Source organism: Oncorhynchus mykiss, chromosome 6 (assembly GCF_057628025.1).
Source record: "Oncorhynchus mykiss isolate SJ-2025 chromosome 6, ASM5762802v1, whole genome shotgun sequence".
NCBI classification, from domain to species: domain Eukaryota; kingdom Metazoa; phylum Chordata; class Actinopteri; order Salmoniformes; family Salmonidae; genus Oncorhynchus; species Oncorhynchus mykiss.
The window spans coordinates 29,714,398-29,856,054 of record NC_143027.1 but is presented as its reverse complement, the minus strand read 5'-3'; the positions used below and the strand labels follow the sequence as shown (position 1 = coordinate 29,856,054).

Genomic DNA, 141,657 nt, shown 5'->3' with positions numbered 1-141,657 from the left:
GATTTATTTCAGCTTTTATTTATTTCATCACATTCCCAGTGGGTCAGAAGTTTACATACACTCAATTAATACGCGGTACGGGTCGGTCATGGTGCCGACCGTGAAAATCCCTGGTCAGCGAAGCGTCCAAGATGTCCACTGCAGGAACCCAGCACCGCTCCTCTGGGCTGTACCCCTCCCAGTCAATGAGGTACTGAAGACGCCCCGCCCGACGCCTCGAATCCAGGACTTCATGGACCGTGTACACCGGACCTCCCTCGATGTCCAGAGGAGGAGGCGGGGCGTCACTGGGTCCAGCCTCAGCGAAGGGACCAGGCACCACTGGCCTGGTGAAAAGTTGGTTAATGCGGTAATCAGCAGGGAGTTGCAAACAGTACGTTACCTCATTAACCCTCCTCTGGACTTTAATAGGCCCCACAAACCGCGGGCTCAGCTTCCAGCAGGGCAGGCGGAGGCACAGGTTCCGGGTGGAGAGCCAGACCCGGTCTCCTGGAGAGAAGACAGGCACCTCACTGCGGTAGTGGTCGGCCTGTTCCTTGTGCTGATGCACAGCCTGCTGGAGACGAGTGTGCACAGCGTTCCAGGTCTCCTCAGCGTGCCGAAACCCCTCGTCCATCGCAGGAGCCTTATTCTGGCTCGGATGCCAAGGTGCCAGGGCCGGCTGATACCCCAACACACACAGGAAAGGAGTGAGGTTCGTGGAGGAGTGGCGGAGGGAAATCTGCACATACTCAGCCCTGGTAGAAAATACGCCCACTCCCCCGGCCGGTCCTGACAGTAATATCTCAGGAACCTGCCTGCTTCCTGATTGACCCTCTCCACCTGCCCATTAACTTGAGGACAGTACCCGGAAGTGAGACTGAGCGTGACCCCCGGGCGTTCCATGAACGCTTTCCATACGCGTGAGGTGAACCGAGGGCCACGATCTGACACAATGTCCTCCGGGATCCCGTAGTGCCGGAAGATGTGCGTTAAAAGAGCCTTCACAGTTTGCATGGCCGACAGGAGCCCAGGCAGAAGAAAGAAGGCAACATGCTTTGGGGTTCTGGACAGGTGTATTTGATACTGATAACAAGTTCAAACAGGTGACATTAATACAGGTAACGAGTGGAGGACAGATGAGCCTCTTAAAGAAGAAGTTACAGGTCTGTGAGAGCCAGAAATCTTGCTTGTTTGTAGGTGACCAAATACTAATTTTCCACCATAATTTGCAAATAAATTCATTAAAAATCCTACAATGTGATTTTCTGGGAAAAAAAATCTAATTTTGTCTGTCATAGTTGAAGTGTACCTATGATGAAAATTACAGGCCTCTCTCATCTTTTTAAGTGGGAGAACTTGCACAATTGGTTGCTGACTAAATACTTTTTTTGCCCCACTGTATATATCTAGTTGAATACAAATGTTTATGATAGAAAGCTAGATTCAGTTTTACCAGTGCATGAGTTTTTACTTGGGGGGCTCCCGAGTGTCAAATCGGTCTAAGGCACTGCATCTCAGTGCTAGAGGCGTCACTACAGACCCTGGTTCGATTCCAGGCTGTATCACAACCAGACGTGATTGGGAGTCCCATAGGGCGGTGCACAATTGGCCCATCGTCATAAATTAGAATTTGTTCTTAAATGACTTGCATAGTTAAATAAAAATTGTAATAAATAAGAAAACATGAGGGGATTGCTTGGGTAACAGTGTCATTGAGGTGTCTGGGTAGACTTGAGAGAGTGGGAATCCCATGTATTTTAGACTGATCATCTGTCTTAGTACGCATTCTGTCCACTGACAGTCAAGCCTTTCAACCTGCTCTTTACCATTCTCCTCTTCTCTCTGATGCAAATCTTCTCCATCCTTGTCTGCCTGCTGCTTTGCTTCGGTGCTAGTTGTGGCCTGCTGCTCCTCTGGAGGGCTTGGCAAGGGGTCATTACTCTCGGTTCCAATGCCTAACATGACTCAAGTATTCGCAGACCTACTGTGTTTTCAGACAAATACCATCTGAAATAGATGGGTACCATGAGGACAGTAGCTATCAACAACAAACAGATTCAATGCTTAGCTGTCATTTTGTAATGAAAAATATACAGTGCATTCGGAAAGTATTCAGAACCCTTCCCTTTTTCCACATTTTGTGACATTACAGCCTTATTGTAAAATGTATTAAATATTTTTTTCCCCCTCATCAATCTACACACAATACCCCATAGAGACAAAGTGAAAACAAGTTTTTAGAAATGTTAGCAAATGTATTAAAATACATTAAGCATTTGCTATGAAACTCAAAATTGAGCTTAGTTTCTACAATTTGATTTGAGTCCACCTATAGTAAATTCCTATAGTAAATTCAATTGATTGTACATGATTTGGAAAGGCACCTGTTTATATAAGGTCCCACAGTTGACAGTGCATGTCAGAGCAAAAACCAAGCCATGAGGTCAAAGGAATTGTCCATAGAGCTCCGAGACACAGATCTGGGGAAGGTTACCAAAAAATGTCTGCAGCATTGAAGGTCGACAAGAACACCATTCTTTGTATTTTTTTACCCCTTTTTCTCCCCAATTTCGTGGTATCCAATTGTTTTAGTAGCTACTATCTTGTCTCATCACTACAACTCCCGTATGGGCTCGGGAGAGACGAAGGTTGAAAGTCATGCGTCCTCCGATATACTGCTTCTTAACACAGCGTGCATCCAACCGGGAAGCCAGCCGCACCAATGAGGAAACACCGTGCACCTGGCAACCTTGTTTAGCGCGCACTGCGCCCGGCCCGCCACAGGAGTCGCTGGTGCGCGATGAGACAAGGACATCCCCACTGGCCAAGCCCTCCCTAACCCGGACGACGCTAGGCCAATTGTGTGTCGCCCCACGGACCTCCCGGTCGCAGACGGTTACGACAGAGCCTGGGCGCGAACCCAGAGTCTCTGATGGCACAGCTGGCGCTGCAGTACAGCGCCCTTAACCACTGCGCCACCTGGGAGGCTCCTCCACCATTCTTAAATGCAAGAAGTTTGGAACCACCAAGACTCTTCCAAGAGCTGGCCGCCCTGCCAAACTGAACAATCGGAGAAGGGCCTTGGTCAGGGAGGTGACCATGAACCCAATGGTCACTCTGACAGAGCTCTAGAGTTCCTCTGTGGAGATGGGAGAACCTTCCAGAAGGACAACCATCTTTGCAGCACTCCCCTAATCAGGCATTTATGGTAGAGTGGCCAGATGGAAGCCATTCCTCAGTAAAAGGCACATGACAGCCCGTTTGGAGGCCCCTAAAGGACACTCACACCATGAAAAACAAGCTTATCTGGTCTGATGAAACGAAGATTGAACTCTTTGGCCTGTATGCCAAGCGTCATGTCTGGAGGAAACCTGGCACCATCCCTACTGTGAAGGATGGTGGTGGCAGTATCATGCTGTGGGGATGTTTTTCAGCGGCAGGGACTGGGAGACTAGTCAGGATCGAGGGAAAGATGAATGGAGCAAAGTACAGAGAGATCCTTGAATGGAGCAAAGATCCAGAGTGCTCAGGACCTCAGACTGGGATGAAGGTTCACCTTCCAACAGGACAACGACCCTAAGCACACAGCCAAGGCAATGCAGGAGTGGCCTTGAGTGACCCAGCCAGAGCCCAAACACGATTGAACATCTCTGGAGACCTGGAAATAGCTGTGCAGCGACGCTCCCCATCAAACTTGACAGAGGTACATTTTTTATACACTGCTCAAAAAAATAAAGGGAACACTAAAATAACACATCCTAGATCTGAATGAATGAAATATTCTTATTAAATACTTTTTTCTTTACATAGTTGAATGTGCTGACAACAGAATCATACAAAAATTAATCAATGGAAATCATATTTATCAACCCATGGAGATCTGGATTTGGAGTCACACTCAAAATTAAAGTGGAAAACCACACTACAGGCTGATCCAACTTTGATGTAATGTCCTTAAAACACGTCAAAATGAGGCTCAGTAGAGTGTGTGGCCTCCACATGCCTGTATGACCTCCCTACAACACCTGGGAATGCTCCTGATGAGGTGGCGGATGGTCTCCTGAGGGATCTCCTCCGAACGGGCGGGCCAGTCCATAGCATCAATGCCTTCCTCTTGCAGGAACTGCTGGCACACTCCAGCCACACAAGGTCTAGCATTGTCTTGCATTTGGAGGAACCCAGGGCCAATCGCACCAGCATATGGTCTCACAAGGGGTCTGAGGATCTCATCTCGGTACCTATTGGCAGTCAGGCTACCTCTGGCGAGCACGGAGGCCTGTGCGGCCCCCCAAAGAAATGCCACCCCACACCATGACTGACCCACCGCCAAACCGGTCATGCTGGAGGATGTTGCAGGCAGCAGATCGTTCTCCACGGCGTCTCCAGACTGTCACGTCTGTCACATGTGCTCAGTGTGAACCTGCTTTCATCTGTGAAGAGCACAGGGAGCCAGTGGCGAATTTGCCAATCTTGTTGTTCTCTGGCAAATGAAAAACGTCCTGCACGGTGTTGGGCTGTAAGCACAACCCCAACTTGTGGACGTCGGGCCCTCATTACCACCCTCATGGAGTCTGTTTCTGACCGTTTAAGCAGACACATGCACATTTGTGGCCTGCTGGAGGTCATTTTGCAGGGCTCTGGCAGTGCTCCTCCTGCTCCTCCTTGCACAAAGGTGGAGGTAGCGGTCCTGCTGCTGGGTTGTTGCCCTCCTACGGCCTCCTCCAGGTCTCCTTATGTACTGGCCTGTCTCCTGGTAGCGCCTCCATGCTCTGGACACTACGCTGACAGACACAGCAAACCTTCTTGCCACAGCTCGCATTGATGTGCCATCCTGGATGAGCTGCACTACCTGAGCCACTTATGTGGGTTGTAGACTCCGTCTCATGCTACCACTAGAGTGAAAGCACCACCAGCATTCAAAAGTGACCAAAACATCAGCCAGGAAGCATAGGAACTGAGAAGTGGTCTGTGGTCACCACCTGCATAACCACTCCTTTATTGGGGGTGTCTTGCTACTTGCCTATAGTTTCCACCTGTTGTCTATTCCATTTTCACAACAGCATGTGAAATGTATTGTCAATCAGTGTTGCTTCCTAAGTGGACAGTTTGATTTCACAGAAGTGTGATAGACTTGGAGTTACATTGTGTTGTTTAAGTGTTCCCTTTATTCTTTTGAGCAGTGTATATATATTTTTGGTCCCCTTTTCCATCTAAGCCTACACTGTACAGGACTGAACAATAAACCTCATCTTTACTCAGTTACCAACAACCATAAACATGCTATTTATATCCGTTCATATTCTAGTTGTTCTAGATGGACACTGCATGCTGAATATCATTGTGAACAGATATAGCCAATAAGGCTGGGAATTGCCAGGACCCTCACGATATGATCACCATACTTAGATGCCGATATGATATGTATTGTGATTCTCACGATTCTTTAAGCATTGTGATTCGATACTGCAATTTTATTGCGATTCGATGATTGTTAGTTTAATTTGCTTTTGCAGAAGCAGCAGATACTCTTTCTGGGGTCCACACAAAAAAAACAGAACATGACAAGTAACAAAACACTGATACAATGACAGTCACACAAATTTAAAATACCACGATAAACAAACAATACAACAAAAATTGTGTGTGTGTTTGTGTTCCCTCACATTTCCAAACATATTGCTCACCAAATGTTTATTTTTTGTAATTTGTTATTATTATTAACCCATCCATATTTGTCCCTCTTCCAAGTACACATCTTTTTTTTTTTACAACTTTTCTGCTACATATACAGTTTAAGTCAGAAGTTTACATACACCTTATCCAAATACATTTAAATTCAGTTAACAATTCCTGACCTTTAATCCTAGTAAAAATTCCCTGTCTTAGGTCAGTTAGGATCACCAATTTATTTTAAGAATGTGAAATGTCAGAATAATAGTAGAGCGAATTATTTATTTCAGCTTTTATTTCTTCCATCACATTCCCAGAGGGTGCAGAAGTTCACATACACTCAATTAGTATTTGGTAGCATTGCTTTTAAAAATGGTTTAACTTGGGTCAAACGCTTCAGGTAGCTTTCCACAAGCTTCCCGCAATAAGTTGGGTGAATTTTGGCCATTTCCTCCTGACAGAGCTGGTGTAACTGAGTCAGGTTGGTAGGCCTCCTTGCTCGCACACTTTTTCAGTTGTTCCCATGATGACCACTCAAATACCTTGACTTTGTTGTCCTTAAGCCATTTTGCCACAACTTTGGAAGTAAGCTTGGGGTCATTGTCCATTTGGAAGACCCATTTGCAACCAAGCTTTAACTTCCTGACTAATGTCTTGAGATGTTGCTTCAATATATCCACGGTCCTTTTGCTGTTGTTCTGGGATTGATTTGCACTTTTCGCACCAAAGTACGTTCATCTCTAGGAGACAGAACGCTTCTCCTTCCTGAGCGGTATGATGGCTGCGTGGTCCCATGGTTTTTGTACTTGCGTACAATTGTTTGTACAGATTAACGTGGTACCTTCAGGCGTTTTGAAATTGCCCTCAAAGATGAACCAGACTTGTGGAGGTCTACAATTTTCTTTCTGATGTCTTGGCTGATTTCCTTTGATTTTCCCATGATGTCAAGCAAAGAGGCACTGAGTTTGAAGGTAGGCCTTGAAATACATCCACAGGTACACCTCCAATTGACTCAAATTATGTCAATTAGCCTATCAGAAGCTTCTAAAGCCATGACATCATTTTCTGGAATTTTCCAAGCTGTTTAAAGGCACAGTCAACTTAGTGTATGTAAACTTCTGACCCACTGGAATCGTGATACAGTGAATTATAAGTGAAATAATCTGTCTGTAAACAATTGTTGGAAAAATGACTTGTGTCATGCACAAAGTAGATGTCCTAACAGACTTGCCAAAACTATAGTTTGTTCACAAGAAATTTGTGGAGTGGTTGAAAGTGGCAGAACGACAGATTTTTACCTTGTCAGCTCGAGGATTGTCAGCTCAGCTCAGGGATTCAATCCAGAAACATTTTGGTTACTGGCCCAACGCTCTAACCACTAGGCTATCTGCCGCCTATTGTTGAGTAACTTTGCCTGAAACCAGAAATTACAATGGCCCCCCAAGCTAAATTGCTTAGGCTTTGTGGAAATTGTAAATGTCTCAAAAATGTGTCAAATGTTTTTATTTTATTTTTAGCTGTTACATCAGGTGAGGAGTTGGGCAAATGGAAATGTCAGACGAATATTGAAAAAATATATATTTTCACACTGAAAGCAATATGTAAACTCAAAGAAAAGAATGTTAATATGTTTTTATTAGAACATTAAATTGACATTGAATCAGTTAAATGTCAGTCTTCTAATTTATGGGCTCAAACAATTCCTTTACTCATAGCCATCCAGTGGCATAACAGTAAGGTTGGTGTTAAAGTTGAACCCTTACGATCTTGCTGGTCATATGGTCCTTATCATCTGTGGAGGGGCACAATGTTACATCTGTTGGGAAAACAATTAATAAGAAGTCAATAGTTTATCTTCTACAGTTGTCATGGTGCTGGCTAGCCAAATTAGTATAGATTTAGTCTGGATAAAATAAAATCCTGCCCAAGAATTAATGGCAAACCAGCTTTTCAAGATAGCTAGCTCATTTGAGGAGTCACTTGAAGCGTGAGAGGAATTGGAGATCGAGGAATACAGCAGTGCTGAGGCAGAGGGCTCGTAATGAGGACGACTGGCTACTGTTCTGAACTGTGTGGTGAGCTTTCTGGCAACCAGATCTGCTAGAGCATCACCCAGGTGGGTGCTACACAGAATTGAAGAGGAGAAGTCTAGTAGCTACGTCCAATGACTATAAAAGTCAGGCTGGTTCTCAGACTTGCCCTCTACAAGATCATCAGCAGACACAATCACCATCATCTACCATCCTCTGACCAGCTACCGCCACTAAAGCCATAAACGGACCCTCTCCATGAGGCAGCTTTTAAAGACTTGGCCTCTATTAGTTGACCAGTCATTTAATATTGCTTGTTGGTTTTCTGCTCGAAGCGGTTTGAGATTCAATGAAAAGCACTATAGAAATTAAATACATGATTAATTATAATTTAGCTAACAATGCCAGCTAGCGGTTTTGATTGGTATACATTGGCCTACATTGGGCGGTTTCTATGGACTCCTTCACTGAAGAGGGGGACTACAATTCAGTGGCGAAGTGGCAGTGAGGAATTCATTTCTCAAGAGTATTCATCCAAAGTTATGAGTAGACTGTATCCTGAGTGAGAGCATGGTGAGATAAAATACAAGGGCCTCCCCAGTGGCGCAGTGGTCTAAGGCACTGCATCGCAGTGCTAGCTGTGCCACTAGAGATTCTGGGTTTGAGCCCAGGCTCTGTCGCAGCCGGCCGTGACCAGGAGACCCATGGAGCGGCTCACAATTGGTCATCTGGGTTAGGGGAGGGTTTGGCCGGCAGGGATATCCTTGTCTCATCACGCCCTAGCGACTCCTGTGGCGGGCCGTGCGCGCTGACATGGTCGCCAGGTGTACGGTGTTTCCTCCAACACATTGGTGCAGCTGGCTTCCGGGCTGGATGGGCATTGTGTCAAGAAGCTGTGCGGCTTGGTTGGGTTGTGTTTTGGAGGACGCATGGCTCTCCGAGTCCATACGGGAGTTGCAGAGATGAGACAAGACTGTAACTTCTCCCAATTGGACACCACGAAATTCGGGAGAAAAAGGGAGGGGTGAAAAACACACTATTTTTTTTTTAAAACGACATCTCCGACAAATGACATCTCGTTCCACAGGTACGGACATCAAGAGCTACCTGCCTACCCCCAGATGACCTGATCTGGCTGCTCAGCTCCTTCTGTTGGCCACCTGCACCCCCCTCTGCCCAAGCCTTGTGCTATTGACTGTCGCTCCATGTGTCAGATGCTTAAAGTACTCAGAACTTTGTAGCCCAGACCTATACTCATGTCATTCATATTTTTATCTGATGTTTGTTTTGCTTTTCAAGCAGTCTGAGATTTGTTTACTTGTGTGTACTGCAATTCAGCTTTTAGCTGCCAAGTATGGCTTACATGTAAAATAGTTTATAAACTACTACTACTAACAAATATATCAGGTGATGAATTAGAGTGCCTTCAGAAAGTATTCATACCCCTTGACTTAGTCCACATTTTCTTGTGTTACAGCCTGATTTCTAAATAGATTAAATATTTTCTCTCTCACCCATCTATACACAATGACAAAATGAAAATATGTTTAGACATTTTTGCACATTCATTGAAAACGCAGTATTCAGACCCCATGCCTGAAAATACAAAGAGTTGTACTAAGTGATATGTTTGGGGCAAACACGACACAACGCTTTGTATTCAGGACATAAAGATAAATTCTTTGACACATTTTTTAGTGCCTTATTGCAAACAGAATGAATGTTTTGTAATAATTGATTTATTCTGTATATTCTTCCTTATTTTAACTATTTCATTTAGGTTAGTATTGTGCAGTATTTAGGTTAGTATTGTGCATCTTTGTAGGGACTGGGTGTATTGACACATCATCCAAAGTGTAATTAATAACTTCACCATGCTCAAAGGGATTTCAATGTCTGTTATTTTTTTGCCCATCTACCAATAAGCAGTGGTATCTGTACTCCACTATTTATATTTTTGACTGCTTTTACTTTACTACATTCCTTAAAAGAAAATATTGTACTTTTTACTCCATACATTTTTTTGATACCCAAAAGTACTCGATACATCTTGAATGCTTAGCAGGACATGAAAATGGTCCAATACACTCACTTATCAACCGAACATCCCTGGTCATCCCTACTGCCTCTGATCTGGCAGACTCACTAAAACACACATGCTTCATTTGTAAATGATGTCTGAATGTTGGAGTGTGCCCCTTGCTTTCTGTAAATAAAATAAAAACAAGAAAATGGTGCCATCTGGTTTGCTTAATATAAGGGATTTTAAATAATTTATACTTTTACTTTTGATACTTAAGTATATTTTAAAACAAATACTTTAAAACTTTAACCCAAGTAGAATTTTACTGGGTGACATTTACTTGAGTCAATTTTCTATAAAAAGGTAGCATTACTTTTACTCAAGTATGACAGTTGGGTACTTTTTCCACCACTGCCAATAGGTGCCTTTCTTTGCAAGGCACTGGGAAATCTCCATGGTCTTTGTTGCTGAATCTGTGTTTGAAATTCACTGCTCGACTGAGGGACCTTGCAGATAATTGTATGTGTGGGGTACAGAGATGAGTTAGTCATTCAGAAATCATGTTAAACATTATTACTGCACACAGAGGGAGTCCATGCAACTTATTATATGTGACATGTTTAGCCAATTTTTACTCCTGAACTTATTTAGGCTTGCCTTAACAACGGGTCTGAATACTTATTGATGCAAGACATTTTTGCTTTTAAATTTTATGAATTTCTTTAAAACAAATATATATATAAAAACATAATTCCACTTTGACATTATGGGGTATTGTGTGTAAGCCAATGGCACACAATCTCAATAATAAATATTTCATTCAGGGTGTAACACAGCAACGTGTGGAAAAAGTCAAGTGGTGTGAATACTTTCTGAAGACACTGTATATGATGTGTATTTTGGCATGGCATGTATTTTAAATGTGAACCACAGTAAAGTTAGATCAAATAGTAATCCGTCTAATCTCTACCTCAATAGGTAGGACACTCACCCCAGTAAACCTCTGCCCGACCACCGCTGTGGGGTAAGTCCCATTTGGGTCTTCTGGCCATTTCGAATCACTGTAACGTTTAATGGTCTCTAAGGAACAGAAAAGACAACATGTCACGCATGGTAAGTTATCACTGTAGTGACTTCATATTGCTGTCATAATGGCACGTTACCCCGCCAATGATTAGGTAATTTGGCACAATAAAATACAACTGGTTATAACAAGATTATTATAGTCACAGGTGAACATACCCCTTCACTATGCTGAACCACTGAGGCAATATTCTGCAGGTTCTGGAAGTTCCCTGTGTTGATGGATCCAAATGCTATGATTTCATCACTAATTCGCAAGCCCTATGGGAATAAACAAATGTATCACAACTGGAAAAAAAAACACTCTTAAGTAACCCCAAACAAACACACAAAGGAAATAACAATGTCTGTGTTGTAAACAAATTCTATATAGGTTTTAGGTCGATCTAGAAACTGTAAACACTCACAGCCTGACAGGCAGGGGAGCCTTGTGAGACAGCATCCACACGGGCAAAGGGAGAGGGCAGGGTGACCTCCTGCTCCATGGACTCAGTCTGGGATTCTGCCTGGTCCTGCTCGCGCTTCGCCTTCTCTAGAGCATGCAGCCTGTGCAGGGCCTCCTCGATTTCCACCATGATGGCTTTGTGATCATTCTGTAGACCTGCCACATCGACATGGCCATAGTTAGCCGGAGGAAAAAATACAGTAGGCAGTAGCACACACGAACAATGGAACCCCTTACATACTACACTGTAAATAGTTTCTGACTGTTGTCAAGAAATTTGTCAGTTAAAACATGTTATATTGCGCAGCAGTGCTACAAGCGCTCTTACAAGAAATAGTGTGCCTTGCTGTTCTGATCTGGTACACATTAACATCTGCGCGAGGGAATCCCTCTGCATCAACCAAAGGACCTTCCATTCCAACCTCTTGCTAAAAGAGAACACACAAATTATTGACGGGGAATCATATTTCTTGCGTCATATAATAGCCTCACAACACGCACAAACACGTTGTTTCTAACGTTAGATAATACAGACTGAATAAAGCTAGCATTGATTGACGTAACTTAGCTACAACATATTGGAAAAATAACCACATTTGAGCTCGCAAGCTAGCGTTAGCTCGCTAACGTCAGCTGGTCCAAAATATAAACAAACAACGTATCCATGTAACGTTACAAACGTACATCTTCCAAAACGTCGTAGTAAGCTTTAATTTGTTCTTCAATAGTGTCTTTCTTTTTTATAAGACTTTGGACATCTTCCATTGTTATTGTCGAATTTCCATCGTTGTTTTCCTCCGTCATCTTCATGATTCTCTCTCGTCCGGAAACTCAATAACGACAACTACCAAACGGTGAATAACAAAAAAAGTCAGACAAGTTAAAATACTTAGGCCCGGTTGCTATTTCCGGTTTATTCTTCTTCTTCGGTGGGGTTTATCGGCGGTTGGCATCCAACGTTATGGTGCATTACCGCCACCTACTGTACTGGAATGTGGGCCAGAGACAGGGAGAAACTAAATCCTACCTGCCAGCATTGCTCTAAAAAAAGATAACAAAATATTTAAGACTATATCTAATGACGTTCTACTCAATATACTCTTTAAACTAATTTCCTTTATTTCACCTTTATTTAACCAGGTAGGCAAGTTGAGAACAAGTTCTCATTTGCAACTGCGACCTGGCCAAGATAAAGCATAGCATTTCGACACATACAACAAGAGAGAGTTACACATGGAATAAACAAAACATACAGTCAATAATACAGTAGAGAAAAAAAGAAAAAAAAGTATATATACAGTGAGTACAAATGAGGTAAGATAAGGGAGTTAAAGCAATAAATAGGCAATGGTGGCGAAGAAATTACAATATAGCAAGTAAACACTGGAATGGTAGATGTGCAGACGATGAATGTGCAAGTAGAGATACTGGCGTGCAAAGGAGCAAGATAAATAAATAAATACAGTATGGGGATGAGGTAGTTGGATGGGCTATTTACAGATGGACTATGTACAGGTGCAGTGATCTGTGAGCTGCTCTGATAGCTGGTGCTTAAAGCTAGTGAGGGAGATATGAGTCTTGAGCTTCAGCAGTTCGTTTCAGTCATTAGCAGCAGAGAACTGGAAGGAAAGGCTGCCAAATTAGGAATTGGCTTTGGGGGTGACCAGTGAGATATACCTGCTGGAGCGCGTGCTACAAGTGGGTGCTGCTATGGTGACCAGTGAGCTGAGATAAGGCGGGGCTTTACCAAGCAGAGACTTGTAGATGACCTGGAGCCAGTGGGTTTGGGAACGAGTATGAAGCGAGGGCCAGCCAACGAGAGCATACAGGTCGCAGTGGTGGGTAGTTTATGGGGCTTTGCTGACAAAACGGATGGCACTGTGGTAGACTGCATCCAATTTGCTGAGTAGAGTGTTGGAGGCTATTTTATAAGTGATTACCAAAGTCGAGGATCGGTAAGACGATCGGTTTTACAAGGGTATGTTTAGCAGCATGAGTGAAGGATGCTTTGTTGTGAAATAGGAAGCCAATTCTAGATTTAATTTTGGATTGGAGATGCTTAATGTGAGTCTGGAAGGATAGTTTAGTCTAACCAGACACCTAGGTATTTGTAGTTATCCACATATTTTAAGTCGGAGCCATCCAGAGTAATGATGCTGGACGGGCGGGCAGGTGCAGGCAGCGATCGGTTGAAGAGCATGCATTTAGTTTTACTTGCATTTAAGAGCAGTTGGAGGCCACGGAAGGAGAGTTGTATGGCATTGAAGCTCGTCTGGAGGTTAGTTAACACAGTGTCCAAAGAAGGGCCAGAAGTTTACAGAATGGTGTCGTCTGCGTAGAGGTGGATCAGAGAATCACCAGCAGCAAGAGCGACATCATTGATGTATGCAGAGAAGAGAGTCGGCCCGAGAATTGAACCCTGGGGCACCCCCATAGAGACTGCCAGAGGTCCAGACAACAGGCCCTCCGATTTGACACATTGAACTCTATCAGAGAAGTAGTTGGTGAACCAGGCGAGGCAATCATTTGAGAAACCAAGGCTGTTGAGTCTGCTGATAAGACTGTGGTGATTGACAGAGTCGAAATCCTTTGCCAGTTTCGATGAATACGGCTGCACAGTAATGTCTCTTATCGATGGCGGTTATGATGTCGTTTAGGACCATGAGCATGGCTGAGGTGCACCCATGACCAGCTGTGAAACCAGATTGCATAGCGGAGAAGGTACGGTGGGATTCGAAATGGTTGGTAATCTGTTTGTTAATTTGGCTTTTGAAGACCTTAGAAAGGCAGGGTAGGATAGATATAGGTCTGTAGCAGTTTGGGTCTAGAGTGTCTCCCCCTTTGAAGAGGGGGATGACCGCGGCAGCTTTCCAATCTTAGGGAATCTCAGACGATATGAAAGAGAGGTTGAACAGGCTAGTGATAGGGGTTGCAACAATTTCGGCAGATAATTGTAGAAAGAGAGGGTCCAGATTGTTTAGCCCTGTCACAACTTGACCATAGAAAGCCTGTATTTTCTATGCTAGAGTAGGTTAGGGCATGACTGGAGGGTTGTTCTAGTTTATATTTTCTCTGTGGGGTCCTAGGTTTGATTTTCTATGTTGGTGATTTGTATGATTCCCAATTAGAGGCAGCTGGTTATCATCAGTTTGGGCACCCCTCTGAGGCTGCATAATTATTTACTCTGTCGTCACAGAAAATGATCACAGTGGCATGCCATTAATTTTCTAATTGAAGCTGAGTACTGGGGTATTGTCCAGACAAAGATGTTTAGTGTAGCAATATTAAGTTGTTTGAAATTAAATCAGATGTGAAAAATAGGCTATGCAAAAATGTTGGCACCCTTGTCATTCTGTTGATTTGAATACCTGTAACTACTTAGCACTGATGAATTGGAACACACAATTGGTTTGGTGAGCTCATTAAGCCTTGAACTTCATAGACAAGTGCATCCAATCGTGAGAAAAGGTATTTAAGGTGGCCAATTGCAAGTTGTTGTTCTCTTTGACTCTCCTCTGAAGAGTGGCAACATGGGGGCCTCAAAACAACTCTCAAATGACCTGAAAACAAAGAGTGTTCAACATTATGGTTTAGAGGAAGGCTACAAAAAGCTATCGCAGAGATTTAAGCTGTCAGTGTCCACTGTGAGGAAATGGATGACCACATGCACAGTTCTTGTTAAGGCCAGAAGTGGCAGGCCAAGTAAAATATCGGAGAGGCGAAGGATGGTGAGAACGGTCAAAAACAGCCCACAGACCACCTCCAAAGACCTACAACATCATCTTGCTGCAGATGGTGTCACTGTGCATCGTTCAACAATTCAGCGCACTTTGCACAGGGAGAAGCTGTATGGGAGAGTGATGCGGAAGTAGCCTGTTCTGCACACACGCCAAAAACAAAGTCGCTTGAGGTATGCAAACGCACATTTGGACAAGCCAGCTTCATTTTGGAATAAGGTGCTGTGGACTGATGAAACAAAGATTGAGGTGCTTGGTCATAACAAGGGACGCATGGCAGCAAAAGAACACAGCGTTCCAAGAAAAACACTTGCTACCCACAGTAAAATTTGGTGGGGGTTCCATCATGCTGTGGAGCTGTGTGGCCAGTGGCGGTACTGGGAATCTTGTTAAAGTTGAGGGTCGCATGGATTCCACTCAATATCAGCAGATTCTTGGGAATAATGTTGAAGAATGAGTCACAAAGTTTAAGTTACGCCGGGGCTGGATATTTCAACAAGACAACGACCCAAAAACACTGCTCAAAATCTACCCGGGCATTTATGCAGAGGAACAAGTACAATGTTCTGGAATGGCCATCCCAGACCTGAATATCATTGAGAATCTGTGGGATGATTTGAAGCGGGCTGTCCATGCTCGGCAACCATCAAACCTAACTGAACTGGAGATGTTTTGTAAGGAGGAATGGTCCAAAATACCTTCATCCAGAATCCAGACACTCATTAGAGGCTATGAGAAGAGTCTAGAGACTGTTATTTTAGCAAAAGGAGGCTCTACTAAATATTGATGTGATTTTTCTATCGGGGTGCCCAAATTTATGCACCTGTCTAATTTTGTTTTGATGCATATAGCACAGTTTCTGTTAATCCAATAAACCTCATTTCACTACTGAAATATTACTGTGTCCATCAGTTATTTGATAGATCAAAATAAATTGCTGATCCAAACACCCAATTATTTATAAACGGAAATCATGGAAATTGTCAGGGGTGCCCAAACTTTTTCATACGACTGTAAGTAGCATTTTTTCCACCTGTGGGTTATGGGATATTGTTTATGTTTAGTTGCCTGTTAGCACTATTGTTTGCTTCATGTTTCATTTGAGATTATTGTTTTTGTTTTGCTGTGAGTTTCACTTAGTAATAAAAAGATGTGGAACCCAGATCACGCTGCGCTTTGGTCCACTTATTATGAAGATCGATGTCAAGCCCGGCTGATTTGTAGGGGTCCAGATTTTGCAGCTCTTTCAGAACATCAGCTATCTGGATTTGGGTGAAGGAGAAATGGGGAGGCTTAGGCGAGTTGCTGTGGGGAGTGCAAGGCTGTTGACCGGGTAGGGGTCGCCAGGTGGAAAGCATTGCCAGCCCTAGAAAAATACATTTCTCCACCATCACTTTCCATATCTTGCTTTTTGCCTCTGCCTTGCTCATTGAAACTAACACATCAACATCCCCACTACTTAGTGCATGTTTAGCCAGTACATCAACTGCCTCGTTCCCTTCCACTCCCACATGAGCTGGGACCCATGTAAATATTAACTGTATACCCATTTGTTTACTCCTGCCATGGGTTTGTACCTTAACTTACTCCAACCACTGCAAGGCCAACAGTATGGCCATCATCTCAGCCGTATATACAGCCAGATGATCTGTAATACGTTTCCTGACTCTCATCCCACATTCCTGCACTACACATGCTGACCCAGTACGTCTTGTCCTTGGATCTTTTGAACCATCTGTGTATATGGCCACAAAATTCTGATACACAGTATCAAGACTTCTCTTAAACAAATCAGATGGACAACAGCCTCTTTATCTTTCTGTATTCTCTCCAACACTTCTAGAACTACTACTGGAGGTGGGAGTAGCCATGGTGGATTCACAGGGATAGATACCGTTGGACTAAACTCCCTTCCATACAGCTCCATCTCCTTCACCTGGGAATTACCCACCCACCCAAAGCTTGTGTTCTGTCTTCGCTCATGTTCCCAGCATGCCTGTAAAATGCCTGTAAAATCCCTGAGATAACCATGTCTCTGTAGGCTGACCCAATAACTAATTGCCAGCTGCTGTCTCCTAATATGCAATGGCATTTCCCCCATCTCCACCTGTAGTGCAGCCACTGGGGACTTCTGAAACGCCACACTACAAATTCCAATGATGTCCGGGCTGCCGAACCATACGCTATACTTCCATAGTCTACTACAGATTGGATAAATGCAACATATATGGTCTTCAATGAGGCACGCCCAGCCCCCCACTCCTTCCTTGTCAGACAGTGCATCACATTTAGTACCTTCTTACACTTTCCCACCACTCTCTCAATGTGTTCTGCCCAGGGCATTCTAGTATCAAAGGATACCCCAAGGAACCTGAAGGCCTCCACCCTCTCCAAGTTTCTCCCATATAACCTCAAGCATTCCTCATCTCACACCTTCCTCCTGGTAAAGAACACTGTCTGAGTTTTCTCTACAGAGAACCTGAATCCCCACATTACTGCCCACCACTTTACCTCATCAATTGCTTCCTGTACCTTCCTGACTATGTATGGCACATTTCTTCCTCTCTTCTATGAGGCCCCATCATCTGCAAATAACAACCTCCCAATATCCGGCTGTACCTGAGAGTAAACATCATTGATCATGATTGAGAACAACACTCCACTGTGGTGTACCATTATCCACCATGTAGCTGCCTGAGATAGACTTCCCCACCCTCACCTGGATAGACCTTCCAAACAGGAAATCCTTTATCCAGTTGTACGTTCTTCCTCCTACCCCCATAATATCATGCTTGATTAACAACCCCTCCTTCCACATCATATCGTATGCCTTCTCCACATCAAAAAATACAGTTACAACAGTCTCCTTGTTCACCTGAGCCTTCCTGACCTCTGCTTCTGGGTCCATTGTTCCCTTTCCCTTCCTGAATCCGCTCTGATGTGGCGATATTAACCCCCTGCTCTCCAGGAAGTAAGTTAGCCTCTCCGTTATCATACGCTACATAATCTTACATACATGTGATGTTAAGGTTATTGGCCGATAGCTTTTTGGCCTCGTTGGGTCCTTCCGGATTGGTTCCACTAATGCCTCCTTCCAGCTGCCTGGTAGTTTCCCCTCCTCCCACACTCTGTTGTACAACACCAATACCTTATCCAGTGCTTCATCACTAAGATGGGCCAACATAACATAGCACACCTCATCTTTCCCATGCGAAGTTAATCCAGCCTTTCCTATTGCCCTTTTCACCTCTGCCATGGTAAATGGTGCATTCTTTACTGTTTCTATGTGTCACAAACATGTTAAATGACTAGGTTTTCACTGCAAGACAGAAGCCAGAGCTAAAATGGCTATAATATCAATATGCATTTGGAAGAAAATCAGTTTTTTTGTAAGGTTAATTAAGCAATGCAGCTTGGCTTTACAGCTCAACCTGATACTCAAGACAACCGGAAGAACTCAGATACAGACTACAAAAATAAAATAATGTCCACTTTCCTTATACATTTTTTTATATAATTAGATGTTCTGCTGTACATCCACTAATTTCTTCATTATCTTTGGAAACTTTATTTGAAACATGTAAACAGTGTACTCCACAACAGTGATTACATGGAATACAATCAGCTTTAATCCTTTACAAGAGCAGGTATATGCAAGGGATTTTAACTGTACCTTTAACATAGTCTAAGTCTTATATTGGAAAGTAACATGTAAACCATAATCACAAACCATTGAATAAATGATTTTGCTTTGACCTCTTATTTACAGGGTTTATCATGGAATGGTTTCACATTTTATTCACAATCTTCATTACTATTTTATCACATTGTTTGCATAGGCACTTAGAATACTAAGTGAAGATAAACCTAAGAAATAGGATAGCAGCAATCAACAGTAAGTCTGCTCACTACCCCAGTAAGTGCTCAGTTATTACAAAAATACTTTCCTACTGTCCTGATATTCGACAAACTTCAGGGTCCGAGACATAGCTTTTTTTCTGACAGCATATAAGAGCACATATCTCGTAATTATGAAAGTAACTTGTGCAAACGAATAAGAGAACCTAAAAACGTGGTCAAGAATGTAAACATTGACGACTGCTCTTTGTGATCTGTGAAACCAAATAGCAGAAATAATTGCCTGTGGTAACAATGGTTCCAAGATCAGCACTTGCCATCAGGTTGTGCATTTTATGTCCAAAGTTGGCATCAAGGAATGTTGAGGTCTGTTTGTCTTTGAGGATCCCACCAAACTAAAAAATTGTGCCATTATTTGGTGACTCTGTTATCAATTAAGCTGCTTCCTATAGTCCGACAGAAATACTTATTGTTGTCAATCACATGTAACTCACCAATATTTACTCCACAAAGCTCACACAAGCATTAAGAACCAGGGTCAAGGGGTTGATCACTGTACCCCAGTCTTAATATGGCTAACACTCTGTCTCCGTTAGACAAGTGTTGTTGTTGGACTCTTGACCCTCTAAAAATAGCACTGACTGGTCTTTGACATCATCTGCCTGTGCAAGAGTAGAGACAGAATAGCTTTGCAAAAACTCTGACTGGGTTTGAATTTGTTCTTGTGCCAGAGCAGACTGGGTTGTTACCTCACCCTACCTGTGCCTGGACTGACTGTACCTACGGCTGTAGCTGCTCTTTGAGGGAGTTCATTCCTTGGTCCACCTTCTTCTGTCTGCCCTTGGGCCATCTTTTGCCTCTCACTTCCCCTCTTGGAGGGAGCACGGCGACCCAGAATAGAACTCCTCTGGGATAAGATTGAGTGCTGGCCCATCCAGCTTCTCAATGAAGGCCACTGCGCAATGTTAAATTGAGGACAAAATGAGAAAATTACCAAAAAGGACTGTCGTAATCTCAGCACGAAGACTATGTACAATCAACAAGTGATGCATGTACATACCATTATCTCACCAAATTGGTGAAGTAGTAGCCAAACTCTCCTGCCATGAGGCTGTGAGGGAGGCCCAAGTAGATCACATATTGCATGTTAGAGTGAAGCCGGGGTGGGTAAATCAGGCCAGACAGGAAGTTGTCAGCATTTGCTGGCTCACTATTGGAGGTGGAGAGAGCCTGGAAGACATTCTGACTGCACTTCCATACGCATGTAAACTTGTCCTGTTGTGCTCGCTTGGCATCCATCTCAATAATGGCTGACAATTGTGAGTGTCACACAGTTAGTACACAGGAGAAACTTGAAATGGTCTGGAAATGTTTTAGTCAAACTAATTTAATAATTTGGCTTTCTTCATACTGACATTTATGTGTCTCTGGTGCCATGTTTTATCCAAATAAAGGAACACTGTCTTCTGTTACATTACAATTAGTCATTTAGCAGACACTCTTATCCAGAGCAACTTACATGATCTTAAGATAGCTAGGTGAGACAACCACATATCTCAGTCACCTGTTATAGCAGGCAGAAAGGGATCACTGACAACCTCAGCCCTCTCATCAGGAAATGGCACTCTCAGTATGTGGGGGGTGACCCAGTTTAAAGACTTGTCAATGTTAAATTCTAAATTAAAAGCAATTGTAAACTAAGTTGAATCACAATAGTAGATGAGTCCTTAACATTGCTAAGGAAGATATTGGTGATGTTAGATAGACAATGGTCAGGGGAGGGGGTTTGCCATAATAACCACACACATCGTTGCATAGAAACTCTGTATGAGCACACCAGATCAAGCGTTGCTGCTCTGCTGCCATATTTCAGCTATCTTTTAATCCCACTATGTGACATAGCAAACACAGGTCAAAGTCATTGCATAATTGTTTAAATACTTTGAACAACTCATAGACAAACATAGGCAGGATGTATATACAAACACAGATAGAAATACATGTTTTACTTAGCATAGTTGCAGTTAATATAACAATCAGCATGTAGCTAGATCAAAATGATCATAATAAAAATGACCAGTAAATGATTAATAAAATAACTAATATGATGCCAGTTGATCAAGCATAACCACTGATTCTTCTCCGACTAATTCAGAGGTCATGTCTGACAGTTCAATAAAATATATTCTTTAGCTAAATGCATTCTTGTTCAGCAAAGCAATCTTAATTCCTGGTAATATAAAATAACTTGTCATATTTTTGCGCTAGCTTACTATACCTGCACCAAAACACTACTATTTTCCCTTCATACTTTGTTGTCAATCTTCTTTTTAATAGGGATCCAATTTTTTTTTCAGACCCTTTATTTCTATGACTGATCAAAACTCCTTCTCGTCCTTCTACATGTGGTGGGCAATATGTATGAAACACGAATCGCAATAAAATCACAGTATCGAATCACAATAGATATAGAATTTAGAGAATCGCAATGCATATCGTATTGGCACCTAGGTGATTGTCATGAAATCAGTTTTAACCATGGCAGTAGCAAGAAAACTAACAAACAGATAAAAAGCGAATAGTACCACAATAACATAACAATAACGAGGGTATATACAAGGAGAACCGATACCGAGTCACTGTATGGCAGTACGAGGAAGTTGGTGCTGATATGTACATGTAGGTTTGGTGAGGTGATTGATTGAAGTAGTATGTACATGTATTATTGCAGTAAAAAGTGTCTGACGTTTCTCATTACCATAACACTCCTTCAGATTTTTTTTTTTACATAGTATCTCATAAAATACTTTGATTATTCTTTGTATGATAACTAGTTTAAAATATATCGCTAATTCTGTACCTTTCCATAATTTTCACCCTAATTATTAATATACAGGACGTGACTCTTATTCTGAAGGATTCCAGAAATCCGTGACCCGGAAGTACTTGTTTCACAGAGGAGGTTTGATTTGCTTGGTCTTGGTGTTTTCAATCTATCCGGGAACTCGGGAAAAAAACGAGGTCAAGCCATGACGTCAGTGATCTGAAGGTTGGCAAGTTGGCGCTCTTGGAAGATTCGTTTCTGACTTGGAATTCCGAGTTGAATGAACAATGTTTCGCAGTCATAGCTCGTTTTTGTTGTTGTCTTGAACGCACTGAAGTCAGAGATTTCCGAGTTATTTTGAACGCGGCATTTTGGTTTCCACTAGTTACCACAGCCACAAAGTCAAAATTGGCAATATCGTAAACGATTTGTTAGATCAGTCACAATTTACCTATCATATATCACGGTTTTGGTGCTTAAGAAAAAGACCTCCGATAGAGCTATAAAGAACGGACGTGTTTTTACCATGGTATTTGTACCTTTATTTAACTAGGCAAGTCAGATAAGAACAAATCCTTATTTACAATGACGGCCTAGGAACAGTGCCCCTTGTTCAGGGGCAGAACGACCCTGTCAGCTTCGGGATTTCGGCTACTGGCCCAACGCTTTAAACACTAGGCTACCTGCCGTCCCTTATACAATGGTATAGTCTGAATCATGTAAATGTAACATGGTTTTAGCCTTGAAGTTTGTTGGTACTATGGTACTGCCATGCACCTAAATAATACCATGGTATAGATGTGGATCATGAAAATACAATGGTTTTAACCTGCATTATACATTCTACCAGGATAACGCACAAGTATGATAAATGGTACCCAAAATTATAATATGGTATCATCTTTATTACTTGTGCGTTAACATAGTACAATGGCAGTATAATATATTAAATTAACAAACCTCCAAAGGTCAAACGAGGTTGGATGGTATTATATTGATGGATTTATATACCAGTATGGGTAAGATTCTGATGAAGTCAGAGGCAGACTACTATTGTTGGTCCTAGTTTGTCTGTAACATCTAAGAAAAAGGGAACTAGTTGCTGTGAAAAATGGTAATACTTTCTGTGTTAATAGTACAGTTTTTTGCTCATGTTTGGGTTCCCTGTGTTTCCAAACTGAAATGTTGGACAATGTGAGATATATGGTCGCGTAATCTTTGGGATTTTGTGATCGATCATTTACAGTATTTAAAGTCATGGGGTGTTGTGCTTGTCCGCCCACAGAGGGAGCCGCTCGCTCTAGTGGTTGCTTCACGCACTCTCACTGAGTGGCTCTCGCGTTCAGTGTTGCCATGTTCGCAGTTTTATTGCAAAATTGGAAAACGATGTCGCCGGTTTAAATGTATTGGTTGCGGGTATTTGGGCTATTTCTAAGTTGCACCGCGGCCGCCATGGAATTTCTCTTAAAAAATATACACCGCTCAAAAAAATAAAGGGAACACTTAAACAACACAATGTAACTCCAAGTCAATCACACTTCTGTGAAATCAAACTGTCCACTTAGGAAGCAACACGGATTGACAATACATTTTTCATGCTGTTGTGAAAATGGAATAGACAACAGGTGGAAATTATAGGCAATTAGCAAGACACCCCCAATAAAGGAGTGGTTCTGCAGGTGGTAACCACAGACCACTTCTCAGTTCCTATGCTTCCTGGCTGATGTTTTGGTCACTTTTGAATGCTGGTGGTGCTTTCACTCTAGTGGTAGCATGAGACGGAGTCTACAACCCACACAAGTGGCTCAGGTAGTGCAGCTCATCCAGGATGGCACATCAATGCGAGTTGTGGCAAGAAGGTTTGCTGTGTCTGTCAGCGTAGTGTCCAGAGCATGGAGGCGCTACCAGGAGACATGCCAGTACATCAGGAGACGTGGAGGAGGCCGTAGGAGGGCAACAACCCAGCAGCAGGACCGCTACTTCCGCCTTTGTGCAAGGAGGAGCAGGAGGAGCACTGCCAGAACCCTGCAAAATGACCTCCAGCAGGCCACAAATGTGCATGTGTCTGTTCAAACGGTCAGAAACAGACTCCATGAGGGTGGTATGAGGGCCCGACGTCCACAGGTTGGGGTTGTGCTTACAGCCCAACACCGTGCAGGACGTTTGGCATTTGCCAGAGAACACCAAGATTGGCAAATTCGCCACTGGCTCCCTGTGCTCTTCACAGATGAAAGCAGGTTCACACTGAGCACGTGACAGAGTCTGGAGATGCTGTGGAGAACGTTCTGCTGCCTGCAGCATCCTCCAGCATGACCGGTTTGGCGGTGGGTCAGTCATGGTGTGGGGTGGCATTTCTTTGGGGGGCCGCACAGCCCTCCATGTGCTCGCCAGAGGTAGCCTGACTGCCATTAGGTACCGAGATGAGATCCTCAGACCCCTTGTGAGACCATATGCTGGTGCGGTTGGCCCTGGATTCCTCCTAATGCAAGACAATGCTAGACCTTGTATGGCTGGAGTGTGTCAGCAGTTCCTGCAAGAGGAAGGCATTGATGCTATAGACTGGCCCACCCGTTCCACAGACCGGAATCCAATTGAGCACATCTGGGACATCATGTCTCGCTCCATCCACCAACGCCACGTTGCACCACAGACTGTCCAGGAGTTGGCGGATGCTTTAGTCCAGGTCTGGGAGGAGATCCCTCAGGAGACCATCCGCCACCTCATCAGGAGCATGCCCAGGCGTTGTAGGGACGTCATACAGGCACGTGGAGGCCACACACACTACTGAGCCTAATTTTGACTTGTTTTAAAGACATTACGTCAAAGTTGAATCAGCCTGTAGTGTGGTTTTCCACTTTAATTTTGAGTGTCACTCCAAATCCAGACCTCCATGGGTTGATAAATTTGATTTCCATTGATCATTTTTGTGTGCTTTTGTTGTCAGCACATTCAACTATGTAAAGCAAAAAGTATTTAATAATAATATTTCATTCATTCAGATCTAGGATGTGTTATTTTTTTGAGCAGTGTATGTTTCACTGTGACCTGCTGCTGACTGTCAGGCAGTGAGGCAGGCAGTTGCTGAGTGGTGGGGAGAACTGGAGGAGTGTGTGTGTGTCGAGCAAGCGGTGTGAGAGCAGCACGTTCTTTTTCAAACAACTTTTTTTTACCAGTTGTAGGTAGGCTATTTAGAGTGTCATTATGATTTCGAGATCCTCTGTCCAATTTTCATAATTCTAACTCTCCTGTCTGATTTATCAATAGTTATGCACATGATTACAAATGGCTCATTCATCCCCCCCTCCACAGATCTATGCTGTAAATGAGAATGTGTTCTCAGTCAACGTACCTGGTAAAATAAGGGTAAATTACATTGGTAAACCAGTTTATAATAGCAATAAGGCACCCCAGGGGTTTATGGTATATGGCCACAATATAGCTGTATCCAGGCACTCCAGGTTGCGACGTGTTTAAGAACAGCCCGTGGTATATTGGCTATATACCCTACCCCCTTGTGCCTTATTGCTTAATCATAGCAGTCAAACGAGTTAAATCGACATCCATTGATGGAAAATGATCTGGTCAGTTTAATATGGATGAATTGTCTTTTCTCTTGCAACGTATTTAAATTGGTTAATTATGTCATAGCTTGCAATAATTATTATTTAGAGGAAACCCGAATGTTGCTTCTAACATCGTTACTATGATATTCATTGGCTCGATAATGGAAAAGGGTGTATTGTATAGTTCTGGCAACTCCTCTCTTGCTGTGAAAAAAAATGTATTGGACAGGGGGGAACTTTGTGGCAACAGTTTGGGGATTGCCCTTTCCTGTTTCAGCATAACAATGCCCCCCATTGTTATGCTGAAACAGGAAAGGGCAATCCCCAAACTGTTGCCACAAAGTTGGAAGCAAATAATCATCTAGAATATCATAGCTTTAAGATTTCCCTTCACTGGAACTAATGGGCCTAGCCCGAACCATGAAAAACAGCCCCAGACCATTATTCCTCCTCCACTAAACTTTACAGTTGGCCCTAAGCATCGGGGCAGGTAGGGTTCTCCTGGCATCCATTAAACCCAGATTTGTCCGTCGGACTGCCAGATGGTGAAGCGTGAATCATCACTCCAGATAACAAGTTTCCAGTGTCCAATGGCAGTGAGCTTTATACCACTCTAGCCAATGCTTTGAGCATGGTGATCTTAGGCTTATTTGAGGCTATTTGGCCATGGAAGCCCATTTCATGAAGCTCTGGACTAACAGTTCTTGTGCTGATGTTGCTTCCAGAGGCAGTTTGGAACTCAGTAGAACGTGTTGACAATTTTTACTCACTTCAGTACTTGGTGTTCCCGCTCTGTGAGCTTGTGTGGTCTACCACTTCATGGCTGAGCCGTTGCTGCCCCTGGATGTTTCCACAATAACATCATTTACAGTTGACTGGCTCAGCTCTAGCAGAGCAGAAATCTGACTTGTTTGAAAGGTGGCATCCTATAATGGTGCCACGTTTAAAGTCACTGAGGTCTTCAGTAAGGCCATTCTACTGCCAATGTTTGGCTTTGGAGATTGCATGGCTGTGTGTTCGATTTTATACACCTGTCATTTACAGGTGTGGCTGAAATAATTTGAAGCGTTGTCCACATACTTTTGTATATATACACACACCAAGGTACTGGTGCAAATACCATGATATTTTCCTGCCATGGCAGTACAATGGGGAAAAAATGACCATGTCAGGAAATACCATGGTATTTTCCTGCCAAGGATAGTGACCGAAAAACCATGATAGTACCATGGTATTAAGGGGTAATAATCAGCTGCCTGCCTGATGACCACCGTGGTAACTAGTGACGACCATTGACACTAGGAAAAACATTTTATTTAATCTTTATGGAATTAGTTTTCACTTTACAAATGGTAAGAGGGTATTGTAAAAAAAATAAACAATTCAGAATGTTGGTATGAGTGGATGCAAAAATGTATAGGAATTCATATTAAGGAATATTAGGCCAGATTTATTGATTAACAAATTCTGTATTTAAAAGTATCAAAAACATGCATGTAAAAAATGGTGAAATGTGACATAAAATAAAAAAAAATTGGAGCCATTATCTTTTTTGTGATCATAAACCGAGAGCCATATGGTGGATTCATGACGGAAACTCGGAACCTCAGAGTAAAAATGTACCTAGGTTATTTGTGTAGAGCTTCCCGTTGGTTTATTCTGATACTGTCTGAGTGGGAAACTCGGGTATCATTGTATCCAAATCAAACATGTCACGAATCAAGCATTAGCATTATGGTGGCCAACTCTGTTGTAGTGGTGTTGTGCAGGCTTTTGTTCCTTTGTTATTTTGATTAGTTCAATCAGGTGTGTTACTGCTTGCCTGAAACAAAAACCTGCACCCACACAAGCCCTCCTTGTATTAGTGGCCATCCCTGGCCTAAACCAATATTTCCTCTTGACATAACCTGCGGTTTACCAAGGAGGGTGATAATACAGTAATACCTTACCAAAAGAAAACCGTGGTAATCTTTTTAAAAAAACGTTCCAATAACAAAGGTCCATGTACAGTGTTCATTTGCATGTCACGTTGATGGCTTGAGTTTCTTCTTCTTTGACTTCACCACCTGGGGCAATGGAATTTTGAAGGCAGTCCTACAGGGAAAAGGCATTTGAAGATGACTAAACACATTTGCACAGAAACAAAAATAATTACCACCTGTTCCTACTTCCCCTAATGTCTATTACAACAAGAGTAAAGGTCTGTAATACTCACTCGCACGTTGTGCAGATGGGACTGAAGTTGCAGAATACTTAAAGAGAATAGGGTTTGTTCATTAGAAATTCAATCATTATACAACTTTTATACAATGAGAAAACAAAATATAACTCACTTGACAAACACACTGAGCAGACATAACCAATCTCAATGAGGTTTCTGTGGCAAAAGCATGCTGCTCTGTAATCCACATGTACAGGAGGTGGCAGCACCAGTTGGGAGCGTTGGTCAGAGTCTGGCAGGAATACCCACTACAGGTAAAAGAGAATGTAACCAATGTCACACAAAACATAAGACATAAAAGCTAATCAATCTTTATCTCTATAATTTTTATCCTCACCAGAAGATATTGTGCCAAGGCAATCTTCTGTGGTATCTTCAAGTACAATCCTCCAGTTATGTCACAGGCCTGTTAAGACAAATACAGTAAAAAATGGTGAACCTACTGAAAATGTTTGTGCACATCTATATGATAAAGCAATCAAAACTTGCCTGCTGGAGGAGACCTGAGTCCGAGTCCAACACACAGGCGTCTATTAGGATACTCTGTAACAAGACAAGACAAAATAGAGACACAGTTTCTTTATTAAACATATGCTAAAGAAAGCGAAAGCTGAGAAGAAAGTAATTTTACCTGCTTCTGGGCAGCGAAGATCACATTCATGAAGTTCATGTATTGCAAGGCACAGTCTTCTGCTGCTTTAACGACCTATTTCGCAAAAACGCAAAACAAATATTCAAACCACACTCACCAAAAGAGTAAGCTACCCTTGTGAAACTGACTCCAGTGAGGTCTTACCAATATCCTTGACTTCATTTCTTGTCCGGCTGAAAAAAAGCAGGGAAACATGACTGAAAACCATGACTGGTATAATGACCATTACAAAATTGTAAGATTGAATCTGATGGAATTTATTAACACTTTATTAACCTAGCAATTGAAATGCTCTGAATACCTTCCAGCTCCTTTGCGACTCTATGGATATCTGAATATTGAAAGTAAAAGAAACATACAAGCATCCAGCTCAAATGTGATGAGGGGAATTTTATTTATAATTTACAAATCGACAAAACACCAACAAAAACCAGCCATTTAAAAACAATTCAGTGGCTGCGCATCAAAGTTCTCTAGAACCCTCTTCCTGACAACTAAAGGTCTGAAGCTTCTGCGCATGTGCGTGATTCTCTACTTCACACAGTTTCTGCTCTACTCATTCGGCTTCCCAGAGAACAGGTGACTCTGGCAAATGGTGCTTATTTAATAAAGTTGGATTAAAGCTGAATCAATGTCTGCAAGATCACATAATGACAGTATTCTGCACAACAGAACTGAATATAATAGCATAACGTTACTGTAAGACAAAAACAAACATTTATTTATTATTATTATTTTTTGTTTGAATTTTACCCCTTTTTCTCCCCAATTTCATGGTATCCAATTGTTGTAGTAGCTACTATCTTGTCTCATCGCTACAACTACAGCTACAAGAGACGAAGGTTGAAAGTCATGCGTCCTCCGATACACAACCCAACCAAGCCGCACTGCTTCTTAACACAGCACGCATCCAACCCGGAAGCCAGCCGCACCAATGCGCCGGAGGAAACCCCGTGCACCTGGCCACCTTGGTTACCGCACACTGCGCCCAGCCCGCCACAGGCTGGTGCGTGATGAGACAAGGACACCCCTACCGACCAAGCCCTCCCTAACCCGGGCGACGCTAGGCCAATTGTGCGTCGCCCCACGGACCTCCCGGTCGCGGCCGGTTACGACAGAGCCCAGGGACTCTGATGGCACAGCTGGCGCTGCAGTACAGCGCCCTTAACCACTGCGCCACCCGGGAGGCACAAACAAACATTTATGATATTTTCCCCCTTATGAATGGTCGTATTAAATAAAAAATGTAAGTGTGAAACGTCAATCAGTTTCATGGGGATATATATTTAGATGTTCTTGAGTTATCAACAGTGTTGTTCCAAAGTAGCCTACAGGGTTGTTTTGAATTATGTACGGTGACTAAATTTAGAACAGATGGTGTTAAAGTAGCATACCTGTGTTTTGTTTCAATCAAAGCACATATTTTGCCTAGTAGCGCACGTTGTTGGGTTTTGACCGCACGAGAGAAAAATGGGACCAGCAGCACAATCATCCTAAAATCTCATAAATTATTTATTTTTATTTTCTTACAGTAACGTTAAACTATGCTATTATATTTGGTTCTGTTATTGACTACTGTCATTATGTGATCTTGCAGACATTGATTCAGCTATGACCTAACTTTATTAAATGAGCACCCTTCGCCAGAGCAGCCTATACTCTGGGCAGCTGAACGAGTAAAGCTGAGAATCCCGCATATGCGCAGAAACTGCTGACCTTAAGTTGTCAGGAAAGGGTTCCAGAGACTGATGTGCAGCCTTGCCCAAAATAATTTCAGGGAAATTGATTAATATCTGCTCTAAGATGGTGATTATGCTGCTGTTCTAATGTAAATGCATTGTAATGACTATGCATTTTAATGGAAAGGATACAGCAGAGAGCTTTAGCAAGTGATCCCGCCAATAGTGTGTCTGTCTGGTTTCCCTTCACTTCAGCTGAAACACATAACAAAAGTGAGGATTTTATAAGAGTACACAAAGGGAGTTGACAAACACTGCTAACTTTGTTATTTTTTTGGCAATGCACAAGGAAATTATTCTGCACTTACTTCTTGACATGAGATTCTTGATCTCTTCTGCAATGAAGTCATTGGCAATTGACAATAGCTCATACTTGCCATCCCCACTTGTTGATGCATTGTCATCCCCGTGACCATCTCCAGATTTCCAGAGCTTACAAGGATACAGAAAATGACTGCAGCATATGACAAGGAAGGAAGAGATTTGTAATTAGATTGGAACATAAAATCACCGGACAGAAACCAACATTTATAAGTATTCTGTGTATCTACTGACAAGTGACAAGTTTGAATACCTTTCCTGACAATGGCTGGCAATTATCGCCAGCTTGTTGGTCCTAGTCATGACCAGGTGGGAGTTTCCCATCACCATGACTGCATCCAGACACTTGGACAAGGTGAACTAAGAGAAGAGAAAGACAAATCATGCATATCTCAGTCTAATATATTCTTTGAAATAGAGGCTAACTCTGTAGACAATTGCACAATTAATAATAGTTAAATACCTGAGGTTCTCGATTAGCTTGCTGACCCCACCATATGGGATTGACATCCACAACAATGACCAGAAGACTGACTTCATCCTCTGCAGACAAACACAGAAGTTAGCTTGACCGGTGGCTATGGTTGTTATGACAATAACTACCTTATGCCTTTTCTCATGCATTCATTTTATATCAGTGATTAGTACTACGCCAACGTTACTAATTTCTAGTTAGCTAGTGATTAGCACAAACTAGCCAATGTTAGCTAGCTAGCCAGCTATTTCATTTCTTCATAAAACTCATTCAATGCCAACAAGCTTGTAAGCCAATGTTTTCACTATATATATATATGTTACACTTCCAATGTTTTAACATATTCATTATTGTTTGAGATTATGATTGATTATGGTTAAATCTCTATTATGGTGAATTCACTTACCCGACGCCATCACCATAAGTTAACATTGCTAACTCCTCCAGCGTGCCCAAACTAAAGACCCGCCCATTTCTCCCTAAAACAACCAATAAGAAATTAGTTGTACATCATCAAATTGCGACATCTGATATTTATGCCGCGTTTATAACACCTGGGAACTCGGAAATCTCTGACTTCCGAGCGTTCTCGAAAACTTGGAACTCGGGGAAAAATGAGCTCGGACTGAGAAAAAGGTCCGTGCTATTCGTGGTCCTTGGGACGTCTCTATCCCATTTAAGCTTACATTTAACATGGTTAGGGCAAGGTTTCTCAAACTCGGTCCTCGAGTGCCCGTTTTGGTCTTTGCCCTAGCACTATACAGCTGATTTAAATAATAAACTAATCATCAAGCTTTGATAATTTGAATCAGCTATGTAGTGTTTTTTTCCGGAATGCCCAGTTGCGTGAACGCACTGAAGTCAGAGACTTCAGAGTTCCCAGTTGATATGAACGCGGAATCCATCCAAAAAAACGAACAAACATTTACCTTAAACCCAGTATAACTGTGACAGAATTAGCTATTTAAACGTATTTTATTTGACGCAAATCAAGGATTGTCTTTTCTCAGTCCACAACGCAAGAAGGTACACTTGAATGAGCATAATTCGCGTCAGAGGAGGACAAACGTGGCTGTTTAATGAGCGCGAGCAAGTACATGACTAGTAGCTCGCTAACGTTAGATAGCTGGAGAACGAAGGACTATGTAGCGTAGTTGTCAGCAAAAATCCATCTGGCACATACTAGGTTAGCTGGCTAGAAAGTTTATTCTACAAATATTCAGGTATCATCTTGCCCGCTTTCTGCTTTTGTTGAGGTGTGGACTTGTTTGACAGAATGGACAAAGATGGTGAGTTTAGGTGTCATTGAAGAACTTGATGAGTAGACATGCTTCTCATATGGTCCCACATAGCAATATATACATGGTCTTGCCTGTAGTTGATTTCAGATGGGGGTTGTTTCCATGTATGCACAACACACTATTCACTTTTTAGTGAGAGTGTAATCAAGTAGATTTGCACTTCTATATGGTTCATATTTCCATATGACTGACCTACCCATGGCCATCTCCTATCAGAGCTGGTGGAGTACTTCAGGACACACGAGACAGGACCCTGAGGTACCCTCTGCTGGAATTCCTCAAAAGAGACCAAAGTCAGATTTACTTAAAGACAAGACATTACTTTTCTACCCTCCTTCACTTGTTATACTGATGTGTAGTGAATCAAGAGGCAAATCTTTTGTCTGATGGTTACTGAATTCAAGATATTTTCCTCATCACTGCTGAAGGGTTGGCACTCGATTTGTCAATTATTAGCAAATAGACAAGTTGTGGTATTGATTGGTTGGGTGCTTTATGTCCCTGAGTTGGTGAGACCATCCTGGGCCTGAGAGAGAATCTGACCCAGACCATTGGGTGTCTGGAGGAGGCGGACTCCTCTGTGGCTTTCTCGTCTGGTGGCAAACTGTTCCTCCGCTTCATCAGCCTCACATCACTGGAACACCCTGTGAGTAGAGGACTATCACCTATCCCTCTTGCTGCAACACCTAGGCTACTCTTATACACTCCGAGCTCACTTTACCGTGATTTGACATATATTCAATGGCGAGAGAACCTTGAGTTGTACAACGTACCATCATGATTTGAGATGTCATTCTCAGAAATGTTTTATTTGTCCCCCGAACAGGATCTCTCTCAATGCAAGAAAGCTATGGTAGAGAGAGGAGAGCTCTTTCTAAAGAAAATATCCCTTTCCAGGAGTAAAGTAGCAAAACTGTGCCATACCTTTATAAAGGATGGAGCTGTAAGTATTTCTATAGAATTTTGTTTTTCGAATGAAGTCTCAAACCCGCTCCCCTGGAACACATGGTGATTCTGCCTCTGACAAACACTGTTCTCTATTGCCATTCACAGAAAATACTGACACACTCCTCCTCTCGGGTGGTTCTTAGGGTACTGGCGAGTGCAGCAGCCGACAAGAAACGCTTCATTGTCTATGTCACTGAGTCACAACCAGACTGCAAGGTACTGTGTATATTCTGAATTGGATAACACACCAATTAGACAATCTTATGTTTGTCCTTGGATGATACCAGTTACAACACATCATGGGTTACCCTGTGTTCTGCAACCCACTTGACAGATTGGCACATATCAACTGACTGTGTGATCAAAGGCTCACAACAAGCCTTTCTACGTTGTGGCAGAAAGCTTCACATTTGTCAGACTCTTCCCTCTAAACCAGCAAGATGTCCCAGACCGATTTAAGGTAAATGCACTAAAATATGGTCATTAACATTCATCTTTAATTTACAATCTGTAGAAACGGAGAATAGAAAGGTTCAGAACTTTTGTCAAACATTCCAGCACAGTTAAAGTATATGGCAATTATAAAATCAAAACTGGATGGTTTTCTGAGATAGATGGGAGGAGTGAGGGTAGCTGAAGGGTGGGACTAAACAAATACAAATTAAAAAAGAGAACTAAATGTAAAATATAGTTTCCGTAAAGTGTAGTATGTAGACGGAACAAAAATATAAATGCCAACAATTCCAATGATTTTGAGTTAGAAGGAAATCAATCAATTGAAATAAATTAAGCCCTAATCTATGGATTTCACATGAATGGGCAAGGGTGCAGCCATTGGTGGGACTGGGGAGCCAGGCAGAATGAGTTTTTCTCCACAAAAGGGCTTTATTACAGAAAGAACTACTCCTCAGTTTCATTAGCTGTTCGTGTGGCTGGTCTCAGACCATCCAGCAGGTGAAGAAGCCAGATATGGAGGTCCTGGGCTGGCGTGGTTACGCATGGTCTGCGGGTTGTGAGGCTGGTTGGAAGTACTGAGAAATTCTGTAAAACGACAGAGGCGGCTTATAGTAGAGAAATTAACATTCAATTCTCTGTCATCCCCTCTGGTGGAAATTCCTGCAGGTCCGCATGACATTTTCAAGCTCCCTCAATTTGAGACTAGTGGCATTGTTGTGACAACTGCACATTTGTCCTTTTGTCCCTAGGACAAGTTGCACCTGTGTAATGATCATGCTGTTTTAATCAGCTTTTTGACATGCCACTGTCAGGTGGATGGATTTTCTTGCACAACATTTGAGAAATAAGCACTTTGTGCGTTTGGAAAATTTCTGGGATCTTTTATTTCAACTCATGAAACATGGGACCAACACTTTACATATTGCATTTATTTTTGTTCAGTGTAGAAGCTATGTATTGTTGTCCATTTTACTCTAATTAGGGGAGGTAGGATCAGAGTAAAATAAAACATTTCAAATCTATGGAGGATTGGAAATGATGCAGACAATTACATTGATAGAACCCACAACCTACAATATTAAAGCTGTTCCACCCCTAAAAACAATTCAAGGTCATTGGGCTGTAGTTATTTTATGTGATAACTTGTGGTCTCACTTTGCTCTCTCTCAGTATAAAGCAAATACTCTGAAGGCAGTGGAAGATCTAGCACAAGAACACCCCATGATTGACTACACACTGCCATTGCTGATTACACTTCTATTCACAGACCTGGGGGTTTACACTCGTTCTGCAGTCAGTGACAAACTTATTAAGCTGTACTTGTAAACCACCACTAGAATAGAATAAACACCCATCAAATGGATTCATTTAATTCAGATATTAACAAGTCACCTTTCAATATGCATATCACTAACAACATTAAACCCATAGTGAGTCAAGACATAATACAATGATTTTATTATTAGTCTTGGATTTAAGGAGAAACTCACAAAAAGCAGGTGTTTTACTTTGTATGAACATTTTCCCCCTACTTGCTTTACTGGAGTTTGAAAAGGTTCTGCTGACCCATGGGAGAGTATATAAAACTACTGTACTAGTTAATTACAAAATAATCAATCTCAAGAGGACAAGGAAAAACGTTATTATGAACTGGATTTGGGTCATAAATTCATCTACATTTTAATTTGACTCTGAAAGTCTGAGCTCTGTATCTGTTGTGACCAATGTCACCCTCTGCTAACCCAGCATAAACATTGAACATAACTACCAATACAAAGTAGAATAAAATCTGTACAAAATTGTCCTCATTTGATAAAGTACAATACTAGAACAATAAATGCTCAAGCAACTACTTCAAACTGGCAACAATAGCTCAGATCTCACACCAAGGCTTTTCTTATTCTGCCTCTTACCCCAAAATGTAACAGTCTTAAATACATACAGTACGATTATATGCCATTACTTTTTCCATTAAATATGCATTGTGCATACTGTGACTGATTGGCACGGTAGGTGTTAAAACAAAAGTTATTTGTACAACAAAATATACTCCCTAAAAAACATCTAGAGCAAGCTGAACAGTTGTCTAACAATTATCATTCCAAGCCCAGTGTTGTATTTAATGTGTGCACAACCTCCTCCTGGCATAGTTTTAGGGCAGTGGGTTTGAATGCATAAATACTCTTCTTGATCAAAAATGTATAATACCCTCTTCAGTGCTATTGATATCAAAGTCTGAGGAGTCAATGCAAAGACAGTTCTCCTCGATTGGAAAAACATACATTGTACCATGGCCTGAAGTGCGAGAAGAGGAAAACAGACATGAGATTGGATAAGGAAAAGGCTTTTCAGAGGTTGTTTGATTTCCAACTTTGTAGTATGGTGCGGCTAATGGTTCAAGTTATTGATGACTCACTTTGGAGTTGGAAAAAAAGCCATGTTTTACACAACTCTCCGCACCTCGAAAAATCTCTTCAGGTAGTAGATCTGTCCCAGGGTCATGGCTACCAACACAAGAGCTTCAAAGAAGGACCAAAGCACCACTCGGCTGTTTGTGTTGTCATTAACTAGAGGTGAGGGGGAGGGAGAGAAACAGGACAATCCTTCAAACAACTACTGCCACTGAACAATGCATTCACTAAGCTGTCAAAATTGGGTGTTCTTTACATAAATGCTGTTTGGTTTTGTTCATACGTTATTCATTTTCTATTGAAATAGCACATTGCTATGTTGTTGAAGAAAGAAGTAACACAGAAGTGGTCTTACTTGCTCTGTGTATTCTCTCTCGGACCTCCATGTATTCCTGTTCGTGTTTTACTGCCGTCATGGCAACTGCTAGCTCATTAATCATCTCCTCCAGCTTGTTCTGGTGGGCTGTGAACAATAACAGTACACCAAATATTACACCGTTAAAGAAACCAAGAAGCACATGCACAAGTAAATCAAGTAAAACTCAAATCCAAGGTTTATTGTAGATGCTGGTTAAAGGGATGTAAGGACTTTCAAGCAATAAACTTGTGCAGGAAATGTTTGTACATCACACAATAAACACCATCAGTAACTGTCAGTAAACTGTGACATCCATGTCTCTGCCAATATCTTGTGCATACCTATTGTGCAAAATTGTCCTTTTAACTAATCTTGACATTAACCTTATACTTTGTCAGGTACATTTCAAAAATGTAAGTGGGTTTTCTACATAAAATAACTGCAGTAGCAAAATACTTGGATAAAACTAAAGGCACAGTATGAGCTGGTAGTGCTGTACAAACTGCTGCATTGACTGGACACACGTGTACATGGATTGGATACCAGATTTCTTATTGAAACTGACCAACTAATCATTTTGAAAGACTGAGGGGGAAGAAGAAAGAAAAAAATGTTGACCCAATTTGTTCACTTACTGCCCATAAGGCAGAGGCAGGGGGGGGCATACATTTCCAAAATCCATTCACCAGTCTCAAGTCATTGCTAGGCAACAGGTGAGTGTCCATAAAGCAAAAGACAAAACAGCACAACCCAGGCAATTAATAAAACTGCACTATTTAAATTCCCTGTGTTTATTAAGTAATTAAGTATCTGGGATAAGCAACACTACAGAGAATGAGGTCATTATCTCCAAGAGCATTGAAGAATGACCATCTCTGACCTCATGCAATAGTGTTAACCTACCGTCCCAGGTGTCTCCACCACCTGGAGGGAAGGGGCAGGCAGAATGAGAAAAGGAGGAATATGATAGAACAGAAGGAATATAAAGGAAAACAGGAGAAAATGAAAGTAGCACAGTGTTCCCCAGAACGTAAAAACATTGACGGTGAGATGATATTCCTAACATCAGTCAGTGTAGCCATTGCTGCCTCGTCAACCTTAACCTCAGCCTACCTTCCGTCTCCATGCCGTCTCCCTTGGGGGCCTCTCCGATGTCAATGGTAAACATGACAATCTTGGGCGTCATGGTGGACATCTTATTGCTAAAGCAGAACTTGTATGTGCCATCCATATGGGCAGCCACAGAGTACTTTCCACTGGATTCTCTGTCTCCTTTATAAATCTGCTTCCCATCTGGACCCGTGATCTGCAAATGAAAAGCAACTTTTTATTTTTTCATTTTACCTTTATTTAACTAGGCAAGTCAGTTAAGAACAAATTCTTATTTTCAATGACGGCCTAGGAACTGCCTGTTCAGGGGCAGAACGACAGCTCGGGTGTTTGAACTTGCAACCTTCCGGTTACTAGTCCAACCCTACCCTGCCTGGGGTAGCCAGGGTGGCAGTTACTTAGTAGTTGATAATCTCCTGTTAAAGGGATAGTACAGCCGAATTACAAGATGACCAATTGGTTTCCTTACCTTGTAAGCAGTCTATGGCCAATCAATCCATGCTTTGGTTTTATTTCCCTTGCGCTGTTTCCAAATGCTAAAATTTTTGCATTTGTGGCACAAATCCCATTTAAGTCATGGTACCGATATTAGCATTTTTCGTGCATCATGTTTTTCGTGCATCATGTCCAAACAAGTATCTAAAATTGATTCTGAAGCTCAACAAAGTCACTTATAGATAATTTGAACATGAACATTGTGCCGGTATTAGCATTTTGGGTGCACAATATACTTGAATGGGGCTTCCGAGTGGCGCGGAGGTCTAGGACACTGCAGTACCAGGTTCTAATCCAGGCTGCATCACATCCGGCCGTGATTGGGAGACCCATAGGGTGGCGCACAATTGGCCCCGCATAGTCCGGGTTTAGCCGGGTTAGACCTTCATTGTAAATAAAAATTTGTTCTTAACCGACTTGCCTAGTTCAATAAATGTTACATTAAAAATGTATAAGTGGGATGATAGTAGGGCAAGGAAAACAATATATAATTTGGGTGAACTATCTCATTACTGTTAGGAATACAGGTAATTTAGTTATGTTTTGACTGGACACCAGAATTAAAGGCACTACATGGTCAATCCAACATCTGCATTGGCCATGCAGCATTTATGGCGATATGGCCTCTGGAGAGGTCAGGGCATTCATGCTTCGTGGAGCAGGGCAGAACTGTTGTGAAGGAAGTTGTCGAAGTGAGTTTGTGTTTAAACAGGACCTCCAGCACCCCCATCAACCAATCATGTCAATGCGGAGCTGGGATATGGAGCCCTCCGCATCGTTACAAAATTTGGGAGGCGCATGCCATGCACATGGCTCAAATTGGGCCTCTGCATGCCGCTGGAGGCTTCGCAATTACGTCACACCCTCCACACTTGGAGCCCTCGACCACATTTTCGGATCAAGCACAAATGGGCTCTTAGACAGAATGCTGCCCAAATCCACCAACACAAATATATGAATTATAAATAGCCATAACATGAAATCATGCCTTGGCTCATGTTATTCAAATTATAAGAACTATGTAAAACAGGATAGTAACTACTTAGAAAGCTACTAACTATTATTATATGGCACAACTTCAGTGACGTTTGCAAGGTGATGCTGCTACCTAGGCAGGTTAACGTTAGTTGGCCAGCTCGCAAAAAAAGTTAGCGATCTAAGATACTTAGCCACTAACATCCAGAGTGTTTTCTAATATCTCCGACATAGCTTGGAAATGTAGCTAGCTATCTATTTACCCACCCAACTTAGCTAACAATACAATTGTCAGTATTCTGTACCGCAAGGTGTAGACTTCGCTACAAGTACATTATATGCCAAGACAAGACCAACTGTTAGCATTATTTTTAGCCACACGTACTAACTCATATTGCTAGCTAGTAAACTAGTAGGACGAGTTTAATGGCTTGCTAGCTAGCTAGGCTAACGTTAGCTAACTCAATTGCTCATATTTAGCAAGGCCCACATATTCCAAACCTAGCTAATTGAGCTGCTGCAGGGACCGATTTCGCGCAAACAGATTTAGAAATATGTGGGGCACCTTCCACAATTTAATGGGCTTACCTCCACATCGATGTCAAGGAAACCGCCTTCGGCCACCTCAAACATAAGGCCCATCTTGGTACCAGAGTTGACTCGTTCAAATAAACATTCTTCTGCATGAGCGTCTATGCTTACAAAATAACCTGACGCTGTTGCGGACAACATAGCTGCAATTACCATAAACTCGGAGAGGGTAAACATAACTGCTGTTGTTTTTCGCAACTATCTATGTGGAAAAAGACGCTAAAGCGTACTAGTAGAGCTAGCCCTCGCAAGCCACTGATTTGTGGAGGAGGAGTTAACACTACTGGTGACTAGTGGAACGCGGACCCGTTCTTCACACCTCAGTGAACGCGTTTTACTTGAAGATGGTGCCACATAAAGACGGGAAAACGGGCCGCGTCGACGTTTAAAAAGCTATTGGATTTCCACTCCGTACTAATACACTACACCCTCAATTTGACCGGGGCCCTGGTGCAAGACCTGTTGTAGGCCTACGTATCATAATCTAGTACACCGGCGGATTGTAATTTAGCTGCAGATGAAGATTTCGCCTGCTGTAATTCCTTGTTCTGCGTTTGCGGCACACTAAACTTTCAGCACCATGGACAGCGCCACGATCAGCGCAAACTTTGAGTTAGCTACGCTGTGCATTTTATTTGAAATGTTTAATGAGTACATAATAATTAGAGTTTGCACATAGGGAAATCCATCTTCTTAGAAACATGGCTAAGAAACAAGTTTACACCATGAACACATGACCAAAGCATTTCTTTGAACTTTCTTCCCTTTGCGAACCAGCCCCCCCCCCGCACCATAATAACAGATAAACAAATGTTCTATACAATATCATACAACATAGCCTGCTTCTGCTATTATCTGGAAACCTGCTTAAGCCGGTTATATCCGTAATTATTATTATTAGGCTGTAGACCTACAGTCTGGCTATTTTGAACAACAATAGGCCTACACAAGTGCTTTTATAACAGTCATACTATAATAGAGAAACTCATCAAGTCCCCCTTTTTATTTTGCAACCATGAAGTATGTTGTCCAGCCTGCTAAGAGCAAAGCGCCTAACAACACTGTGTAACTGAAGAGAACAACTTTCAGAAGTTCTTTAAAGGTCCGAAGGAAGCAGACAAACATTGGCTCCATCTCGTACAGGTATTCAATCACCCAATGAGTGATGTAGTTTGTAGGATCTGTCTGCTCTGCAATCCCAGGCCCTGAAAAGATTTAAAGGATTTTAATTTGGTCCCCCATTGGGTATACAGTAGAACCTATATCAGCAACTCATATGCATGGCTAAAAACTGCAATAGTCAAACCATTATCTTATACATAATATATTTGCAAATTGCTCCAAATGCTTTTGGTCTCACTCATAGCAAATGATCATACATTTACTTCAGACACATACAAGCTATAAGAAGTAGTCTGTATATCTAAATTGGTAATTTCAACTACTGAAATATACCCCTTGATATTTGAAGAATACAGTAATGGCTTATAGCGTGTCAAAAAAAACAATAATTATTTGTAACGATACAAAATATTTTAGAGAACCAATAAGGAGAAGAGCTGCTGTTTGTAAACACTGGAGTGGATGGTTCCCCCACTCAGAAAGTAATTAAGCAACTTTATCGATTGAAATGATCTTCAAATGTATTTATTTTAAAGTTTTCTCTCAAGGAATGTAATTCCACATGCACATTTTACAGTGCACAAATAGCACAAATTCCCTGCACTTGTAGACGATACAACTTCGATTAAATAGGCCTATGAAAGGTTGTAGGCCTACAAAAGTCAAAATAATGTACGTCTAAGGGCTCTCTCTATTCAATCTGTATCACTGAAGCGTTACATTGCGCAATATACAATTTAAGGTAATTTCCGACAGATGCAGCGTTTACCTTGAATGCAGCCTCCGCTGACGCTCGAACATTAACAAAATTTCAATCACGCTGTAACGCTGAACTTCCGCAATATGGATCGAATAGAGCTCTAAAACAAAATATAGCAATAGCCTAAACACATTTATTCAGAAGGAACTATTTAACGGATGGTGCACCAAAAACAGCAAAGCCCCACTTCTTTCTCAGCTAAAGTAATTTTTGTTGCTTTGATAACCTATATCATCTGTATTATTATCAAATTGTTTACTAAACTATACAGTTTATACTTTTTTCAAGTATCTGAAAGTTTATAACTGGACATGGATACAACTAATGAACTCATTCAACATATCGTTACAACGTTGTCAGTATTTATAAACGGCCTAAAAATGGTTAGGCTACTTACCCAATCGGAAGCCTATTGGTAGCCTATTTTTAACTTCTTGGAAATCGCATCTGTTGCAGATGCTCCCAGTGCACGGGTTTCGATGTGTTCAATTGTGTGTTATCATGCATTTGACAAACCGAAAAGAAAATGCCATACCACATATATCTTCATATGATATTTCACACTCAGTTCCTGACTCTTCGCTATAGGTTGAAGATAATATATATTATTTTCGATCTGGACTGTGAGTTCACAAAAATCTCAGACAGCTGTCAGCCTGTCAATACCCGTCCCCCACCGACTACAACACCCCGCTGAGCATAGCGCAGTGCACGGACAAACCATCGATCTAGCTAAGAGATCAAACCCAACTCCCCCGCACTTATCCTCTACCCGGAACACGGAGCAAATGGCCTCCAAATTCAATCAGCGTCCTGCGCTGTCAAATCATGGACCTTTATTGGGTAAGATATCCAGACAGCAGAGGGCGATTATCGGCTGATCGGGAGGCCTGTTATTGGGCTAATTTAATTTTTCCTTGAGAGAGCTGGACTGCTGAAGGCTGACTGGGCTCACAACCTTTCCGCTCCACTCCTCCCTGCCTGCATCATTCTGTCCCATCTTAATTTTCTTCTACAGCATAAACAACTCATAAAGTAACAATACATGTAGCCTAATTAATCGTTATCAAGGATTTTAGATCCTACATGTTGAAGGTGGAGCAAGGAGGGGCTCCATAGTGTAATGGAGGTGCAGCCAAAGTCTGCTGTACATCAGACATTTGGTCACATTGTAGAGTGGAAGGATAAATGTTTAAATGGTCAGTATTTTAGAGACCTGAGGTTAACTCTGGTTATAAAAGCAGTAATAAGCTGTCAATTACACATTTTATTTACAGGATTTTTTACACAAATACTGGAAAGGAGAGAGAAAAGCCCTATACTGTACAACACAATATATAGGTTGAAATCACTAATAAACAATAATAATAATAATAATACAAACAACTACATTTCAGCCTCTGTATAAATACAGTATTATTATTTTACAAAGATCTTAGAACCTTTCATATGATCATGCCCCAAGTAAGAGGACATCTTGGCTCAATACAGTGACCACAACAGGTGACAATGGAGAACTACATTTAGCAAGCTGTGAGAGTTGCAGAGGAAAGACGTTGACAATTGAGGAGCTGACTTCTGCTGAGCTCAATCAGACACACTGGCAGAGAGCTGGAATATGGACATTAAAAACAAGCGGCAAGCTCTTTTGTTCCGAATATTTGTTGGGTCCAGCAGTGCATCTGTTCCCCCTGAGGGGGCAGACAGCAGACTCAGGAGGCCTGAGCCTCAGGGCGGTCCATTAGGGATTTGATCCAGCTCGTACCATTGATGAGCTTGGTGGTGGCAATGATGTATTCTGTGCCACCATCCTCCATCTGAGACAGGAAGCGCAGGGCAGCGATTTCCGCGTACGTCACCCCTCCCAGAAAGAACACCAGAGTGGTCCTGTTCTCCCCCTGCTGGCCTGTGGGTGGGGAAAGCACAGTCAAACAGGGTGGAGATCAAAGGGTGCCTCATTCTCAGATGGTGTCTCAGGGGGAGTTGGGATATGGAAAAAAATAAAAACAATTTCACACATACGTATAATACACTTGTACATGTATGAAACAGGACAAATATAAGCACCCACCAAATTATCATTACTTAGCAGAATATGTTTGTTTTGACCCAGATCCTTGGGCTCACGAGTGGCGCAGAGGTCTAAGGCACTGCATCTACATTCCCTGGTTCTAATCCAGGCTGTATCACATCCGGCCGTGATTGGGCGGCGCACAACTGTCCCAGCGTTGTCTGGGTTTGGCCGGGGTAGGCCGTCATTGTAAATAAGAATTTGTTCTTAATTGACTTGCCTAGTTAAATAAAAGCCAACATTAAACAAAAAAGTCCCCACCAACACACTATTCTCTCAAATCGCAAACAAACTCCGCCCTCCTCTTGCTACAACAGCCTTGTTTTTTGTCAGTCTTCCATTATCACCTTTCTAGAACAAAGACATGGCAGACATGTAAGATCAAGTCAACTGTCCAATACCCAAACTCAGTTCTAATAACATTGCATGGTGTGAAAGGCATCTCACCAAATTATTTATCTTCATGTCAATAAAATGTCCAAACTGACCCTGAAGTCAGTAACCCACAGTTATAATGCTTAAGATGAGAGGGATATTCCACACCCTGGTCACCAGTGCCTTTTCTCCTCCTCTGTCATAAACAAATACATGTACACAAACAATTACCCAGACAGACACACACTTAATGGTAAGGTCCAGTTTGGTTCACTGTGTACAATAAATCAACTGCTGCTCTAAGACATCTGACAGGACAGGGAAAAAGCCCGTTCTTATCTACAGCCAGCAGATCACCACACCGGTGATCATTCACCCTGCCTGTCAATAGCTCAGCTTGTTGAGCAAGAGAGCAACTGGCTGCCTTGGTCTCCTGCAGTCCTTACGTTTCTTATGGAGACCAGCAGGCAGCTGTTGTCTCTCCTCAAAGTGTGGACCAGGGAGCATCTTCAGAACCTCCTCGATGCTGCGCCAGCCGGGCCTGGCCAACACCTGGGTCAGACGGATGCTAAGAGGAGCATAGCCACTGTACACATAGGAGATGTCGTTGGGGTTCTGGATGAAGATGACACACACAAGCTGGGTATCAGTACAGACAATACTACATACAAATCCCACTCTCACAGTCAGAGGAAAAACTACACATGACTTTTGGGAACGTTGTTTTACAAATAATTTTTTTCTCTCAACTTTCTTAATGACAAAAACAACTCAACTCCATTATTGTGCAATTACTAAGCAATACTGATATTACTAACGTGTCACTAGAATAATTACAGTGTTGTTACACCGGAGTTAGTGTTAATCCCCATCCCCTCTCCCAGACTGCATTATGTCTCTCTCATGGGATTCATTCACCTGTTCATTGGCATCCTCCATCCAGAGTTTGAGTGTCTTCCTGATGGTGGGGTAGTTATTCCTGGTGCTTGTCTGGGGCTTCAGAAGACCCGTCTTCTCCAGGTTGTTGAGGGTAAGCATGTGTTCATATCCATAAGTCTGGAGAAAAACAGCACAGGTCAATCATGTTGCCACAGTAGCATTCATCACATCTTCAAAATGACCATCACTCGTTTAAAACCACTGACTTATTGTAATGTAATCAGAAAAAAAAATGCACCTGCAGAATCTCCCTCTTGTAGTAGTCCAACAACTTCTGCTTGAGGCCATTGTTGCAGACCGACTGCATACAGACCAGCCGCAGGATTTTGATTAGGGGATCCTTCTGGGCGATGCAGTCCTCTATGTATGTGTTAACCTGTGGAATGGGAAATAGGGGATGTTGATTAGCAAGACTGGAAATTAGTGCGCACGCACGCACACTGACACACACACAGCCCAAAAATATATTTATTTAGTGAAGGCAGCTTTCAGGGTCGACCCTAGCTTTTTGGGGGCCCTAGGCAAGAATTGGTTTTGGGCCCCCCCCACCTTGCTGGTAAAACATTTAAGTGAGCCCCCTCTACGCCCATGGTTTTAAAGCACATTTTGTGAAATTGTACACATTTTGCCATGGGGCAGAGAGAAAATGTTGCCGTTTTAAAGCAAGTTTCCTATAATTCTACAAAGTTTGCCATGGGGTGGAGAGAAAAATGTTGCAGTTTTTAAAACATGGCATAACTGAACATACCATAACTGACTTATGCCATGTTCATATGATATCTGAGTGAGAGTGACTAACAAAATCAGGGCCACTGGGCACATGCCCTGCATGCCTGGTCAGTAATCATTCGGCCACGAATACTACAAGGTGTAAATAGCCTCTCAAACAAACTCCGCCCTAATTCTGCTACAACAGGCTTGTTTATTGTCAGTCTTCCATTATCACCTTTCTAGAACAAAGACATGGCAGACATGTAAGATCAAGTCAACTGTCCAATACCCAAACTCAGTTCTAATGACATTGCATGGTGTGAAAGGCATCTCACCAAATTATTTATCTTCATGTCAATAAGATGTCCAAACTGACCCTGGAGTCAGTAACCCACACTGATAGTCACATTGAGACGTTAGAAGAGAAGAACTGGTGATGCACTACTACATTTCAACATTCCACCTTGTGTATTCTACTATTCTAACTCTCAATTTTTTTTTTTGTTAAATGTATCTTTTGTTTGCGTCCCCCCAGCAGCAGCTTACAATATTAGAGCTAACCACATGTCCATCAAGCACTGAAAACATTGTGTACCTACCTTGTCTGTATCGACTCCAGTCATAAACTCCTGCTCCACTGTCAGGTTATCAAAGAAGGCCTCAGACGCTGTATCAGAGAGAGAGAATATCCATTTACCTCCGTTACAGAGTATCAACAGCCGTCTTACTCTAAACTGTATGCCACACATACATGACATACTGATATACTCTACCACATTCAATTCTATCAAGATCGGATTATACTGTAGGTATATCTTGTATCAGGAAGAAAGACAGATAGAATGGAGGGGTGTTAGTTGGACATGAAAGGAGGAGTAAAGGTTGTTTTTCTCACTGGTGATGTCCTTGATGAGCTCAGCTATGGAGGTGTGATTGGCCAGTGAGCTCCGTGCTGCCTGCATGTGGGGCAGCTGGGACACAAACTGCTTTATCTCGCCCACTGTTTTGGCACTGTGCCGCTCCTGCAAAACAAATTCAATTAAATAACATTAAAACACTGGGGGAAAAGTTGACAGGTCAGTCGTAGACAGTTTAAAAATCACACATTACCATGAGTCAGATACTGGATGCTGGAGGTTTGAAACAAGGAAAATGTATGATAGATTTTTAACAAGGACTGTGTAGCGTAACATACGGATGATGTGAAATGTGAGAACCGTTTGAGATGACTACAATCACGTAGGAAATTACAACAAAAATATCTACCTCTCACCTACACAATAAACAGACATTAAGCTCAAAGCAAAGATGTTGGGATGATTTCAGATGAAACATATCGTATAGACAGACTGCTGCCATGTAGGCATAACAGTAGTAAGAAAAGGGCTTGTTGGCTGGAGAACAGCTGATGCTCTCACTGATACAATCATCAAACTAGAGAACATAAACTTGGATTAGGAACAGGTTTGGGCAGGACAGAAATGTAAGAATACATCAACACCCACCGGTGTGGGACGTCAGCCTAATTATCACATGCAAAGCATCCAGTGACAGTTATGATGCCAAAAAGGTATCTTGCTGACAGAAATGTAGGCCTGTAGGGAGATGACCTAAACACAGTAGAAAACTGCTTTTTTTGTTGCTCTTATCTGACATTCTTGTGTCATAAAAATGTTGTTTTACGGTCTTAGTCGATAATACTAACTGTTAGCTGGCTTTACTTTTTACCACTGGAAATCCACCTTCTGAAAAGTCTACCTGGCACATCGAAGGTGATTAATAAGAACACAAATTGATTTGATTAGAGAAAATCGGTAGCCAATGTAATTACATTTACATTAGAGTAGTTTTAGCAGACGCACTTATCCAAAGCGACTTAAATTAGCTTTAGAAAAGACTTGTCATTTTCAGCCTGTACCTGATGAGCTCAACAGTACTGAATGGGCTTGGGCTGGACCAGAATTTCTCCGAATTGAGTCGGGTCCGAATCATGTAACAAACAAAAAAAGACCTTGCGTATCTGTTCGACTACTAGTGCACCTTGGACTCCACTACTACGTTCTCTAAATCTCTCTTCTTCTCAGCAGCGAGCAGGCACAGGCACCAACAATGTGTATGCTGTGTGATGACATGATGAATGATTAATTGATTGAGATATACTGAAGTAAGTTACGTTAAGACAGCTAAAAAAATGACACGCTCTCACAGCTCGATAGTGGATATCTTATACCAGGCTACTATAGCCTAATAGGACTAATAATAATAATACTTAGTAGGCTATTACAATGATATTCATAATAATTGTAATACTAATAATAACAATAAGAAGACGATCAAGAAGAGGAACAACAAGGAGGGTAGGAGCAGGTGCCAAACAGGTCAGTTGAATTAATTTTGTTACCGTTTGGAACAGTGTAAACAACACTAAAAACACATTTTAAGAAATCCCAGAGTCTGTTCTAACAAAAACTAGTTTTAAAGCCTTTATTATGTATTGCAAAAATTCTAAAAACCGAAGCATTTGTGAGATGCGATTGCTTTAGTCGACATGTTGTGGAGCTCACGGAATCAGTTTTTACTCAAAGACAGGAAACAGCAGCAGGATCTGTCTAATTTCTGAAGCTATATGGATGTTTTATAAAGTCTGTCATATTTAACAGTTGTTGATCATAAAGGTGAATTTTCCTGTATCCTCGCTTTTCTTTAATGTTTTTGTGACCAACATTTTTTATCAGTTTGGTTATTTTTATTTTTCAGAGGGGGGGTTACAGGTACAAAAACAATCAAATAAATGCCTACAAAGATAACCCAAACCCATTCCCGCCACACCCGGAAACCATGCTTCCCACTCCACCTAATAACACTAATGTTATAACTTCCAATAGTAACTGTATCCACTTCTTAAAATGGGTGAGAGTGAGGTGGTTGCCATCTTAAAGGACACTATTTTGTTCACAGCAATGCTGCCTGCCAGCAGTAATCTTCTATGATTGATTGAGAGATTCAAAAATATATCATAGACGGATGCAAATGGCTGCCCTCCAAATCTCAAGGCATTATTGTGAAATATTGGAGTACAAGAATGCCATTTTGATTCCCAGTTACAGTCGGAAGTTTACATACACCTTAGCCAAATACATTTAAACTCAGTTTTTCACAATTCCTGACATTTAATCCTAGTAAAAATGTATTGTCTTAGGTCAGTTAGGATCACCACTTCATTTTCAGAATGTGAAATGTCAGAATAATAGTAGAGAGAATGATTTATATAAGCTTTTATTTCTTTCATCACATTCCCAGTGGTCAGAAGTTTACATACACTCAATTAGTATTTGGTAGCATTGCCTTTAAATTGTTTTAACTTGGGTCAAACGTTTTGGGTAGCTTTCCACAAGCTTGCTTTTTCAGTTCTGCCCACAAATTTTCTATAGGATTGAGGTCAGGGCTTTGTGATGGTCAGTCCAATACCTTGGCTTTGTTATCCATAAGCCATTTTGACACAACTTTGGAAGTTGTGTCAAATGCTCTCCATCCAACCTCCACTGAGCTCGAGCTGTTTTGCAAGGAGGAATGGTAAAAAATGTCAGTCTCTCGATGTGCAAAACTGATAGAGACATACCCCAAGCGACTTACAGCTGTAATCGCAGCAAAAGGTGGCGCTACAAAGTATTAACTTAAGGGGGCTGAATAATTTTGCACGCCCAATTTTTCAGTTTTTGATTTGTTAACAAAGTTTGAAATATCCAATAAATGTTGTTCCACTTCATGATTGTGTCCCACTTGTTGTTGATTCTTCACAAAAAAATACAGTTTTATATCTTTATGTTTGAAGCCTGAAATGTGGCAAAAGGTCGCAAAGTTCAAGGGGGTCGAATACTTTCACAAGACACTGTATAACGATGGTCATTATGGCCAAACAGTTCTATTTTTGTTTCATCAGACCAGAGAACATTTCTTCAAAAAGTACGATCTTTGTCCCAACGTGCATTTGCAAACTCTAGTCTGGCTTTTTTATGGTGGTTTTGGAGCAGTGAGTTCTTCCTTGCTGAGCAGCCTTTCAGGTTATGGTGATCTAGGACTCGTTTTACTGTGTATATAGATACTTTTGTACCGGTTTCCTCCAGCATTTTCACAAGGTCTTTTGCTTTCATTTGGAAGACCCATTTGCAACCAAGCTTTAACTTCCTGACTAATGTCTTGAGATGTTGCTTCAATATATCCACGGTCCTTTTGCTGTTGTTCTGGGATTGATTTACACTTTTCGCACCAAAGTACGTTCATCTCTAGGAGACAGAACGCGTCTCATTCCTGAGCTGTATGATGGCTGCGTGGTCCCATGGTGTTTGTACTTGCGTACTATTGTTTGTACAGATGAACGTGGTAACTTCAGGCGTTTGGAAATTGCTCCCAAGGATGAACCAGACTTGTGGAGGTCTACAATTTTTTTTCTGAGGTCTTGGCTGATTTCTTTTGATTTTCCCATGATGTCATTTTCCAAGCTGTTTAAAGGCACAGTCAACTTAGTGTAGTGTAAACTTCTGACCCACTGGAATTGTGATACAGTGAACAATAAGTGAAATAATCTGTCTGTAGGACATCTACTTTGTGCATGACACAGACTTTCCAAATCTATAGTTTGTTAACAAGAAATTTGTGGAGTGGTTGAAAAATACATTTTAATGACTGCAACCTAAGTGTATGTAAACTTCTGACTTCAACTGTACATTGTTTTATCAATTTTGCACCAAATAGAAATTGTGTGAGCAATAATAGGACCAAAGCGTAGTTTACATTGTTTAAGATATATATATATATATATATATATGAGAAGAACACCTCTTCCAGACACCCTATTTCTCTATATATTCAGCCCGGGGGCAGAAGAATCTTGTCTAAACCAATTTAGGACGGGGCAAAAAGCTAGTGGCTGGAAATACAATTTGAAGTTTGGTATGGAATCTTCCTACGTCTTTCCCTCTTGTAAATGTGTTAATTTTATCCGGGATCGTTTACCTTGCTATACACATTTTATAACCACACTATGAATTTTATCCCAATAACCAAAAGAGGGAGCGCCATGGGAAGCATTGAACTACAGAAATTCAGCCATGGCAATATATTAATTTTGACAATAGATATTCTACTGGTCGGATTTAATTGATTTGAGCGCTCTGTTAAAGTTTCTACCAATGGTTTCATTTAAAGAAGGAGATATTTCCAAATATTTCAAATGGGAAACGATTGGATTATATAAGTAGAGATGGAGTCCTCCATCGGGGTCTTGAGAGGCAGTAGAGCTGATTTGGTTAGATTTATTTTACAACTTGAGATGGAGCTGAATTGATCTATGACCTTCAATGCATTTCGATGCGATTGAGATACATTGTCTAGATATCGTAAAATATCTTCTGTGTATAATGAGATAATGAGATGAAGTGATCAGTAGATTTTAGATTTTAGAGATTGACGAATTGCCTGGGCCAGAGGTTCCATGGATAATAAGAATAGCAGTGGTGGAATTCAATCGCCTTGTCTGCTGCTTCTAGTGATTCTGAACGGAGCAGATTAGATATTGCCTGTTATAACTATGGTTGAGGGATTGGCATATAGTATTTTAATCATATTAATGAAATTGGAGCCAATTCCCATATGTTCCAAGAAAGAAACCCCTAGCCTTTCTAAGACAAGGACTCATCTCTTCACTCCGCTGCCGCTCGCCTCCGCCGCATTGTTCTCAGCATCAGTTTAAATCAACATATTTTTAAAAACCAATGGCTTTTTTTCGGGTTCATAAAATGTCTGATGTTGGACGGGGCCTGGCTTTGGGCTTCAGCTCTCCGGGCTTGGCTCAAATTGTTGTTAAGTCTAGCTTATGTGGTCTGGCATTAGGACTTATCTGAGTGGTTTTCAACAGTCGGCCTGCCCTGTCTGTGTGTGTCTGTGAGTGTGTGTTGGGATGAGGCCAACCTCAAATGCAGCGGAGATGATCTTGGCCTTCTTGCTCAGTGCAGCCCCTACGCCATTGAAGTTTTTGTCCCGTATCTCAGCATATAGCTCCTCTGCGGAGTTGAGCTGCATCTTCTTGGGCTCTGTGGGCAGGTCTTTACCCGCCTCACCCTGCTTCTTCTGGGCAGAAAACTTCTCAGGAGGCAACTTCACATAACCTGTTTGCAGACGCATGCACACAGAATAGACAAACATGCAGACAAAGGTCACAAAACCACATACACAAATCGACAGAAACCTCTCAAGATGTCTGTATTTGAATCTATATGTCATTGAATATGTCTGTATTTAGCTTATTATTGATTTTTCATGCATTAACAGAGGCCCATCCTCACCGTTGGTAATTCCATAGACTTCGTCAATGAGGCCCTCGTATGTGAGCTGTGTGGCCAAAGGGGTGAGCAGGTCTACATTGCGGTCAAGCAGCAGCAGTGAGTCAAACACAGGTAGGATCTGAGTCTGGCTGCCAGCAAACTCCCTTTTCATCCTGAGCATCATGTTAGCTACATGCTTCACAGGAAAAAGACACTAGTTTAATTTCCAACACAATGCATTTATCCAAGAGTTGACTGTTTGTTTTAAAACAAAATGTGGACATTTAAACTCCAAATGAAGCCTTTCCAATACTCACCCGTGCACACTCCCCTTTCCCAAATATCTGGGGGATGGTCCCATACAGAGCCTGGAGAGTCATAAGGCCCTTGGCAGTGTGGTACAGACTTGTCTGGTCACTTTCCAGATAACACTCCTAAAGGAGCCAGGCGGGGCACATGAATGGGTAATTACACCATACAATACAAAATATAGCTTTGTACCTGAGCCTTACTGGGCATATGCATACACTGGGACGTGTGTAGTGTCTATGTGCATGTCCCTGTCCTAACTTACCCTGAATGCCCCCTCAGACTCCATGGAGAGCAGGTCTCCATCATAGGGGATGAGGTCTAGGATGTACTCGTCTATGTTGATAAACGAGCCCAGGACCCCCTGCTCTTTCAGCCGCTGCTCACAGAGCATGCTCCGCCGTGGCACAAACAACATGTGGAAATCACGTGGGGAATGCATCTTATCCTCACTGCAGAAACACACATTGAACACAAGAGATACGCTATATGAGGGTAAGCAAACCACATTCACATCCACCCATATGCAATACTGGCTGCAGCATTACTCCAAAATCAATACAAGTGTTTAGTGCCAGTGAGATACTGACCTGATTACATTTTCAGCTATAATATCCATCAGCTCAAGCCTGGGACGGACAAAGAAGATGATATTTTTCACGTCAGCAGCAGGGAGACGCCCCCCTTTGAGGGTGAACATCTTCTCCACCTCATGTTCCTGGAGGATATAAAGAAGACACAGATCTGTCAACAACCAGTTTGGCATTTTGCTCTTGCTGTAATGTGAGCCTTCTAAAGCCTATGCAAACACAAGCATTCATTGTTGCTTTTCTGTCAGACCCCCTTATAAAAGTGTTACTGTAGGTCTACAGTACACACAGAAGTACACATTTTAGTCAGTCTTACCTTCAACAATGAATATTGTGCTATCAATCCAAAGGGTCCAGTCAGGTATTCATCCCACACAATAGCCTATGGACAGTCAACAACAATTTGACACATAAACACTATTTGAGGTCCAAAATTGACACTTGAATCCACTGCATCTAACTGCTAGCTAGCTAACGTTACTAACTATGTGGATTACTATGTACCACAACAAACCCATCATTGTTTAGATGGATGATAGCTTAGCATGCTAGCTAGTGTTGAACAGAAACATTCAGATTAAAACAAGGTAAATGAGTTTGTAATTTCTAAACTTTTAATCCAGACGTTTTACCTTGCTTCCTCCACATTTGTCCAAAAACTCACGGAGCTCCTTCCGCGCTGCTTCCCTCAAAATGTTTAAATTTACTCTTCCATATGATAAGTGCGCAGACATTTTTGCACGGACTGTGTAGGGAGTGTCAGGTGACTTCTAGTGGTAAAGTGTGTGTGTGCACCATGTGACCGACAAGAGGTCGTCTCTGAGCTGTAATAAATATTCTGTCCAATAGATGGCCTTATATATACACAATGAATCCTCAGTTATACCGCAACTGTAAAATCAGATGCGGTGAAAGGCATTTAGTGACGGGCAAACCATTTAACATGCACAAATCAATTTAAGACCAAAAATCGAGGATAAAGTGTGGCAATAGTATAACGATGTGCCTCTAGCGACAAAATGTTGTTGATGACCATGGCCAGTTGATTTTGCATATAAAACACAGACATGCAACTAATGTGGCCTTTTGATGGAGGGAAAACAAAAACTTCATATGTTACCCCGATCTGCAGGCTGATTGAGCATCCATGAAAATAAGGTTGACGTCTAGGCTATTAGACCGTTTAACTGAAAGTGTTTACTTTCATTGGGCCAGTGTAGCCAATCAATTAAATAGTAAGTTGAAATTTAGAAACACGAAACGAAGACTAATTTAAAGTATAACCAGGTAAGAGTCCACTACTTGAGCATCAATGATAGCCTACATGGATGCAGGGGTCTCCTTCCCAGGGTACCAAGGGCTTACCACTGAGGAGAGGAGCCCACGCAGGGCGTATAGTGTGGAGATTGGTCCTGGCGACTGTGTTATAGGAATTGAGAAGCACCCCTTGACAAAAAAAAATGGCTTGTGACAGGCGTTGCATGCGCAATGAACGGTTTGCGGTTGATTCCAGTACAGTATAAAATTAGTCCGCATCATTCCCTGACATCTTCCTTCAATAGAGGGCTGAAATCTCAGGTAGGCTTGCTACGGTTTTCTAAAGGTCTGCATCTATTGTAAGCAATAGGCTACATTTCACGTATTGCAGTTCAGGGTGCATCAATTAAATATTTTTTTTGTAAAATGCAGTTACATTAATAAAATAACATTATGTATACATATGAGGACTGGCTGGTTCTAAATCACAGATTCTCCATCACTTATGATTAAAAATGTATAGAGCGCTGGGCTTCAGTTTATTTGAATAATCTCATTGAAAATGTATTTGAAAGAGAAAAGTATCGAATTGTATCACATAGACCTATGGTATGCAATATGATGCTATCTGTATAAAAATGACCCGATGGAGCAGAGTTTTATCTAGATTTTTGAAAACGTTCCCGAAGACGAGGTTGAGTGAATAGATTGCGTTTTATTTCGTAGCTGTAACAAATGCTTTTACTGAGGGAAATTACTTGACCACCAATAGAATGCTATTCCATAGAGCCTACTAAACAATAAGCTTTACTGACGTCATTTTATGCTTAGCATATGTCACTTCAATAAAACTGATATTACAGTCTGTCTGTTGTAAAATACATAGGCTAATGATTACTTGCCGTATTTACATTTCTTATCCACTTCATTCATGAATAATGTGGTCCATGAATAACCACTGATGGTGGTAAAGCTTCCTGTAGCCTCCATTCCTCCATCAATGTCTACACACCCCTGTGCAGTAAGTGCCTCTTTACAATGAGACTGGTGGCAGACTACAATTCATTCTCTCAGGTCTGGATGCTTCCTTGTTGCAGTTGGGTTGTGGGAGAAGAGCCCTGGTATGTTATTTGGGAGATACTGTGGTTGCAGTAAGCTTCCTCACATCTCATCCCTGGGCGTTGCTGCAGGATTTGAGAGAATCACATCAGTACTTGATGTGCCACCGCTCCAGAACTGACTAAAATCATGGAGATTGATTTTAAGGCTCATGCTTTCCTGATGGTTGCACCATTGTTAGTCAGCTGATGTTTGGTATGTGATGTTTTAACCTCCTCCCCAGAGCATATTTAGAACGGGGTTGGGTGGCCAGAGTTATCTGAACCACAACTGTATTGAGGTTAAAATCAATCTAGGGGAAACACTGACTATACTGAGAAACCTTGAAATGATGATAGTACTCCCAATACCACCATCCCCAACTCTTGCCAAAGTCTTGAAGCACGGGAATTAAATGGAGGAGGGGAGATAAGACTGAATGGACTGCTTGTGATATCTGCAATTGCCTCCTCATATATGAGCAACCACCCATAGCAATTGGTTGACACCCTTGTGATCTGCCCCCCCCTCCCCCCTGCTTCTCTCACTACCACACTCTATGTGCATAAGCTGCTGCAGAGAAAGAGAATGGAATGTGGAGAGAGGAGTAAAAATGTATGTGAAGAAAGAGGGGGATTAAGGAGGGGTGATTAGCTTCACACCATATGTGTATATATATATATATATATACACACACACACACACACACACATACACAGTGACAAGAAAAAGTATGTGAACCCTTTGGAATTACCTGGATTTCTGCATGAATTGGTCATCAAATTTCATCTGATCTTCATCTAAGTCACAGCAATAGACAAACCTAGTGTGCTTAAACTAATAACACACAAATTATTATTTTCTTCTCTATATTGAATACATCATTTAAACATTCAGTGTAGGTTGGAAAAAGTATGTGAACCCCTAGGCTAATAACTTCTCCAAAAGCTAATTGGAGTCAGGAGTCAACTAACCTGGAGTCCAATCAATGAGACGAGATTTGAGATGTTGGTTAGAGCTGCCTTGCCCTATAAAAAACACTCACAACATTTGAGTTTGCTATTCACTAGAAGCATTGCCTGATGTGAACCGTGCCTCGAACCAAAGAGATCTCAGAAGACCTAAGATTAGGAATTGTTGACTTGCATAAAGCTGGAAAGGGTTACAAAATTCTTTAAAAGCCTTGATGTTAATCAGTCCATGGTAAGACAAATTGTCTATAAATGGAAGAAGTTCAGCAGTGTTGCTACTCTCCCTAGGAGTGGCCGTCCTGCAAAGATGACTGCAAGAGCACAGCGCAGAATGTTCAATGAGGTTAAGCAGCTAAAGACTAACAAATATCTCTGGAACATGCTAACATCTCTGTTGACTAGTCTACGATACGTAAAACACTAAACAAGAATGGTGGTCATGGGAGGACATCACGGAAGAAGCCACCACTGTCCAAAAAAAACATTGCTGCTTGTCTGAAGCTTGCAAAAAGGCTCATTGATGTTCCACAGCGCTACTGGTAAAATATTCTGTGGACAGGTGAAACTACAGTTGAGTTGTTTGGAAGGAACACACAACACTATGTGTGGCGAAAAAAAGGCACAGCACACCAACATCAAAACCTCATCCCAACTGTCAAGTATGGTGGAAGGAGCATCATGGTTTGGGGCTGCTTTGCTGCCTCAGGGCCTGGCCAGATTGCTATCATCGACGGAAAAATGAATTCCCAAGACAAGACATTTTGCAGGAGAATGTTAGGCTATCTGTCCGCAAATTGAAGATCAACAGAAGTTGGGTGATGTAACAGGACAATGACCCAAAACACAGAAGTAAATCAACAGAATGGCTTCAACAGAAGAAAATATGCCTTTGGAGTAGCCCAGTCAGAGTCCTGAACTCAACCCGATTGAGATGCTGTGGCATGACCGCAAGAGAGCACTTCACACCAGACATCCCAAGAATATTGCTGAACTCATACAGTTTTGTAAAGAGGAATGGTCCAAAATTCCTCCTTACCGTTGTGCAGGTCTGATCCACAACTACAGAAAACATTTGGTTGAGGTTATTGCTGCCAAAGGAGGGTCAACCAGTTATTAAATCCAAGGGTTCACATACTTTTCCCACCCTGCACTGTGAATGTTTACACGGTGTGTTCAATAAAGACATGACAACATATAATTGCTTGTCTGTTAGTTTAAGCAGACTGTGTTTGTCTATTGTTGTGACCAAGATGAAGATCAGATCAAATTTTATGACCAATTTATGCAGAAATCCAGGTATTTCCAAAAGGTTCACATACTTTGTCTTGCCACTGTATATATACAGTTGAAGTCGGAAGTTTACATACACCTTAGCCAAATACATTTAAACTCAGTTTCACAATTCCTGACATTTAATCATAGAAAGAAATTCCCTGTCTTAGGTCAGTTAGGATCACCACTTCATTTTAATAATGTGAAATGTCACAATAATAGTAGAAAGATGGAACGGTTTTCTAGGTGTGAAGGAGAGTCGGACCAAAATGCGGCGTGTCTATTGCGATCCATGTTTAATGAACACACTAAACACAAACACTACCAAAACAATAAACGTAACGAAAACCGAAACAGCCTATTCTTGTGTAAACTAACACAGAACAAGGACATCGTGATACTAAGGACAATCACCCACGACAAACTCAAAGAATATGGCTGCCTAAATATGGTTCCCAATCAGAGACAACGATAACTGCCTCTGATTGAGAACCACTCCAGACAGCCATAGACTTTGCTAGATAACCCCACTAGCTACAATCCCAATACATACACACCAAAACCCCAATACATACACACCAAAACCCCAATACAAAACACGCCACAATACAAAAACCCCATGCCACACCCTGGCCTGACCCAATACATGAAGAAAAACACAAAATACTTAGACCAGGGCGTGACAGAACCCCCCCCCCCCCCCTAAGGTGCGGACTCCCGAACACACCTCAAAACAATAGGGAGGGTCCGGGTGGGCGTCTGTCCATGGTGGCGGCTCCGGCGCGGGACGTGGAACCCACTCAGTCAATGTCTTAGTCCCCTCTCCTCGCGTCCCTGGATAGTCCAACCTCGCCGCCGACCATGGCCTAGTAGTCCTCACCCAGAACCCCACTGGACTGAGGAGCAGATCGGGACTGAGGCAGCTCGGGACTGAGGGGAAGCTCAGGAGTGAGAGAAAGCTCGGGAGTGAGAGAAAGCTCGGGAGTGAGAGAAAGCTCGGGAGTGAGAGAAAGCTCGGGAGTGAGAGAAAGCTCGGGAGTGAGAGAAAGCTCGGGAGTGAGAGAAAGCTCGGGAGTGAGAGAAAGCTCGGGAGTGAGAGAAAGCTCGGGAGTGAGAGAAAGCTCAGGAGTGAGAGAAAGCTCAGGAGTGAGAGAAAGCTCAGGAGTGAGAGAAAGCTCAGGAGTGAGAGAAAGCTCAGGCAGGTAGGTAGGTCTACCAGATCCTGGCTGGCTGGTGGTTTCAGCAGATCCTGGCTGACTGGCAGATCCTGGCTGACTGGCAGATCCTGGCCGACTGGCGGATCTGGCGGATCCTGGCCGACTGGCAGATCTGGAAGAGTCTGGCAGATCTGGAAGAGTCTGGCCGACTGGCAGATCTGGAAGAGTCTGGCAGATCTGGCCGACTGGCAGATCTGGAAGAGTCTGGCCGACTGGCAGATCTGGAAGAGTCTGGCCGACTGGCAGATCTGGAAGAGTCTGGCCGACTGGCAGATCTGGAAGAGTCTGGCAGATCTGGAAGAGTCTGGCCGACTGGCAGATCTGGAAGAGTCTGGCCGACTGGCAGATCTGGAAGAGTCTGGCCGACTGGCAGATCTGGAAGAGTCTGGCCGACTGGCAGATCTGGAAGCTCCATGCTGACTGGCTGCTCTGGCTGCTCCATGCTGACTGGCTGCTCCATGCTGACTGGCTGCTCTGGCTGCTCCATGCTGACTGGCTGCTCCATGCTGACTGGCAGCTCTGGCTGCTCCATGCTGACTGGCTGCTCCATGCTGACTGGCTGCTCTGGCTGCTCCATGCTGCTTGGCGGCCCTGGCTGCTCCATGCTGACTGGCGGCCCTGGCTGCTCCATGCTGACTGGCGGCCCTGGCTGCTCCATGCTGACTTGCGGCCCTGGCTGCTCCATGCTGACTTGCGGCCCTGGCTGCTCCATGCTGACTGGCGGCCCTGGCTGCTCCATGCTGACTGGCGGCTCTGGCTGCTCCTTGCAGACTGGCAGCTCTGGCTGCTCCTTGCAGACTGGCAGCTCTGGCTGCTCCTTGCAGACTGGCAGCTCCTTGCAGACTGGCAGCTCTATGCAGACTGGCAGCTCCTTGCAGACTGGCAGCTCCTTGCAGACTGGCAGTTCTGAACAGGCGGGAGACTCCGGCAGCGCTGTAGAGGAGGAAGGCTCTAACAGCGCTAGACAGGCGGGAGACTCCGACAGCACTGGAGAGGAGGAAGGCTCTGGCAGCGCTGGACAGGCAAGGCGCACAGTAGGCCTGATGCGTGGTGCTGGCACTGGTGGTACTGGGCCGAGGACACGCACAGGAAGCCTGGTGCAGGGAGCTGCTACCGGAGGGCTGGGGTGTGGAGGTGGTACTGGAAAAACCGGACCGTGCAGGCGCACTGGAGCTCTTGAGCACCGAGCCTGTCCAACCTTACCTGGTTGAATGCTCACGGTCACCCTGCCAGTGTGGCGAGGTGGAATAGCCCGCACTGGGCTATGCAGGCGAACCGGAGACACCGAGCGCAAGGCTGGTGCCATGTAAGCCGGCCCAAGGAGACGCACTGGAGACCAGATGCGTAGAGCCGGCTTCATGGCACCTGGCTCGATGCTCACTCTAGCCCGGCCGATACGCGGAGCTGGAATATACCGCACCGGGCTATGCACCCGTACTGGAGACACCGTGCGCACCACGGCATAACACGGTGCCTGCCCGGTCTCTCTAGCCCCCCGGTAAGCACAGGGAGTCTGCCCAGGTCTCCTACCTGGCGTAGCCATACTCCCTGTGAGCCCCCCCCCCAATACATTTTTGGGGCTGACTCTCAGGCTTCCATCCGCGTCGCCGCGCTGCCTCCTCATACCAGCGCCTCTCAGCTCTCGCCGCCTCCAGTTCTTCCTTGGGGCGGCGATATTCTCCAGGCTGATCCCAGGGTCCTTCTCCGAATAATTCCTCCTCCCATGTCCATTCCTCCTTTTGTTGCTCCTTGGGGCGGCTACATTCCCCTGGTTTGGCCCAGGGTCCTCTCCCGTCGAGGATTTCCTCCCATGTCCAAAAATCCTTATTACGCATCTCCTCTTTGGGCTGTTCCTGCCTGTTGACACACCGCTTGGTCCTTTTGTGGTGGGTGATTCTGTAACGGTTTTCTAGGTGTGAAGGAGAGTTGGACCAAAATGCGGCGTGTCTATCGCGATCCATGTTTAATGAAGAAACACACTAAACACAAACACTACCAAAACAATAAACGTAACGAAAACCGAAACAGCCTATACTTGTGTAAACTAACACAGAACAAGGACATCATGATACTAAGGACAATCACCCACGACAAACTCAAAGAATATGGCTGCCTAAATATGGTTCCCAATCAGAGACAACGATAAACACCTGCCTCTGATTGAGAACCACTCCAGACAGCCATAGACTTTGCTAGATAACCCCACTAGCTACAATCCCAATACATACACACCAAAACCCCAAGACAAATCACACCAAAATACAAAAACCCCATGCCACACCCTGGCCTGACCCAATACATGAAGAAAAACACAAAATACTTAGACCAGGGCGTGACAAGAGAATGATTTATTTCAGCTTTTATTTCTTTCATCACATTCCCAGTGGGTCAGAAGTTTACATACACTCAATTAGTATTCGGTAGCATTGCCTTTAAATTGTTTAACTTGGGTTAAATGTTGCGGGTAGCTTTCCACAAGCTTCCCACAATAAGTTGGGTGAATTTTGGCCCATTCCTCCTGACAGAGCTGGTGTAACTGAGTCAGGTATGTAGGCCTCCTTGCTCGCATACGCTTTTTCAGTTCTGCCCACAAATTTTCTATAGGATTGAGGTCAGGGTTTTGTGATGGCCACTCCAATACATTTTTGTTGTCCTTAAGCCATTTCCATCCTCATGTATTCATCTATTTTGTGAAGTGCACCAGTCCCTCCTGCAGAAAAGCACCCCCACAACATGATGCAGCCACCCCTGTGCTTCACGGTTGGGATGGTGTTCTTTGGCTTGCAAGCCTCCACCTTTTTTCTCCAAACAATACTATGATCATTATTGCCAAACAGTTCTATTTTTGTTTCATCAGACCAGAGGACATTTCTCCAAAAAGTACAATATTTGTCCCGATGTGCATTTGCAAACTGTAGTCTGGCTTTTTTATGGCGGTTTTGGAGCAGTGGCTTCTTCCTTGCTGAGTGGCCTTTCAGGTTATGTTGATATAGGACTCATTTTACTGTGGATATAGATACTTTTGTACCTGTTGTGGCAGGTACTACGTGTCTCCTTCCTGAGCGGTATGACGGCTGCATGGTCCCATGGTGTTTATACTTGCGTACTATTGTTTGTACAGATGAACGTGGTACCTTCAGGCGTTTGGAAATTGCTCCCAAGGATGAACCAGACTTGTGGAGGTCTACAATTTTTTTTCTGAGGTCTTGGCTGATTTCTTTTGATTTTACCATGATGTCCCATGATGTCAAGCAAAGAGGCACTGAGTTTGAAGGTAGGCCTTGAAATACATCCACAGGTACACCTCCACCTCCAACCTCGATGTCAATTAGCCTGTCAGAAGCTTCTAAAGCCATGACATAATTTTCTGGAATTTTCCAAGCTGTTTGAAGGCACAGTCAACTTAGTGTATGTAAACTTCTGACCCACTGGAATTATGATACAGTGAATTATAAGTGAAATAATCCGTCTGTAAACAATTGTTGGAAAAATTACTTGTCATGCACAAAGTAGATGTCCTAACCGATTTGCCAAAACTATAGTTTGTTAACAAGAAATTTGTGGAGTGGTTGAGTTTTAATGACTGCGACCTAAGTGTATGTAAACTTCCGACTTCAAATGTATGTATATATACAGAGAGAAGAGGGGTGGTCATGGAAGAGGTAGAAAAACAAATATAGGAAAGAGCCAGATAAGTGCTCTGCAAGCGAACTGCATAATTTAAAGCTGGCAGATACAAGGCAGATGTACCAAAATCCACCCCCTAGGCACAGTTCAACTAGTTTTGATTTACATTTGGTTAAGTTGTCAACTAAAGTGACTTCCACGTGAAACCAACAAAACAATTCACCATATCTCATTGGATTTAGGTAAAAAGTTGGGTTAAAAAAATGAAATTACTTTTTTCACATCCAATCAGTTTGCCATGTTGATTCAATGTCATCACATTGACTTTTTTGGTTGAAATGACATGAAAACAATGTTGACGCAACCCGTTTTTGCCCAGTGGGCAGTATCTTTGGGCTTGTTTTCATGGTTTCCCTCTCAGACCAGACACTCTTAGGGGACTTGTTCTTATTCAATTCTATTTCTAGCCCTGCTGGAAGGCTATCAGGCTGGAGGCATTATTTGGGTTGAAATGCAGGCTCAGGGTTTTCCCCATCACACATATACGGAACATAGAGCCGGTATATCATTAGTAATTAGTCATGTGTTTTGGACTCCTTGTGAGGACACACTATTTTCCCTAAGCCCTAACCATAACCCTTACTCTTAATCCTAACCTTAACCCCAAACCCTAACCCTAATTCTAACCCTAAAACACATTTGAACCTTAACCCTAAACCCCCTAGAAATAGCGTTTGACCTTGTGGGGACTAGCAATATGTCCCCAGTTGATAAAATGTTTGTTTACTCTTCTTCAAGTATAGTTAAACATGTCCATACACACACTGTGTTTGATTGATCAATCACATTGTTTTCTGATCACCCTGTTACCATGGTCACAGTTGGTAAAGGTAGTTCTGTTCCTCTTCATGTTCTTTGGAATCCATTTTGGAAAAAGTCAAAAGCCTAAACTCTATGACTGCTGTACACAGTTTGTTGATTTGATAGCTTTGTGAATGGTTATGTATGTGAGTGTGGCTTTGTGGCAAAAGGGAGTGAGATGTTTTGAAGCGTACTTCTGAGGATCATCAAGGCGTGGGATCAGGATCGATTGGCAGAGTGGGTTCCCCAGGACACTTGTTATCAGAGCTCTCCAAAAGCAGCCGTAGTGATGAAGAGAGGGGCCATTGATGAGAATAACTCCACAGTCCACCCAAGAGAGAGGTTTAGAATCAGAACTGGCCATATCGTTAGCCTGGATTGGATGGGGGTTGAATATGTGTTAAGTGGCTCACACCCCAATAGAGAATCAGTCCAATAAATACAATTATAACAGGTCCTCTTGTGTTTCCACTGGCTCCATCTCTCTACCCTTTAGCAGCATAGAAAGACCAACCTGTCACGGTCGTCCTCCTCTTCATCTGAAGAGGAGAGGCGAGAAGGATCGGAGGACCAAAATGCGGCGTGATATGTGTTCATGTTGAATGTTTAATTAAAGAAAGAACTGAACACTGAAACACTATACAAAAACAGTAAACAAAATAACAACCGTGACGCTAATGCGAGCTGCGCTGAAACAAGCCATCAACATAGACAATCACCCACAAATGCAACCCAGGCTACCTAAGTATGATTCTCAATCAGAGACAACTAATGACACCTGCCTCTGATTGAGAACCATACTAGGCCGAAACATAGAAATGCCCCAAAACATAGAAAAACAAACATAGACTGCCCACCCAACTCACGCCCTGACCATACTAAATAAATACAAAACAAAGGAAATACAGGTCAGAACGTGACACAACCTGAGCTGTGATGATGGAGAGGACCACTGCTGACCCCAATATACAGTATCACCAAATGGCAGGTCATTAAGAAAATTTGCTCATCAATAGGCTTTCCTAAGGGAGTTATTGTAGAGAGGGGGTGAGTGTAGAGTAGTTCTGCCTAAGCCTATTAACAAGTCAGTGACCAAGCGGCTTCCCATGCAATAGTACGGCTGAACCTACCTTTTATATCAAAGGGTGCATTATCCTGGGTTATTGAATATGCACTATGCAGAAATCGCACCGCCATCTCATGGTTACAAAAATTCTAATAGTTTGCCTAATTTCGGTGCATGTGACAAAACAAGCATGTATAGTGCAGAGAATAATTGTGTCATCTAAACTGCTGTGGAATATATTTTACATAACCAAAACTATTGTATTTTCAGCTGTTTGAAGCTGGTGTACAAAAATCAAAAGTAAAAGAAGCAAAAACAAAACGTTAGAACAGGAAGCATAGAAATACCACACATAGAACAGATCTACCGCTTCTTAGACTTGCTTTCAGTGAGAATGACAGATCTATAACACACATTTATATATGAATTTGATTGACTTGCCCATAAAGTTACATAATGCAGCTTTACCTACATGTACATATTACCTCAATTACCTAATCGGTGCCCCCGCACATTGACTCTGTACCCTGTATATAGCCTCGCTATTGTTATTTTACTGCTGCTCTTTAATTATTTGTTACTTTTATTAATTTATTTTTAAGGGATTTTTCTTAAAACTGCATTGTTGGTTAAGGGCTTGTAAGTTAGCATTTCACTGTTGTATTCGGAGCATGTGACAAATACAATTTGATTTGATTTGCCACCACCATATGAATAATACTCAACCTTAGCATGTGGAATCACTTTTTGGAATTTATAGTTTTCTATTTTTTTTTTTTTTCTATACTGGTCCCCCATGGGAATTAAACCCACAACCCTGGCATTGCAAGCACCATGCTCTACCAACTGAGCCATACGGGACCACAACACAACATTTCACCTCAAGAGGGATGTATCAGGGTCAGAATTGAGATGCTTAAACTGTCCCTAGACCCCTGCCCCTCCTATCTGAATAGCAGAATTCTAGATGTTTTTTCGGTGTGGGTTATTTACATTTATTTAACCAGGTTAGTCTTGTTGAGATCAAAAATATATTTTTCAAGAAAGACCTGTGGGTGCGAGTGGGCTCTTTGTTAGCAAACGGACCTGTTGAAGACACTCAGGTAGATGGTACCTGCTAGTTTTCTTGCGGGCCAGAGGGAGTGTCAGATAGCCAGCAGCGGAAGTGTGCCAGCTCCTCACAGCTGACATCCAGCAGAACAGCCGGGGGTCCGGCAGAGGCATCACCATTATCCTCAGAGAGACAATAGAGACGAAATGGAATACGATTATATTTCCCTCCGCCACCTAGGTCACATACAATCATCACGTCTAGATCAATAGCCATATGTCAATGTTTGTGTGCAACAATATAAAGCAGTAGATTTTGACAATGGAAAATGAGTGGCTTGATTTAATGCCCCATGCATGTCTTATTATGCCTGTCTCCTGGAGAGGTAGAGAGAAAATTAGGAGAAAATGACTGACCTACAACTCTTGAGTTGAATTTCCACGTCCCTCTTTTCAACTCTGGGGTACGGCAAGGATGAGTCACCAGACTGTGAGCTGGGAGCAAATCAGGGACGAGGAGCCCATCCTGAAATATAATCAGGTGGGTGCTGCCTTTATGATGAATGGTGTCTGCATAATGCTTGCATTTTCAGGTTGCCAAAGTCAAGAGTGCAATGGTTCTACGACTCAATGTAAGTAGGCCTACACATGCACCAGAGTATATTGGAATCAAAAAGACCTTTTTGCAGAAGATACCTGTATATTAATACTAGTTTCCATGATGGTAAGAGATCACCGATACAATTGAATCCTATTTATGTTTTATTTGTATGTGTGGGAGTGTGTACATACCACTTGTAAGTGTGTGTGTGCCAGCCCTTTCCGGTCCCATCTCTCATTGGCTCTATGTGGATGAAATGGCTGTGTATGCAGGGTAACGACAGCGCAAGGGCGGGAGGATCGTTCCTCTTTGTTACCTAACAGGGTTGGATCTGGATATATGCCTCCCTAGAGGAAGTGATGGTGGTTGTGAGAGGTAGGGATGGCCATTCCTCACAGATGGCAACACAGATGGTCCCTTTCTTCCCTGTTCATATGACTGAAAACAGGGAAAATATTGTATGTGACATGTACTGTATGTCATAGACCTGGAAGACCCCCACCACCTGCTAAACCACAGCCACAGCTCTCACCAACAGGCATACCAACAGGCTCCCAAAATAAGCCAATTTCCTCTCCTCTACCATCCCTCCTTCCTTCCTGCCAAGCTCCCGGCTCATAACGTTCTGAAAACCATGTTTCTTAGAACCTGGTGAGAGCGTGGTTGTCCTATGGTTATTTTGCATACAACCTTTCCACAACTTTCTAGGAATGCTGTAGTATAGTTGCTTGGTATTTCATTACTTTAACAGAACATTTCCTCAAAGTCCAAAAATGGTTACATTTAATTTACATTTTGATAATGTTCTAAAATAGTTCAAAAAGCAACGTTCTTCTGTGGGAATTTCAGTACTTCAGCGTAATGTTTCCTACAGATTTACTCATGGTTATATTTAAAGTCATGTTCTCAAATTATTCCAAGAACATTAACAAACAACTTTCTTCTTTGGAAATGTCAGTACATCAGCATACTGTTTCCTACAGGTTTCCTCATGGTTCCGACAACGTTAAGCAAGCTTTCCATAAAAACCACAAAGAAACGTAAGTAACACTCAGAGAACGTTCAACAAATCTTTTTAAAGATGCACTATGCAGAAATCGTCCCGCAAGTTCCTGGTTGTAAAAATTCTAATAGTTTGCCTAATTTCCGTTTATGTGACAAAACAAGCATATAGTGTAGAGAATCATTGTACCATCTAAACTGCTATGAAATATATTTTTCATTACCAAAAATATTGTATAGTGTGGAGAATCATTGTACCATCTAAACTGCTATGAAATATATTTTCCATAACCAAAAATATTGTATTTTCAGCTGTTTGAATTTGGTGTACAAAACCAAAAGTAAAAGACCCAAAAATCTAACTTCAAAACGAGAAGCAAAGAAATAGCGCACATAGAACCAAATCTACCTCTTCCAGCTGCCCACTGGACTGAGGCTAGGTAACACGGTCACCACTGATAAATCCATGATAATCGAAAATTTCAATGAGCATTTCTCAACGGCTGGTCATGCCTTCCTCCTGTCTACTCCAACCCCAGCCAACAGCTCCGCCCCACCCGCAACTACTTGCCCAAGCCTCCCCAGCTTCTCCTTCACCCATATCCAGACAGCAGATGCTCTGAAAGAGCTGCAAAACCTGGACCAGTACAAATCAGCTGGGTTAGACAATCTGAACCCTCTCTGTCTAAAACTATCCGCCGCCATTGTTGCAACCCCTATTACCAGCCTGTTCAACCTCTCTTTCGTATCGTCCGAGATCCCTAAAGATTGGAAAGCTGCCGCGGTCATCCCCCTCTTCAAAGGGGGTGACACCCTAGACCCAAACTGTTACAGACCTATATCCATCCTGCCCTGCCTATCTAAAGTCTTCGAAAGCCAACCATTTCGAATCCCACCGTACCTTCTCCCCTGTGCAATCCGCCACGCTCAAGGTACTAAACGATATCATAACCGCCATCGATAAAAGATAGTACTGTGCAGCCGTCTTCATTGACCTGGCCAAGGCTTTCGCCTCTGTCAATCACCGTATTCTTATCGGCAGACTCAATAGCCTTGGTTTTTCTGACGACTGCCTCGCCTGGTTCACCAACTACTTTGCAGACAGAGTTCAGTGTGTGAAATCGGAGGGCATGTTGTCCGGACCTCTGGCGGTCTCTATGGGGGTGCCACAGGGTTCAATTCTCGGGCAGACTATTTTCTCTGTATATATCAATGATGTCGCTCTTGCTGCGGGCGATTCCCTGAGCCACCTCTACACAGACGACACCATTCTGTATACTTCTGGACACTGTGCTAACTAACCTCCAAATGAGCTTCAATGCCATACAACACTACTTCCGTGGCCTCCAACTGCTCTTAAACGCTAGTAAAACCAAATGCATGCTTTTCAACCGTTCGCTGCCCACACCCGCCCGCCCGACTAGCATCACCACCCTGGACGGTTCCGACCTAGAATATGTGGACAACTATAAATACCTAGGTGTCTGGCTTGACTGTAAACTCTCCTTCCAGACTCATATTAAACATCTCCAATCCAAAATCAAATCTAGAATCTGCTTTCTATTTCGCAACAAAGCCTCCTTCACTCATGTCGCCAAACTTACCCTAGTAAAACTGACTGTCCTACTGATCCTCGACTTCGGCGATGTCATCTACAAAATAGCCTCCAACACTCTCCTCAGCAAACTGGATGCAGTCTATCACAGTGCCATCCGTTTTGTTACCAAATCACCTCATACCACCCACCACTGCGACCTGTATGCTCTTGTCGGCTGGCCCTCACTACATATTCGTCGCCAAATCTACTGGCTCAAGGTCATCTATATGTCTATGCCAGGTTAAGCTCCGCCTTATCTCAGTTCACTAGTCACGATAACAACACCCACCCATAGCACACGTTCCAGCAGGTATATCTCACTGATCATCCACAAAAACAACACCTCATTTGGCCGCCTTTCCTTCCAGTTCTCTGCTGCCAGTGACTGGAACGAATTGCAAAAATCGCTGAAGTTGGAGACTTTTATTTCCCTCACCAACTTTAAACATCAACTATCTGAGCAGCTAACCGATCACTGCAGCTGTACATTGTCCATCTGTAAAAAGCCCACCCAATCTACCTACCTCATCCCCATACTGTTTTTATTTTATTTACTTTTCTGCTCTTTTCTGCTCTTTCACACCAGTATCTCTACTTGCACATCATCATCTGCTCATTTATCACTCCAGTGTTAATCTGTTAAATTGTAATTATTCGCTCCTATGGCCTATTTATTGCCTACCTCCTCATGCCTTTTGCACACACTGTCTATAGACTTTCCTTTCTCTACTGTGCCATTGACTTGTTTGTGTTATTGGCTTGTTAGTTTACTCCATGTGTAACTCTGTGTTGTTGTCTGTGTCACACTGCTTTGCTTTATCTGGGCCAGGTCGCAGTTGCAAATGAGAACTTGTTCTCAACTAGCCTACTTGGTTAAATAAAGGTGAGAAAAAAAAAAATCTAAATCTATAACACACATTTCTATGTGAATTCTGTCGTGCATGCTGGCTCCATCCTGGTGGGGCAGTGGACTAATTCCATGGTTAGAGAACAGAAGATCATAGATCAACGTTTTAAGGAAGGTATTCAACAACCTCAAAATAACCTATAGTTTCTATTCTCAGAGTGTTAATAAAACCTCAAAGGAAAACTTTCCAAGGAACCAGAGTAAAATGTTCTCAGAACCTCCCTACAACCTAAAAATAAACGGTCCCAGAACAGGGAAAATGTTCATTTCTCTTCTCAGAACATTTAAACATGTTCAGACACACAATTTCGGAGAGCTTGCAGATAGAGTATGAATAACTAAAGTACACTATGGCCTGAAAAAAGAAATAGAGAACCCGCTACACAGGAGTGAGGAGCCTTGCGGGATGGATTGGGAGTTGTAAATTATTTGTAAAAATGCAGAGAGATGTTTTCATCCTGCAGTAGAGGGCTAATCGGCGCAGTGCTTTATAGTTCTGTCTAACTGTAGGCCTCAGGGTTGCTATCTCATAATCACACCCTCCTCTCCTGATGGAAAACGTGCCAGGCTAATGGAGAATGGGCTTTTTCACTCAAACCAGTGGCCTCCCCAGCCCATTTCCCCTTAACACCCATGCTCTCTAACGCCAGCAGGACTGTTTGATCCCAATTGATGACAAAGATACAATTTTGTTAATGGAATGTGGGTATTCATCGGTTGTAATGATAAGGTTGATGAGATCTAATAATGGAAGGAGTGGAAGGATGAGGACGAATGAGCCTAAGTGTAAGTGAGTATGAGCATAAGAGAGTGATTCTGACCATGCACATCATTCATCAAACTACAGATGTCAGATATTAACTTGATCACTCTTTTGTCACAGAGAACTTTACTGCTGCATCGGAAAATTAAAATGAGATCTTATGAGTTGTGAGTTCCTGAAAAAAAGCGGCTATCTTTCTCTCCATATGCGGGGGTAGTCGAGTCATTGGGATCTGTACTTGCTATCCAAATAATTTTCTCTCTCGCTCAAACGCTATTACTGCAACATTCTAATGTACAAAAATGTATCAGAAATGCAACCATACACATCAACAACCGTCGTTTTACAGCTTAATAACAATATAGATATTGGTCTCCACTAGGCTATGACATACAAGTGTCAAGTGTATGGTAAGGTGAAAAGTAAGCAAAATTGTGGCCTGGGGTGGCATGGTGGTTAGGATCGCTGCCTTCAGCGTGGCCACGCACATGTATGTCTGTCTTGTCGGCGTGGTTTATTTACAGATTCAAATATGGAGAGTCCAGGTATATTTTACCCCTGCTCTCGATAAGAAATGACCATGCTAGATACTTTTGGGTAACAGAAACAGGATACAAATAAAATAATACCAACAGGCTACACCAACATTAGTTTCCATTCATACAAAGTCTCGGGTAAATTGCCACAGTAGATTTGCCTTGGTAAACGATTAAATACTTTATTTATATTATACAGAATGCTTGTCAAACAGATAATCGCCCTTGGTCTGTTCAAAAAGGGGTTACAATACCAACCAGAGAGCGAATATATCTTAAAGACTTCGGTTGCAAGAAGGATTTAAAGACCCTGCATGGGCAATCTGTTGTCTGCATTGGCGTGCAGCGTTTACAGTGATACGGCCCCCAGCATTCATACTTGCGCTTCGCGGAGCACCTTGGAGGTGTTGAGCAGATCTGTTGTGAAGGAGGTGAGTTTGTGTTTATACAGGACCTCCCGCCCCCACCTACCGTCAACCAATCATGTCAATGCAGAGCTTTACGGAGCTTTTCGGAGCCTGACGCATTGTTAAAACATTTGGGAGGCGCACTGCGATGCGGTACAGAGCTCAATTTGGCCTCTGCATGTACAGAGCTCAATTTGGCCTCTGCATGCCTCCGGAGGCTCCGCAATTGCGTCACACCCTCCATATGGAGCCTCTGACCACATTTTCCGATCAAGCATAAACTGGCTTTAAGGGTAACGCCGAGATCCTATTTTAGGGAACGGTAGAGGTGACCAATAAGGGTTACAATTAAGATCAGCGGTGAGGGTGAATTTAGCGCGTATTGATGGTTTCACGAGACATCAGATGGCGATAATCTAGTACCATCGATGGTTGTAATAGGCCCCTTGTTCTTTGATTATATTCCAATACGCTACATTCTGTAGGCCACCCAATAGCCCATCCATTGTCACATAATGAAAGTGAAAAACAATAATAGGCTACTGTGTTTCTCTGGCATAGTTCGGCCATCAGTTGAAAGACAGATGTAGGCCTACTGTAGAAGATAAACTTTCCTCCAGTGTGGATGCTCGTCCACATTTTGTAGTTAGGCTATGTATAATTTGTCAATATACACTACATGACCAAAAGTATGTGGATACCTGCTCGTCGAACATCGACATCCAAAATCATGGGCATTAATATGGAGTTGGTCCCCCCTTTGCTGCTATAATAGCCTCCACTCTTCTGGGAAGGCTTTCCACTAAATCATGGAACATTGCTGAGGGGACTTGTTTACATTCAGCCACAAGAGCATTAAGGGAGGTTGAGCACTGATGTTGGGCAATTAGGCCTGGCTCGCAGTCGGCGTTCCAATTCATCCCAAATGTGTTCGATGGAGTTGAGGTCAGGGCTCTGTGCAGGCCAGTCAAGTTCTTCCACGCCGTTCTCGACAAACCATTTCTGTATGGACCTCGCTTTGTGCACAGGGGCATTGTCATGCTGAAACAGGAAAGAGCCTTCCCTAAACTGTTGCCATAATGTTGGAAGCACAGAATTGTCAAGAATATCATTGTAGGCTGTAGCGTTAAGATTTTCCTTCACTGGAAAGAAGGAGCATCGCCTGAACCATGAAAAACAGTCCCAGACCATTATTTCTCCTCTACCAAACTTTATAGTTGGCACTCTGCATTGGGGCACGTAGCGTTCTCCAGGCATCTGTCCAACCCAGATTCGTCCGTCTGACTGCCAGATGGGGAAGCGCGTGATTCATCACTCCAGAGAAAGTCCAATGGCGACGAGCTTTACACCACTCCAGCCAACGCTTGGCATTGCACATGGTGATCTTAGGCCTGCATGCAGCTGCTTGGCCATGGAAATCCATTTCACGAGGCTCCCGATGAACAGTTCTTGTGCTGGCGTTGTTTCCAGAGGCAGTTTGGAACTTAGTAGTAAGTGTTGCAACCGAAGATAGACAGTTTTTCTATTCGCTAAGCGCTTCAGCACTCGGCGGTCCCCTTCTGTGAGCTTGTGTGGCCGATGTTTCTCCTAGACGTTTCCACTTCACAATAACAGCACTTACAGTCAATCAGCGCAACTCTAGCAGGGCTTGTTGGAAAGATGGCATCCTATAATGGTGCCACATTTAAAGTCACTGAGCTCTTCAGTAAGGCCATTCTACTGTCAATGTTTGTCTATGGAGATTGCATGGCTGTGTGCTCGATTTTATACACCTGTCAGCAATGGGTGTGGCTGAAATAGACAAATCCACTAATTTGAAAGGGTGTCTACATAGGGCTGTGGCAGAAATTCCTTTTTTTAGCCGGTAATTGTTAAGCAAATAACTGCTGGTCTCACGGTAATTGATCCTTAATTAACATAAACACATTTAGCATCTTTTGGATTCCACGCATAGCCTACAAGCCACTGATGCTGACCTTTGGAACATCTACATTTTAAAAAGTCTAATAAATCCATGTAATATAGTCTACACCACCACGATTAACCCATTATTTATTTTAGACAGATCTAAAGAAACATAATATGAAGAAAATGTAGTCTATTTCAGAAGAACAGAATAGCATAATCTAAGTCCTTATGTTAGGCCCTGATCTGGCTATGCCATATGGCTGTGGCTACACTAGTTCATTTAGCAGACAAGATTTGCTTAGAATTCCCTGGCATTATTTTATATTTTTTATAGTATGAAGAATACAATTGAACATATCTGAATGAAATAGACAGGATATTTTCTCCATGTGGCTATTCTGTGTTGAGCGGTTAACAAAGAAACAGGTCCTCATACAGTGGGGAGAACAAGTATTTGATACACTGCTGATGTTGTAGGTTTCCCTACTTACAAAGCATGTAGAGGTCTGTAATTTATATCATAGGTACACTTCAACTGTGAGAGACTGGATTTAAAACAAAAATCCAGAAAATCACATTGTATGATTTTTAAGTAATTCATTTGCATTATGTAAATAGACATTTGAAAAAAAAGTAGCAAGGCTATATACAAACCTCTGTTAGTCAGGCTTATTGAGGTAGTATATACAGTGGGGCAAAAAAGTATTTAGTCAGCCACCAATTGTGCAAGTTCTCCCACTTAAAAAGATGAGAGAGGCCTGTAATTTTCATCATAGGTACACTTCAACTATGACAGACAAAATTAGGAAAAAAAATCCAGAAAATCACATTGTAGGATTTTTTTATGAATTTATTTGCAAATTATGGTGGAAAACAAGTATTTGGTCACCTACAAACAAGCAAGATTTCTGGCTCTCACAGACCTGTAAATTCTTCTTTAAGAGGCTCCTCTGTCCTCCACTCGTTACCTGTATTAATGGCACCTGTTTGAACTTGTTATCAGTATAAAAGACACCTGTCAACAACCTCAAACAGTCACACTCCAAACTCCACAATGGCCAAGAACAAAGAGCTGTCAAAGGACACCAGAAACAAAATTGTAGACCTGCACCAGGCTGGGAAGACTGAATCTGCAATAGGTAAGCAGCTTGGTTTGAAGAAATCAACTGTGGGAGCAATTATCAGGATATGGAAGACATACAAGACCACTGATAATCTCCCTCGATCTGGGGCTCCACGCAAGATCTCACCCCGTGGGGTCAAAATGATCACAAGAACGGTGAGCAAAAATCCCAGAACCACACGGGGGGACCTAGTGAATGACCTGCAGAGAGCTGGGACCAAAGTAACAAAGCCTACCATCAGTAACACACTACGCCGCCAGGGTCTCAAATCCTGCAGTGCCAGACGTGTCCCCCTGCTTAAGCCAGTACATGTCCAGGCCCGTCTGAAGTTTGCTAGAGAGCATTTGGATGATCCAGAACAAGATTGGGAGAATGTCATATGGTCATATGAAACCAAAATAGAACTTTTTGGTAAAAACTCAACTCGTCGTGTTTGGAGGACAAAGAATGCTGAGTTGCATCCAAAGAACACCATACCTACTGTGAAGTATGGGGGTGGAAACATCATGCTTTGGGGCTGTCTTTCTGCAAAGGGACCAGGACGACTGATCCGTGTAAAGGAAATAATGAATGGGGCCATGTATCGTGAGATTTTGAGTGAAAACTTCCTTCCATCAGCAAGGGCATTGAAGATGAAACGTGGCTGGGTCTTTCAGCATGACAATGATCCCAAACACACCGCCCGGGCAACGAAGGAGTGGCTTCGTGAGAAGCATTTCAAGGTCCTGGAGTGGCCTAGCCAGTCCTCAGATCTCAACCCCATAGAAAATCTTTGGAGGGAGTTGAAAGTCTGTGTTGCTGGTGTCTTTCAGAATAATTTTAGAACTCTATTTGTTTTGTTTTTTATAACTGTTTTTATTTTAGGGTTCCCCCCACCCTCCCCTTTATCATTCTTACACAAGTAATGCTGAAGGCTCAAGTTTATACTAGGCCATCTACTGGTATAACGTTGTTATTGAATGCAGTTCTAAAACAAGCTCTAGACTTTTATTTTGGAAATGAACCGGAAGCTGCAAAGCAACTCTAACGTCTGGGCTAGAGTTTCTTGATTGACTAGCAAACTTCGACTAGCTACGTCCGGTTCATGTCCTTTGCAGATGCCACATTACTGACAAAGGTTTGGATCTGTTACCAAGTAAAGGGAGACGTAAAGTAAGAATTGAACGTGTAAAAGTTAATTCATAGTCGAAACATAGGGTTTGTACGTTTACAGATCTAATTTAACGTTTACGTTTCATTTTTCACACATTACTTTGCTTACGATCCTAGCAATTTGCGTATAATTTTTTTTACGATCCTAACGAATCGTACATTCAACCTTTTGGCAGGTTTCTCGCTCCATACAATACTGCAGACACTGTCATCTGAACCATCCGATTGGCCAGCGGTAGACCTATAGTGCACTTGATTTTGTCACGGTTTTATGTATGTGAAAGAGAATCAGACCAAAATGCAGCGTGGCTATTGCGATCCATGTTTAATGAAACAAAGTAAACACGAATCAAATACAAAAACAATAAACGTAACACAAAAACCGAAACAGCCTAATACTGGTGCAAAGTAACACAGAGACAGGAACAATCACCCACAAACACACAGTGAAACCCAGGCTACCTAAATATGGTTCCCAATCAGAGACAATGACTAACACCTGCCTCTGATTGAGAACCATATCAGGCCAGACATAGAAATAGACAAACAAGACATCCAACATAGAATGCCCACTCAGATCACACCCTGACCAACCAAAACATAGAAACATACAAAGCAAACTATGGTCAGGGTGTGACAGATTTGTTCTCTGGGCCTGCCGGGAAGCCAGAGTTTGTATCTTCAGACACAGGAAATGGTTCAAAAGGGCAACAGCGCAGGGCAGCTGAATTGGGTGCACCTACCGCAACAGCCCGAGACAAAACAAAAAAAATGAATTGGAACCACAGTTAAATTCCACAGTCAGGAACCACAGTCATAACCACAGTCAAATTCCATGTGACCATTTAATTACAGTAACTAGGCTTCTCCAAGCTCTGATGCTGCTGATGGTCATGACCGAACTTGCTAATTGCCTTGTACTCAGCACTCTACAGTCCATCTAATCACTCTGACATCAATGGAAATGTAATCAAAAATCTAATCAAACACTTTGAGAGCCCATGAGGTCATGTTGCTCAACATTTCTATAGGCTATGCAATTTCGTGGGAAAACAGAGTGATGGCCTCTATTCAAAAGAGGAGTATCCCATCAGCTTTCTATAAGCTAGGCCTACTGTATTTGTTTCTCAACTTTCTCAATATTAAGCACATTGCTTCTCTTTACAACAGGAGTATAGCCTTCCTGGCTGGCATGAAAATTAACCACGGGAAAAACATCCTCCATTTGCTATTAAAGTGCATGATCATTTTTCGAATCATAGTCACACACCTCATGTAGCCTAGCCCATAGGCCTATACGTTTTGATAAGGTTTGTATCACAACTAAAGTGACCAAATAACTTCTTAAAATTAAGCACATGAATCCACTTTACTAGTGGTGTAGAGTTAACTTGCATACATAAGCACATGGACATTTTTGCAGTCAGCATGCCATTTGCATGCTCCCTCAAAACTTGAGACATCTGTGGCATTGTGTTGTTTGACAAAACTGCATATTTTAGAGTGGCATTTTATTGTCCCCAGCACAAGGTGCACATGTGTAATGATCACGTTTAATCTGCTTCTTGATATGCCACACCTGTCAGGTGGATGGATTATCTTGGCAAAGGAGAAATGCTCACTGAAAGGGATGTAAACAAATTTGTGCACAATATTATTGAGAAATAAGCTTATTGTGAGTATGGAAAATTTTATTTATTTTATTTCAACTCATTAAACATGGGACCGACATTTTACATGTTGCATTTAAATCAACTTGTTGTTGATTCTTCACAAAAAAATACAGTTTTATATCTTTATGTTTGAAGCCTGAAATGTGGCAAAAGGTCGCAAAGTTCAAGGGGGCCGAATACTTTCGCAAGGCACTGTATATACTGTATTTATACTCCGGACTCTGACATTGCTCATCCTAATATTTCTAGATTTCTTAATTCCATACTTTTACTTTTAGATTTGTGTGTATTATTATTATTGCACTGTTGGAGCTAGGAATACAAGCATTTCTCTACATCCAAGGGATTCAGCTTTGACCAGTTTTGATAGTTTTGACCAGTTTTGATAGCCTTTAGCCGCACCCTCATACTACTCCTCCTCTGTTCCGCGGGTGATGTGGAGGTAAACCCAGGCCCTGCATGTCCCCAGGCACCCTCATTTGTTGACTTCTGTGATCGAAAAAGCCTTGGTTTCATGCATGTCAACATCAGAAACCTCCTCCCTAAGTTTGTTTTACTCACTGCTTTAGCACACTGATGTCCTTGCCGTGCCTGAATCCTGGCTTAGGAAGGCCACCAAAAATTCAGAGATTTCCATACCCAACTATAACATTTTCCGTCAAGATAGAACTGCCAAAGGGGGAGGAGTTGCAGTCTACTGCAGAGATAGCCTGCAAAGTAATGTCATACTTTCCAGGTCCATACCCAAACAGTTCGAACTACTAATTAAAAAAATTACTCTCTCCAGAAATAAGTCTCTCACTGTTGCCGCCTGCATCGAATAGTCCCCGCGATATGCAACTGTTCAGGGAAGTCAGGAACCAATACACGCAGTCAGTCAGGAAAGCAAAGGCCAGCTTCTTCAGGCAGAAATTTGCATCCTGTAGCTCTAACTCCAAAAAGTTCTGGGACACTGTAAAGTCCAAGGAGAACAAGAGCACCTCCATCCCAGCTGCCCACTGCACTGAGGCTAGGTAACACGGTCACCACCGATAAATCCATGATTATCGAAAACTTCAACAAGCATTTCTCAACGGCTGGCCATGCCTTCCTCCTGGCTACTCCAACCTCGGCCAACAGCTCCACCCCTCTATTCCGCAACAAAGCCTCCTTCACTCACGCCGCCAAATTTACCCTAGTAAAACTGACTATCCTACCGATCCTCGACTTCGGCGATGTCATCTACAAAATAGCTTCCAATACTCTACTCAGCAAACTGGATGCAGTTTATCACAGTGCCATCCGTTTTGTTACTAAAGCACCGTATACCACCCACCACTGCAACCTGTATGCTCTAGTCGGCTGGCCCTCACTACATATTCGTCGCCAGACCCACTGGCTCCAGGTCATCTACAAGTCCATGCTAGGTAAAGCTCCGCCTTATCTCAGTTCACTGGTCACGATGGCAACACCCACCCGTAGCACGCGTTCCAGCAGGTGTATCTCACTGATCATCCCTAAAGCCAACATCTCATTTGGCCGCCTTTTGTTCCAGTTCTCTGCTGACTGTGACTGGAACGAATTGCAAAAATCACTGAAGTTGGAGACTTTTATCTCCCTCACCAACTTCAAACATCTGCTATCTGAGCAGCTAACCGATCGCTGCAGCTGTACATAGTCTATCGGTAAATAGCCCACGCAATTTTACCTAACTCATCCCCATACTGTTTATATTTATTTACTTTTCTGCTCTTTTGCACACCAGTATCTCTACCTCTACCTGTACATGACCATCTGATCATTTATCACTCCAGTGTTAATCTGCAAAATTGTAATTATTCCCCTACCTCCTCATGCCTTTTGCACACAATGTATATAGACTTTCTTTTTTTTCTACTGTGTTATTGATTTGTTAATTGTTTACTCCATGTGTAACTCTGTGTTGTTTGTTCACGCTGCTATGCGTTTATCCGCGCCAGGTCGCAGTTGCAAATGAGAACTTGTTCTCAACTAGCCTACCTGGTTAAATAAAGGTGAAATAAAATAAAACATTTAAATGAATGTGTCATATTCAAACTCATGCCGAATCTGGCAAATGTGTGCCGGGGTCAGTGGCAGTAACCACTGGACCACACAAGCACTGAGGAAACCAGTAATTGATTCAACCTATTGCTTGCTTTCAACATATAATAAAACAATTGATCTAAAAAACAAACAGATTTTCCATAACAAAAAATACTTTATTATGATCCACATAAGAATTCACACGAGATGCGCTGTAGCCTGCACATAGCCTACATAAGATCCAATGTAGGTACATTGTATACAAACACTGCTTCCAGCTGCCCCCTGGCAGCTATTCTACATATTTGTTCAGGTATTAAAATCCTCCTGCTGCAGGATTATTTTCCTGCGACGAAAGGGGTCAAATTAAGATCCGACATCTGTACATTAAATATTCAGCATTAAGTAATGGATATAGGCATAAACACATGCCTATGTGAATATACTTTTAACTTTACTTTTACTTTTATATTTTCCAGGAAGTAGTCTTGCATAGTTTTGTTTATTACCTTTATGGGGTTTTTAAATGGTCTGTAAAGGGCAAAAACTTGCGCAGAACTAAATTCATCCACAAACACAAATATAACTGTACAGTACAGTATATATTTATCTTAAATGAACCCATTTTTACGAATTTGGTGATATAATTGTCAAGCCCATTCAAAAGAATAGGGGACTGACCCCGGAAGTATGATGTAATACTGCGCTACATTCACAATTTATTGCTCACATATGAAGAGCACATGATCCATTCTACTCTATATGCTAGGAAAGTGATGCGGCATTACGTCATGTTTCCGCGCTTTAAAATGATATCATCAAATTCTGCTACCATACGTATTGGCAATTCGTAACATTTACGAATTGGAGGGCGTAACATATCATAAGAAATTGATGATGGACATCCACAAATGAATGCATTTCATACAACAAAATGTAACATATTATACTAAATGAAGGGGAACAAATGTATGTGTACTATGTTACGTCTACCTCTGAGTCCAGATTGACATAACATGCTTCTGTCTGATCCTTCCCAAACCTTGTGTCCTGCAAAACACACCCCAGGTGTGCTAGCTCTGGAATAGTTCAAATACATGCTGGGGGTTCCCGAGGAGCTGGGGCTTCCCGAGGAGAGGTTTGATAACCCCTGTCCTAACCCACTGGTATGTAGACATTTGGTGCTAGTCACAGCTAGAAATGTTAACCTTGCCCACTTGGGAAAAAATGGTTGAATCAATGTTGTTTCCAGGTTATTTGGATTTGAAAAAAGTCGTCAACAGAATGTAAGGATTTTGTTGATTTTAAGTTTAATACATGTTAGGTGACAACTCAACCAAATGTACATCAAAACTAGATGTTGAACTGATGTCTGTGCCCAGTGGGTAGATACTTTGTTGAAGAGTGACAATAAAAAGGTTATTTCGGAGTACCTTTGATATACGAACACTTCTGTAAAGATTGCTTTTAAAAGCTTGGCTCCATCAGGCAATTGCCATTTAGATGCTTAAGTGTTTCTTATCACTGAAACATCATATAATATGCTGAAAAGGTTATTGTGCTGAACCGTTGGTTACTCTTACTTGGTTAGCTGTATTTCCATGAACAGAGCGTGTGGTTCACAGCAGTGGAGGCTCCTCAGAGGAGAAAGGGGATTTCTTTAAAAAATAAAAATGGTAAAACATTAAAAAGTTATCCTTTTTAGATAAAACTATACTAAATATATTCATGTCACCAAATAAATGATTAAAACACACTTTTTTTGCAAAGAAGGCATTCAGTAGCCTTAACACTACTCTGTAAGGTAGCACCATGGTGTAGCCGGAGGACAGCTAGCTTCCGTCCTTCTCTGGGTACCTTTTCTTCAATGCAAAACCTAGGTGGCCCATGGTTTTCACCCCCTTCCATAGACTTACACAGTAATTATGACAACTTCTAGGGGACATCCTCTAACCCATCAGAGCTCTTGCAGCATGAACTGACATGTTGTCCACCCAATCAAAGGATCAGAGAATGAATCTAGTACTGAAAGCATAAGCTACAGCTAGCTATCACTGCAGTGCATAACATGTGGTGAGTAGTTGACTCAAAGAGAAAGAAAGACAATAGTTGAACAGTTTTGAACAAATTCATTTCTTCCAAAATGAAGGAGAAGCAAGAGAGACATTTTGCCATTTGTTTCACTTTCAGTTTCATTTATTTAGCTAGCAAATGCAGCTAGCTAGTTTAGCCTACTCAAACTCCCTGCTCAAACATAGTTATGCTATGTTAGATAGCTGGCTATGACTATCCAACACAACACTGGAACTCTTCCAAGTCAAGATAAGCTTTTGGTTTTACAAATGTATTGCCACCGGGGCCCGCCGGTGTAAGTGCTAAACTGCTTACAGACTGTGCACTGTAACGTCACTGCATGACTGTAGTGGGTTTACTAACGCTCTAGTTCTATTAGCTATGTTGACAATGATGTTACATTAGCTAATATGGTGACAATGATGTAGGCTCTGTGTAGCGGTTATGATATGGTTTGGCTTGGAAAGGTTTTTTCACCTGGTCACATACAGAGGATGTGTTGTGCATTGAAGTCCATAAGCGAAGGGAATAGGTGGGAGGAGGAGAGCGCATCTACCTGAGAGAAGGAATACACCGTGGCTGTTTTGAAAGTGAACTGTGTTTACGTGTGATCAGGGGTGTATTCATTCTGCCGATTCTGTTGAAAAACGTTTCTTAAACGGAAGCAATCAGAAAGAAATGGGGATAAACATGCTTGCATTTGTCCAATAGAACCTCTCGTTTGCAACTGTTGGATTAATGATTACACCCTAGATCAGATAGATGCAGGCAAGAGTGTGCAAGTTGGAATTGAATGTGTCTGTCCATATGTCACTGTCTGTCGCCTAAAAACTTTCGACCAGTGTGCATCTACGCTGTAAACTGGCTAGGTTTTAGGAACCTCATGATAGTTAAAGGGAAAATGTGAGTATCATGTAGTAAACCTATTGCTGTTACATTGCACTGGGTGAATGGAATATGAATGAGTCATCCAATATGCTGTAATAGAAATAAGGCCATGCGCATAAAAAAATGTTTGTGGCACCGACCGCCACTGGTTCACAGAGTATGCGTGTATGGATTTCCAAAAAGTAATCAACTTAAGGGCATTTCGTCATTTTTCACCAAATGTTTTACCTAAATCAAGTGTCATTTTTTGTTGATTTCACATTGAATTCACGTTAGTTGACAAGTCAACCGAATGTAAATCAAAACTAAACGTTGAACTGACGTCTGTGCCCAGTAGGTAGCCTCTCACTACTGCCAACAGACCCTTTGGCCAAAAGCCTTTTTTATACTGAAATTGCTGGCTATGTCCTCGATCAGTCCAACTGTGCTGAAACCAGCAAGCGTATTTCTGTAACCACCCGAATAAAACCTTCCAACCCTGGCCACTGTTACATGCAGTATGTTACGGCTCGGTTGGATTGTGGGAAAAGGGTTTAATAAGGGTTGGGCTTGGGGGACTTGTCAGCACTGCTACACATGAGTGGTCTTTACAGGATAGCATCCTGTACCAACCAATCAGGATGATTATAGTGGATTTTGTGAGATGTGAAGTTGGGGGAGTCGTTGATGGTAATATACAGTAAATGCCAGGGTGATTGTGGTGTTGCTGGTCCTCTGCTAACAGCATTTCCAGGTTTTACAGCTGAAAGGCCAGCTCAGCTCAGCATCAGGAGGGTGTGGTTGACAGACAGTGCATCCAGCCAGAAGCAGAGCAGAGGCACAAGCCTCTTCAGCAGCTGGTTCTGATGTAGACTTACTGAAAACTCTGAGGGCATGGTCCTTTCTTAGCATAAAGTAACTTAAGGGCAGGAATGAAATATTTAATGTGGAAAAATTTGCTTTTGAGCCTCTCACACCATTATTTTTGACATGTTCATTTATGGTTGGTTGTGCACTGAGTGTACAAAACATTAGGAACATATGCTATTTCCATGGCATAGACTGACCAGGTGAATCCAGGTGAAAGCTATGATCCCTTATTGATATCACTTGTTAAATCCACTTCAATCAGTGTAGATGAAAGGGAGGAGACAGGTTAAATAATCATTTTTAAGCCTTGAGACAATTGAGACATGGATTGTATATGTGTGCCACTCAGAGGGTGAATGGGCAAGACAAACGGTTTATGTGCCTTTTGAATAGGGCATGGTAGTAGGTGCAAAAGGTGTTGTGACTCAATACATGGAAGGTGTTCAAAATATTTTGTTCACTCAGTGTAATTTTAGTCTTGTTGGAGAAAAAGCCCCTTGAATAGAATAGTGATTATAGCATTAACTTGACATCACTATCTGGGATTGGGTGTTGACGCTCAGCAATACACATTTGTCACATCAGCCCTCAGCCAATGGCAAGCCATGAAGGTGGGTGGTGGCTGGTGGCTGCAGCAGCAGTGCCCTGAAGCCGGTCCGAGGCTTTGAGTCAAGCTCCACCCCTACATTTATATTCTGGGAGTAACAATGGGAATGCTGCCCTGATAAATTAATAATTAAAGTGAAACCAATCATGGGAGTTTACACTGATCTCAGAATCTCATTAACCCGCTTAAGAAATGTATATCTCATCTCGGAGGAGAGGCCAGAGAGAGAGGGAGAGGGTGTCTTGGCAGAGTGGTGTGTCCATTGCAGTCAGAGCTTCAGGGAGGGTACTGTATGAGGTGTCTCCAAAAGCCCCTCACGTCTCACCCTCCCCAGTTTTTAAATATCAAACAGGTTTTTATAGTCAGTGTCCAAGTCATACTACAATGAGAGCAAGTTAGTCATTCTGTACCTAACATCACTGTAATTCAGTGTAGGAGCATCAAGGGAACCTGAAATGATCCCACTCTCTGTCGCCATATCTTTTATATTCTGGTTTTCTATGTTTTTTTCTGTATTATTATTAAGAACAGGTACACCTGTAGGTGACCTTAGGTAGTTTAACATCTAGACAGAAGTAATATTTAAAATGGGATTTTTTTTTACAGAAACAGATATTGTCTCTCTCTAGCCAGCAGGAGGCAGATTGTGCAGTCAATGTTTCTACCTGTTCTTGATTATGGTGATACTGTTTATCAAAATGCAGCTGGCTTACTCTTCAACCCTTGGATGCTGTTTTTCATAGCGCCCTTCGTTTTATCACAGGAGACAGTTATATTTATCATCACTGTATTTTTAACCAAAATTATGGCTGGACATCTTTGAAGTCACGTAGAGCACATCGTTATGCTCTTTTTGTTTACAAAGCCCTGCTCCACAAAGTTCCGAATTACCTAACATCACTGTTAAGATTTTAAATGGCACGCTATCAAACCTGTTCACAGGGTGACTCCTTTGGTGTCTAGAGAGATAGATAAATCAGATTTTAATTCCCTTGCACCATACGTGTAGAATTATCTACAATACACTTTAAAATGAGAGGAATTGGTTCCTCTAGGGCCTTTCAGATGGTTGTTAGGGGACATTTGTACTGAAGTTTTTTATGATTGTGTTTTGCTTTTTGTGTATTGTTGTGTATAATAACATGTATTTTATTGTGTATATGAATGTGTAGTTTAATGTGTTTATTGTATTTTAATGGGTATTGTGGAGCTATACAGGGCTCATCTGGAAAGAGAACTTGGTCTCAGCATTGACCCCCTGCCAAAATTAAGGTTTAATAAAATTCATCACTGAGATACCATTGGCAGAAACAGGGTTTGGCTATAACTCTGTCTCCAGACATATCTTTAAATGTTTGAACACAGTCAAATTTGAATAAGTCTGGCAAAACGTACTGAACAAGTAATGGACAGTAGGATGCTATAGCTAATAAAGAAAATGGTGGCTTACAGGTTGGCTTGGTAGGGACTTGTGCCTGGTATCTTGAATGACACAAACTAGTATTGACTATCCTGTTAGGCCCTTGAGTGAAGTCGCAGGTTTCAAAATTGGTCCTCTCCACCCCTGTAAGAAATGGTACAGTACGGATGCTGCTGAGGGGATGACTGATGGTAATGATGAAGGAGATGATGATGTGAATCAATGTTGGTGCTCTAGTTTCCCCCATCTCACCCTCCGTCTTCTATTATGCTTTCCTGGCACAGCTTCACACTGTTCTGCATGGTTGTTTCTCCATGATCCTGTCCCCAGGCACCGCTGTGCTGTGCCGTGCATATCGCTGGCTCTCAAACCTTCGTCTCTGTCACATTTAGAAAAATGCAGGGGAAATGCCAGCTGCTTCTAAAGGCACAATACAAAATCTGAATGACTCATCACTTGAAGAAGATGAATGAAAGACGAGCTGGTGTACTCTCCAACACTGAGTGAGAGTCATAGAAGAGATGACACAGACTGAGTGTCAACCTTGCATCATACTCATTGAGACAGATTCGTTCAGACCCTCACCTCCTAGTGCTGTGAGAAGACTGTTGAAGCCTGTCGAAGGGTCAATAACCAGAATGTAGTGTCCTTTCTCTGAATGAATCTTCTGAAAGTCTCTGCCAGCACTGACAGAAAAACTTCTTCAGCGGAGGCATTTTCTCTCACACTCTCACCGCAGTGACGCAACAGTGTTTATCTTCAGCGTTACAAAACTTTGTCTGGGTGAGAGCTCTTCCTCCAGGGTCCGTGTGGTGTACGTCTGAGTACACCTTCTTCTCCTCTCTATCTGCCTTCCCAGGATAACCATCCTAAACAAAAGGGGGATGATTAACTTTGTGCAATGACGGAGAATCAGGGTTGTGAGACTCAACAAGTATACAGTGTTATGTATACAGTGTTATGCATTTTTGTTGTTTACTTAGGGAGCTGGACAGGGGGAAATATTGAATGGAAGCCAGACCACTGGGCAAAAACTGGTTGAATCAACATTGTTTCCACGTCATTTCATTAAAAAAAATTCTATGTGATGACGTTGTATCAACACTGGTGATGCTAGTGAACAAGCTGGTCAAGCTGGTCTGGCAAAACCCGCCCATTATTATCATATTTCCCAACATGCTCTATTGCAATTTTTTTGTGTGTGTTTTTGCATGTATATTGATTGATTCATTAATCGTATGCTACACAAAGATGAATGACATAGATTTTTCGAAACTATTCCAATCTTTTAGTTGGATTTATTGCATCCGTTACTTTAATTTTTATTTCACCTTTATTTAACCAGGTAGGCTAGTTGAGAACAAGTTCTCATTTACAACTGCTACCTGGCAAGGATAAAGCAAAGCAGTTCGACACATACAACAACACAGAGTTACACATGGAATAAACAAACATACAGTCAATAATACAGTAGAAAAAGTCTATATAAAGTGTGTGAAAATGAGGTAGGATAAGGCAATAAATAGGCCATGGTGGCCAAGTAATTACAATATAGCAATTAAACACTGGAATGGTAGATGTGCAGAAGATGAATGTGCAAGTAGAGATACTGGGGTGCAAAGGAGCAAGATAAATAAATAAATACAGTATGAGGATGAGGTAGTTGGATGGGCTATTTACAGATGCAGTGATCTGTGAGCTGCTCTGACAGCTGGTGCTTAAAGCTAGTGAGGAAGATATGAGTCTCCAGCTTCAGTGATTTTTGCAGTTCGTTCCAGTCATTGGCAGCAGAAAACTGGAAGTAAAGGCAGCCAAAGGAAGAATTGGCTTTGGGGGTGACCAGTGAGATATACCTGCTGGAACGTGTGCTATGGGTGGGTGTTGTTATCGTGACTAGTGAACTGAGATAAGGCAGAGCTTAACCTAGCATAGACATATAGATGACCTGGAGCCAGTGTGTTTGGCGACAAGTATGAAGCGAGGCCAGCCAACAAGAGCGTACAGGTCACAGTGGTGGGTAGTATATGGGTATTTGGTGACAAAACAGATGGCACTGTGATAGACTGCATCCAATTTGTTGAGTAGAGTGTCGGAGGCTATTTTGTGAATGACATCGCCAAAGTCGAGGATCGGTAGGATGGTCAGTTTTACGAGGGTATGTTTGGCAGCATGAGTGAAGGATGCTTTGCGAAATAGGAAGCCGATTCTAGATTTAATTTTGGATTGGAGATGCTTAATGTGAGTCTGGAAGGAGAGTTTACAGTCTAACCAGACACCTAGGTATTTGTAGTTGTCCACATATTCTAAGTCAGAACCATCCAGAGTAGTGATGCTGGATGGGTGGGCAGGTGCAGGCAGCAATCGGTTGAAGAGCATGCATTTACTTTTACTTGCATTTAAGAGCAGTTGGAGGCCACGGAAGGAGAGTTGTATGGCATTGAAGCTCGTCTGGAGGTTAGTTAACACAGTGTCCAAAGAAGGGCCAGAGGTATACAGAATGGTGTTGTCTGCGTAAAGGTAGATCAGATAATCACCAGCAGCAAGAGCGACATCATTGATGTATACAGAGAAGAGAGTCGGCCCGAGAATTGAACCCTGTGGCACCCCCATAGAGACTGCCAGAGGTCCGGACAACAGGCCATCCGATTTGACACACTGAACTCTATCAGAGAAGTAGTTGGTGAACCAGGCGAGGCAATCATTTGAGAAACCAAGGCTGTTGAGTCTGCTGATAAGAATGTGGTGATTGACTGAGTCGCAAGCCTTGGCCGGGTCGGTGAATACGGCTGCACAGTAATGTCTCTTATCGATGGCGATTATGATATCGTTTAGTACCTTGAGCATGGCTGAGGTGTACCCATGACCAGCTCTGAAACCAGATTGCATAGCGGATTCAAAATGGTCAGTAAACTTTTTGTTAACTTGGCTTTCGAAGACCTTAGAAAGGCAGTGAGGATAGATATAGGTCTGTAGCAGTTTGGGTCTAGAGTGTCTCCCCCTTTGAAGAAGGGGATGACTGCGGCAACTTTCCAATCTTTGGGAATCTCAGACGATATAAAAGAGTGGTTGAACAGGCTAGTAATAGGGGTTGCAAAAATTTTGGCATATCATTTTAGAAAAAGAGGGTCCAGATTGTCTAGCCCGGCTGATTTGTAGGGATCCAGATTTTGCAGCTCTTTCAGAACATCAGCTATCTGATTTGGGTGAAGGAGAAATGGGGAGGGTTGGGCGAGTTGCTTTGGGGGGTGCAGGGCTGTTTACCGGGGTAGGGGTAGCCAGGTGGAAAGCATGGCCAGCCGTAGAAAAATGTTTATTGAAATTCTCAATTAGAGTGGATTTATCGGTGGTGACTTTGTTTCCTAGCCTCAGTGCAGTGGGCAACTGGGAGGAGGTGCTCTCATGGACTTTACAGTGTCCCATAACTTTTTGGAGTTTGTGCTACAGGATCCAAATTTCTGCTTGAAAAAACTAGCCTTAGCTTTCCTAACTGCCTGTGTATATTGGTTCCTAACTTCCCTGAAAAGTTGCATATCACGGGGGCTATTCGATGCTAATGCAGAACGCCACAGGATGTTTTTGTGCTGATCAAGGGCAGTCAGGTCTGGAGAGAACCAAGGGCTATATCTGTTCCTGGTTCTAAATTTTTTGAAAGGGGCATGCTTTTTTAAGATTGTGAGGAACGCACTTTTAAAGAATAACCAGGAATTCTCTACTGACGGGATGAGGTCAATATCCTTCCAGGATACCCCGGCCAGGTCGATTAGAAAGGCCTGCTCGCTGAAGTGTTTTAGGGAGCATTTGACAGTGATGAGGGGTGGTCGTTGACTGCAGACCCATTACGGACACAGGCAATGAGGCAGTGATCGCTGAGATCTTGGTTGAAAACAGCAGAGGTGTGTTTGGAGGGCAAGTTGGTTAGGATGATATCTATGAGGGTGCCCGTGTTTACGGATTTGGGGTTGTACCTGGTGGGTTCATTGATAATTTGTGAGATGTGAGATTGAGGGCATCAAGCTTAGATTGTAGGATGGCCGGGGTGTTAAGCATGTCCCAGTTTAGGTCATCTAACAGCACGAGCTCTGAAGATAGATGGGGGGCAATCAATTCACATATGGTGTCCAGGGCACAGCTGGGGGCAGAGGGTGATCTATAGCAAGTGGCAACGGTCAGAGACTTGTTTCTGGAAAGGTGAATTTTTAAAAGTCAAAGCTCGAATTGTTTGGGTACAGACCTGGATAGTAAGCCTGCAGAATTCTGTCTATCTCTGCAGTAGATTGCAAATCCGCCGCCTTTGGCAGTTCTATCTTGTCGGAAAATGTTATAGTTAGGGATGGACATTTCAGGGTTTTTGGTTGTCTTCCTAAGCCAGGATTCGGACACGGTGTTACGACTCTCGTTGTTGGAATGAAGAGTAGACCAAGGCTCAGCGTGGTAGGCTACATCGTCTTTTCATTGATGACACCAAAAGCAAAACAACACCGACAAAAAAAATAAAAAAGCGCACAGCTCTGTAAGGCTAAGAAACTATACAGAAAACAAGATCCCACAAAACCCAAAAGGAAAATGACAACTTATATGTGATCCCCAATCAGAGACAACGATAGACATCTGCCTGTGATTGGGAACCACACACACACACACACACACACGGCCAAAAACAAAGAAATAGAAAACATAGACTTTCCCACCCGAGTCACACCCTGACCTAACCAAACATAGAAAATAATAAGGAACTCTAAGGTCAGGGCGTGACACACGGCTAGGACATCCAGGTTGGCAGAGTGTGCTAAAGCAGTGAATAAAACAAACTTAGGGAGGAGGCTTCGAATGTTAACATGCATGGAACCAAGGCTTTTACAGTTACAGAAGTCAACAAATGAGAGCACCTGGGGAATAGGAGTGGAGCTAGGCACTGCAGGGCCTGGATTAACCTCTACATCACCAGAAGAACAGAGGAGGAGTAGGATAAGGGTAATGGTTACTGAAATGGTTGTTCCAGTTTAGATGGTCTCATTTATTCATAATTCTAATCCTGGCAGACTTTCTGAATGCAGATTTGGGGTGAATAGAAATTCCAATAGTTGGATATTCCTACTCTGGCTGGATTCCAATAGGAATTAAATATACCTTTGCAAGCCAGCATAATGTGACTTGAAGTCCTGAGGGGTCCACTGTATTAGGGAGCAACTCTTAAAGTAAGACCTACGTGATGTACTGTCTTTAATAATTAAACACTTTGATGCTGGTGACCAGTTTATGCATGGTATGCTGGTCACCAGTGTCCAAAACAGAGAGAAGGCTGGTCACCAGCATACCATGCTGGTCATCAGTGTCCAAAACACAGTGTATGCTGTGATCAGCCTATGCTCGTCTATGCTGTTTTTTTCCAGCAGGGTAGTGAGACAGGTTCCAGGCCAATACTATAAAGGCATCCTCCTACAGTTTATATACAATAGTACTCATTGTTTGTTGTGCATTCTGCGGGTGATTTGAATGACCAATAAATGTAAGTCTTAATACAGGAGTTAATACTGTAGATCAGAATTACCCCTCCCCCTCTCTCTTTTTCCCCACTCCCCCCTCTCTCTCACTTCTAGCTATGTTCTGGAGTGCTACTATGGAGTGATTGCTTGTAGCATACTGAAGACAAATGAGATTTATAGATTTTTCCCCCCTCACAGTTTCTTTTCTCTCCCTCTTTTTCTGTCTTACCCCCTTACTCTCTCCAATCATGCCACAACATGTCTCAGTTCCCTGCTATCATCAGATTTGGACAGAGGAGACTCTATCTGAGCCAGGCTACTGTGGAAAGAGGATTGTTGACCCTCCCTACCCACCCTGCTCATTCCCTGAGGACCCACCCTGTTGCTGGTTGGGTGTCGCTCCCCGCTCTGCCTGGTGGTGGCCCTCGGGAGCTTTGAGCGCATAGAGGTACGTTCAGTTCTCTACACTCCTATTGATTTCTGTAATTTCCTGTCACATTGTTCCATTCGATTAAATTGCTCAGTGGTTGCATCACAAACATTAGTTGGTCTGTAAAAATTGTCTAGACATTGGGAGACATGGTTTATCGATCGTTACTGTAAAGTTTTACACAGATCACATAAAGGCAGTTGATATTGTCCTTATTCATAGCCCTTATTGTTATTGTAATGTACTGTGTCAGTATCAGACTCTTACATCAAATAGAATAAGTATGTCTGATGACAAGCCAATCTGAGGTCAGTGAATTTCCTGGCCCACACTCTTAGCATACAGAGGGTTCTGCCTGCTGAGAGGGCAGCAATATTAGTACTGAAGTCAGTAACATTTGATTTGATTGGAAGTTAGTGCTGCTTAAGCAGGGAAGATGAAATGTGACCGTCAATTTGATCAATTGACAGTTAGTTAATGCTTTCCTGCATGGATTTGATGTATTGATTTGAGTTGTGGTATAGATGAGATAAGATAACTTTTAATAAACAACTCATTATAATTATCTAACTCATAATAATTTAATGTGTGACTAAATTGATTACATAGTGAGGAACAAGATTAAAATTGTTCATGTTGTTTCCAATGAAGGAATCAGAGAATGTAAATGCTCATCTTAAAACCTAGCCTAAGTGATTTAGGGCAAAGAGTATCTGTAGCTAAGAATTCCTTCTTATATGTATATTTCATCATGTAACTTTGTGTGTGTGTGTGTCTCGTCTTTATCTGCGTGTCCACCTGCAGAGTTCAATAGTGCAGCAGCCATGACGAACGCAGTGATGGGCGGTAGCTCGGACCGCTGGGTGCCCAACGATAGGCAGATGAGCATGCATGCCAAGTAAGCACGGGTGGCAGAACAACAGCACCATGCTGTTATCTCTGCACTCTAAAAAAATGAGTTTTATTTATTTGAGTTATTTTGACCTAGCCAGTTGGGTTGTGTGAATAACCCAACATGTTGAGTTGTTGGGATTACCGAAACATGGGTTAATTTAACCAGTTTTTATTCACTTTCATGCTGGGTTGACCCAGCAGCTGGTTCTTTTTAATGTAATTTTCAGGAGGCGGGGCTTATTAGTAGCGTGGCTTTCTACATTATTTTTTGGCCATCCATGAGAGCAAATGTCATACCTATTCATCATGTTAAGTTTGTACACTGCAGAGCCTCCCAAGTGGCGCAATGGAGATTCTGGGTTCGAGTCCAGGCTCTGTCGCGACTGGGAGACCCATGGGGCATTGCACAATTGGCCCAGCTTCATCCGGGTTAGGGGAGGGTTTGGCCGGCAGGGATGTCCTTGTCTCATTGTGCACCAGCAACTCCTGTGGCATGGCGGGCCGGGCGCAGTGCACCCTGACAAGGTTGCCAGGTGTATGGCATTTCCTCCGACATATTGATGCAGCTGGCTTCCGGGTTAAGTGGGCATTGTGTCAAGAAGCAGTGGGGCTTGGTTGTGTTGTGTTTCGGAGGACGCTTGACCATCACCTCTCCCGAGTCTGTACTGGAGTTGCAGCGATGAGACAAGACTGTAACTACCAATTGGGGAGAAAAAGAGTAACAAAAATACAAATAAAATGTTTGTACGTTGCAAATGTATATTTTTCAAACATGACATATTATAATATAACATGATTATTTACATTATGTACTAAAGTGGTAACTATCCCAACATTGGGATTTGCGTGACTCCTACTCCTTATGTGACTTCTACACGTGTGTAAGCCTCATTAAAACTGGCAGTGTCCAACCTTAATATGTGATAACAATACAACTGAACAGATGAACGAGAATGACATTTGCTCTCACGGGTGGCTAAAAATAACTTAACATCTGAAAGCTACACCCTTCCTAAGCCACGCCTACATTCTTATGGTCTAACCCACTGGGACATATCTCAACCCAGCAGTTGGGTCATCCAAACAACCCAGCAGTTGGGTCATCCAAACAACCCAGCAGTTGGGTCATCCAAACAACCCAGCAGTTGGGTCATCCAAACAACCCAGCAGTTGGGTCATCCAAACAACCCAGCATTTATTTTAGTGTTGGTCAATTGCCTGCTACATGGTGCTGTTAACCCCTCCATGCTTTCCCAGGCACCAACTTATTTTCTCCTCTCCTGTCTGCTTCCTTTTAATCTCTGCCATGGCTGGGACTCAGTGATAAGGAACAGTAAGTAGTACAGCTCTCCCTCCATCTCTCCGTCTACCTTATCCCCCCACCCTCTCCACTGTTTCAATCTACTATTTGATTGTATTTAGAGTGTGTCTAGGGTATGTACAGGTAAATGTATATTCTCTCCTTAATTATTGTATGTTCACATATGTTTTGGACACAGGTAATGAAGGGTGTTTGCACAATGTGCACATGTGCATTAGGCCATTATGGTATTTGTTTTATTACGTTGTCTACTTTGTCTCTGTCTATTGTATACCTCTGTCAATTCTTGTGTTTGAGTGTTATTTTGCATATACATTTGATTTCTCACTGTATGTCTGAGTGTGTGACCCTGACATGCTAAAAATGCATGCATGCAGCATGGGTGCCTCAGCCCCAGACAGTTTTCCTGTGTGGTTGTCAGGGGCAACTGGACCAACCAGGCCAGGCCTGGTCCCGACGCTCCGGACCTGACTGACGAGGAGAAGGAGATCATTAACGGTGTGATCGCCCGTGCTGAGAAGATGGAGGCCATGGAGCAGGAGAGAATTGGGTGAGGACTAAAGAGACATTCTGAAATAATGGATTAGAACTCCATTGCACTGCCAACCTCAGTGTTGTTAAATCTCAGCTCTGCAAAAATACTGGACAAGATGATAGAATTACACACACGTCATTCAATCAGTTGGACTATTAATACCACATTTACCCAACTTGGATGTTCTACTGGTAATTGGCTGTAATGAAAGTTGTCCTGGCTGCTGCAGGCGCCTGGTGAACCGTCTAGATGACATGAAGAAGACGGTGTGTGGGGACGGGGTGAACCGCTGTCTGCTGTGTGGGGAGCAGCTGGGTGTTCCAGGGGTCAGCTCAGTGGTTTGTGAGGACTGCAAAAAGGTAGGGGGGTTGGAAAGATTGGCTTTTTTCCCCTTCCTAGATGGCAAAGACGCTTTGCTTTTGCTGTGATGAACCATTACGCACCATGTTAGGCCACAATTGACCCTGAGAAATGAAATGGTAATATATCTGTGACATTGTAAACATTAATACCTCTTTGTGAACCTGTGTCTTTTCTCCTGTAGCACATGTGCACCAAGTGTGGAGTGCAGAACGGCAGCCGGTCGCGTTCTGTGTGGCTCTGCAAGATCTGCAGCGAACAGCGAGAGGTGAGTATTTGTGCGAGACACACAGGGTGACAGGGATGTGTCATAGCATGACATTTGTTACGCTATGTGTCATAGTGAATTAAAGGACGTGGTGGGTGAAAGATACAGAGTGATGATTCACTTCTGTGAGACAGAGGGATCAGGGAGATTAAAAGTGAGTGTACTGTTGGTGTCAAGGTTAAAGCTTATATGACGCAGGCCATTATTTACGAACCCCAGGAAGACTATCTGTTGTCATGGCGTCAGCTTGATGGAGATCCAAATAAAGATGAAAGATTCTAAATAATCTCTTAGGTGTGGAAGCGATCTGGTGCCTGGTTCTTTAAAGGCTTTCCTAAGCAGTTCCTGCCCTCGCCCATGCCCATCTCCAAGTCCAAAGAGTCAAGTGCCCAGCGAGCCCCAGAGCTAGCATCATCTGACCCCAGGGCTGCAGCTGGTCATCCCCAATCACAGGCCAGAGGTAAGCAGGCCGCATGGAGCAGTGGGAATGGGGGTTGTGTCAGGTTGATTGCTTTCTTGGCTTGTGAGAGTGGCAAAGCAGATATAGACATGGTCTGTTTTCAGTAGCTGGCCAGGCAGAATAAAACCCATTCAGCTAACTAATTATAGCTAAAGGGGAATGATGTTGTCCTGAAGTCCATATTCTATTCTAAAAGATAAAAGCGATGGAAACCCCGAACAGTATCTACAATGTTTTATTTGTTTTATCTTTTGTACTGTTCTTTACTGATGTTGTCGACTATGAATATAGTACTACTGTTTTGTTGGGAACATATCTCAGTGGGCCATGCACACTCGGGAGAGGTCTTAATTCATGAACATGTGCCACGATCAATATGACTGAAGTCTTATACAAAACAATAGAGTTGACGGGGCAAAAATAAGAGTGTAGGTGTGAGAGAGAATCAGTGTCTGGTGCTGGCTGTCTCCCAGGTCCAGAGGAGAGTCAGTCTCCTAGTGCTAGCCAGCAGGGAGCAGGTGAGTCATTCAGTCATTAACCTTATAGCCACCATCTCAATGCACCGTCTCACCAGTTTAAACAGACAAACATCACCAGATGTTGGGCCCTCCACTGGCTCCCAGTCACTCCTAACATTTATTTGAATGATTCATTTGTCAGCATTACCATAAAAGCCCAGGTCTGTTTCCCAGAATGAGCACTGCCACCTCCTCTCAGACAGCCAGATCCAGGGGTGGGTGGGTTGACTTAGGCAGTGGGAAGTACATTCTGGGGCAAGGCTGGCACCTCCAAGGGGCTCTGAAAAGAGAGGTGGCATAGAATCTGCTCCCACTTGCAGCAGTGCCATTAGAATCGCAGTAAGATATCCTCAAAAAAGAAAGCTGGGGGGGAAAGGTAGAGAAAAAAATCCAGGCTTTAGGAAGTGATCAAGGTTGCCTGCCACAGTTTGTTGTACTGTATGTAGGTCAATGCCTGTGCAATGGAAAATCTGCAACATTAAAAGGATTCACAGAGACTAGGGAGCCATATGGATTCCACTGCAGGGCAGTCTCAGTGATATGCTGATGTGTGTGTGTGTGTGTGTGTGTGTGTGTGTGTGTGTGTGTGTGTGTGTGTGTGTGTGTGTGTGTGTGTGTGTGTGTGTGTGTGTGTGTGTGTGTGTGTGTGTGTGTGTGTGTGTGTGTGTGTGTGTGTGTGTGTGTGTGTGTGTGTGTGTGTGTAGCAGGACCAGAGGAACTGGGGCATGCTGGCAAACCACCTGTGGCCCCTAAGCCGTCAGATGTTCGCATGGCCACTGGTGGGACTGGTCATGGTTACAATGAGGGAGGTGCTCAGAACAGCCCAGTGGTGCTGCAGAAGGCTGTTCCAGTCCAGAGCTCCAGGCCCCCTCCAGCAGCATCGGCCCAGCAGGGTATGGCAAAGATGGATAGAAATATGTAGTGTCCATCAGCACATAAAAACACACTAATCATTATCATGGTTATGGTTGTAGCTCCACTGGAGACGGAGGGAGGTGGCTACTCCACTAGCGGTGCTCCAGTGGAGGAGAGAGTGCCTCCTGCATTGCGGGAGGAGAGGAGACAGCCAACCACCTACAACCCCGTTCCTGCTCGACAACAAGCCCCTCCGCCTGAGGAGGAGGATGCAAACAGCTATGACTCAGATGAGGCCAGTAAGTGACCAGCCTGTCCTTCCAGCTAGACCTCTTCAATATGGGCTATGTGTCTACTGTTGGATTTCCACCTTACTCAAGACTTCAGTGATCTCTCTCTCTATGGCTTCCAGACTGTTTTAAGTCAACATATACTGAGTGTACCAACATCACTTAGTTGTGGTTTACTGGGCATATATCACACCTCCTCGGGCCGTATTGCTTAAATAGACTCAATATTAGGAAGATGTTCTTAATGTCTTGTACACTCAGTGTATAAAGACTCCCCACTGGGCACATACATCAATTGAACTTCTATTCCACGTTGGTTCAATGTAATTTCATTGAAATAACGTGGAAACAATGTTGATTGAACCGGTGTTTGCCCTGTGGGTCTGCTCTTTGTATTTCTATTTGTTTACGTAGTCATTCAGCAGACACTTTTATCCAGTCTGTTGTAGCATCTCCATGCTTGATCTCTTACCCCTTTGAGTGGATGGCCTTTGTAGCGTTCTAAGCATATCAATCATCTAATAATACTAGCAGCCAGCATGCATCCTTCAAGTAGAATTCATGGAGCTGTATTGGAGATGATATACGATAACGACCGTATATTATCCAAGCATGTGAATCAATATCTTGGAAGTAAAGTAGAAGAGAATGTAAAACAATTCAATAGTGAGACAAACTCTGTAATGGAACAATTTGTATGCATGTCTCCTTTGCGTGATAGGAATCGTGTCATGACAGTCGTACGCCATGTTCCATTCCTCAAATGGTCTTTCCTTGCGCCCTGGGGGATGAGGCGTTCATTTACTTCATGGAGGTCCGGGAATTTAGAACAGAACACATTATTTGGGATAAGAGAGCGCTGACGGGATCTAGATTTCCCTTGTGTTTGAATAGTTCCCTAATGTTATGGTAGAAATAGCATTGGTTCTGGTTCTCTATGGAGTTGGCAGTGCTAGGACAGCCAGGTTCTGTGGTACAGACTGGTTTCAATAGCTCAACTGCTGCTGACTAGATCAGTGTTCAATCTACTCAGAGATGTCCTGGTTCTGTAGGCCTAATGGATTAAACAAGTACATTATTTGTTTGCATCTAGTTACTGTAGATAGCATTATATTACACAAATTAAATGTGTGCATTTTCGCCCTAATCTAATATTCAACTTTCCTGTGCTTTATGTTTTCCTGCCATTTGAAATGTTACGTATTAGCTCAGTGATGTCTAATAGCTAAAGAGGCTGATTGGAGTCAGAGAGATTTAAGTACACAGGCCACTAGAGCTACAGGCTTTAAAAGCTAGCCTCCCAACCATTACTCAGCAATGTGGTGGTTTGGAGCTGTTGGAGGTTTACTGTTTTAGATGAGGGGGATGATAGATTTAAACCTATTGATTATTAGTATCACCCCAGTTTCACCCTCCCTAAACATCCATGCATAGAATCCCATTTAACTTCTCTGTTTTCATGTTCCGTTTGAAGTGGGATATTTTCTAAATGTATTCCTTTGTGAGTCATATTTTTATTTAGTTGATATTACAGTGATATTCTGCTGGTTTTTAATGGAATTTCCTGTTTCTAATCTTTGGACGGATGCATAACCTATTTCATCTGTTTACAGTCCATTTAGTCTGCAGATTTACTGTTGGATTATTTATTTATTTCTCTTTATCAGTTCATCACTTGATTTTCTGTTGTTTGGTCTGCCGTCTGGCGTGAAGCTCATGTCTCTTTTACTGTCGACCAGGCCTCTCCAACCCTGTTCCTGGAGAGTTACCCTCCTGTAGGTTTTTCGCTCCCACACCAGTTGTAACTAACCGGATTCAGTTTATCAACCAGCTAATTATTACAATCAAGTGCGCTACATTAGAGTTGGAGTGAAAACCTACAGGACGGTAGCTGTCTAGGAAAAGGGTTGTAGACATTCTCAATATTTTCTGATACTCTGAGAATCAATCCTAGTCTAGACTCTATTTACAACCCAGTGCTCTCTATATAAGATGTACTGCTAGTGTCTGTGTTCCACTGTTTGTTGTCTGATCTAATGACTGTTCTGGGTGTATTTCAGCCACTCTGGGCGGCTTGGAGTTCAGCTTGCTTTATGAGCAGGAGAACAACAGTCTCCACTGTAGCATCCTCAAAGCCAAGGTATCACCTACTGCACTCATTCACTCACTCACTCTGAGCCAATTACACTGAAGTGACCTGTGTTAAGAAGCTGCTGCTGCAGTAGTTTACTTTTCCATCTTGAATAGGGGCTCCTGGTCCCTGCTGTCCTGTCTGGTGACATAAAGAGTCTTGTCTTTCCCTCAGGGACTGAAGCCCATGGACTCCAACGGACTGGCTGATCCCTATGTCAAGCTGCATCTATTGCCAGGGGCCAGTAAGGTGATAGAATTCACTTTCCTTATTTTCAACCTGGGAGTTAATATATGTTTGTGTATTTGTTATGGTATGTGTTATTATTCAGAAAAATGTGTAATGCTAGGATACACACCCATTAGCTCAAGCCTGCCACCATAAGGATTATCCATTCTACTACACATAAAGATCCCTTGCCTCTCTCCAGCCTCAGATATAGAAGTGCTGAAGACCAGTTGATTGAGTTTCTTATCTTTATTTATTGTATCTACTCTCATGTGCTGCAGTCCAACAAGCTACGCACCAAGACCCTGAGAAACACCCGTAACCCTGCCTGGAACGAGACCCTGGTCTACCACGGACTCACAGACGAGGACATGCAGCGCAAGACTCTCAGGTGGATACTTGAAGCAGAGAAACAACACACGTCTGTTCACTAAACATCAGGATAACCTGTCTCGTTGTTTACATTTGTTACCGTGGTTTTATCTAAGGGCTTAATTGTTTTAATTTACATGATTTCCTCCATAGACGTGATGATCCAATATTATCGATGTACTATCTTGTTTGATGTAGGATCTCTGTCTGTGATGAGGACAAGTTTGGGCATAATGAGTTTATCGGAGAAACTCGCATTGCGCTGAAGAAACTCAAGATCAACCAGAAAAAAAACTTCAACGTGTGTCTCGAGAGAGTTGTCCCTGTGAGTACGTTAACATGCTACACACATTAGATAAATATACAGTAAAAGTCCCATTTGTTTGAATGTTTTATTGGACCACCCTTATCCATATTTTTCCACAGACAAAGAAGACTGCAACAGCTGGAGGGGCTCGAGGCATTTCGCTCTATGAGGATGAGGTATTGGTGTTTGACCTGCATGTGTGGGCATGTAGATTACCGCTACGTGTCTTCATGCAAATCATGTCTTCATGATATGATTAAAAAAAAAAATACTCTTCCCTCCTCTCTCTCTCCCTCATCTCTCTCTCGTCCAGGGTGGGAAGGAGGTTGGAGATGTGGAGGAGCGGGGTCGTATCTTGATCTCCCTCACGTACAGCACCCAGCAGAATCGTCTCCTCGTGGGTGTGGTGCGCTGTGTTCACCTGGCCGCCATGGATGCCAATGGATACTCTGACCCATTTGTCGAAATGTCAGTCTGTTTCACTGTGTTTCCTATCAGGCGTGAATACAAACCAAACTTTTCCAGTGATTAGTATCATTTTTTCACTCAAAATCAATACAAATGTAATTATGTCAAAGTTTTTCATTTGCATAGCAGAATATATCTGTTTTGCAATTTACTTTCCTATCCCCAAATGCAGGATGACGACATCAAACTAATATGATCTATTATATGATATGTTAGATGCCTGAGACCTGATATGGGGAAGAAGGCCAAGAACAAAACAAATATCAAGAAGAAGACCCTAAACCCAGAGTACAACGAGGTCAGCCTCCTGTTGGTCCCTTGCAATAATAATAGAAGATGAAAGTAACCTAATCTGATAGCAGTACTTTGTTTGTGCTTTTAATGTTTAAATGCCTGTGAAAACATCAATGTATTGATTTGTGTATCGAAGTAAATTACATTTATTGGATATTGTGAGGGGGATGATTTCTCCGTTGTTGTGTTACAGGAATTTAGCTATGACATCAAGCACAGCGACCTGGCTAAGAAGACCCTGGACATCTCAGTGTGGGACTACGACATTGGGAAATCCAACGATTACATCGGTACGATCCATAGGAGATCTGTTTGAGATCTACTATACCTTGTTGAAGTTTCCATCTGTTGTGCCAGCCCTCTCACCCTCCTCTCCCTCCTTGTTGGTCTGCTGTAGGTGGGTGCCAGCTGGGCATCACAGCCAAAGGGGAGCGGCTGAAGCACTGGTATGAGTGCCTGAAGAACAAGGACAAGAAGATAGAGCGCTGGCACACCCTGTTGAATGAGAATCCTGTCAACAGCAACTAACCCCTATTAGAATGAGCAAAGTCCTCATCAACACTCAGCCCCCTCTCCTTTCTCACATTACCCTCTCTACCTTCCCCAAGAACCTTTAATATTGGACTAACCAGTAGTCTTCCTGTCTGGCTGTCTGCATTCTTTCCTGCCCTCAACCCAACCCACCACATGCACCTTTCCATCCTCCCCTGTTGTCCCAGATGTGATATTCCCATCTCATGTCTCTCCCCCTTTACTGAGACTTATCTGGAAATACTCCTCCAGAGGCAAAACATGGTATACTTTCAAATCATCCTTCAAAAACAACTTAGGGATTCAACAATTTAAGGCAAAAAAAAATACATAAATACTTTTGAAGATAATAAAAACAACAGCTTGACATTGCATTATACGGTTGCATTGAGATAATCATAGCAGTTGATGATGATGTTATATATTGAATTTGACACATCCTAAAGAAAACCAATATTGAAATGCACTAGCACAAAAGATGTTGAAGCAATATGTAATTCTATGTGGGATTACAGCTGCAGCACCCATTGAACTATGAAGTTCATTAGACTGGCAGGTTGTAATCCTTGATTTCTTGTAAAATGACATCATGCAGCAGTATTATTACCACTTGTATGAGCATGCAAAACCACATGAAAACACACGAGGACCCACAGCTGCCCTCTGAACTATTTCAAATGTTCCAAAAGTCACATGTTTATTTAATGATATCTAATGAATATTATGGCATTCTCATGAAGAAGGTTTATATGCTGCAGAATTTCTGAAGTTAAAGATAAAAAATAATCTGGACTCTGGGAATGATTCACAAAAAAATGGACAAAAAACATATATTTATTATTTTTTAATATATTACATACTAAATAGGTAATTCAAGTAAATCATATGTTTTATTTATTTCAGAATCAGTTTAAATATTTGGAATGATAGCACTCCTATTAGAAGAAACTGTGCTCACTTCATGCCAAGTGTTCACTTTGTCCTTATTTGAGTCATGTTTATACAGGTAGAGGGAACATGTTCAATTTTTGATGAGAATGTTTGCACTGAAAAGTTGAAAATCTGGTTCAGTTCTTTGTTTACGGTGAAGGAAGAGAGGAGACAGGAAAACATTATTTCCCTGGCGAGTAATGAGAAGTATACTATGGCAGGTGTGGTCTAAATGAATGTTTACTGAGGTTTTTTACTGACTGACATTTTTACATTGAATGCACATGATCAGATTTTTCACTGACACTTAAAGCCTGCTCCACCTTAGTCACATTAAATAAGACAACATGGGTAAGGCTATGTCATAAGTAAATGTGCTGCTTGCATGCACTGTGCTCGTGACCCTTGTGTTTTCTGTGGCTGGAGCAGTCACACACCCCAACCCGCTCCTCCCCACAATGCACCCCCCTTTACCCACTCTGGCCGCCTCCATTCATGCGTCATCCTTTTTTGCTGCATCATTCACTCAAAGTTTTGGCGGGCGGCTGTTGACCAATTACCGTAATTCAAAGAAAGCACATCTTATACCATGGAATGACCTCAATTTATACAGCTGTTTGCAAGTTTCTCAAAAAAAACTATGCATGAGAGATCTTGTGGTTCATGATATATACATTGACTTAAGAAACAAATGATATTGTAATTTGATGATTTGTCTCTACCCCTTAACATTGGTCCAAATGCTTTTTTTTAAACACTGAAGTCCACAGCAACATACATGTATTTATGCAGCATGAATATCAGGACTATTATTATCATTAGGCTAACAATGGATAAATGAATTGATGTAGCGGGCTACTTTAGACCCTCTTCAGAGCATCCTCAGCTTGGTAATGTGACAGAGATGAGAGCTAGGACCCTGTACACAGAGCTCAGATAATGCTTAGAGGGCTGATTACTGGGCGTAAACAGTCAGCACATTAACAAATGGATCTCACCGACCAGTTCCTGAAGGTAGACGATTAAAGGAGATTCATCTCATCTATAGAGTGATGCATTTTCACCAAGTGCTCTGTCTCCTCCTTTGATGGGTAAAAACAGGGGCTCCCACAGCCATGAGAGCCTCTGCTGAACTGTATTGTCTTGCTGTCCACCAGTAGCTACAATTTCAACATTATTTTGTTGCGTATGCACTTGGTTTTCACTGGTTCTACTACGGTACTATTGTAGCCTACCTGTTCTGTTTTGTGACCAGTTTAGTGGTCTTTAATCTTAATTTGTTTCTATTCTCTTTTCTGGATAGTAAGTATCGCTAAAGAGGATACAACTGTTCTCCGTTTTGTTCTGCCTACTCTATTTAAATGAATTGTTTGTTGGTTTTATTTATGTCAATTGTAAATAAGTAGTGCATGGACTTGAGAGAAACAAAATATAAGTACCTGTGTATGTTTGCATGTAAAGATTTTACAAAGAGTTAGGTTTACACAGATCAATAAAAGCAAGGTCAGACTTGTGAGATCATTATCTTGTGTACCGTCTATGGTCTTTGTGGGGAGATAGTTTTTTTTTTTGTGTGTGCTACATGTTGCGTTGTGCCTAAGAACAGCCCATTGGGCATATACCACACCTCCTCGGCCCTTATTGTTTAGAGAAACACTGAGTGTATTAAACATTAGGAACGCCTGCTCTTTCTATGACATGGACTGACCAGGTGAATCCAGGTGAAAGCTATGATCCCTTATTGATGTCACTTGTTGTCTAGATGAAGGGGAGAAGACAGGTTAAAGAAGGATTGTTAGGACTTGAGACATGGATTGTGTATGTGTGCCATTCAATTCAAATCACATGCGCCGAATACAACAGGTGTTTCACCTTACAGTGAAATGCTTACTTACAAGCCCTTAACCAACAACGTAGTTAAGAAAAATACCTGGTAAGTAAAAAAAAAACATTAAAAAACAAATAAATACAAACAAATACAAAAAACAAAAAAACAAATACAAATAAAAAAAATTGCTAAGTAAAAAATAAGAAATAAAAGTAACAAATAACTAAAGAGCAGCAGTAAAATAACAATAGAGAGGCTACCGGTACAGAGTCAATGTGCAGGGGCACCGGTTAGCTGAGGTAATTGAGGTAATATGTACATGTAGGTAGAGTGAAAGTGACTATGCATAGATAATAAACTGAGGGTAGCAGCAGCGTAAAAGGGGGGTGCAATGCAATTGCCATTTTATTAGCTGTTCAGGAGTCTTATGGCTTGGGGGTAGAAGCTGTTTAGAAGTCTCTTAGACCTAGACTTGGCGCTCCGGTACCGCTTGCCGTGCGGTAGCAGAGAGAACAGTCTATGGCTAGGGTGGCTGGAGGCCTTCCTCTGACACGGCCTGGTATAGAGGTGGATGGCAGGAAGCTTGGCCCCAGTGATGTACTGGGCTGTTCGCACTACACTCTGTAGTGCCTTGCGGTCGGAGGCCGAGCAGTTGCCATACCAGGCGGTGATGCAACCAGTCAGCTCTCCATGGTGCATTTGTAGAACTTCTTGAGGATCTGAGGACCCATGCCAAATCTTTTCAGTCTCCTGAGGGTGAATAGGTTTTGTCGTGCCCTCTTCACGACTGTCTTGGTATGCTTGGACAATGTGAGTTTGTTGGTGATGTGAACACCAAGGAACTTGAAGCTCTCAACCTGCTCCATCCACTACAGCCCCGTCAATGTTAATGGGGGCCTGTGCAGCCCTCCTTTTCCTATTGTCCATGATCATCTCCTCTGTCTTACTCACATTGATGGAGAGGTTGTTGTCCTGGCACCACACTACCAGGTCTCTGACCTCCTCCCTATAGGCTGTCTCATCGTTGACAGTGATCAGGCCTACCACTGTTGTGTCGTCAGCAAACTTAATTATGGTTTTGGAGTCGTGCCTGGACATGCAGTCATGAGTGAACAGGGAGTACAGGAGGGGACTGAGCACGCACCCCTGAGGGACCCCGTGTTGAGGATCAGCGTGGCGGATGTGTTGTTTCCTATCCTTACCACCGGGGGGCGGCCCATCAGGATGTCCAGAATCCAGATGCAGAGGGAGGTGTTTAGTCCCAGGGTCCTTAGCTTGGTGTTGAGCATTGAGGGCACTATGGTGTTGAACACTGAGCTGTAGTCAATGAATAGCATTCTCACATAGCTGTTCCATTTGTCCAGGTGTGAAAAGCCAGTGTGGAGTGCAATAGAGATTGCATCATCTGTGGATCTGTTGGGGCGGTATGCAAATTGGAGTGGGTCTAGGGTTTCTGGGATAATGGTATTGATGTGAGCCATTCATAGAGTGAATATGAAAAACAAAATAGTGCCTCTGAACGGGGTATAGTAGTAGTAGGTGCCATGCGCACCGGTGTGAGTGTGTCAAGAACTGCAACACAACCATGCAATCTCCATAGACAAACATTGCCAGTAGAATGGCCTTACTGAAGAGCTCAGTGACTTTCAACATGGCACCGTCATAGGATGCCACCTTTTTAACAAGTCAGTTCATCAAATGAATGAGCAGCCCAGACAACTGTAAGTGCTGTTATTGTGAAGTGGAAACGTCTAGGAGCAACAATGAGCCGCAAAGTGTTAGGCCATACAAGCTCACAGAACGGGAGCGCCTCGGTTGCAACACTTACTACCAAGTTCCAAACTGCCTCTGGAAGTAACATCAGCACAATAACGTTTGTCGGGAAATTCATAAAATGGGTTTCCATGGACCAGCAGTCGCACACAAGCCTAAGATCACCATGCGCAACGCCAAGCGTCGGCTGGAGTGGTGTAAAGCTTGCAGGCATTGGACTCTGGAGCAGTGGAAACGCGTTCTCTGGAGTGATGAATCACACTTCACCATCTGGCAGTTCGACGGACGAATCTGGGGTTGGCGGATGCCAGGAGACCGCTACCTGCCCGAAGGCATAGTGCCAATTGTAAAGTTTGGTGAAGGAGGAATAATGGTCTGGGACGATTCTAGACGATTCTGTGCTTCCAACTTTGTGGCAACAGTTTGGTGAAGGCCCTTTCCTGTTTCATCATGACAATGCCCCTGTGCTCAAAGCAAGGTCCATACAGAAATTATTTGTTGAGATTGGCGTGGAAGAACTTGACTGGCCTGCACAGAGCTTAAATTGGAGCGCAGACTGCGAGCCAGGCTTAATTGCCCAACATCAATGCCCAACCTCACTAATGCGCTTGTGGCTGAATGGAAGCAAGTCCCTTACAGCAGCAAAGGGGGGACCAACTACATATTAGTGCCCATAAATTTGGAATGAGATGTTCGACGAGCAGGTGTCCAACAACGTTGAATTGACGTCTGTGCCCAGTCGGCAGGCTTCTCTGATTTCTCCAACCGGCAGCAATTTCTCCCACAAACTGTTGTTAATTGACTTTATTCTAAACTACAGGGTAAAGCAAGTACATGCAACAGGGTTGGTTATGTTTCTACTTGACACTGCATAAATACAGTGCATTCGGAAAGTATTCAGACCTTGTGACTTTCCCAAAATCTTTTAACTAGGCAAGTCAGTTAGGAACAAATTCTTACTTACAATGACGGCCTACCCTGGCCAAACCACGACGATGGCCAATTGTCCTGTCTAGGGTGTTTGTATGTTTATGGGGTTTTTCTAGTCTAGGTGTTTATATGTCTATGGTTGCCTAGATTGGTTCTCAATCAGAGGCAGCTGTTTATCGTTGTCTCTGATTGGGGACCATATTTAGGTAGCCATATTCCTTGGATAGTTTGTGGGTTATTGTCTATGTGTAGTTGCATGTCAGCACTCGTTGTTATATTGCTTCACTTTCGTTTCTTTGTTTAGTGTTTTTTCCCTTCATTAAAAGAAGCATGTATGCTTATCACGCTGCGCCTTGGTCTCATCAATACGATGAACGTGACATCACCGTAGGGATGGTGCCAGGTTTCCTCCAGATGTGACACTTGGCATTCAGGCCAAAGAGTTCAATTTTGGTTTCATCAGACCAGAGAATATTGTTTCTCATGGTCTGAGAGTCTTTAGGTGCATTTTGGAAAACTGCAAGCAGTCTGTCATGTGCCTTTTACTGAGGACTGGGTTCCGTCTGACCACTCCACCATAAAGGCCTGATTGGTGGAGGGCTGCAGAGATGTGTGTCCTTCTGGAATGTTCTCCCATCTCCACAGAGGAACACTGGAGCTCTGTCAGAGTGACCATCACGTTCTTGGTCACCCCCCCGACCAAAGCTCTTCTCCCCCGATTGCGCAATATTTTCTTGGGGACCTTCAATGCTGCAGACATTTTTTGGTACCCTTCCCCAGATCTGTGCCTCGACACAATCACAATTTGAGCTTTTTGGCCATCAAAGAAAATGCTATGTCTGTTGCAAACCCAACACCTCTCATCACCCCGAGAATACCATCCCCACAGTGAAGCATGGTGGTGGCAGCATAATGCTGTTGGGATGTTTTTCCATTGGCAGGGACTGGGAAACTGGTCAGAATTTAAGGAATGATGGATGGCGCTAAATGCAGGGAAATCCTTGAGGAAAACCTGTTTCAGTCTTTCAGAGATTTGAGACTGGGACGGGGGGGGGTGAATAGTTATGCATGCTCAAGTTCTGTTTTTTGTCTTATTTCTTCTTTGTTTCACAATAAAACATATTTTGCATCTTCAAAGTGGTAGGCATGTTGTGGAAATCAAATGATTCAAACTCCCCCAAAATCTATTTTAATTCCAGTTTGTAAGGCAACAAAATTGGAAAAATGCCAATGGGGTGAATACTTTCGCAAGCCACTGTATACAGTACCAGTCAAAAGTTTGGACACACCTACTCATTCAAGGATTTTTAAAACTATTTTCTACATTGTAGAATAATAGTGAAGACATCAAAACTATGAAATAACACACATGGAATCATGTAGTAACCAAAACATTGTTAAACAAATCAAAATATTTAATCTCCTAACTTTATTCCTTTGATATTAGCATTGTTCCTTATTATTTGAGATAAGAGTTCAATTCTTATAGCAAACAGGAGTGGCGAGAGAAGGAAACCTTGCCTACATCCTTGTTCCAGCCGGATAGACTGAGAGAAGCTCGGACTATGCCTTGTGTGGCAGAGTATAATGAGTATAATGACTGAATCCATTGAATTACATTTTTCAAATGTTCGGAAGAGACCGTTTCAGCATCCAGTGCCAATGCCATGCGTGGCACTAGTTGGGGAATTGGGTGGGACATAATGTTAAGCAATCTACGTATGTTGTCAGGTTGGTGACGACCAGGAATGAAAACTATTTGGTCTGGATGTATTATTGTTGTTATCACTGCCTCCAAACGTTTAGCCAATATGGAGGACGAGATTTTACAGAAGTGCAATTGGCCTGTATGTGGAGCATTCTGTGGATCTTTAAGTGCTTTGAAGATCACAGATATAATCACCTTCTTCCAGCATAGCGGGAGCTCCCCCTTCTGGAGAGCATGGGAATAGGCCCTCTCCAACAGTGGGCAAATGAGGTCAATACAATTTTTATAAAACTAATTTGAGTAGCTATCTGATCCAGGACTTTTATTATTATTCAATCTCTTAAGTGTCCTCAATCTCTTCCCTTGTTATGGGAACATCAATGTTTTTTGAGGCAGCTTGATCTATTTTGGGTAAATTAATGGAATCCAAATAGGGATCAATTCTGTTGACATCCCCACATGTCTGTGTTAGAGTACAATATCTTACAGAACTTAGCAAAGGCATCAGATATTTATTTTGGTATGTACAGAAAAGGTTTGTCTTAATTAGTGCTTTTAATTTTCTGTACTATTGTCAACCCAGACTGTTTCCTGAGTTGAAATGTCAAAAGTCAACTGGCTCTACTCCCATGATCATAGTATCTGTGTTAAAAATCATAGGTTTCTTTCTACGTTCTCTCTCAGCAATCCATCTAGTACTCTCTTTGCCTCATTTAGCTGTGTTAGATTTTCAGCTATGGCCATCTGTGATTGTTCTAGACCACATATGTCAGAGTCAAGGCCCGCGGGCCACATCCGGCCCGCAAGAAGGTTTTTTACGGCCCCTGGGATGATCTTGATTTATTATTAGAACCGGCCCGCAGCAAGCCGGCAGCCCGCAGATCTTTTACACGCACCAATACTACATTTCCCACAATGCAAAGGTGACGCACCGAGCAGTAGGCTGCTTCATTTCAATATTTATTGGCACAGCAGTCGTCAGCATCACAGTAAAATTAACTTTCAGATACCCATCAAAAATGGCAAAACGGAAGGTGGATACTGAGAACCGGGGGTTTCAAACAAGGTGGGAGTCGGAGTATATGTTCACGAAGGTAGCTGGAAAACCTGTGTGTCTTCTGTGTGGAGAAAGTGTGGCGGTACTGAAAGAGTATAATCTGAGACGACATTATGAAACGAAACACGCGGACACACACGCGGACGCAACTGTCAAGGCCAGTTTTATTTTGGCAGAAGAGATCGCTAAATCAGCCCGGCCATTTACGGAGGGGGATTTCATCAAAAACTGCATGATTAAAGTTTGTGACGAAGTTTGCCCAGAAAAAAGGCAACTCTTTTTAAATGTGAGTCTGAGCAGAAACACCATTGCCGAGAGAGTAGACCAGTTGTCCATCAATCTAAAAGAGCAGCTTGTGAAAAAGGGAAAAGATTTTATTGCATATTCCTTGGCTGTGGATGAGAGCACCGACATTTCTGACATTGCCCAGTTGTCAATTTTCATCCGCGGAGTGGACTCCAACCTAAGCGTGACAGAGGAGTTTTTGGCTTTACGTCCTATGCATGGCACAACTACGGGGCATGATTTGTATGAAGAGGTGTCAAGATGTGTAAATGAGATGGAGCTGCCTTGGGAAAAACTCGTGGGTTTGACAACCGACGGAGCACCTGCGATGTGTGGACACAGGAGCGGACTGGTGGCGAAGATACGGGAAAAGATGCAAGAGGAAAACGCGACAGGTGAGCTGACAGCTTATCATTGTATCATACACCAGGAAGCGTTGTGCGGTAAAGCCTTGAAAATGGAGCATGTAATGAGCATCATCACGCGCACAGTTAACTTTATCAGAGCCAAAGGTTTGAATCACCGCCAGTTCAAGGCATTTCTGACGGAGTTAGAAACGGAGCATGGTGATTTGCCTTATCACACAGAGGTGCGATGGCTAAGCCAGGGAAAGGTGCTTCAAAGATGTTTCGAGCTTCGTGAGGAGATTTGTCTGTTCTTGGACAGCAAAGGGAAAGACACAACACAACTCCGAGACGAAATGTTTCTGTGTGAAATGGCTTTTCTGTGTGACATTACGAGTCATCTGAATGCAATAAACTTGCAGCTGCAGGGTCGGGATCGTGTCATCTCTGATATGTACAGTACAGTGAAGGCATTTAAAACCAAACTGACTCTGTGGGAGACGCAGATGCGGAAAGAAAATTTGAGCCACTTTCCCAGCTGCCAGACCATGAAAGAGAAGCTCTCTACCAGTGCGTTCCCGAGCACACAGTTGGCTGATAAAATAGGTATGCTTGCCGCTGACTTTCGACGCCGATTTGCTGACTTTGAAGCACAAAAAAGCAGGTTGGAACTGCTCGGTAACCCATTTGCTGTTGACGTGGAAAGCTCACCACCAAACCTCCAAATGGAGTTGATTGACCTCCAATGCAATGATGCACTGAGGGCAAAATATGCGGCAGTGGGTGCTGCGGAGTTCGCCCGTTTCCTCCCCGGCACAATGCCCCAGCTGCGCATCCAGGCTGCTCAAACGTTGTCTATGTTTGGCAGCACATACCTGTGTGAACAACTGTTTTCTTTGATGAACCTGAACAAAACATCACACAGAAGTCGACTTACTGCTGAACACCTCCACTCAATTCTGAGGATTTCTTCAGCTCAGAGCCTTACCCCGAACATTGATGAACTTGTGGAAAAGATGGGACACCACCAAGTATCACCCTCAACCTCAAACAAGTGAACATTACTGTGCAATCACATATTTAGAGTTTTTACTCAGTTCAAGTTTAAAAGTTAAAATTTAATATTTGTTTTCACTGCATGTTACTTCTCCTTAAACAAAGTCTTGTTTTTGATTAATAGATTTTTGCACTTTATTTTTTTGTATTTCAATCCAATTATATTTTAAAAATATTTCAGTTGAGTGGATGATAGAAAATTGCTATTATTGTTTTTTCTTTGAAGTAAATTTAGCCCACTTTTGCTAAAATAGAAAATATAGTCTACTGATGGTGCCTTGAATACCGGTTTCTTTCATTTAATGTTCATGTTATGGGGATATTTATATAAAGGAAATTTGTCTTTTGTGTCTGTTGAAAATTAAAGATTACTGACAGAGCCATAAGAAAATATTGCTTTATTTATCTGATCATATTGTAATATATTTGTTAGGTTTTCAGTAGGTTCAATTAGGTTCACTAGACTATATGCGTCATTTAAAAATTTTTCAATGAACATTCGAACAGTCCGGCCCTCGTCTTGTAGCTGATTTTTTTATTTGGCCCTCCGTCCATTTGACTTTGACACCCCTGTTCTAGACCTTCTATTTTCTTCTCAAGTTCTAAACATTTGGTACTAGCTTTTTCAAGGTTGAAGAAAATACATAATTTTACTCATCAATATCACCTTAGACCCATAGGTTGTAGGATAAATCTCTGCTGTATCATTGAATTCAAGGAATTTCATAAACTCTGTCCTGATGTAGCCTTGGAAGCCAGTGTCCCCTACCAATGAGGTGTTGAGCCTCCAGCGATTTGCTGAGGTATTCCTTTCTATGTCCCACATTATAGATACTGGGGCAGGGTTACTAAGAGTAATACTATGAATCTTACAGTCCAGATCCCTATGTTTTTAGATACCAACATCTTTAGTTTTACTCGAGTATGACAATTGGGTACTTTTTCCACCACTTGTAATACAAAATAATGTTTTGATCTGCTGCTCTGCTAAGTAGCTAGCTAAAGTGTAGTCAGTGGCTAGCTAAGCCATTGAAAGCAGACCTTAGAAGTTCAAAACTTTATTCAATTAATTTCAATACAGTTGATGATTTCATCATGGATTAGGCACAGGTCTCTGATCGCGCTGGTCGGTAGCTGACAGTGTAGGCTAGAGATTGTGTGCAGGAGCTTCTTGCAGGAAGTCTTTGTTGCTAATTAGCGTTTAAATTTTGTTTGAGTAAATTGAGACGAATGTATTCATAAATCTCACCTTGTCTGAGAGAGAATTACACGGTTGACAAAACGTCACGCCAAGGTAAGCCTACACCAAACATACACTTAATTTGAAGTGTTTATACAATTCACGGTGTGAAAAATGAATGTCTGAAAAAACATTGGAACCATGTGGGTGTTTTTATGGGTATTATGACGCGTCCACTGTGGCGGACTGAACGAACTAGAGGCAACTAATTTCCGGTTTTTAGGACTACAAACTGGAGAGCTCTATTGAGACGGCTGTTACTTTTTTAATTTATGTATTAATATCATTTAGTCTATTTTTGATATGATAAACAAACGTTTACTGCAATTTGTTCTGTGCTTGTCATTGCTCAGTTTGCTAAGTGCCCATGATGTGAAGATGTCAGCAGGGACCGACGCGCAAAACGCCAACTTCTGCCACAGGACGAGTTTCACTGGACTAGGACACACGCGCCTAAGCTTCCTCCGAAATATGGTCGGGACTCATACATTGATGTTATATGTGAGCGAATGGTCAGAGAAGCAGCTTGTAAAATGCTCAATTAACAACGACCCTGTAGCCACTGCCAGTTACCTGTTTCGTTGCCACCAAACGCGCCCGGAGAGCCTTGTGGAATTATCCCTCTTCAATATCAGGGCGTTGTTGAGTCCAGACAACCTGTGCCCACTGAGTCCTGTCGATGGATTTATCAAACAGACGAAAAATTACCCATTGGAGCAACAACATATTTCGGGTGCAAAATCCCGTAGGAAACGCGCGTGGGTATTTCCTGGGACACTTTGGTGTGGCACTGGAAGCAAAGCGATTGACTACAAGCAGTTAGGTGAGTAGAATAATATTTACACTTCACACATGCTGATCACCAGAGATGTTTTTCAGATACATGTTTTTTTATTTTTATTTTATTTCACCTTTATTTAACCAGGTAGGCTAGTTGAGAACAAGTTCTCATTTGCAACTGCGACCTGGCCAAGATAAGGCATAGCAGTGTGAACAGACAACACAGAGTTACACATGGAGTAAACAATTAACAAGTCAATAACACAGTAGAAAAAAAGGGGAGTCTATATATACATTGTGTGCAAAAGGCATGAGGTAGGCAAATAATTACAATTATGCAGATTAACACTGGAGTGATAAATGATCAGATGGTTATGTACAGGTAGAGATATTGGTGTGCAAAAGAGCAGAAAAATAAAAATAAATAAATAAAAACAGTATGGGGATGAGGTAGGTGAAAATGGGTGGGCTATTTACCAATAGACTATGTACAGCTGCAGCGATCGGTTAGCTGCTCAGATAGCAATATGTGTCCAATAGACTCAAAATACAGTAGGCTACTTACAGTATAAATGTATCTATACATTTGTAATTCTGTAATTCACACCCTCAACACTTTTTATTAATGAGAAGAGTGAATATTATACTCTGTATGAAATATCACATAATAGTATATACTGTAACGACCCTGTGTTTATAAGCGCGGAAATCGACCCTGCCGCACGAGCATGCTTTTGCGGCACAGTCAACAGCGCGCCGGACCTCGGGCTAGAAGGTCTAGGGTTCGAGACCTGCGCCCTGCTGTTTCATTGCAATACCTTGTCATGTTGTATCAAAGTGGCCTATAACATAGCCTACAGCTAATTTTTTTCAAAGTTGGGAAAGCCTTCTGTTCTTAAAACCATATTTGGGCTGCTTCATAATGTAAAGTATAGTGAAAACAAGAGCCACAAGGATAGCTGTTTCTGGACAACATTTGGGACAGTCACACAGAGGACAGAGTTAATAACAAAAAAAATATTTAGCCTCAAATTGGGCACAGGGCACAACCTTAAAGATTTATGAGTTGAAGTTGCCCAGACTTGAATGAAATTTGAGTGCTTTATTTGTAACTTAATTCTCAATTCCATATCTTTCTTTAACCTTAATCTTTATTTTTCTCTCATTCATTTATAGTTTGCATGTATGCACTCTTCACTTTATCATTCCTTATCCCTATTTGTCTGTAGCCTATTTGATCAGGACAACTCATTGGAGTTGCCATGTGTGTACTGTAGGCCTACTTCTTTTCCAGCAAGTACTATATCACATCTTACTTATTGATCTATAACATTAGTGCTTGGTGCTACTACTGACCACCCACTGTAGCCATTAGAGGTCGACCGATTAATTGACAAGGACGATTCTTTAGGGACGATTTCAAGTTTTCATAACGATCGGTAATTGTCATTTTTGGACGCCAATTACATTGCATTCCACGAGGAATCTGTGTGGCAGGCTGACCAACTGTTACGCGAGTGCAGCAAGGAGCCAAGGTAAGTTGCTAGCTAGCATTAAACTTATCTTATAAAAAATAATCACTAGTTAACTACACATGGTTGATGATATTACTAGGTTAACTAGCTGGTCCTGCGTTGCATATAATCAATGCGGTGACTTTTAATTTATCATCGAATCACAGCCTACTTCGCCAAACGGGGGATGATTTAACAAAAGCGCATTCGTGAAAAAAGCACAATCGTTGCACGAATGTACCTAACCATAAACATCAATGCCTTTCTTAAAATAAATACACAGATGTATATTTTTTTAAACCTGTATATTTAGTTAAAATAAATTAATGTTAGCAGGCAATATTAACAAGGGAAATTGTGTCACTTCTCTTGCGTTCAGTGCAAGCAGAGTCGGGGCATATGCAATATTTTGGGCTGCCTGGCTCGTTGCGAACTAATTTGCCAGAATTTTACATATTTATGACATAACATTGAAGGTTCTGCAATGTAACAGCAATATTTAGACTTAGGGTTGCTGCCCGTTTGATAAAATACTGAACGGTTCCGTATTTCACTGAAAGAATAAACGTTTTGTTTTCGAAATTATAGTTTCCGGATTTGACCATATTAATGACCAACGGCTCATATTTCTGTGTTATTTATATTATAATTAAGTCTATGATTTGATAGACCAGTCTGACTAAGCGGTGGTAGGCGGCAGCAGGCTCTTAAGCATTCATTCAACCTTCACGGCGTTTGCCAGCAGCTCTTCTTAGCAATGCTTGCTTCACAGCACTGTTTATGACTTCAAGCCTATCAACTCCTGAGATTAGGCTGGCAATACTAAGTGCCTATTAGAACGTCCAATAGTCAAAGGTATATGAAATACAAATGGTATAGAGAAAAATAGTCTACGCGTCATAATTCCTTTAACTACAAGCTAAAACTTCTTAACTGGGAATACTGAACCACCAGCTTTCATATGTTCTCATGTTCTGAGCAAAGAACTTAAACGTTAGCTTTTTTTACATGGCACATATTGCGCTTTTACTTCCTTCTCCAACACTGTTTCTTTTGCATTATTTAAACCAGCTTTAACATGTTTCATTATTTATTTGAGACTAAATATATTTGATGTATTATATTAAGTTAAAATAAGTGTTCATTGTTCATTCAGTATTGTTGTAATTGTCATTATTACATATACAAACATATGTACAGTGGGGCAAAAAAGTATTTAGTCAGCCACCAATTGTGCAAGTTCTCCAACTTAAAAAGATGAGAGGCCTGTAATTTATCATAGGTACACTTCAACTATGACAGACAAAATGAGAAAAAAAATCCAGAAAATCACATTGTAGGATTTTTAATTAATTTATTTGCAAATTATGTTGGAGAATAAACTTTTGTTATTGACCAAATACTTATCTCAATACTTTGTTATGTACCCTTTGTTGGCAATGACAGAGGTCAAACGTTTTCTATAAGTCTTCACAAGGTTTTCACACACTGTTGCTGGTATTTTGGCCCATTCCTCCATGCAGATCTCCTCTAGAGCAGTGATGTTTTGGGGCTGTTGCTGGGCAACACGGACTTTCAACTCCCTCCAAAGATTTTCTATGGGGTTGAGATCTGGAGACTGGCTAGGCCATTCCAGGACCTTGAAATGCTTCTTACGAAGCCGCTCCTTCGTTGCCCGGGCGGTGTGTTTGGGATCATTGTCATGCTGAAAGACCCAGCCACGTTTAATCTTCAATGCCCTTGCTGATGGAAGGAGGTTTTCACTCAATCTCACGATACATGGCCCCATTCCTTCTTTCCTTTACACGGATCAGTCGTCCTGGTCCCTTTGCAGAAAAACAGCCCTAAAGCATGATGTTTCCACCCCCATGCTTCACAGTAGGTATGGTGTTCTTTGGATGCAACTCAGCATTCTTTGTCCTCCAAACACGACAAGTTGAGTTTTTACCAAAATGTTCTATTTTGGTTTCATCTGACCATATGACATTCTCCCAATCTTGTTCTGGATCATCCAAATGCTCTCTTGCAAACTTCAGACGGGCCTGGACATGTACTGGTTTAAGCAGGGGGACACGTCTGGCACTGCAGGATTTGAGTCCCTGGCGGCGTAGTGTGTTACTGATGGTAGGCTTTGTTACTTTGGTCCCAGCTCTCTGCAGGTCATTCACTAGGTCCCCCCGTGTGGTTCTGGGATTTTTGCTCACCGTTCTTGTGACAATTTTGACCCCATGGGGTGAGATCTTGCATGGAGCCTCAGATCGAGGGAGATTATCAGTGGTCTTGTATGTCTTCCATTTCCTAATAATTACTCCCACATTTGATTTCTTCAAACCAAGCTGCTTACCTATTGCAGATTCAGTTTTCCCAGCCTGGTGCAGGTCTACAATTTTGTTTCTGGTGTCCTTTGACAGCTCTTTGTTCTTGGCCATAGTGGAGTTTGGAGTGTGACTGTTTGAGGTTGTGGACAGGTGTCTTTTATACTGATAACAAGTTCAAAGAGGTGCCATTAATACAGGTAACGAGTGGAGGACAGAGGAGCCTCTTAAAGAAGAAGTTACAGGTCTGTGAGAGCCAGAAATCTTGCTTGTTTGTAGGTGACCAAATACTTATTTTCCACCATAATTTGCAAATAAATTCATAAAAAAATCCTACAATGTGATTTTCTGGATTTTTTTCTTCTCATTTTGTCTGTCATAGTTGAAGTGTACCTATGATGAAAATTACAGGCCTCACTCTTCTTTTTAAGTGGGAGAACTTGCACAATTGGTGGCTGACTAAATACTTTTTTGCCCCACTGTATATCGGCCGGATAATCATTATCGGCTTTTTTTGGTCCTCCAATAATCGGTATCAGCGTTGAAAAATCATAATCGGTCGACCTCTAGTAGTAATGTGTCATTACACATGAAATGTGTATTTAATGATCAGAGAGACTTATTTAGTCTCTCCACTGTTTGTTTCTTGTTGTAGGAATGTTTGAGCGAGCAGACGGGTGCTGCCGTGAGCATGACCACTGCAGTAACACTATCCCCTCCTTCACAGTGAACTATGGTGTTTTCAATCCCAACTTCTTCACCATCTCACACTGTGACTGTGACAAAAGGTGAGCCTCAATGTGTAGCCCCTGGGCAGCATCCATCACATTCCAGGCATGACACAAACATACATTCCAGTCCCCTGAAGGGGAACACCTTAGAGCTATAACTCAATACTGTTCAATAAAGACAGACTTTTCATTATGCTGACCTTTATTTTTCAGGGGTATGGTGCATGGCTCATCTGCTAACTGATAGGTGTTTTTCTTTTCTGGAATGTCGGGTAGAGTGTGCCATTGTACCAATGATACTATATCAGATCATTTGATTCAGTGCTTTAGAGTACAAATTGTAGTCTATGTTTTTTTCCCCACTCAGTAAAACTGTAAATATGCTATAGGCTTAAAGCTGCAATATGTAACTTTTTGGGCAACCCAATCAAATTCAAATCGAAATGTGAGTTATAGATCTCTCATTCTAATTGAAAGCAAGTCTAAGAAGCTCTATATCTGTTCTATGTGGGCTATTTCTATGCTTCCCGTTCTGAAGTTCTTTTGTATCTATTACTTACGGTTTTGTACACCTGCTTCAAACAGCTGACAATACAATATTTTGGGTTATGGAAAATATATTTCACAGCAGTTTAGATGGAACACAGTTTAGCTGGAACAATGATTCTCTACACTATGCTTGCTTGTTTTGTCACATAAAGCAAGTTGTTTTTTGCAACAAGGAAATGGAGAAATGGAGGTGTGATTTCTGCATAGTGCATTGTTAAATGGCACCCCAATTTGGATTACCACAATGCATGCACCAATAAAATAAGGTGAATGAAAAGAAAGTCGTACTCCCCCATAAAAAAGACGTAGTCCCCACAGTGACTGTACTAACATATCCCAACCAGAAGCCATGGATTACAGGTAACATCCACACTGAGCTAAAAGCTAGAGCTGCTGCTTTCAAGGAGCCAAACACTAATCCAGACGCTTATAAGAAATCCCGCTATGCCCTCAGATGAACCATCAAACAGGCAAAGTGTCAATACAGGACTAAGATTGAATCATACTACGCCGGCTCTGACACTCGTCGGATGTGGCAGGGCTTGCAAACTATTACGGACTACAAAGGGAAACCCAGCTGCAAGCTGCCCAGTGACGCGAGCCAACCAGATGAGCTAAATGCCTTTTTATGGTCGCTTCGAGGCAAGCAACACTGAAGCATGCACGAGAGCACCAGCTGGTCCGGAGGACTGTGTGATCCCGCTTTCTGTAGCCGATGTGAGCAAGACCTTTTAAAACAGGTCAACATTCACAAGGCCGTGGGGCCAGAAGCATTATCAGGGAAAAGGAGAGAGCATGCACGGACCAACTGGCAAGTGTCTTCACTGACATTTTCAACCTCTCCCTGACAGAGTCTGTAATACCTACATGTTTCAAGTAGACCACCATGGTCCCTGTGCCCAAGAATGTCAAGGTAACCTGCCTAAATGACTACCGCCCCGTAGCACTCATGTCGGTAGTCATGAAGTGCTTTGAAAGGTTGGTCATGGCTCACATCAACACCATCATCCCGGAAACTCAAGACCCACTCCAATTCACATACAGCCCCAAAAGATCCACAGATGACGCAATCTCAATCACACTCCACACTGCCCTTTCCCTCTGAGACAAAAGGAACACCTATGTGAGAATGCTGTTCATTGACTACAGCTCAGCGTTCAACACCATAGTGCCCACCAAGTTCATCACTAAGCTAAGGACCATGGGACTAAACACCTTCTTCTGCAACTGGATCCCGGACTTCCTGACGGGCAGCCACCAGGTGGTAAAGGTAGGCAACAACACATCTACTATGCTAAACCTCAACACCGGAGCCCCTCAGGGGTGCATGCTTAGTCCACTCCTGTACTCCCTGTTCAACCACGACTGCGTGGCCAAGCACGACTCCAACACCATCATTATGTTTGCTGACGACACAACAGTGGTAGGCCTGATCACCGACAACGATGAGACAACCTATAGGGAGGAGGTCAGACACCTGTCAGTGTGATGCCAGGATAACAGTCTCTCCCTCAATGCGAGCAAGACAAAGGAGATGATCGTGGACTACAGGAAAAGGAGAGACGAATAGGCCCCCATTAACATCGACGGGCTGTAGTGAAGCGGGTCGAGAGCGTCAAGTTCCTTGGTGTCCACATCACCAACAAACTATCACGGTCCAAACACACCAAGACCCCCTCAGGAGACTGAAAAGATTTGGCATGGGTCCCCAGATCCTCAAAAAGTTATACAGCTGCACCATGGAGAGCATCCTGACCAATTGCATCACCGCCTGGTATGGCAACTGCTTGGCATCCAACTGCAAGGCATTACAGAGAGTAGTGTGTATGGCCCAGTACATCACTGGGGCCAAGCTTCCTGCCATCCAGGACCTATATACTAGGCGGTGTCAAAGACTCCAGTCATCCAAGTCATAGACTGTTCTCTCTGCTTCCGCACAGCAAGCAGTCTCGGCGCGCCAAGTCTAGGTCCAAAAGGCTCCTTAAAGAGCTTTTACCCACAAGTCATAAGACTGCTGAACAATTAATCAAATGCCCCCCCCCCCCCCCCCCCAACTGCTGCTACTCACTGTTTATTATTATCTATGCATAGTCACTTTACCCCTACCATCAAGTACAAATTACCTCCACTAACCTGTACCCCTGCACATTGACTCAGTACCGGTACCCCCTGTATATATGCTCGTTATTGTTATGTAATATTATTGTGATACATTTTATTTGAATTTGTACTTTTATTAAAAAATATATTTTTTAAAATAAATATTCTTAACTCCATTTCTTGAACTGCATTGTTTGTTAAGGGCTTGTAAGTAAGCATTTCACGATAAGGTGAAATACACCTGTTGTATTCGGCACGTGTGACAAATAAAATTTGATTTGGCCTGTAAACCAGGTGTTTCCTGTTAGGGTCTAACTAGGCCCTCAAAGAAAGACCTTATGATTTATGTAATGTATTGTTATAAAAAGTACAATTTTAAAGGCTAATAAAGGTTGGTGGAACCATTCATATAGGATTCTAGGAAAAAACCTTCAAAGATAAAAGCATTCTTTGTTGAACCTGTCTAGGGTTCTAGGTAGGACCATTTACAGGAGGTTCTATGAAGAACCATACATAGAATGTTCTAGGTAACCTTCTGCAAAGGGTTCTACCTAGCACCAAAAAGGGTTCCCCTTAGGTAACAAACCAAAGAACTCTAGAAGGTTCTATTTAGAACCTTTTTTAGGGTGAGCAATAATTGCCCGTCTCTTTCAGGACTCTTAATCAGACACTTTGGAGATCTAAGTGAGGTGTCAACTCCTAGCTCTGAGTTGCCACAGAACACAAGACCGATGTTTGTGTAGTACGCTTATACTTTGATTAATTTCCTTTATGCATGAATGCCAGACAGACGATGCAGTCTCGTTCTCCTCCCAGGTTTAACTGACAAGGTCATACACATGATTCATTCCACAGTAAGCACTAGAGCCCTGCACGGGCATGACTTTTAAGCCATACCCATGCCCGTGACATTCAGGCCCTACCGTACCGTACCCAGGCCCGATTGCTTCTGCCAAATTTAGGGCCCAGCCATGCCCGAAATCAGAAATAACTTATTTTGTTGTTAGTAGAATTTATTAACAGAGGAAGTTATTTCTGATTTCACGCTTCAGGCAGGGCCTTTAATTTTGGCAGAAGTAATCAGGCCTGAACGTCGCAGACATGGGTCGGGCTCAGGCTTAAAATCCATGCCTGTGAAGAGCTCTAAAGCAGAGCACGTCCATGGCTCGGCTTCAAAATGTTAGTGATCAATTGAGTGATACCCGAGCCCTGCCTGTGCCCTAGTTATGAATCAACATTCCCTACCCGGCCCTAAACCGATGTATAGCACGTCACTTCATGTTTCCTCGTAAGCAATTTAAATCTTCCTGTAAAATGTCATGTTTTGACTTGTCACTTCTCCCTGTGAATACCAAGCAACAACGATATGTGGCTCTGTTGGACACATTGGCATTAAAGAAATTATGGGAAACATCAACTATTCAATAATAATAAGTGTTATACAACACAGTGTGATTTTCTCTGGCTGACAACATGCCAAGTTTGCCAACCTATTTGAACTATTTCTTGGGTGAGAGATCCCTGATTTGTTGCTTGAGCTTAAAACAGCAATGGTAAGCTTAGGAAAACTGATGACTTAAAGGGACGTTTCTATCATGTTAAACTTCATTCATTATTTCGAGCAGCACCCCAACGTCAACATATGTTAAAATAGCGCATTTCTATGTTTTGTAGTAAAAGATAGAGGAAGATAAGTGTTTCCAATGACATCATCGGTGTGTATCATGTAATTTTAAGCAATTGTGCGTATGCATTGCCTACTAATTGATTGATTGTCATTGGAAACGCTTATATTCCTCTCTTTTTTTATTACTATAACACAAAGTAACACCATTTTCACATATGTTGGGGTGGGGCTGGATATGATGAATATGAAGTTCAACATTTTAGAAATTTCCCTTTAATGCCACGGTCTTGGCATTACCTACCCTTCTTTCTGTTGTCATCAGGTTTCGCCAGTGCCTCCAGCGTGTAAATGATACCATCTCCAATATGGTGGGCTTCAGCTTCTTCAATCTCCTCAAGATGCCCTGCTTCGAGTTCACTCCCAGGAGTCAATGTACTGAGCTTAACTGGTGGGGAATGTGAGTACTGTCTGTCAGAAATAATGTAGTGTGTGTAAGCGATATTGTCCTGATCAAGTCTTTACAGTACATGGACTTTGTTCTATAATACTGTGATAAGGATAGTAATATGGGACATGCTATTGTTTCATCAAAAAATGGAATAAGGATCATATGATGGGCAATTGAAACTGCAGCAGAAACTCTCCAGTTTTAACTGAGATGCTTGTGATAACTTGCCTGATATCCAGCCCCCTCACTCTCATCCCAGCAAAACATTGAAAATTAAAAGTAATTCCCTGTATTCAAAATACGCAGTGAAACTTTTTAGATTGTATTAGATCATGTAATTACCCCCCCCCCCCCCCCCCCCCCCCCATATGAAATATACAGTGACTCTGAAATTACAAATAATACAACCAGTAAGCTCATGTATACAAAATTAGAAAAATGTTGTGAGTTGTTGGGAAAAATACAGAGAGACCTATGGCCAGCGTTGTGGGTAAAGCGTTACAAAGTAAAGCGTTATAATAATATTATTTTGCGGTAACAAGTAATATAATAAAATACTGTTCCAATTTGAAGTAATAATACTATAGTGACTGATCAAAGATAGGTTGTTGTTACTTTTGTTACCCTTCCCATTACAGTTATGGATCCAAATAAATATTTGTGATTATTATTCCCTCTCTGTTGGCGCCATTTTTAACCCCCCTCCCAGTATTGTTTTCTACCTAAGTCTGACGTCCTCGCACCAAGTTCCTGTTTACGAACGCACTACTACAAACTGCTTTAGTGAGGGCAATGAAAAATGGCAGAAGCATCTAAAACGTTGAGTTTCAGTGGGGAAGTACTCCCATTACTTGTGGCCTTTTTTCCCCCTCCCACACACAGTTTGTAATAGTAAAAAACAAACCGTCTTTCTATTTGTGCAACTAAAGTAAACTTTGATGTGGTGTGAGGACAAAATTACAAGAATATAACCTTAAAACATAAACTGTGCCCAGGCATGAGAAAACACTTCACTGCTAGAAACACAACTTCCAATCTCTTGAAGCACCTGCAAAAGCAACACGCCAAGACAAAACTCATAGCGGAAAACCCCCAAGGCCTGATCACTGCTGCTGAAGATGACTATGTAGGCCTACCCCCTCCAAACAACCCAGGCTTGATTATAATCGTTCAGGATGACAGGCGTTTAGCCCAGGGAGAGGTGAACAAGCTTGTAGCTTGGTATGTTGTAGATTTTGTGTTTGTCATTATTAGGTTACTTGTGTTAGAGTATAGGCCTAAGTTACATAACATTTACATTGAGTGAGGGCACACAATATTTTGGGGTGTAACACAAAAGTAATATAGTAGTGTAAGTGGTTACTTTTCCCAGGGAGTGATAAGTAAAGTAATATGTTACTGTTGATGGACGTAATACGTTACTTATTTTAAGTAACGACCCCAACACTGCCAATGAGTTTATGAAAGGATTCTCTCTTGGCATGTTTGGCCTGTCTAATAAGTCAATTTTTGCTCTGTGCAGGTGCAAGGTGGCCAAGGTGGCCCCATATGCAGTCTTCAAAAATCCCAAAGATTACACCATCAACCGCACGACAAGTAAACATGGTGGCAGCAGTGACCCCCAAACCTCAGCAGGCACCGGGGAAAACCTGGTTACAGTGAGACCCTTGTCTAGCCCAACCAGGTTAGTCCCCAAAGGGAACCGCCCCAAGCTATTTTCCCCTTCACGGGACTGTGTTACAAGAGGTCCTCCCAGAGGAGACACCTTTCAGATCAAGCACAGGAAAGGATGCAGCAGGGGCAAGAAAACATTCACAACTCAAACAACCACAAGTCAAACACAGACCAGCACGACCAGCACGTCAGGGATGCAGACAACTGCATCCCTGATACCGAGGAGTGCATCACAAAAACAGAAAACCACACCCACAACTCAGAGAACTGCTTCGAAAATGATTTCAACCACATCACAGGTAAAAATGAAAACTGCTACACAAAAGACTGGATCAAGAACTGAAAAAACGATCTCACATCAAAATCAAGCTACAACAAAGAAAAAAACACGGTCACGACAGAGGACCACATCAACACCAAAGCCTTCACCCCATCCACAGACAACAACTTTAACAACCACAACTCTTATACCCAAAAGTCCCAAACTCCCAAAGGTCCTTAGGAAACTTCACCATTGTGGCCCTCCAAGAGGAGATACCTTTCAGCCTCGCCGCTGGAGGGGGGAACGAGGCAAAGCCTGTTTGGAACAGATAACTAAAACACCAACGACCATATCCTCAGCTAACAAGACTGCATCACCAACCCAGAGGAGAATATCTCAAACTCAGAGAACAATGCCCTCAAATAAGAGAACAACATCTGCAACTGCGATGACCTCATCTACCCTTTGGAAGAACACAATTACTAAAAGGACCGCCTCCTCAAAGCTAAGGACCACACCTCTAATACAAACCCCTACTGAGAGTGCACCATCTATGACAACAGGTAGTAGTTTTGTGTTTCTCCATGAGCCCACTATCAGTCTGGTAACTGGCCAGCCTGCAACTGCCCCAAGCTTTAATTTTACTTTTTAGGAAAAGCTTGATGATGCCATTCTAGATATACAGTGAGAACCCTCTGTAATTATTGGGACAGTGAAGCATTTATTTGTATAAGAAATTATCCAATGACTGTGAGGTTAACTTCTTATGGGCATGTGGGATGGTTGCGTCCCACCTGGCCAACATTTGGTGAAATTGCAGAGCCCAAAATTCAAACTAATTATAAATATTTAACTTTCATAACATCACAAGTGTAATACATCAAAATAAAGCTTAACTTCTTGTTAATCCATCCGCTGTGTCAGATTTCAAAAAAGCTTTACGGCGAAAGCACACCATGCGATTATCTGAGGACAGCGCCCCGCATACAAAAGCATGAAAAACATATTTCAACCAGGCAGGAATAGCGATATAAAAAATGCCTTACCTTTTGATGATCTTATTCTGTTGGCACTCCAAAATGTCCCAGTTACATCAGAAATTGTCCTTTTGTTCGATAATGTCCTTCTTTATATCCATAAAAACTCAGTTTAGCTGGCACACTTCAGTCAATAATCCACCCAGCTTCCCTCCATCAAAATGCATCCCAAACGTTACTAATGAACTTTTCCAAACAAGTCAAACAACGTTTATAATCAAACCTTAGGTACCCTAATACGTAAATAAACAATAAAATTTAAGACGGAGAATCGTTATTATCTCTCATTCACACGCTTGGAACCACTACAGCCAAAATGAGAGCAACCTAGAAAAACTACAATTTCTGGCTAATTTCGCCAAAAACCAGGCTGAAACTCTTTCTAAAGACTGTTGACATCTAGTGGAAGCCCTAGGAACTGCAATCTGGGAGGACTTCAACTTATAATAAAAGTGACAGCCATTGAAAATAGTGGTAGGCTGAATTGTTTTTTTGGGGGGATGGTTTGTCCTCTGGGTTTCGCCTGCCATATCAGTTCTGTTATAATCACAGACATTATTTTACCTATTTTAGAAACCTTAGTGTTTTCTATCCAAATCTACCAATTAAATGCATATCCTAGCTTCTGGGCCTGAGTAACAGGCAGTTTACTTTGAGCATGCTTTACATCCGGACGTGAAAATATTGCCCCCTACCCAAGAGCGGTTAAAGTGTAGACTGTCAGCTTTAATTCGAAATTACAGCACTTTTATACATAGTTACCCCATTTTAGGGGACCAAAAGTATTGGGACAAATTCACTTGTGTATTAAAGTAGTCAAAAGTTAAGAATTTGGTTCCATATTCATAGTGCGCAATGACTACATCATGTTTGTGACTATAAATGTGTTAGCTGCATTTTCTGTTTGTTTTGGTTGTTTCAGATTGTTTTGTGCCCAATAGAAATTAATGGAAAAATGTAATGTCATTTTCGGGTCACTTATTGTAAATAAGAATAGTATATGTTTCTAAACACTTCAACAGTAATTAGGATGCTACCGTGATTAAAGATAATCCTGAATGAATCATGGATAATGTTGAGTGAGTTACGGACGCACAAATATCATACCCCCTAGACATTCCAACCTCTCATCATTACAATAACGGGGGAGGGTAGCATTTTTTTAAAGGGGGGTGGGTATGATATTTGTGGGTCTAACTTTCTCACTCATTGTTCACGATTTCATTTAGAATGATCTGTAATCATGGTAACACCCACATTAATGTAGAAGTGTTGGAAAACATATTCTATTCTTACTTACAATAAAAGTGACTCCAGAATGACACAGTGCATTATTTACCATTCATTTATCTTGGGCAAAATCTTATCTGAAACATAACAGAAAATGCATCCAACACATTTGTAGAGTCACAAGCTTGATGTAGTCAAAAGAAGAAAAATGCCTCACTGTCCCAATAATTACAAAGGACACTAACTTACTCATGACTCAGCTAGCTTCATTATGTTCTGTTTTGTTCTCTGTGTTACAGATAATATGCTTCTTTGTGGCACTCTCAAGCATTTGGATGAATGTAAATACAAAATACCCCCTTTAGAGAAGAGATATGATCTCCACAACATGGGATCAAAGACTGTGTACCATTGTGATTGCACCCACAGGTGAGAAAGTATCCATACAGTACAATGCAGTGATGTTTATTTTTATGAGCATGGCCTTATTTCTATTACAGCATATTGGATGACTGTCATTCATATCCCATTCACCCAGCTCAATGTAACATTGATAGGTTTAGGCTACTACATGATACAATTTTTTAAAACTATACCTATCATGAAGTTGCTACAACCTAGCCTATGAATGAACGTTTTCAACGTAGGTGCACAGGGCGAGAGAAACATTTGTCATCAAGGTGACAGACAGTGACACATTAAATACTGCCTGGCGCACTCTTACCTGCATCTAGCTGATCTAGGGTGTAATCATTAGTCCAACAGTTGCAAACTAAAGTTTCTATTGGACAAATTCAGGTATGTTTATCCCCATTCCGTTTGCTTCCGTTTTAAGAAAAAAAAATTCAACCGAATGGGCGGAATAAATACACACCTGATCACACGCTAACCGTTCACTTTCATTGCAGCCACATACAAACAGATTGATAATTTTGCTCATTGTATAATTCCTTCTTGAATCTACGCGCTCTCCTCCTCTCACCTTTTCCCTTCGCTTGTGGACTTCACTGCACAACACATCAGCTGTCTGTGACCAGGCGAAAAAACCTTTCCAACCCAAACCTTCATATCATAACCGCTAACCGCTACACACAGCCTACATCATTGTCACCATATTAGCTAACGTCATACCTAGTCAACATAGCTACAATAACTAACGTGTTAGTAAAGCCGCTACATTCATGCAGAACAGTACAGTCAGCAAGCAGTTTAGCAGCTACACCGGTGGGCCACGGTGACAATAAATTAATAAAACCGAAAATGTACCTTGACTTGGAAGAGTTCCAGTGTTGCATAGACATACCCAGCTAGCTAACATTGCATCCCTCTCTATTTGAGTCAGGTGTTTGAATAGGCTAAACTAGCAAGTTGTATTCACTACTTAAGTGAAGGTGAATAAAAATACAATGAAATAAAGCTAGCTCTCTCTTGCTTCTCCTTCAAAACTTTTCAACTATTGTCTTTCTCTCCTTCAGTCAACTACTACTCACGACTTTGTATGTACTGCAGCGCTATCTATCTGTAGGTTATGCTTTCAGTACTATATTCATTCTCTGATCCTTTGATGGGGTGGACATGTCAGTTCATGCTGCAAGAGCTCTGATTGGTTGGAGAACGTTGTCATAATTACTGTGTAAGTCTATGGAATTGTGGTGAGAACCATGAGCCTCCTAGGTTTTGTATTGAAGTCAATGTGCTAGTCAATGTAGTGGACTGGTCGATTGTTTAGTAGGCTGTTGGTCGACCAATATTATAATATTTTGAGCAGTAGCAAATATGTATTTATTTTTTTATGGCACACGAGTCTGATTCAGTGAACTAATCCATTGCAGAGACCGCGGGGGGATGGCACAGTTTTAGAAGAAGTGGCTAAAATGCACAATGTTCTTTGCTCTCCAGAATGCGCAAAATCATTGTTTCATAACTTCATTGCGTGAATTGTTTGGCTTGATTTTTGTTGTCTATCAATTCCTACATTTACTGTTAGTTCCTATAATTTCTAATCTGCAATGTTTGTTTGGTTATGTTCATTTCTGTTAATGCATTCAATATATTATTATTCCAGTCTTTTACCGTTCTCATTGTCAGAGTGGACAAGTTGTTTGCAGAGCGCACAACCTATGCTACACTTGTGAGAAACAAGTTTCATTCCATTTACAAGTTTTGTCAATTTAGTCATTGTCTTTTGTTTGGAGCGCTACTGTCAATGTTGACTAAGGACGCGCACTGATTACGCATAGAAGTAGGCCTATAGGCATATAAATGTACCGATTTGGGGATCAAATAGTATTTCTGATTGGCTTAACGCACCACCTCTAATGAGCTGTGGAGCTTCTCAAAGTAGTGTTTTCTTCACCTCAAACAGCAAGCAAACAAAGTCGGGTTTTTACATACACATTGAAAATGACAATAGTTCCTCAAAGTATTTGAAAAATATCCCTTTCGATAACCAGTCTGCGTGAAAGGGGAAAATGTTATGCTCGGATCCAGTGGAAACAGTCATAAAATAGGTCGACCTGATGAGTCTGTCCCGAGCTTACTGGTGTGGGAAACTGGGTGCCCAGAATATTTTATGTTACAAGTCTGCTAGTGTGAGCTTCGGGTTGGACCCAAGTTGATAGTTGATACAATGTTTAAAGTTCGTTGCAGATGTGATTTATAGGAGATCTATTTTTATTAGGATATTTTCTACCTACAGCCTGCAATGTTTTTATTTGATGGCTTTATGTAGGTTTGTATCATTTTCATTTAGAGTTGGATAGAATTTTGATTAACCACATCCCAATGAATTTGAGATACAAAGACGTTATTCATCAATTAAATGAAACTATAACACGAAAATGTTCATATGAAAACCATAACTGACACGCTGATCGGTAGAAATTGTAAGACAAATTTGCATTCCACATGAAAATAGTTGCAGACTCCTAGTGTAGCCTATTACCGGCAACTTCAGGAGAGTAATGGCAGAACCTGCGAAAGCCAGTAGGAGCGGGAGGAGGTTGATCTGGTCAGCTTTTTCTTTTCTGATGATCTTGATCTCTGCTCCCTCTTGAGTCATTTGTGTCTTATTTCATCAAACGGCATCAGACAAGCATATAGTTGATTTGATTAAAACACAGGGTGGGTCTATATATGGAAAAATACACGTAAAAAAAAAAATGTCAACCAATCGAGTGGTCGAAAGAACAGACGACTTTTGGTCACCAAGATTTTTGTTGTTGTAGGGGACAGCCCTACAATGTACCTAGAGGAGGACGGAAGCTAGCTGTCCTCCGGCTACACCATGGTGCTACCCTACAGAGTGCTGTTAAGGCTACTGTAGACCTTCATTGCAAAACAGTGTGTTTTAATCAATTATTTGGTGACATGAATATATTTAGTATAGTTTTATCTAAAAAGCATAACTTTTTTCATATGTTTCACTATTTCTATTTTTATGGAATTCACTGAGGAGGATGGTCCTCCCCTTCCTCCTCTGAGGGGCCTCCACTGGTACAATGTATCCTGAGCACTTTGTAACTAAAATGGACTGTTAAAGTATTTTTGCAGCTGCCTTAAATAACTAAGGGTTAGAGGGTTAGGGCCTGCTGGGTTAGATAACTACGCAATATGGACGCACATGTTACATGCGCGCGCGCGCACAAACACACACACACACACACTGTCTCACATATTTCCTTTCTGATAGTGTTTGTCTTTCTCTTAACCTTTTCTCCTCATCCACTGGCTCTCTCCCTGGAGCGCTGGTCTCTTCTGTCCCTCTATCTTTTTCCATCACATTTCAGGCTGGCTGATCAGATCAGACACTTGGAGAAGACCACAATTCTCCAATCCCTCCTGCAGGACTTTGTATCTCTATCCTGCTTCAATGTGCCGAGTATGCAAGACTGTCATGGAGGGAAAAGGTTGGTGGCTCAAATTCAAAGGATGATAGATTTGCAATGAGCCACAATGGATCTCTTCACAAGGCTAATTGTTCATTGTAACATTACATGCAATGTGTCCGTGTCTTACCTACTGTCAATCTAATAACAATAATCCATATGCACAATAACTGCATTTGTCTGTCGGTTCAAGTATTTATATATTTTTCTTTGCTCTCTTGCTGTAGCTGTACTGCTGGATTTTCCCAAGCCACTGACCTAATTCAAGTCCTTAAAAGCATGGAGGAAAGAGGAAGACTTAATGCTCAGAGCACAAGTGAAGACTCAAAAAGAGGGACTCCTATTCGCCTCTACAAGCGATGTCTGAGGATCATTGAGTCCAAGAAGCCTTGACTGATTATTCCCAAACATCAGCACCCTTAAGTACCAGTTACTAGAATGGGAATGCAATGCATCTGTCCAACATCACCCTCTGTTGTGTTTTTTAAAGATTTTTAAGCCTTAAGATGATAAATGTGGCAGAAGGACTTGATTTGCTGCTGTTCGGTATAGGAGGGAGTTCCTTATACCTTCCAACTTTTCCCCAAATCTTTGACCTCAACTGTAAATAGTGATCCACAACTAGAGTTGTACAGAATTCTCCTGCTGAGGGTACTATGATCTCTGACAACAATTTAATATATTTATATTGAGTCTTTTTACTTCTAGATTAAAACCCTTGAATATTACCAGTCTCTGTTACTTCATTGTCTCACATTACAAGATTCCCTTAAGGTGCAGTATTTTTTAGCCAATAGCATTTCTAAAATTGCTCAAGAGGTGGCACCCTTCTACCTCTAACAGTAAGGTAATTGACGTTCACACACTCATTTGTTATTTTTCTTAGTTTAGTATGTCATGAATTGATCATGTTGAAGGTAACAGTGTGGGATTTTCACTTCTTACCCAAAGGCTTGAAATTGTAATATTGTGTCATGATGATCATCATTTACCTACCTTGTCACTACAATCAGAAAAAGTACAGTAATACTTAAGAAAACAAATTAAACCATGAGTATTAAATACATTTTAAAGAATGATAATATAAAAAATAAAATAAATGTTTAGGTGGTTTGACACTTTATTTAGACAAAAATTAAATGTGGGGAGACAGGCAAATGCTAGAAACAGTGGGAAGGTTGAAAGCAGGGATTGTTCCCTGTTCTCAGGTGGGAAGTTGCATGCGACATGTTACCACTACGCCAAGTCTCTGCACAGGAGATAATAATAATGGTTATTGGCATTGGGTAACCAAATAATAGATAGTAATATAAATAGATAGATAGATAAATAGATAGTCTACTTGTCTATAGACTGCTTTCAATTTAAGGACACAAAGTGGAATAACCGTAGTGTTCTTGCTGACAAGAACAGTAATTACCCTATATTTTAGCCCATTGTTAAGAATGATAATTGTTCCACTGATCAGAATAAATAAAGTAAATAGTTAATGAAATTGAAGAATTAATTATATAAATCTGCCCCTACACACTAACCAAATCATTGTTATATTAATTGTCCTTTTAGAATCAAACGTACACTTTTCGGTTCACTATCTGTTTGACAAATTGATTTCATAGTTACAAATCAGGCCACTGTACCAAACTTCCCTGCTAAAACGTAGGTCTATCTGCTGCCTTGTTGTCACAGCCTAAATGCCAATCACCAAACGAAGGGACTAATGCAAGTGGATTAAATTGGTTTTAGTACATGCTGTCAAAAGGCTGCATTCAGCAATATGGACTGAAGTAACAGCAACCTACTTTTGTTGACAACATTGTACATGAAACAGCGCTACCATGCTAATCTTTTTAGTTTTCTAAACTCCGCAGAGAACGTTCTCGCTCCATTCAACTCCACTAATTTTGAGGGGCGTTTCTTCAAAACATCAAATCCCCTTGATCCCTTACATAACTAGACCAATCATATGCTTTAATGTGTCGCGGTTCAGTGCTGTGGCAAGACAGGAAAATGATAGAGCTTCAGCTCCGATTTCAAAACGATTTGGAGCACCCCTTACAAAAAGCACTATTAGGATTACTATAAAAAATATTATTATATAAATATCACAAAAAAATCATAGTATTCTTGTGGTAAATTCAGACATACTATAGAATAACTACAGTAATCTTAAAGGAATGCTATAACATCATCTTATAGTGATACTATAGCAATAACTAACACTATACACTACTATACCAACATACAAAGATATAGCCCTTCGTACATCAGCTGATATCTCAAAGTGCTGTACAGAAACCCAGCCTAAAACCCCAAACAGCAAGCAATGCAGGTGTAGAAGCACGGTGGCTAGGAAAAACTCCTGGCAGAGTTGTGCCGACTCAGGACAACTGAGCTTTGAAGGAATACACAGATTTCCGTAATTTGTCCGTAATTTGCTTTCTAATAATCATTATCTTTTCCTCAAAGAAGTTAATGAATTGATCACTGCTAAAGTGAAAGCTATCCTCTCTTGGGGAATGCTGCTTTTTAGTTAGCTTTGCGACAGTATCAAAAAGGAATTTTGGATTGTTCTTATTTTCCTCAATTAAGTTAGAAAAATAGGATGATCGAGCAGCAGTAAGGGCTCTTCGGTACTGCACGGTACTGTCTTTCCAAGCTAGTCGGAAGGCTTCCAGTTTGGTGTGGTGCCATTTCCGTTCCAATTTTCTGGAAGCTTGCTTCAGAGCTCGGGTATTTTCTGTGTACCAGGGAGCTAGTTTCTTATGAGAAATGTTTTTAGTTTTTAGGGGTGCAACTGCATCTAGGGTATTGTGCAAGGTTAAATTGAGTTCCTCAGTTAGGTGGTTAACTGATTTTTGTCCTCTGGCGTCCTTGGGTAGACCGAGGGAATCTGGAAGGACATCAAGGAATATTTGTGTTGTCTGTGAATTTATAGCACGGCTTTTGATGTTCCATGGTTGGGGTCTGAGCAGATTATTTGTTGCAATTGCAAACGTAATAAAATGGTGGTCCGATAGTCCAGGATTATGAGGAAAAACATTAAGATCCACAACATTTATTCCATGGGACAAAACTAGGTCCAGAGTATGACTGTGACAGTGAGTGGGTCCAGAGACATGTTGGACAAAACCCATTGAGTCGATGATGGCTCCGAAAGCCTTTTGGAGTGGGTCTGTGGACTTTTCCATGTGAATATTAAAGTCACCAAAGATTAGAATATTATCTGCTATGACTACAAGGTCCGATAGGAATTCAGGGAACTCAATGAGGAACGCTGTATATGGCCCAGGAGGCCTGTAAACAGTAGCTATAAAAAGTGATTGAGTAGGCTGCATAGATTTCATGACTAGAAGCTCAAAAGACGAAAACGTCATTTTTTTTTGTAAAAAAATTTGCTATCGTAAATGTTAGCAACACCTCCGCCTTTGCGGGATGCCAAGAGGTGAGGCCTCATTTAACACATTAAATTCATCAGGCTTAAGCCATATTTCAGTCAGGCCAATCACATCAAGATTATGATCAGTGATTAGTTCATTGACTATAATTGCCTTCGAAGTAAGGGATCTAACATTAAGTAGCCCTATTTTGAGATGTGAGGTATGATCTCTTTAAATAATGACAGGAATGGTGGAGGTCTTTATCCTAGTGAGATTGCTAAGGCGAACACCGCCATGTTTAGTTTTGCCCAACCTAGGTCGAGGCACAGACACGGTCTCAATGGTGATAGCTGAGCTGACTACACTGACTGTGCTAGTGGCAGACTCCACTATGCTGGCAGGCTGGCTAACAGCCTGCTGCCTGGCCTGCACCCTATTTCATTGTGGAGCTAGAGGAGTTAGAGCGCTGTCTATGTTGGTAGATAAGATGAGAGCACCCCTCCAGCTAGGATGGAGTCCGTCACTCCTCAGCAGGTCAGGCTTGGTCCTGTTTGTGGGTGAGTCCCAGAAAGAGGGCCAATTATCTACAAATTCTATCTTTTGGGAGGGGCAGAAAACAGTTTTCAACCAGCGATTGAGTTGTGAGACTTTGCTGTAGAGCTCATCACTCCCCCTAACTGGGAGGGGGCCAGAGACAATTACTCGATGCCGACACATCTTTCTAGCTGATTTACACGCAGAAGCTATGTTGCGCTTGGTGATCTCTGACTGTTTCATCCTAACATCGTTGGTGCCGACGTGGATAACAATATCTCTATACTCTCTACACTCGCCAGTTTTAGCTTTAGCCAGCACCATCTTCAGATTAGCCTTAACGTCGGTAGCCCTGCCCCCTGGTAAACAGTGTATGATCGCTGGATGATTCGTTTTAAGTCTAATACTGCGGGTAATGGAGTCGCCAATGACTAGAGTTTTCAATTTGTCAGAGCTAATGGTGGGAAGCTTCTAACGGGAGGAGTAGAGACAAGAGAAGGCTCGGCCTCTGACTCCGACTAGCTGCTTAATGGTGAAAACCGGTTGAAAGTTTCTGTCGGCTGAATGAGCGACACCGGTTGAGCATTCCTACAGCATTTCCTTCCAGAAACCGTGAGAAAGTTGTCTGTACTTACTGGTGGCACAGACGATGTTTCATCCTTTCCTACACTTAAATTACCCTTGCCTAACGATTGTGTCTGAAGCTGGGCTTGTAGCACAGCTATCCTCGCCGTAAGGCGATCGTTCTCCTGTATATTATGAGTACAGCGACTGCAATTAGAAGGCATCATGTTAATGTTACTACTTAGCTTCGGCTGTTGGAGGTCCTGATGAACCATGTCCAGATAAAGCGTCCGGAGAGAAAAAATATAAACGGTAATTTAATTTAATTTAAAACCATATACTAATGGTATATATTATGGTAATATTATAGCAATCTTAGTGATACTACAGCAATAACTATAGTAGATTTGAAATGTTTTTGTTCAGTGAACAAAACATTGTTTTTGACATTGTCACGCGGTCACCATTGATGATGGATAGTCCTATCCTCCAGCCCTAGTGGTAACTATACAACTCTTATCTCCTTTCTCTGTCCCCCTTGCTTTGTCACTTTCCAAGTTCTCATATTCCCAGTTATGAAGTTTTAGGCTGTAGTTATTATAAGAATTATGACGTGTCGACTATTTCTCTCTATACCATTTGTATTTCATATACCTTTGACTATTGGACGTTCTAATAGGCACTTTAGTATTGCCAGCCTAATCTCAGGAGTTGATATTCTTGAAGTCATAAACAGCCCTGTGCTTCCAGCATTGCTAAGAGCTGCTGGCAAATGGAGTGAATTTTTATTGAATGCTTACGAGCCTGCTGCCGCCTACCACCGCTCAGTCAGACTGCTCTATCAAATATCAATCATAAACTTAATTATAATATAATAAACACAGAAATATGAGCTTTTGGTCATTAATATGGTCAAATCCGGAAACTATTTTTTTCAAAAACAAAACGTTTATTCTTTCAGTGAAATACGGAACCGTTCCGTATTTTATCGAAACTGGTGGCAACCCTAAGTCTAAATATTGCTGTTACATTGTGTAACAGTATAACTTTAGACCGTCCCCTCGCCCATACCCGGGCGCGAACCAGGGACCCTCTGCACACATCAACAACAGTCACCCACGAAGCATCGTAAACCATCGCTCCACAAAAGCCACGGCCCTTGCAGAGCAAGGGGAACCCCTACTTCAAGGTCTCAGAGCAAGTGACGTCACCGATTGAAACGCTTTTTAGCGCGCACCACCGCTAACTAAGCTAGCCGTTTCACATCCGTTACAATTGCACAACCTTCAGTGTTATGTCATAATTATGTAAAATTCTGGCAAATTAGTTCGCAGTGAGCCAGGCGGCCCAAACTCTTGCATATACCCTGACTCTGCGTGCAATGAACGCAAGAGAAGTGACACAATTTCCCTAGTTAATATTGCCTGCTAACATGAATTTCTTTTAACTAAATATGCAGGTTTAAAAATATATACTTCTGTGTATTGATTTTAAGAAAGGCGTTGATGTTTATGGTTAGGTACATTCGTGCAACGATTGTGCTTTTGTTAAATCATCACCCGTTTGGCGAAGTAGGCTGTGATTCGATGATAAATTAACAGTCACCGCATTGATTATATACAACGCAGGACAAGCTAATTAACCTAGTAGTATCATGAACCATGTGTAGTTAACTTGTGAAGATTGATTGTTTTTTATAAGATAAGTTTAATGCTAGCTAGCAACTTACCTTGGCTCCTTGCTGCACTCGCATAACAGGTGGTCAGCCTGCCATGCAGATTCCTCATGGAATGCAATGTAATTGGCCATAATCGGCATCCAAAAAGGCTGATTACTGATTGTTATGAAAACTTGAAATCTGCCCTAATGAATCGGCCATGCCGATTAATCGGTTGCCCTCTAGTACACACACGCAGACATTCAGTTTCTTAGCCTCACCCTTGTGAAGACAGTGTTATGTATTCTATCAAATATTTTAGTTAGATAATGTTTTGTGTTGGGTTTTCTCCACGTATTCCTAATTTAGAACCCCCTGACACACCCCAATCTACCTGGCTCTGATGATTTAGACAGTGATGATGCCCCTGAGATGGTTAGTGTCAGGTGCACTAACACAGACAACTCTCAGGCCTTAGCAATCTGTTCTACCTTTGCAGATTTATTATATGTTTCCTTCTGGCTTAAACAAATGTCTAAATATACCTTGCATCTAACTCGTTTCAGAAAAAAGAAAGGATTTACCCTGGGGCATCAATGACAAAGGGGCAATGCCTTATGGCAATAATGCTCTTTGTTCTGCGTCATCACCTGACTGGAACTGCCCTGGTAGACCTACTTGCCTTGCTGAATTTGCTTGTCCCCAACTTGTTTCCAACATCAAAATATCTCCTCAAATTTTCCAGCGCTGACAGCTGACTCTCATTCATTTTGTGATGAATGCCAAAATTACTTAGGAAAGCAACCCGAAGACACAAATTGCTCACATTGTAGAACGTCCTTCATCAGAGAAACAACACGTTTATTTTTGTCAATACCTTTGGGACCTTCTGCGAGATACACTGGAGAGCTGTGGAATAGATATTTTCAAGAAAATCAGTGAAGAAAGAAGAATATGAAATCGAGGATGTCATGGATGGAAAGATGTACCAGACATTACTGAAAGAGAAGAGGCTATGTGCTGATGATTTAACATTAACCTGGAACTGTGATGGAGTACCCATTTTTAACTCCTCAAATTACTCAGTTTGGCCCCTTCAATTTACCATAAATGAACTGCCTTACATGATGGTTGCAGGACTTTGGTTTGGCCCAGAAAAACCTTTATTGACGAATGTTGCGATTTAGCCCAAAACCTATGCTTTGGAGAGCTAACAGTGGGATTTTGAAGAGGACAAAGGTCTTCTCCTTGATTTGTTCCTTAGATGCAATTGCCTGGCCACTCCGTCATTACTGTAAGCAATTCAATTGTGAATATGGTTGTGACTGGTGCTTGCACCCCGGTAAAGTTGTCCCCAAAGGCAGAGGATATGAAAGAACCTTACAGTCAACAACTGCAAATTGAAAGATCACACAATCAATTTAAGGATAATACATTTCACGCTACATGCACTGACATTCTGCAACATGGTGTAAAAGGGTTGCCAACACTGTTTGCTTCCATTGTTCAACATTGTGTTTGGTTTTGTGCCTGACTACATGCATTCTGTTCTCCTCTGTGTAACTCAACAACTTCTGTCTCTTTGGTTGGACACGTGCAACTGTTTGAATCCATGGTACATAGTTCGACAAATTACAGAATTAGACTCTCGACTGTTAAATCTCAAGCCACGAACGGAAATCACAAGAATACCGCGATCACTACATATAAGAACATTTTGGAACGCATCGGAGTGTCGTGCATTTCTTCTGTTTTATTCAATCACTGTTCTGACTGGCATCATTCATTTTTTCAATTTACATTCAGCATGCATATTTTGCTTCAAGGATCTATTTCACATCGTGACCTTAGATTAGCACACATTTCTTTAGTCCTCTCTGCCAAGATAATGTAGTAATTATATGGACAAGAAAATGTTTATTTCAATTGTCATCAGCTAATCCACCTTAATGATAGTGTACTGAACTGGGGGCATCTCTGGGGAAAGTCATCTTTTACCTTTGAGGGTAACAATGGAAGTTTGAAATATCTTTTCCATGGGACGCAGTGTTTTCCCATGGAACAAAAAACAAATTTGCCAGCTTTTCCTTCTTTGGCGAGACATTCCAAAATGTTTTAGTGTTTTAGGATTTCACCCAGTCAGAGTTTGGTACATTCCTTACAAAGCTTGCAGACAGGAGACTGAAAGGAGAAAAAATCTCAGTCTCTCTCAAAACTCTTGGAAAATCTGTACCTCTTCACCTCACAGCTTCTGTAAAACTTGCTGTAGATTAAGTAATTACCGGATCTGTCCCAGCCTGTGGAGTCATATGGCCGATTCATTTATGAGCAGATTGTTTATCACACAACTAACTACAACATTTCATAAAAAAGGGATGATACCTCAGTCGTGTTCAAAAATGGATGTTGTGCACAACTGCTGTTCGTTTATTTTGAATTGCTGAATTGCTGAATTGAATTGTCAAACAAACTGCTTATGTCAACCTATTCCCATTGTTGTGGTTCAACCATATGCAATTCAAGCTGACATTTTGTTCATCAACCTCAATCTAGGCATCTCATTAAAAAAATTGCGTGAAAGGTGAGAGGTCGAGACAAAAAAAACTTTTTCGTTGGAAGATATCAAGTGTAAATGTATTTATGTGGATGGCTGGCTTGTTCCTCTGCCAAACACTTATAAGAGAGATTAGTTATGGGTGTTTTTTAGTTTTAGAGAGCTGGTTGATGTTATTGAACTGATTGATAATGAGAGCTGATTCTCATTTGCAATGGTGACCTGGACAAGAAAAGCATCAACATACTTAAATTCAGGTCCGTCCAGTGGGAGGATATGTTAGGGACATACAGCTTCCATCTAAAATGCATGCATGGCGCCAGAGTACAAGCCTGACGTTTTATGTATTCCTAACCAATTTTTTATTTTTTTTCGTTTCTTTGCGCTGTTTGTAACTAATTTTGTACATACTGTTGCTGCTACCGTCTCTTATGACCGAAAATATATTCTGGACATCAGAACTGCGGCTACTCATCATGGACTGGCAGAATCCTTTTTTTCCTTTTATTGAGTCTGATGAGCCCGACGTGAATGATATACTGCTTTCCCGGGAACAGGCCCAGATCCCTGTCATTTGCGTGAAGAAAAGGTCGGAGAAAAAGGGGCCAGAGGGCAGGCGGGCTGCCTTCTAAGAATTCGTAGGCGATCGAATAAGCCCTCACTTCCTTCCATTCTGCTAGCAAACGTGCAATCTTTGGAAAATAAAATTGATGACCTACGCGGAAGATTAAACTACCAATGGGACATTCAAAATTGCAATGTCGTGGCTGAACGACGATATTATCAACATACAGCTGGCTGGTTATACGCCGTATCGGCAGGATAGAACAGCGGCGTCTGGTAAGACAAGGGGCGGCAGACTGTATTTTTGTAAATAACAGCTGGTGCACGATATCTAAGGAAGTCTCAAGCTATTGCTTGCCTGAGGTAGAGTATCTCATGATAAGCTGTAGACCACACTATCTACCTAGAGAGTTTTCACCTGTATTTTTCATAGCTGTCTACCTACTACCACAGACAGATGCTGACGCTAAGACCGCACCGAATGAGCTGTATTCCGCCATAAGCAAACAGGAAAACGCTCACCCTGAAGCGGCGCTCCAAGTAGCCAGGGACTTTAATGCAGGGAAACTTAAATCCATCTTACCAAATTTCTATCAGCATGTTAAATGTGCAACCATAGGGAAAAAACCTCTGAACCACCTTTACTTCACACACAGAGACGCATACAAAGCTCTCCCTCACCCTCCATTTAAATCTGACCATAATTCTATCCTCCTGATTCCTGCCTACAAGCAAAAATTAAATCAGGAAGCACCAATGACTCAATAAATTAAAAAAAGTGGTCAGATGAAGCAGATGCTAAACTACAGGACTGTTTTGCTAGCACAGACTGAAATATGCTTTGGGATTCCTCCGATGGCATTGAGGAGTACACCACATCAGTCATTGGCTTCATCAATACGTGCATCGACGACGTCGTCCCCACAGTGACCATACATGCATACTAGAGGTCAACCGATTAATCGGCATAACCGATTAATCGGTATAGCCGATTTCAAGTTTTCATAACAATTTCGGCAAGCAGCCTTTTTGGACGCCGATAACATTGCAATTCACTAGGAAACTGCGTGGCAGGCTGAACCTTGTGGCTGCAAGAAGCCAAGGTAAGTTGCTAGCTAGCATTAAACTTATCTTACAAAAAAACAATCAATCTTCACATAATCACAACTACACATGGTTGATGATAGTACTAGATTAATTAGCTTGTCCTGCGTTGCATATAATCAATGTGGTGCCTGTTAATTTATCATCGAATCACAGCCTAATTCAACTTCGCGAAACGGGTGATGATTTAACAAAAGCGCATTTGTGAAAAATCACAATCGTTTCACAAATGTACCTAACCATAAACATCAATGCTTTTAAAAAAATCAATACACAGAAGTGTATTTTTTTAAACCTACATATTTAGTTAAAAGTAATTAATGTTAGCAGGCAATATTAACTAGGGAAATTGTGTCACTTCTCTTGCGTTCATTGCACGCAGAGTCAGGGTATATGCAACAGTTTGGGCCGCCTGGCTCGTTGCAAACTGATTTGCCAGAATTTGACATAATTATGACATAACATTGAAGGTTGTGCAATGTAACAGCAATATTTAGACTTAGGGTTGGCACCTGTTCGATAAAATTTCGGAACGGTTCCGTATTTCACTGAAAGAATAAACGTTTTGTTTTCGAAATGATAGTTTCCGGATTTGACCGTATTAATGACCAAAGGCTCGTATTTTTGTGTTTATTATATTATAATTAAGTTTATGATTTGATAGAGCAGTCTGACTGAGCGGTTGCAGGCAACAGCAGGCTCATAACCATTCATTCAAACAGCACTTTACTGTGTTTTGCCAGCCGCTCTTAGCAATGCTTGAAGCACAGCGCTGTTTATGACTTCAAGCCTATCAACTCCCGAGACTAGGCTGGCAAGACTAAAGTGTCTAAGAACATCCGATAGTCAAAGGTATATGAAATACAAATGGTATAGAGAGAAATAGTCGACGCGTCATAATTCTAAAAATAACTACAACCACCAGCTTTGTTCTCATGTTCTGAGCAAGAACTTAAACGTTATTTTTTTTTATATGGCACATATTGCACATTTGCTTTCTTCTCCAACACTGTGCGTTTGCATTATTTAAACCAAATTGAACATGTTTCATTATCTATCTGAGACTAAATAGATTTTATTAATGTATAATATTAAGATAAAATAGTGTTCATTCACTATTGTTGTAATTGTCATTATCACAAATATATTTATAAAAATCGTCTGATTAATCAATATCGGCGTTGAAAAATCATAATCGGTCGACCTCGAGTACATGCCCCAACCAGAAGCCATGGAGCTGCAGCTTTCAAGGAGCGGGACTCTAACCCGGAAGTGTCACACAGCCTGGAGTGGTGGGTGCAGAGTCAAGCGCAGAGAGCAGAGGATAATGGGGGAAACCGGACTTTATTGCGGCATCCACAACACACACCCAAAACAACAGAACCCAAAACACATCACCAACAAACTAACATGGTCCAAGCACACCAAGACAGTCGTGAAGAGGGCACGACAAAACCTATTCCCCCTCAGGGAACTAAAAGGATTTGGCATGTGTCTTCAGATTCTCAAAAGGTTCTACAGCTGCACCATCGAGAGCATTCTGACTGGTTGCATCACTGCCTGGTATGGAAACTGCTCGGCCTCCGACCGCAAGGCACTACAGAGGGTATTGCGTTCGGCCCGGTACATCACTGGGACCAAGCTACCTGCCATCCAGGACCTCTATACCAGGCAGTATTGACTCTGTACCGGTACCACCTGTATATAGGCTAACTCAAATGAGCTGCTAATGTAGCTAGCTAGCTATCTAGCCAACTTTACATACTGTATAGCTAGCTAAGTGAATTCAGTATAACCAGCTACCTAACTTCATATT

The 141,657-nt window shown here is 42.1% G+C and overlaps 6 protein-coding genes, 1 long non-coding RNA gene and 2 pseudogenes across 10 annotated transcripts; 4 read left to right on the top strand and 5 right to left on the bottom strand.

Annotated features, from left to right (window-relative positions):
- Nucleotides 1-7,269: 7,269 nt before the first annotated feature.
- On the bottom strand, nucleotides 7,270-12,164 carry psmd9 (proteasome 26S subunit, non-ATPase 9). Its single transcript, XM_021606038.3, has 6 exons — nucleotides 11,918-12,164; nucleotides 11,562-11,661; nucleotides 11,196-11,389; nucleotides 10,948-11,049; nucleotides 10,697-10,785; nucleotides 7,270-7,468 (listed from the first exon to the last, which is right to left on the bottom strand). The coding sequence occupies exons 1-6, from the start codon at nucleotides 12,041-12,043 to the stop codon at nucleotides 7,441-7,443; spliced, it is 639 nt and encodes a 212-aa protein (XP_021461713.1). The 5' UTR covers nucleotides 12,044-12,164; the 3' UTR covers nucleotides 7,270-7,440.
- A 6,412-nt stretch (nucleotides 12,165-18,576) lies between these two features.
- LOC110526542 (rab5 GDP/GTP exchange factor-like) lies at nucleotides 18,577-20,844 on the bottom strand (annotated as a pseudogene).
- Nucleotides 20,845-26,507: 5,663 nt separating this feature from the next.
- On the bottom strand, nucleotides 26,508-31,119 carry gtf2h3 (general transcription factor IIH subunit 3). The gene is made up of 13 exons (XM_021606037.3): nucleotides 31,030-31,119; nucleotides 30,612-30,691; nucleotides 30,402-30,508; nucleotides 30,136-30,281; nucleotides 29,960-30,022; nucleotides 28,390-28,419; nucleotides 28,233-28,261; nucleotides 28,068-28,142; nucleotides 27,926-27,979; nucleotides 27,774-27,842; nucleotides 27,549-27,684; nucleotides 27,431-27,467; nucleotides 26,508-27,309 (listed from the first exon to the last, which is right to left on the bottom strand). The coding sequence occupies exons 1-13, from the start codon at nucleotides 31,043-31,045 to the stop codon at nucleotides 27,240-27,242; spliced, it is 912 nt and encodes a 303-aa protein (XP_021461712.2). The 5' UTR covers nucleotides 31,046-31,119; the 3' UTR covers nucleotides 26,508-27,239.
- Nucleotides 31,120-31,486: 367 nt separating this feature from the next.
- LOC110526522 (uncharacterized) lies at nucleotides 31,487-36,395 on the top strand. Its single transcript, XR_016496609.1, has 4 exons — nucleotides 31,487-32,570; nucleotides 32,751-32,867; nucleotides 32,978-33,088; nucleotides 33,207-36,395. It is a non-coding gene; the product is annotated as an uncharacterized LOC110526522 (long non-coding RNA).
- Nucleotides 34,181-41,885, bottom strand: LOC110525687 (transmembrane emp24 domain-containing protein 2). 2 transcript variants are annotated; one of them, XM_021606033.3, is made up of 6 exons: nucleotides 41,548-41,885; nucleotides 39,266-40,473; nucleotides 37,211-37,403; nucleotides 37,001-37,021; nucleotides 36,095-36,202; nucleotides 34,181-35,895 (listed from the first exon to the last, which is right to left on the bottom strand). In XM_021606033.3, exons 2-6 carry the CDS (start codon nucleotides 39,443-39,445, stop codon nucleotides 35,771-35,773), a joined length of 627 nt encoding a protein of 208 aa, XP_021461708.1. In that variant the 5' UTR covers nucleotides 39,446-40,473; nucleotides 41,548-41,885; the 3' UTR covers nucleotides 34,181-35,770. The 2 variants fall into 2 exon arrangements, with proteins under 2 accessions (XP_021461708.1, XP_021461710.1); XM_021606035.3 differs by lacking the exon at nucleotides 37,001-37,021.
- Nucleotides 41,886-42,397: 512 nt separating this feature from the next.
- LOC110525686 (vacuolar protein sorting-associated protein 33A) lies at nucleotides 42,398-53,843 on the bottom strand. The gene is made up of 13 exons (XM_021606032.3): nucleotides 53,098-53,843; nucleotides 52,782-52,847; nucleotides 52,466-52,593; nucleotides 52,141-52,327; nucleotides 51,884-52,000; nucleotides 51,588-51,762; nucleotides 51,214-51,410; nucleotides 46,142-46,268; nucleotides 45,846-45,913; nucleotides 44,774-44,911; nucleotides 44,515-44,652; nucleotides 44,043-44,211; nucleotides 42,398-43,056 (listed from the first exon to the last, which is right to left on the bottom strand). The coding sequence occupies exons 1-13, from the start codon at nucleotides 53,197-53,199 to the stop codon at nucleotides 42,863-42,865; spliced, it is 1,806 nt and encodes a 601-aa protein (XP_021461707.1). The 5' UTR covers nucleotides 53,200-53,843; the 3' UTR covers nucleotides 42,398-42,862.
- Nucleotides 53,844-53,938: 95 nt separating this feature from the next.
- On the top strand, nucleotides 53,939-102,631 carry LOC110525685 (rabphilin-3A). The gene is made up of 19 exons (XM_021606028.3): nucleotides 53,939-54,043; nucleotides 90,185-90,365; nucleotides 91,152-91,245; nucleotides 92,563-92,574; nucleotides 92,984-93,112; nucleotides 93,327-93,456; nucleotides 93,642-93,725; nucleotides 94,020-94,185; nucleotides 95,408-95,596; nucleotides 95,678-95,857; nucleotides 97,909-97,988; nucleotides 98,154-98,228; nucleotides 98,489-98,598; nucleotides 98,778-98,904; nucleotides 99,006-99,062; nucleotides 99,200-99,354; nucleotides 99,571-99,652; nucleotides 99,842-99,938; nucleotides 100,046-102,631. Exons 3-19 carry the CDS (start codon nucleotides 91,172-91,174, stop codon nucleotides 100,174-100,176), a joined length of 1,878 nt encoding a protein of 625 aa, XP_021461703.1. The 5' UTR covers nucleotides 53,939-54,043; nucleotides 90,185-90,365; nucleotides 91,152-91,171; the 3' UTR covers nucleotides 100,177-102,631.
- Nucleotides 102,632-111,226: 8,595 nt separating this feature from the next.
- Nucleotides 111,227-130,212, top strand: LOC110525684 (group 3 secretory phospholipase A2). 3 transcript variants are annotated; one of them, XM_036979799.2, is made up of 8 exons: nucleotides 111,227-111,384; nucleotides 111,684-112,153; nucleotides 116,595-116,727; nucleotides 121,269-121,403; nucleotides 122,917-123,893; nucleotides 125,897-126,026; nucleotides 129,386-129,505; nucleotides 129,712-130,212. In XM_036979799.2, exons 2-8 carry the CDS (start codon nucleotides 111,709-111,711, stop codon nucleotides 129,875-129,877), a joined length of 2,106 nt encoding a protein of 701 aa, XP_036835694.2. In that variant the 5' UTR covers nucleotides 111,227-111,384; nucleotides 111,684-111,708; the 3' UTR covers nucleotides 129,878-130,212. The 3 variants fall into 3 exon arrangements, with proteins under 3 accessions (XP_036835694.2, XP_036835692.2, XP_036835695.1); XM_036979797.2 differs by lacking the exon at nucleotides 111,227-111,384 and having other exon boundaries at nucleotides 111,500-112,153; XM_036979800.2 differs by lacking the exon at nucleotides 111,227-111,384 and having other exon boundaries at nucleotides 111,509-112,153; nucleotides 122,917-123,078.
- Nucleotides 130,213-135,839: 5,627 nt separating this feature from the next.
- LOC149982830 (uncharacterized) lies at nucleotides 135,840-137,738 on the top strand (annotated as a pseudogene).
- The last annotated feature ends 3,919 nt before the right edge of the window (nucleotides 137,739-141,657 follow it).

Excerpts from the sequence above, each read along its gene's own strand:
- LOC110525687 (XM_021606033.3), bottom strand. The coding sequence starts at position 39,445 with ATGTTTACCCTCTCCGAGTTTATGGTAATTGCAGCTATGTTGTCCGCA. Across the intron at positions 37,404-39,265 it reads TCCTTGACATCGATGTGGAG|ATCACGGGTCCAGATGGGAA; the intron begins GTAAGCCCATTA and ends TTTCATTTGCAG. Across the intron at positions 37,022-37,210 it reads AGACGGCATGGAGACGGAAG|GTGGTGGAGACACCTGGGAC; the intron begins GTAGGCTGAGGT and ends CCTTCCCTCCAG.
- gtf2h3 (XM_021606037.3), bottom strand. Across the intron at positions 28,420-29,959 it reads ACTTGCTAAAGCTCTCTGCT|ATATCCATAGAGTCGCAAAG; the intron begins GTATCCTTTCCA and ends TTCAATATTCAG. Across the intron at positions 27,468-27,548 it reads CTGCTCAGTGTGTTTGTCAA|TATTCTGCAACTTCAGTCCC; the intron begins GTGAGTTATATT and ends ATTCTCTTTAAG.
- LOC110525686 (XM_021606032.3), bottom strand. The coding sequence starts at position 53,199 with ATGTCTGCGCACTTATCATATGGAAGAGTAAATTTAAACATTTTGAGG. Across the intron at positions 45,914-46,141 it reads GCTCATCAAGGACATCACCA|CGTCTGAGGCCTTCTTTGAT; the intron begins GTGAGAAAAACA and ends TCTCTGATACAG. Across the intron at positions 44,212-44,514 it reads TGGAGGATGCCAATGAACAG|AACCCCAACGACATCTCCTA; the intron begins GTGAATGAATCC and ends ATCTTCATCCAG.
- LOC110525684 (XM_036979797.2), top strand. The coding sequence starts at position 111,634 with ATGATAAACAAACGTTTACTGCAATTTGTTCTGTGCTTGTCATTGCTC. Across the intron at positions 116,728-121,268 it reads CACTGTGACTGTGACAAAAG|GTTTCGCCAGTGCCTCCAGC; the intron begins GTGAGCCTCAAT and ends TGTTGTCATCAG. Across the intron at positions 129,506-129,711 it reads GACTGTCATGGAGGGAAAAG|CTGTACTGCTGGATTTTCCC; the intron begins GTTGGTGGCTCA and ends CTCTTGCTGTAG.
- psmd9 (XM_021606038.3), bottom strand. The coding sequence starts at position 12,043 with ATGAAGATGACGGAGGAAAACAACGATGGAAATTCGACAATAACAATG. Across the intron at positions 11,390-11,561 it reads AGCAAGGCACACTATTTCTT|GTCTACAGAATGATCACAAA; the intron begins GTAAGAGCGCTT and ends TCGATGTGGCAG. Across the intron at positions 11,050-11,195 it reads GCTCCCCTGCCTGTCAGGCT|GGCTTGCGAATTAGTGATGA; the intron begins GTGAGTGTTTAC and ends TTATTCCCATAG.
- LOC110525685 (XM_021606028.3), top strand. The coding sequence starts at position 91,172 with ATGACGAACGCAGTGATGGGCGGTAGCTCGGACCGCTGGGTGCCCAAC. Across the intron at positions 94,186-95,407 it reads TCCCCAATCACAGGCCAGAG|CAGGACCAGAGGAACTGGGG; the intron begins GTAAGCAGGCCG and ends GTGTGTGTGTAG. Across the intron at positions 97,989-98,153 it reads GTAGCATCCTCAAAGCCAAG|GGACTGAAGCCCATGGACTC; the intron begins GTATCACCTACT and ends TCTTTCCCTCAG.